Source organism: Tinamus guttatus, unplaced genomic scaffold, assembly GCF_059628265.1.
Source record: "Tinamus guttatus ecotype Peru unplaced genomic scaffold, ASM5962826v1 Tinamus_guttatus_pri_ptg000065l, whole genome shotgun sequence".
Classification (NCBI taxonomy): Eukaryota; Metazoa; Chordata; class Aves; order Tinamiformes; family Tinamidae; genus Tinamus; species Tinamus guttatus.
Window position 1 is genome coordinate 513462 of NW_028288599.1, and position 144179 is coordinate 657640.

At 42.2% G+C, this 144179-nt stretch overlaps 3 protein-coding genes and 1 pseudogene across 6 annotated transcripts in view; 2 read left to right on the plus strand and 2 right to left on the minus strand.

The window, feature by feature from the left end:
- The window catches only part of RHOB (ras homolog family member B), a 791-nt gene extending 265 nt beyond the window's left edge, over positions 1-526 (minus strand). The window contains exon 1 of the mRNA XM_088519628.1: positions 1-526. This exon is cut by the window's left edge and continues 265 nt beyond it. Within this exon, the coding sequence (XP_088375754.1) occupies positions 1-355 (355 nt within the window). The 5' untranslated portion in view covers positions 356-526.
- Positions 527-4060: 3534 nt separating this feature from the next.
- On the plus strand, positions 4061-7325 carry LOC104572882 (ras-like GTP-binding protein rhoA; annotated as a pseudogene).
- A 16832-nt stretch (positions 7326-24157) lies between these two features.
- LOC104572883 (b(0,+)-type amino acid transporter 1) lies at positions 24158-32326 on the minus strand. Its single transcript, XM_088519624.1, has 6 exons — positions 31576-32326; positions 30477-30610; positions 28427-28555; positions 26913-27062; positions 26456-26543; positions 24158-24694 (listed from the first exon to the last, which is right to left on the minus strand). Exons 1-6 carry the CDS (start codon positions 32308-32310, stop codon positions 24461-24463), a joined length of 1470 nt encoding a protein of 489 aa, XP_088375750.1. The 5' UTR covers positions 32311-32326; the 3' UTR covers positions 24158-24460.
- A 12577-nt stretch (positions 32327-44903) lies between these two features.
- On the plus strand, positions 44904-110292 carry PUM2 (pumilio RNA binding family member 2). 4 transcript variants are annotated; one of them, XM_088519632.1, is made up of 21 exons: positions 44904-44995; positions 67004-67072; positions 71118-71223; positions 71584-71771; positions 72415-72587; positions 75177-75447; positions 75740-75833; positions 77751-77876; positions 78591-78730; positions 80285-80423; positions 87220-87363; positions 88325-88606; positions 93352-93588; positions 99982-100249; positions 100785-100914; positions 102128-102262; positions 102515-102652; positions 104298-104423; positions 105352-105473; positions 106784-106976; positions 107492-110292. In XM_088519632.1, the coding sequence occupies exons 2-21, from the start codon at positions 67022-67024 to the stop codon at positions 107621-107623; spliced, it is 3195 nt and encodes a 1064-aa protein (XP_088375758.1). In that variant the 5' UTR covers positions 44904-44995; positions 67004-67021; the 3' UTR covers positions 107624-110292. The 4 variants fall into 4 exon arrangements, with proteins under 4 accessions (XP_088375758.1, XP_088375757.1, XP_088375755.1 ...); XM_088519631.1 differs by lacking the exon at positions 44904-44995 and adding an exon at positions 45158-45263; XM_088519629.1 differs by lacking the exon at positions 44904-44995 and adding an exon at positions 50400-50748.
- The last annotated feature ends 33887 nt before the right edge of the window (positions 110293-144179 follow it).

Genomic DNA, 144179 nt, shown 5'->3' on the forward strand with positions numbered 1-144179 from the left:
TCTTGTTGGCCACCAGGATGATGGGGACGTTGGGGCAGAAGTGCTTGACTTCAGGCACCCACTTCTCCGGGATGTTCTCCAGCGAGTCCGGGCTGTCCACAGAGAAGCACATGAGGATCACGTCGGTGTCAGGGTAGGAGAGGGGGCGCAGGCGGTCGTAGTCCTCCTGGCCAGCCGTGTCCCAGAGGGCCAGCTCCACCTGCTTGCCGTCCACCTCGATGTCGGCCACGTAGTTCTCGAAGACGGTGGGCACATACACCTCGGGGAACTCGTCCTTGCTGAAGACGATGAGGAGGCACGTCTTGCCGCACGCGCCATCCCCCACCACCACCAGCTTCTTGCGGATGGCGGCCATGGCCAGGCTCGCCAAGCTCGCCTTGTTGTGCAGCAGGCCGATGGCAGCGCCCTCCTCCCCGCGCCCGCCGCCTCCCTCCGCCTTGTCGCGGGGCACCGTGGCGAGCCGGCGCCCGTGCGGGCAGGCGCGCGGCCCCCGCTCTCCCGCGGCGTCTGCACGGCGGGTCGGGGGGCAACCAGCGGCGGCCCGGCCCGCTGCGGCCCCGGGGACGTCGCTGAGGGGCGTCGCTTCAGCCCGCGCTGCTGTCGCTCTTGTCGCCGGAGCCCCCGAGCCCGCGCTGCCGCCACTGCCGCAAGCTGCGCCCGGCGCCGCTATTTAAAGGCGCCGGCCACTTTCTTAATATAGCCAGCCAATGGGAGCGGAGCGGGTGAGGTCATCGCCGGCGGGGAGCGCCGCCATTGGCGGAGCGCGGAGGGCGGGGCCGGGGGGAGCGCAGAGGCCCGCGCGGCGCCCGGCTCGCGGCGCCGGGCGGGGGGAGGGCGGGCGCCCGTGTGAGGCGGCGGCGGCTGCTCGGGCCGGGGCCGCCGTGTGGGGCGGAGGAGCCGGGGGCTGAGGGCGGGTTCGGGTTACGGAGCCGGGTTGTGGGGCGGCCGGGGCCGGAGGGTGTTCGGAGGCCGGGGCAGATCCCTGCCGTATGGCCGGTGGCTCCCGGACCGGGACCGCAGGGTCCGGGCTGAGCGGGGAGGAAGCGGGAACGGGAGCAGCGCTGCCGCCCAGATCCAGGTTTTAAAGCCCAAGCAAGCAGGACGGGGATTGTTTCAGGCGATTGGATAAAACAAAAGCATTCCCCGGGTATTACTGAAATAAAAAAAGAAAAGAAAAATCACAGTGCTCAGCTGCTTCCGTTCCGAGGAAGGAATTCATCGTGTTTTGAGGCTGTCTCCTGCCAGCTTTATGGCCAAAAGGGACCTGAGGAATCATAAGCCGGGAGAAGCCGCCGGCGTGAACTGAGATGCCCTCGTAGTCTCAATTCACAGAGATAACAGAAGTTGCAGTAATAAAAAAGAAAAAAAGAAACGCGGAAAATAAACGAGTGCAGAAAGCAGGCGTTTCACATTGCTCCGAGGATAGGGTGTAGGGACCTTGCTGTGAACATAGGGCTCAGGCGGACGGTGCTGGGTCTTGCTCTGACTGTCCGGTCGCTGCTGCCCGGCTGTCGCCCGAAGAAGCTTTTCATCCGCAAAGGCCGTTCCCTGCGATGCCGCGGGGCGGCTCGGGACGGCACCCAGGGTGTCCCCTCCTGCTTGCCAGCGGAGGCATTAGGGAATGGAACAAAAATAATTTGGCCAGTGTGATTCCATCTGCATAAGGAAAGAAAAAAAAAAAAGGGCACTTAAAGATCAAATGAGCAGTCTGGCAGGTTGCTTTCAGTTTACTGCTGCAAAAGTGTATTGTCAGGAAGGCAAATAAGTGGTTATGGTTCACTTAATCCTCACAGTGAAATATAATTCATCTTCCACTAGGCTTTTTCTAATTCCCCTTTCGCCCTGTCAGGGAACATGTCTGTGGTTGGTGATGGATTTGATGACTGTGATGATCGGCTCCATCTCTAATGTACAAGGTAGTTTTATAGCCTGATTTTACCTTGATTTGTGTGCATTTGTGCAGTAGCTTTCACATGAAAGATTCCAACCATGCACATGTGCACTTTGCATTTTTAAGAAAAAAAAAAAAAAAAACAATTTTCAGGCTGTGGATTTGAATGTGGATTTTGTGGATTTGAAATGTGCAAGTGGATATCCCAAGTTCAGGCTGACATTTGACAAAACAAGCAACTGAAAATGCAGTCACATGCATGGATGTTATCCAGCACCTCTGACCTTTTCCTGGGTTAGATTTCTAACCCGTGTTGGCCCTTCATATTTATGGTCACCACTCACAATTTTAAATTCTTCACGAGCTAGAAGTGAGCTATGTGAAAAGGAGATTTTCCCCAGGCTTGTTCTTATGGTGGCAGAGTTACAGCTTGTAGCTGTTTTCTCTATAAGTATAAATAGGCATGTAAACCCTTTTGCAAAGGCAAATAGAGCTATTTTGCTGTATAATATCAATCTTCTAAATATATTTGCCACTTTTCTTGAAGCTCTTCAAAAATATTAAAATGATGGATTTTACGTTGGAGTTCAGCGCCACCTTGTGGCGTGAATGCCCATGTTCCTCATGAGTCAAAAACATGAAACCTGTCTAGGGGGTCAAGGGGAAAAGCTGTAAGTATCTTACAGGTGATGATGGATGTTGTTTAAATACTTTTTTTTTTAATGCTATTTAATCTGGATTTTGGAGAGATGCACAGCGCACTCGTTCCAGAGCGCCCAGCTGTTTTGCCCACCCGGCCACTGTTGGCATCACATGCAGGAACTGAGCAGCGAGCGCCCACTCACGCTCTCAAGCTCTCTTAGACTCCAAAATAGGGAGGCCTCATCTAAACCACACACTGGGGATCATCTCTGGTCCCAGCTTCCCAACTAGGCTCAGAAAATTAATAGCAAAGCTTCGGCGGGCCTGAGTCCAACCCGTGCCAGGAGTCTTGGCAGTGCAGATGTAGTGCCAGGACCCAGCTATGGCCTAAGGGATACTGGGATATGGCCTAAGGGATAAAATAACTAATTTGCTATTTTAGGCGGGTCTGCAGTTACTCTGAAGCCCATAGACCTGATATTTCATCTCTCCCTTTTCAAGAAAGACTTCAGCAAAGTCCATGCAGGGCCTTGACCTAGCAATTGGAAATGTCTCCACTGGCTTTGCATGGGGCGACCCAGTCCTGTGACTCACTCATACCGAATCCCACTCACTCCACTGTCCCAGGACACACTCCAGAAGTGGTTCCTACTGGCAGCATCAAAGGCACTACATTTACCATGCATTTAAACCTGAATGTGTAATGCACGTGGTGCTTGGTGTTGACCTGGGCTTCAGACATATTGGAAGTTTGCCACATGCTGCCTTTCTCCTGCAGTGGATTTAGCCCATAAATATTATCTGAAAGCCGCAACATGAATCCCCACAGCCTGATTTTTTTACTGAAGTTACAGGAAGCCATAATGTGGTATCTGCACTGAGCCAGCTAACTCCAAGTAAGGAGACCTCTAGTTCATATTATCTTTTTGGTTATCTATGCTTCTCCTTTCTGGAATATCCTTTCTTCCGATCATACTCAAAGGCATGAGGTGAGCCAATCTGAGGGACAGTGAAAATCAAGAGAGGAACTGTGCAGGGGAATCCTTTTCTCCTCCTGCTTAGACCAATGCTTCAAGGAAAACGAAAATCTGGTCAGAATCCCAGTCTGTGAGTGCAGCAGAAAGGGAAGCTGCTGCAAGGCGAGCACAGCGAATACTGCGGGGTGGAAGTGCTTAAACTTCTTTCTCATAGTAGTAACTAGGAGCAGACGTGGAAAATCTGGAAAGAAAAAAATGAAACTAGGCTCTGGGTTGAGGAATCCTTCTCTTCTCTCTAGGCGATTTTGTATGTGCCTGATGCTGTATGCAGTGTGGTCTGGAAGGGACATGGGAGAATAGCCAGCTCACATATTTTAGGGCCAAATTTGAGCCTATGTTGTGATTTTTACATACCCTGCTCAAATTTACATGATATGCTAAATTATTCTTCTTAAGCAAGCTGGAAATTCACTTCCAGTAATCCCCAAATGTAAACTCTCTGACCAGAGAATATATTAGTTATGCTGCACCACATGTATCTGCACGATCGATGAGGGAGGCAAGTATGAAGCAGGAGTAAGGAGGCATTGCTTCTTCGCTTTCACTGCTTGCGCTCGTGGTCTTGAGATAAAATCTCAGCCTTTTGTTTTTCACATGATTTAATCCAACTGACATTTTTTGCTCAAGAAGACAATTCCATTGCAATTACTGGAGATGGTTTCCAGATCATATGCCCCCTTGCTCTTTTTCCTAAGCAGATTTTGTAAAGGGCACGTCTGTAACTCAGATAATTTGTGCTCAAGCATAAATCTGTACCAAGAGCATGAAAGCCCAGCAGGGAGTGTAATCTCTGCCTATTCTGTCAGTAAGTAGAGGAGTGAGTACGCGGCCCGCTGCGGCACCGCGTGCTGAGGGCGCCGTGTGTGCCAGCCCTGGCAAACCGAGTCCCTCGTGCTGACTGGTGCTGCAGCGCTAGCAACAGGCATCCTGCAGCTCTCCCCGGGCCTCGTGCAGGCAAAGCCTCTTAGTGAAGTAAGGAAAGCAGGAGGCAGCTAAGCATGAGCAGTTCACAGGCTGGTGCTGGAAAAGCTCTGAGTGGCTGCGGGAGGACGGGCAGACGCGATAAGTGCCCTGCTCTCCAGGCTGAGAAGAACTTCTGGCACGTAGAAGAATCAGAGCACTTGCTGCACACAATGGCAAGCTCATTGCTTTCCAGCGCCCCTAAATAAAAAAGTAGAATTTAATTCTCAGATCCTCTTGTCATCAGTGCTCTGGCCTAATCTACCTAGAAACTGCAATGCCAAGGTTCAAAAAAGCGAGGGGAAAGGCCCGTGTAGTTTTGAAGCAGAGGTTCAGGCTAAGTACAGCACCAGTGAAAGCACATGCCGAACAAGACGTACCTTTATGATCTTAGGGGACTCACTGGCATTACTCTGCCCGAGAATAGGTGAAGCAAGGCAGAATCTAAAGACTTACTTTCTCAAGTTATTATAAAATTTGGGCTTCAGTGGTCAGAATATCAGAGGTATACTTGAGTAGTTTTCTGGAAATTTGGTGTGGCAAAGGAAAATTAGACCACCATAGAAAACTAAAGTGCCCTCAGGCCTCCAACTCACTCCAAATAAAGAAAAAGTAAGATATTACGTTCTCCATCTTTGGGCTAAAACCTTAATCTCCAATGAAGAACTCTTCAGTGCTGTATTAAAAAAATTGATAGACTGTGTGTAGACTTGTGTAGTCATAACTACAGGCCAGCAGTGAAGTATCTACGTCACCATTTATGCCTTTGTAATCACTTCTCTCTGCAGAGATACCAAATTAAGCTACCTCGGCTCCCTTTTTGCATAGTTTTTAGAGCATGTGAACACCCTGAAGTCTTTGTCTATCAGGGAAACTGAGACAGAGGAAAAGGAATGACTTGTCCAGTGCCAGCAGGATAACAGGGAATTCGATCTTCACCTCTTAAGTCCAAGATGGTTCGCACTACTCTTTAACTTGAACACTGGACGGTTCTTTCTCTATAGATTGTTGCCTTGATAGATTTCATTTCACTTCTACAAAGGTGATGAAACACTGAAGTAGGTTTCCCAGAGGCATTCCCAGATTCATTTCTCTAAGATGCCTCAGCAGATCTGGAAAGGAGTATCCTGCAGGTCTGCCTGGCAGGACTTCAATCTACATCTGCTTTACTCTCTAGTCCTCAGCCCTCTGCACAAAACCAGTTTGCCACACCGCGTGCTGAAGTACTCAGGATGAAACTTTAGGTCTTTTTTTTAATAGCAGTGGGGATTTTCTAAAGCAAATGTGCTGTGATTCATCGATGGGTTGTGTAACTTGCACTTTATTGTCAGCAAAGTGGGTTTCTTTTAAGAGGCATGATCTCATCCAGTTCTCTTTGCGGATTGGTTGGCTAAATTTAGAAACATCAGCCTATGCCTTTAAATGCAATGTTCCTCATAATGCTTTGTAAAGTGGTGGTGAGTCTCTAGATAGGCCAACTGTGACCTATGGAAACTGAAGTGGTAACAAGATTGGAAGAACCCAGTCAAATACTGAAAATCAAGAAAGGAAGGTTGGTGCTGGAAATTACTGACTTGTAATCAAACTTTTGTTTTATATAAAATAACAATGAATATATGAAGAGAGAGATCATTTTCTTAATCTGACATGAAAACAGATCTATGAGCTAAAGCAGCATGGATTTACAAAGGATAGCTGTTGCCATTGGTAGAATTTCACTGGTAGACCAGGGTGGGAAAAATGTAGGCAATAAAACCTATTTGGATAGTTGTTCCATACAGTGTTTTATATTCCATCTCCCTTACAAAATTAACTCATTCAATCTAGAAAATGAAATCTGCTGTGAACTGAACACTGACCATAGTGCATGAGATGATAAAATAGAAGCATAGGACACTGCAGGAATCTTGGTTACATCCAGACTTGTTTTTATCTTGAATTTTTGAAGCATAAAAATAATCAAGAGCAAGCTAGTCACAGTTTCAGAACATTCTGATCACATTCAGAACATTTCAGGAACTGAAGGGCAAAAAAAGGGGAAGACAGGTAATGCAGAAGTATGGAGAGAAAAGATGAAAGAACCGTAATAACTCCAATATGAAGTAACGAGAAGAAAATAATTATTCCATTCTCTTCTCCTCTTCACAAAAACCAAAACCAAACAACCGAACAAAAAAGGCAATATATTGATTCGTTTTGTACTTCAAGCTGGTTCTCAAGGCTTGGCTGCTCTGAGGAGAAAGCTGGCTGTTGCTGGAGGTGACTGCCGTGGTAAGATGTGCCTCTTCTTTGCTCCGCACCACAAACAGCTTCCAAAATGCTGTGAGCCAGCTGTGTTTGACACTCACACACTGACGCACAGGTAGAGCGGAAGGACATGAAGCTAAATCTCTTTGACGTTGCAGGCACAGATGAAGCCAGTTCCAAAATCTCTGCTCGTTTTCCTATGAGAATACAGACATTTTAATGTGCTCTTCTGTGGACAGGCTAGACTCACTGCAAGACATCCTTGATATTTGGGTTCAGAAATCCAACTCTTCTGCTCCACAGAACTTATTATTCTGGTGGCTACGAGGACAGAGCTAAGGGATGATGACTGTGTCAAGAAGCAACTGGCCACCTCAGGCGGAGAGCCAGGAAAAGCTTTGGCTGCCAGCATGGGGCATAGGCTTCCCTGGAGTGCTCTGCCAAGACAAAAGAAGGTGTTGATACAGCCTTGCAGGTTATTAGCCAATGTGTGTTACATGAGAAGAGGGAGTAGAAAGAGGCATCATAGGTTCTGCCAAATTTTGTAAGAAAGAGGAGTGAATATTATTTTGCTGTTGAATTTCATGCTGTGGAAAGTTGGTAGATTTCTTCTTCTGTTCTGTGGATACTTCGGGGGCTAGTCTTGAAGAGACAGAAGGGAAAAAATCCCATATCTGGCTGACAGAAAATCTGAAAATCCATCTTGACAGATGGAAATGGCCAAACTATGTTCTTCCAGTGAGGTCCTTCAATCAAGAGATATGCGTGTACATGGACTAGAGCAGAAACTAGAGCAGCACCGCTGGGACGCTCACAAGAACACGGAGCTGAGTGAGGCTAAGCTCAACTCTCTGCTAGCGAAGCTCACGGGGAAGCAGCTGTGGTGATGAGATTTCCTCATGCTCTGACTACTTCGATATACTTCCTTCAGGGATGTCCTGGGAAAAGGAGTCTCCGTGCAGGTATGCAGTAATCCACTGTGGGTTTGTGACTGGCAGAACAGGTCTGACTTTCTCCAAGACTCATTCCCAGAACCGGCCTGGACTTGGAGCCATAGGTTCATTAGGGATGTGCTTACAGAGTGCAATAAAGGCTGTGTTGTCTCCACCTCTTCTTCCAGCACAGGGGGATAAACTGAGTTAAAACAGCCTAGCTCTGAGTTAGGATAATCTACTTTTGATAGAAACTATTTTGATTTCCTACCTACAAGATGAGAGAAGTTTTGAGGACTGGTAAAAAAGACTTCAAATTGTAAGCCTCTTTGTCCCTGTGCTCTAAATGTATCTTAAATCTTTCTCTCTCTTCACAGCCCTTGCGGACAAAAGAGTTGGACTAAAGGGAATGCCAACAACTCCACTTAGCTTTGCAGATCGTCTACAATCTGGAAATAGCCTGAAACAGGCTGTGGACCTAAGCAGGGAATCTCAGAAAGGCACAGAGACCGACCGAAAGGGGAAGGCTTGGGGTGCCTCTCTGCACTGCTCCGTCTCGGAAGCTGCAGCCTGACACAGCGCGACAGCCCTGAACTAGGAGAACGCTGCAGACCAGCACTTCCTTTGCTGACTTTCTCAGCAGTGGTTTCATCATGCTGGCAGCTTGGTTACAGTTTCCCAGGAAGAAATAAAATGAGAGTAAATGCAAATTTCTAACCTGATTATGCTGCCCACAGCTGTACACTTAGCAAGCTAGCTTTCCCAGATGAGAGACCTAGTAAAATGCACAAAGATATTTTCTTGCTCATTCTTCCGACCGGTATGTGTCTGTTGATGGTATCATGGGTAGAAATGCTAGGGTTGGCCAAGTATTCATCATTGAATAGGTTGTTGTTTTCCTTCTGTATTAGTTTTCAATAGCAGCTTTGAAATCCATAGTTTTACTATGGCATAACAACTGACGTTTCAAGGGTGACACTTTACAGTTTTAAAAGTCTCTTTCTTCCAAGAATCTCAGAGCACTTTTCATCATGAATTAGCAACCCACCTCTTGGTAATAAGTAGATGTTTTTTTTCCATTTTCAAAAATGAGAAATTGAGACTGCATGAAGATTAACTGAACTGCTTAAAGTAATTGTAAACCATTTACTTCCCGGAGCTTCCTTTTCTTGACCATTTTTCGTTGCCCTTTCCTCTTTCCCTCCGGGACCATTCTCAACCTTAATTTCCTTTCCCCTCTGTTTATAATAATGCTCTCAATGCAACCCGATAATGTTCCCAAATTTAGAAAAGAAATCTTTTTCTCCACTTGCAACTCGGATGTGAGTTTATGCTGTGCATAAGTGCTCTCCTGATTCAGGTAATAACATACATTAGTGCATTTCAAAGAGCTGTATTTATGTAGATGGCTTTAAATTGTTATTTCCATTTTATATATTTGTGTGTAGGTGGGGAGGATTAGACTGCAGATAAGTTAAAGAACACAGGTGTCCCAGGTGCCTCTGATGTGGAATATTGAAAAGGAGAGATACAGTTTTACAGAGATGCCAAGCACTTACTGCTCCCACTGCTTTGAAAGCGGAGACCACTTTGAGCTTACACTGAGTGTTTCTCAGCAGAACAGTGGCCAGCACATTGTCTAGCGTCTGCTTTTAATCTAAATCAACAAGTATTTTCCTTCAGAAGGGTGCTTTGCTCAAGATAAAGGTAACTGCTTTCACTGTCAGTATATATCTCAAAATAAAACTGTTCCTATATTGACCTTACTACCTATTTCTTAAGATTAACCTTTTATTTATTTATTTATTTATTTATTTATTTATTTATTTATAATGTGAAATAAAATGCTGGCAATCTGTTTCTGCAATATACTCCTCGGTAACTGGAAAAGGGAAGTCTATGGAAGTTTTTTGGACATCATTTATGCTAAAACTGTCCAAATTCTGGTTTTGACATTTTTTTCAAAAATTCAAATGCTTTTTCATTTTACCTGTCGCAGAGCACTTTTGGTTATCAGCTGGCTCTTCAAGAAATCCTTTGGACAGCCATCCACATTTTAGGACATGGTTCCCATGAGAAATCCACACTGGATTGTTTCCCGTTTTCCTCTTGCATTTGCATTGGGATTCAGAAAGGAGGGGATATAGACAATAGACAGAGCATGAACCTAACACATATATATCTGGTTTTCCTGCTCTGCAAGTCTCCCTTATGAATGTAAAGAAGAGACTGTGCCTGTTCACTCTGCAAAGTCTCTGGAAGGAAACGGTCCATGTCCCTGTGGCAGCATGGAGCAGAGCTTACAGGGAGCATCTGAGGGAGATGGGATTGTTGGGTTTATATGGAGACTCAGGGGAGACCTTATTGCTCTCCACAACTATCCAAAGGGAGGTTGTAGTGAGTTGGGTTTGATCTCTTCTCCAGAATAGCTACTAATATAACAAAAAGAAATGGCCTCAAATTGCACCAGGGCAGGTTCAGGTTAGACATTAGGAAGAATTTCTACACGGAAAGAGTGGTGAAGCATTGGAAGAGGCTGCCCAGGGAAGTGGTGGAGTCACTGTCCCTGGCAGTATTCAAGAAATGTGTAAATGAGACACTTAAGGACATGGTTTAACAGGCATGGTGTTGAAGGGTTTACAGTTGGACTCATAGAATCATAGAATCATAGAATGCTTAGGGTTGGAAGGGACCTCTAGAGATCATCTAGTCCAACCCCCCTACACACGCAGGGACACCTAGTGCACGTGGCACAGGACTGCGTCCAAGCAGGTTTTGAAGATCTCCAGAGAAGGAGACTCCACAACCTCTCTGGGCAGCCTGTTCCAGGGCTCTGTCACCCTCACTGTTAAGAAATTTTTCCTTAAGTTCCTGTGGAACTTTTGGTGCTTCAGTTTCCGGCCATTTCCTCTAGTCCTATCAGTGGCCACCACTGAAAAGAGACCAGCACCATCCTCTTCCCTCCCTCCCTTGAGGCGCTTATAGACACTGATTAGATCCCCTCTCAGCCTTCTCTTCTCCAGGCTGAACAGGCCCAGCTCCCTCAGCCTCTCCTCATAGGGCAGATGTTCCAGGCCCCTGATCATCTTTGTAGCCCTGCGCTGGACTCTCTTCCAGCAGCTCCACATCCCTCTTGTACTGTGGAGCCCAGAACTGGACACAATACTCCAGATGTGGCCTCACCAGGACTGAGTAGAGGGGCAGGATCACCTCCCTCGACCTGCTGGAGACGCTCTTCTTAATACACCCCAGGATCCCATTGGCCTTCTTGGCCGCAAGAGCACACTGCTGCCTCATGGTCAACTTATCATCCACCATGACACCCAGGTCTTTCTCCGCAGAGCTGCTCTCCAGAAGGTCAGTCCCCAGCCTGTACTGGTGTCTGGGGTTATTCCTCCCCAGGCGCAGGACCTTGCACTTGGCCGATGATCTTGAAGGTCTTTTCCAACTATACGATTCTGTGATTCCCGTTTCAGATCACAGAATCACAGAATCACAGAATGGTAGAGGTTGGAAGGGACCTCCAAAGATCATTCAGCAAAACCCTCCTGCTCCAGCAGGGACACCTAGAGCACAGGGCACAGGGTGACATCCAGGTGGGTTTGGAAGATCTCCAGAGGAGACTCCACACAGCCCCTCTGGGCAGCCTATGCCAGGGCTCTGTCAGCCTCACAGGAAAGAAGTTCTTCCTCATGTGGAGATGGAACTTTGTTTGTTTTAATTTATACCCATTATCCCTTGTCCTGTCACTGGCCACCACCAAGAAGAGTTTGGCCCCATCCTCCCTACATTCTCCCCTCAGGTATTTGTACATATTGGTCAGATCTCCTCTCAGCCTCCTCTTCTCCAGACTAAACAGGCCCAGGTTGCTTAGTCTTTCCTCATACGATAGATGCTCCAGTCCCTTAATCATCTTCGTGGCTCTATGCCAGACCCTCTCTGAAGCTCAATGTCCTTGTCCTGGGGAGCCCAGAACTGCATCCAGTACTCCTGGTGCGGCCTCACCAGAGCTGAGTAGAGGGGCAGGATCCCCCCCCCTTGCCCTGCTGGCAATGCTCCTCCTGATGCAGCCAGGATCCCATTGGCCTTCTTGGCCACGAGGGCACATTGCTGCCTCATGGTTAACTTGTTGTCAACCAGGACTCCCAAGTCCCTCTGCATGGAGCTGCTTTCCAGCAGGTCAACCCCTAATCTGTACTGGTGCCTGGGGTTATTCCTCCCCATGTGCAGGACCCTGCACTTGTCCTTGTCTCAAAGACATCAGAGATGTCAGTTGATGTCTCTGAGCCTCTGCAGGCAGCAGTGCACACAGACCCTCCGCTGCTCCTGCTTCCTCCCCCCAGGGCTGCTGCGACAGGCTGGATTCAGACACGTAGAGGACTCAGGTATTAGCCACAGGAGAGCTAGAAAATCTGTATGAGACTGGCACTGGGCATGTGCCTGTCTGTACATGCCTATACCTTAAAATCAGGAACAAAAATCAACAGTGATGAATCCATGTGGAATGAAACTTCCAGTAACCAAAGTGAAGGCTGAACTTGAGCCAAAAGCCCTGTCTACTGAGGCAATTCTTCCTTCTAGGGCTGAGGAGGAGAGGAGAGGGGAGGAGAAGAGAAGGGGAAAACATAGACTGTTTTATCAAAATATATATATATATAAAATTCTGTGGACTTAAATGAATATAAAATATGACATTTTTTGTTCAGGAGAATTAAAAGTAAAGGAAAGAAAAAGCCTTTTGGAAGAGAAGACCAAAATTAACAGAACGTTCACATATCATTCAACTGATATGTGAAATAATACACTATTTTTTCCCCCTCACAACAGTTTAAGACAGATGTCCAATTGAAACAGTAGGAGACATTTGTACTAAATTAGGTGTATATGATCATATGCATAGCAATTAAATGAGAGCTTTTTTGCAGTTTCAATGAAGCAATTATGCAAATAAATGCTGTTATAGCTTTCAGTTAAATAAAGAGAAAAAGAAGAGAAGAAAGAAAGAAGGAAAGAAGTGAAATAAAAAAAGAAAGAAGGAATGCAAAGAAAGAAAGAAGAGGGAGAAAGAAAGAGAAAGGGAGAAAGGAAAGAAGCAAGAAAATATCCATACATAGCAATAACCAGACGTTATGTGAGAATAATTTTACGATTTTAGTGCAAGGATGATTTATGTATTTCATGCAGTAGTGTTGTAGTAGCTAGGAAGGGAGTGTAGGAGTTGTCATCAAGACAAGGTTTGTAAATAAGCTGACTTTGCTGGAAAAAAGCAGACTGGCTTTTGGACATTCATGTCTTCAAGCTGCCCTTTCAGATCTGATATCTCTACCTGTTTTTTCCTGTAAAACTCTATATTGCAAAACTCTATATTGTGGCCACAGAGCCACAACAAAACTGGAATGCGCTTTGTACAGAATTTAGGGGGGAACATATAAACTGCAGTAGCATTTATGAAATGACACATTATAGTGCTTTAGCAAAAACATATCACAACAGCACACCATGCAGGGCTTTGGGAAGAAGTATAAAATATTCATCGTCCTTTTTGGAGTGGAATGGAGGAAAGGCAATATGTCTTGCTTAGCAACACCATCCTTTGCTTTGTATTCGCCTCCTGTGTCAATATTAGCTCTTTGTCACTGTCGGTCTACCCGTCTACCTACTAATTCGCCTATTTACTCAAGACTATCATCAGCCAGGAAACATGCTAGTTTTTATGAAAATAAATTCTCTTAGTATTTTGTCTCAAGTTTCTTCATAATATCTTGCCACTTAATCACATTCATTTACCAAAATGTACTGCATCTGATTTAAATAATTTGTCAGCTTAGAGTGTATCTCAGCAATCACGCACAGAATGACAACTGATACAAGAGCCTATAATTTATTACAGTATTTTGATCGAAATAAGGGACTGGATCATGTTATTCCTCCATAGCACCTCATAATAGGGTGTGAAAGAGCAGATAGACTAGAATTTTATTTGCCAGTTTAAATTTTACATGTCCTAAAGCCTTGAAAGCTTCTGTATCCAGTTTCATTAATGCTAGTGGACATGTGCATCACTGAAACTACCTTGATACTGCTGATGTATTTATACCTCTAGCTCACACCTAGGATCTGATGGCCTTTTCAGCTGTTTTCCAGCCTTGTGAAGCCACAAGTCTTCACAGAAGATACTTCCAGGCTTTGCTGCCTTTGTACTCACACACTGTCCATCAGTGACTGTTGCTTGCTATCACTTATCCCTGGAAGGAAATGAAATGTGACTGTGTTTTAGGCCTGTGGCAGGGAAAGTCTAAATAAATATTAATCAGTAGCCAGATGCAGAAGAGAGAGTTAATTAAAAAAAAATCTTTTGGGAGGCTTTCTGTCTACCATTAAATAGCTGTGTGCAGGATAACTTCAAACTGATGTTCAGCTGAAAGTACTGCTCTGAGAACAGGTCCAGGTACATTTTCAGTGACCTGCTGTAAGCATGGTATGGGCTGCCTCAGTAATAAACTGCCAGCAGAGAGCCATGCTCTGAAACATAAGGTAGGCAGCTCACACTTCTCGTTCCCTTCATCCCTGTCTTGTGAGAAAGGGCCCCCTCGTGCTTTCTAAGCAATTGGAACTTCAGTGCCCTAAGACTTGGTTGTCATCTGCGGCTACGAGGGCAGCTCCATTCTCTCCGTCCCTGCGCCAGCGCTTCTGCCTCAAGCAGGCCCACGACACCAGGCAAAAGCCCAAGTGCGGGGAGGCTGAGGGCTGATGAGCGAGTGGCATCCAGCGTCTCAAAAACAAATTCCTAATTTTCTGCTCCTGCAACCCAGTCAGCTGGATCCCCACCACAAGACAGACGTGGCTTTGTAATTAGGCAGATATGAAAGAGTGTCGTGGTAACATATTCAGTCTTTGCTGGCACATTTCTGTGAAGATTTCCAGGGTGATCAAGAGATGAGATGGCAAATTCAGGGTCTTCCTTTGGTTATGTGTTTGCAGAGCACATAGCACGAGGGGAGAGCTCCCAGCAGAGGCAGGGTTTCAGTTCCTTCCTGCTGCATTCAGCCTGCTGTCCTAACTCAGTTACAAATTAATGTTAACAGTAAATGTTATTTATTTCTAATTAACTACTATGGCACCATGTAACAGTTCTCAAGAAAGATCATATTGGCGTGTGTCTGGATGCAACACCACCCTCCCTAATTCACACTGAAAGCTGATTTCTTTCGTGCTCATAGCAAATCGCTTCAGACTCACTGCTAGTACCTACGGAGAAAATTTGTTGGCCTTCTGGAAAATCAATAGGTTCTTGGCAAACTGGATTTGGTGCTGTTAATTAACTTGACTGCACCATCTGCCTGCGCAACAAGGCACACCAGGAGAACCACTCCACCTCTCCTAAGAGGGCTCTGCATAGAGAACATGCAGGTCAGTGGTTACAAAGCACCAACACAATCAGGCTGGCACTGCTTGCTGTAGCTGAAATGCCTCCTGGCCTAGCTGAGACTGCACGAGGATCTGGACATGTTTGGAGACTGCAAGTTAAGAGCTCACTGAGGTCTCTGTTGTGGGCCCTCCTGGGCTTCTTCTGCTCCATGGGCTGCAACAGAGCTTCTGCCTGGCACTGAAAGAGCAGTTGAGAGCAGAGTAGTCAAAAATGCTGGAAAATCCAGCTGCCTCAGACATCAGTGCTGGTGTTGTAGCTCCTCAGCACCTTGCCAACACCAGAGGATCCCAAGGCAGAGCTCCCCACTACAGATTATCTCTGTAGAGGCTCCAGCACCATCCCCAGCAGTCCCCACATAGCTAAGCTGCTCTGCTCTCCACTGCGGAAAGAAAATCCCAGGCTGAAGATGGCCTGGGACATCCTAAAATTGCCCTCCCTAGCCTACAGGTCCTGCCACTGCTGCAGCAAGGGCTGAAGAGCAGCTAAGAGACAGATCTTTCTCTCCTCCCTCCTAACTGTGCTAACTATGCAGCAGACCAAAGCAAACAGCTGAGAAAGGACCTTCCCTGCAGGACAGGGAGAGGCTGAACCATGTGGGAGCTGAGCCCTGGGGAGTGCTCAGAAGGGCATGTGGACGGGTAACAGGCTATAGCCCCATGCACGAGCACAGGAGCGCTGGCCAGGTCTGCCGGGGGCACGGCTGTGGTACAAGTGCTTGCTGCTGCCTGCTTGGGCACGTTGGAGCGCACACTGCAGGCCAGCGAGGCCTGCTGTGCTGGTGCGTGCTGAGGAGCAGCAGCTCCAGGGCTGGAGCTGGCTCCTGCCTCCGTGGGAGGGGTGAGGGCAGGACCCTCCACAAGCGCCTGGTAACTCACATGGCTTCCACATCTCTTCCATCAGGCTGCTGGCTCTCCCTGTTGCCACCTGGCAGCTTTCATGACCTTCAGAAAGCCACGTTGACTACAGTGAGTTGATTGGGAACAGCCAGGAACAAATAGCAGTGTCTGGTTTATTCCTGTTTGGTATTAATCAGCACTTTTCTGAATCACAGACATGGCTTTGTCTGTGGGATATCAACTATGAGATTCAGAGCAGCAAAATTAATTCGGCTTGGGAGCTTTGGATGACTCAGACTGTTATGAAAACACTCTAGGGCAGAAATGAGATGTAGGGCAAATTCACCCCTGGGGTAACTCTCAGTGGGTTGTAACAGAGGATAAATTGAATCTGTAGAACTGAAGGATATTTTATTTACTCTTTCTAAGTAGCATTTTAAATTGAATATTCAAATAGACAGTCAAGAGACTCTTAATGGATTGCATTTATTGAAAGTGATTTTGATTTAAATTCCTCAGCATTGCAGTCCCAGGCATATATTTTTATTCAAGTTAATTCTCTGCTGAATTTTCCTATTGCACTAATGTATGAAAATCTGAACTTACTGAATAACACACAAGATGACACACCGCTGATATTAGGTTACTTGCAACCCACCTAGTGATCTTGCTAAATGTCTGGAATTCTCAATGCCAAAGCAGAATACAGTAAGTGAATTTAGAGAATTTTGTAACGGCAAAAGTTTTTCTTGTGCATCACTGATCTCCCAAAGATATATCTAAGTTTTAGCAGCCCTTAGGATTTGTTTAACTCTACTGCCAAATGTCTTCCTGGAAGAAAAAAATACATCTTGGTAGTTGGAAAAATATTGAAGCAAAGGATCTGAAATGTTGAGCCATGTGGACTATTGCATTAGCTCTTTCAGTGCAGCTATATTTCATTCCACTCAATAAACATTTCATAATAATTTCTGGTATAGGGCAGGGAGGCTGTAACAAAGCCAAGTTCAGCCCTCAACTCCATTCTCTTCTTTCTGCATGTTTTGAAAAGCCCCTTTTAGCAGGACTTAAGTGTCCCAATGTCTGAATGACCCAAGTTAAGTGTTAGATGTATGGGAGAATGGACTAACAGGGGACTTGGGGTGGCTGTGCTGAGCTGGCCCAGCCAGCCAGGAGGGCACATTACAGAGGTCTGGGGGCTCAACCCAACAGCTAGGCACATCCATGGGGCCATTTCTGGGTCTTTACCCCATCTGATCAGTGGGTGTCTTTCCCTCACTTTGCCTTTTCAGGGCAGTGGGCTGGTGTGGGGCCAAGGTCCAAGAGATGAGGTCGTCTTCTCTCTCTGTTAGCACCATTCCTCAGCAGGGGATTTTGGAGGGCAGAGCGAAGTGCCCTGCGGAAGCCCAGGAGAACAAGGTGCAGAGCAGCAGTTGAGGCTCTCAGTGCTCCCGCGCCCTCGCTGAGCCCTTTCCCGGTGTTCCTGAGGAGGAAGCGAGGTGGGTGGCGGGGCCTCCTGGGCAGCTCTGGAGCTGAGGGGCTCGGCCCTCGCTCCCCAGGCGCAGGGGATGTCCCGGTGGCAGGTTGCTCTGAGGAGGGGAAGGCGGCTGCGACACGGAGCACTGCCACGTCGCGCGGGGAGCCGGCCGTACCTTCACCCCCAGGAAAGCCGTGCCGACAGCCACGACGTGCAGGGAAGCCAAGCAGCCGTACGTCATACGAGAAACCCCGTCAGCAAAACCTGGGGAGTGATCTGGGAAAATTCCTTCTGAAAGAAAAGCCTCGTGCTGAAGGACACATCTGGATCCCATTTGCTGTCCATAGACTCTGGCAATATATCAGACTTCTGGAAAGCTCCCCTAACCCACCCAGCCTGTGAGAGACAAGGAACTGGATTTGGCCTGGATTTTTATAGACTAAACTCTGGAAAAGGACCAGTGGCTGAAGTTCACTTGGGGGGAAGAGTTCAGAGAGACTCGCACGTCCTCCAAAGGAGCTGCACTGGCTATAAGGAGAGGCTGACTAGTGAGTGAAAGACAATTTGACCAGGTCTGCCCCGAAAACTGGTGTAAGTGAGGGGTGGTTTCATTTGTTACTAAAATTATGCTGATTTTTTAACGGGTTAGCCCTGCTTGCAGCAGTCATGGTTACACCTGTTCCTCCTCAATCAGCCTGGGATAACGCCAGCACATGGCTATACCGGGGAAACCAGACTGAGCAGCAAGGTGCTGCTATACACACTTTCAAGGTCAGGCTCTTGCAGGAACCAGCTGATTTAAGATGTTCCCACTGCTCAGTTGAGAAGGACTAATTGAGCTGTGAGTTGTCTGTCACAGCGCAAAACACAGGGACGACTCAGAAGGTGCCCACCATCTACTGGGGACAGTGACATCCCGCTGAGGAGTGGCAGAACAATTCAGGTCACCTAAGCACATCCCTGGCGCCCGCACGCACCCCAGCAGCCTCTGCAGTCTGCCAAAGAGCTTGGTAGCAAACAACAGGCCCACAGGGCCCAGAGGGACAGCAGGTCTACCTGACCTCCTTACAAAGGACCTCTTGAGTACTGCAGCAATGGTAGAAGAGTAAAATTTCTTCCCATGACTCAGACAATCACTTCAGCTCCCATTCAGAATAATCCGCTTCCCCTCTCACTGCTTTTGAGACTGCAGACACAACTGTATTTCTTCTGCACAGCTCAGGAGTTGTACAGTGAAATTATGTTTAGGTCACCGCTGGCAAATGACTTATTTTCTTGGGACGAGAGAGCTTCTGTATTTATGTAGCACCCAGCAAAATGCAGGCCCTAAATCATGGCTATGGCTTCTCTATGTAATGGAGCTACCGACCATAAATAAATGCTATCATTCTTCTGTTACAGCACTGGGCAACAGAAAAATATGCTGTTTTAATTGAACCTTAGGCATTGTCCCATGTATTTATCTCTTTTCATTCATAGTGGACAGTCAGATTCAGTCTGTGCTCAGTTGCACACCTTGAGTTTTACTCTGTGAGTTTCCTGCAAGCACTGAGCTCCACCAGGCACGACGCCGCACACACGTGCTCTGAGAGGTGTCTCTTGCTTCCCAAAGAGCTTTGGTCTCGAGACAGGACAAAGAGATGGGATTTTGAAGTGCGTTACAGAAGGGAGTACCTCTGGGGCATCCAGCTCAACACCATTTATCTGGATTTCCAGCATGGCAGGGGAAAGGCTACGTTTGGACACAACCACAAATAATTCAGTTTTCAGGAATATGTCTGACTTCACAAGGGCTTGTGCTGATTTAAGCCTGATAAGCTCTCTTCCTTTTTAATTGCTACTCCTTTTAAGCAGAAAAGCCATTGGGCTAACACCTCGGTAATGGCTATTCGAGAAATTCCTTTCCGTGGCTAGCAGCAATAGTTAGTGCAATAGTCACAGCCCAATGGGAGTCTCCCCTCTGCCTGTTCGCCAGGCCTTCCTGGGGGGTCTCCTGCACTCGACCAAGGTTGGTGCTGGTAGGGCCTCAGGAGGCAGCAGAGCTCAGCCCACACCAAGCCACTGCTAAGGAGGGGAGGACTCGTTCCCTCTTCATCTGCCTCGGCTTCTGGCTCTTCTTCCCCTCTCGCCATCCCACTTTCGGACATGTGACTTCACCCTCTCCCTCTCCTTTGCACCTGAGTTGACATTTGTCCGATCACAAGCAAAGCTGAGTGATCTCTTTAACCTGCTCCTAAAATGAGTTCTTCCATTTCAATGAGTTGAATGGCACCGCGGCATCACCTGAGCACTGGAATGGGCTCTGGGTAAGCAGGGGATGCATGCTGGCTGCGGGGGCCTGGTGGAGCTGGGGCAGCAAGCCTTGGAGATACAGCAAGTTGCCAAGTTGGCTAAAGCTGTACCAAAACACACCTTCTTTAGCAGGACCAGTAATTCCCCACATGGCCTCTTCTACACGGGTGAGCATAGCTTGGCTCTTTGTCCTCGGAAGCAGCTTCCCCAGCTCCTGCGCCCCTGCACTGGCCCATCCAAGCCCTTTTCTGGCCCTCCTCCAGAAAAGGAACCCCCAGTAGGGCAGCGGGAGGCAGCGGCACGGAGGAGGCCTTCGCCTAGTCGGATGGCTGCCACTGCCATCTACCGGAACAAATTTTCTCTGCACAATGTTCTCCACAGCCTTTAGCTGTGCACACCTGTGCTTTCGTGCTCTCCTGCGCTGCCTCAAAGCAGTGCCTTTTGCTGCCTGAGCTAGTTTTCAGTTTAGTTTTAGCCCACGGGAACTTCCCGCCTGCCTGCTTCCTGTGTGCCACACGTCTTCCATGGATATTCCCACAGCTCCGCGACTGCCCCGCCCCTGCCCTCAGCCCCACATTCACTTCTCCTGAAAAAAAGTATTTTGGTGTTGCCTCTGGCATCTTTTGCATTGCAAATCTGATGAAATATATATTAGCTCCAAGTGTATTAATCAAGTGGAAAAACAGGCTGGGATATGTTGGGCACGTTGGTGGCTTGGCCCTCAGGGTAGGAGGTGGAAGAGTTGGTGCTGGGGGTGACCTGGGATGGGAACAACCCATCGGAAACTTGAGGAGGCTGGGAGGGAAATTTCTAGGAGCCACTTCTGCCTAGGCAGTGTCTTGGACTCCAGGCAGCACCGAGGGGATGAAAAGCCACCCTTGCTACCCCAGCTGTGGTCATGCTTGCGCCCCGCACACCGACAGTCTCATGCCACACGCGAACCCCAGCAGGGTCATTGCAAGGGGCCTGCCAGGGCACCGGGCTGGAGAGACGTTTCCCAGCGTGGCCCAGCGTGTTGACACGCAGCCGCCCTCCTCTGCAACGCCCGACCGTGCTGGTTCAGCTCCCGGCTGCTCGGGTGGCGCGAGGGCCCGGCGTCCCCGCAGGAAGGCGGCAGCGGTGACTCGGCTGCGCAGGGCTTACAGGAGCCCCCTCCAGCCAGAGCCCACACGTGCGCTTCCTGCAGGCGCCCACACTTAATGCTGATCGGAGGCAAGAAGGACTGCCTGGTGCAGGGAAAAAAAAGCTCCATTACTGGAAGCCTTTTACTTCTTGTTTCTTCTGTAGTGAGATTATTTCCTTTCACTTCACAAACATGAATGGCTTAAGCTTCACAATAGCCCTGCAAGCTTCATATGTTTCATTATCTTCATCTTAAGCAGTCTGCCACTGGCAGAGAACTGGTAAGGTATCACAGAATCACAGAATGGTTCAGGTTGGAAGGGACCTCTAAAGATCATCTAGTCCAACCCCCCTGCACACGCAGGGTCACCTAGAACACGTGGCACAGGACTGCGTCCAAGCGGGTTTGGAAGATCTCCAGAGAAGGAGACTCCACAACCTCTCTGGGCAGCCTGTTCCAGGGCTCTGTCACCCTCACAGGAAAGAAGTTCTTCCTCACATGGAGATTAAACTTCCTGTGTTTCAACATACACCCATTACCCCTCATCCTGTCAATGGCCACCACGGAGAAGAGCCTGGCCCCATCCTCCCTACACTCCCACCCAAGGAGAAATCTCTCAATTATGACAATTGCTAAGAAATTGGGCTTATGAACAAAGTTAATTAAATCACCAGAGAAGGTTTTCTGTACCACGCACACACTTACCCAGCCTTGACTTTCCCTAGCTGTAGGTTATCTCCAGTACTTCTGAGGAAGCTAGGAAGACTTCAGAATACATTTAGCTTTGTGCATCAAGCAAAACTCCTATCCGATGGTTACATGTTGTCACCTGAGCCTCTCAGGCATGAGATTCAGTTATATGCAGGGTCCTGAGTTGGAATGCAAGTCTTCAAGTTGTGTTGAGGACAATGCTGACATGCTTGTTTTCCATAGGGCCCATGAAGGAAGGGAGACAGGACCCAGGGATCCCTACAGCACTCAGAGACAGATGAAACTGATGTGGCTACAACATGGAGCTCAGTGACAACTGTAGAGTTCTGCCTGCCACTACGTTTGTCACTGTGCTGTAGGAATGAGCAGTTAGGCTGAGCCTCTTCCTGACACTGCCACTGCTAAGATCTGATGAAGGAAAGAGAAGTTTTGATTTACAGATGCTGAGGCTGAAATAGATAAGCAATTACTTTGGAAAATGACTGTGTACATATATAAGCACCCACACATGCACTTAAATCTTTCATCCACAGAGAGATGAGCCTGGTGTTGACTGTTTATATAGCAAAATTTCTATGGTGCTATTTTTCTTGGATGGAAAATAGAAACAGCTATCCCAAAAGAAACCTCACTTCATTTTAAGGTCCATGTCTTCATTCATTGCTATTGTTTGTACTTCATAGATGCACAGAGAGGATGTGCTGCAGAATAAGATTTTTGACATGGACCTTGGCAAAAACACATTTTCCACACTTTGAGAAAGCCACTTAATCCATCCTTAAATTTGCTCAGTGTCTGTAGTATACTATATATCTACAATATCAAACAGTGGCAATAACTCGTCTCACAAGAATTCTATGTAGACAGTATCCAGCCGTGATTGTATTTAGGTGTGCAATGATAGATGGCTAAGGCCACAAATATTGTCCATGTCTACCCTTCAAGAGGCTACAGCAGAGCACGTAAGTTAAGGCCTTCCTCAGGCCTTTCAGGACAAGATAAATCTTCTACATTCCTTCCCTTGAGTTGAAGGGAGAGAAGACAAAGTGGCACCAGACAGCTATATCACATTGACAGACAGTTATATCACATTGTCCTAGGATCCATGAGGGAAAATTGTGTCTTCATTCATCTCTGATGTTGACTCATGCAAACACTAGTGGATGGAAATCCTCCTAGATGGCATTTAAACTAAATGAATCCCTTGATTTAGAAGATGAGTGACAACTTCCAGATCCTATTAACATACTTTAAATTCGGATGAAAAAAAAAAACCACTGTTCTCACATATCTCTAGCAGCTGGTATGACTGTTCAGGGGAATAGGAGAGGCAGTGCAGAGTGAGCCTGTAATCAGAAATGCAGATCTTTGAGATTCACAGGGGGAATCCTAGAGGATCAAGTGACCTTGTTCCAGGAATGCAGTGTTAGGTGCAGATCCATAGATTAAATGCTGTGAGACAGCAAGTTGACCTCAGCAGCAATTTGGCACTTCAAGATACTTCGAGACATTTCAGAGATTAACAGCAGATCTGTATGATAGGCCAAGCCTCCATCCTAGACTAATCTGTGCAAATGGTGGAAAAGAAGACAGCATATATTTCATTTTACCTATAACAAGAGAAAGAAGGTCGTGATTCGTAATAAAGGTAAATGATGGTGACTGCAGTCAGTGTGCCAGATTTGGGTGAGAGCATAGGCTAGGAATTTTTTGTGCTGTAATGTTAGTGTCATAGGAATTGGTTGGGAGGGTTGTGTTTTGAAAACCTATGAAGACCGAATTCTCACCATCTCTCTGAATATGGCTCTGGGGCCACACTTTCTTGCTGAATTTCAGCCTGAGCATCTTAAGCCATAACTTGTGGCTGTTACCCCTATTTGCCATTATCAAGAAGAGCCTGGCTTTGTCATCTTCACAACCCCCTCTTGAACAGCAGAGCCCAGTACTGCCTGCAGTTTCCCATGTGTCCTCATCAATGTTCAGTATCAAGATCTTGATCTGCCACACTTATCCTAATGCAGCCCAGTATGTGGTTTCTTTAACAACAAGAATATGTTGCTGGCCCATATACTGTAGAATTTTTCCTTTTCTCACTCAGTCACAAGACAAATTGTATGTTTTCAAAGCAGTTGTAGGAGAGGCATTGGGTGATTGCCAGTGTTTGCGTGATGTAGCCTGTGTCCTCACCATGAATGGGTGGATCCCAGATGACAAATGCATTCTTAAATGAGTAAACTAATAGATCTTTAAAGTATTTCCAATCTCAGAGACATTTTAACCGGAGATGTAGGAGGATTTGGGCTAAAGCGCAGTGGGAGCACATCTGAGTCAGAGACAGAACTGTGGTGACTGTGTATCTGAGACTGCAAGGAGCAACCCATGGTCCCAGACCACGGGCGGACCCCTGGGTGGAAAGACTGGCTTTGTTGTGAAAATGGCTTTTTGTGTATGTTTTATTTATCTGATCAGCTCTACGATCGGAGCGGGCAGAGCTAAGTGGAAGTAACTAAGAGGCATTGCCAGGAATGGCTTAAGACCACAGACTGCTATAGGAATAGCATTTCATTGATAACTCTTTTATTTCCTGTTGTCTTGAAAAATAAGTGCTAAGGTTTTTGAGGGCATTTTTTCCCAGGACAGAAAATGAAGAAGTATATATTCTGACTGAGCCAGCACGGAAAGTGCCAAGGCAGAGCTGAAAAGCATAGCACCAAAGAAAGACCCAAAAAACGTGTGAGGAATCAAGACTCCAGTCCCCGTTAGACATTTTGGGTTCACTATCACTCTACTAATTCTCTTCATCGAAAATTTTCACAGCTTGAAAATCAAGATGTTGGAAAAAATCAGCAGGGGCAGCCAGCTGTACCCCAAGAGGATGTTATCTCAGTTTTTATTCCTAGCAGTTGGAGCAACTTCCAGAAACAACTGGAGATGTAAAGTAATTCTCTGCAAAAAGCGGGGGTGGTACTTGAAGCGAACCAGGGGGAAGTAGAAAATGATACCACTCAAAGTGAACAGGAAGATGTAGAGGAACTCCATCTTGGGTTGATCAATGATGGGAGCTAACACCAAGTACACAGCTGCCACCAACACGATTAAAGGGATGATAATTGGGACCTGTGAAAGAAAACATCAGTGTAAGTAATCATGTAGATCCCGGGCCCCTGAGGACCTGGACAATCCTGGAATTTGGGCAGAAGCTTCACAGCATAGTATGTCCTTTCTTTGTGAGAACAGGTTCATTTCTAGATGAAGTCCTGCTGTGGCCTGAGATATTATCCAGGAATCCAGATAATCCAGGAATCTAGATTCCCGTTTCCAAGAGCTACCTGCCACCTGTCCCAACCACTGGTGTTCCCTGTCCTCCCAGCCCTGAGGATACAAGCTGCTGGTTTTGGTGTCAGGCCCTCTCTTGCTTGCCCTACTGCCTCCTGTCCAGAGCTGAGCTGTGGACAAAGCCCACAGCTTCATGCACACACCGCACACAGATGATTCTTATCAGCCTGGGGCAAGACGGGGCATTCAGGTGTTCACAGATGGGTGAACTGAGTTTAGTTCGGGAAGTCTGTCCATAAAGCGTTTAAAATTGAAGCCATTCCTGTTCAAACACTGGAGAAGGCACAAGAGGAAACATTGCACAACAAGGTAAAAAAAAATGTTCCAGCTGGGGTATTTCATTGTTTACTTATGAAAGTAAAGAATATTTTGGCCTTCTGCCCCAAAAAAAAGGGCAAAAACAAGGTCACTGAAATGCACCAAAATAACTGTTGTTCATGCCTAGCAGTGAAGCATGGAGAAGACCAGCCATTGTGCTTTGGTGGGATGCTCCATTTTGCTTCCTCCCCACACACAAAAATGGCAATAAAAATGATTGCTTTCAAACCAACGGAAATCTTTCCCTTTAGAAATAAGCCTGCAACACACAGACTGCAGGACAACTTGGCCATAGGTTGTCAAATGATCTGGGGCCTTCAGATAAGAGCTGTTGTCCTTGAGAAAGGAGTCGGTCCTTCAAAGTAAACACTGTATAAGGTTGATATTCTAGGGCCAATTTGCCCAAGAAGTTGGCTAAACATCTCCATCCAACATCCAGTGTCAGGGTAGAGCCACAGAAGCTACCGGCTCAAGTGCTAACAGGGCATTGCCCTTCTGCTTCACGGCCAGGCCCTGCAGGACATTCACCATTGCTTTACACAGCCTAACAGTGCCAACTCTTCATCTCCTGAAGGAGCTCCACGAAAACCAGGGGATCATTCAGCTTGTCTAGAGGAAAAGCCCCTGTCTTGCATTCATGGTCCCACAAGCTCCCCTTTTCTTTCAGAAGCATTTCCCTCACTAACTGAGGGAGCCCTGCAGCCCAGCTCTTCATGGCACTGGGGGAAAGGGCAGGTAACTCAGAATTTGCTTCCATCAGGCAGGTTTGTGGGGAGCTTACTTGTCTACTAGCTATGCCAAAGCACTTGGGGCATCCATCTAGTTTTTGGCTTCTGCAAGGTTCTTATGTCTAGGATAAGGTGAGGAACATGACTGAGCTCTGAGAGCATAAACAGGCAGTAACTTTATTTGCCAGAATCATCTCCAGCATCATTTTCCTCTAAAAATTCTAAGAAAAAAGAGGATATGGTGAATATATTTTCTGCAGTGAGGGGGCAGTGCATTATCAGCTTATCAAGCTTGAGATGCAACCTGAACTTTTGCCTGCACTTCCAATCTATCTTGCCCTTCTCTGACTTTGCTGGGACAAAACAGGAGCTTAGAAAAGGAAGGATAACCACAAAACATCTGCTAGCACCAACCACAGTGCTCTTTCTTCATAATGTGCTCTTAGTCACTTGGGCAGTAAAGGATTGTGGGGGGTTAATTTTATTATTACTTCACCTTGTAAGCTCTTGGCAGTTCTGGTTTCTTGATTTTTAAATACAGAAGACCCAAAATAGTCATGCCATAGAAAAACCATGCAATAAAACTGCAAAAAAAAATCATTAAGTTTAGGTTGAGATTATGCAGCAATATCAGTCCTGCCTTGCAGATCCTACATGTACCTATCCCTGATTAACTTTAGTAATACTTACATTATTTCCTTTTCAAGCACAAATGATCAGAACTTTAAAACGATTGAATATAAGGATGAATCATGTCCAGTCAAATCTATATTTACAGAAATAATCATGTATTGCTAGCATGCTAATACTTAAACTCAGTCCTTTCTTCCCCTCAAACACAATATTAGGTAGAAATTAATAGTCTAGGCTCAAAAAATATTAAAAGAAATAACTTCAAAAATGATTTTGAAAATCAGGATCACAGAAGATGTAAACAGAAATGTTACATATACCTGAAAAAGTTCACGATGGTTGTGAAGGTTCCTGACAGGATCATTATTAAAGACATAGAGGATGTAAATATCAGCGCAGGGGCGGGTGTGAGGCATCGCACATGAGCCATCGACAGAATGTCTGGCTGAAAGCCAAAGCAAAACAACATACTATCATATCACGTACACAGAGATACTAATTCATCCCCCACGGCTGCCAGTGGGAGGTCTGCCTGTAGCCAGATACATTCTTAATCATCAAGCACCATAATATAACATTAAAACAGTTAATCTCCAAGAAATGTAAACATGGAGCCCCTCTCAAGGATATTTTTATTGTGTCTCACTGATTTCATATTAAGCCTGCTTAGTTTAGGCAAACAAGATGAAATTTTCAAACTACCAGTGTGACAGATTAAGGCTGAGAATCAGATCAGAGCTTTTCTGGCCATCATCAGTAAGCAAATTTGGCCCTGTGCATGGTGCCACGCTCTGCCCTCTGCTACGTCTCTCTGGGGCTTGACTGCTCTTGAGCTTACTGCGAAATGAGAAATGCAGGACTCCTCCTTCAACATTTTTGCAACCAACCACAAAGCAAACCATGATTTGTTCCAGAACACTGAGAGAATTATTGCCTGTTCAGTGGGAAATTTTAATGAGAAAGGTTTGTGTTTTTTTTCATTTCCAACCAAAATATCACGCAGGCCTTTCTGCTACAGCACTGATGTCTGAGAAATGAAGTAGGAATTCAGCCCTTACTCAGGCTGGAACAGTTAAATTCAGATTCTCTGTCTAGTGCTGAGAACAGGGTTTTCTGGCATATCGCAGACACTGCCTGTCACCAGCAAGAGAAACCATGAAGCCAGTAACCATAACCCAACTCATTTGGGCCACATACACATAACAGATTTTCTCCTGTATAAAAAAGAATGCAGTGATGTGGAGTGGTATCTTTTGTACCTGAGAGGAGAAAAGCCTGAAGATGCAGGGAGGAAGGCCCAAACAAGTAAAAAGGTTCATGAGAAACTCAACATTCCTTCTCAAAGCAGAGGAAGTCAAATGCTGCTCAGCTCAAGCACTGAGAGGAAATGGAGCCAATGTGCAGACATCTTCACTTGCAGAGACGACATGGCAAACAAAGCCATGGTCAGGACTGCTAGGATTTCTCCTAGTATTCCCAGAGCACAGCCAGGTTTCCACTCACTGTTAGGTGTATCAGCTGGGTCCCTCCTGTGCCAGATGCTCTAATATAGCAGAATTTTGATTTTTTTGACTTCAAAGCTGCTCACAAAATTCAGGTTAGATGTAAATCAGGCATCTGGCCATAGAAGCTTTCTGGTATCATGTGGCTAAAGAAGGAAGTCAAGAGTGGCTGTACACATTACATTAGAAAAAGCAAGGAAGAAAGTCTTCGAGCAAGAAATAAACCACTGAAGACCTGCTGCTCTTCCAGATGAATATATACCATGTTTTACTTTCTGCTTTAGCATCACAAGAAAGTATACTCGCTCAAAGCAACCCCTTTTTGCCCTTACCATATGCCTTCCCTTGCAGCAGTGTAGCACACGCGACCTCCACTAAAGAACGTCCCATTTGAGGAACCGAATGTAGACAGCACCACGAACAAGGAGATCAGCCATGACCAGCTGCCCAGGACTTTATCCCTGAGACAGAAAGTAATTCATATCATCATGTATCATCCTAATTGTAAATGAATCAAATACTGATGTTAGAACCAGTTAGGATTCCTCCCTTCACTAGTCTCAATGAAAGGTATTTCCAAAGTCTTTCTCTCATAGTTTAAAGCTTTCTTTGTTCTGTCCAGAAGAGGCAGCTCTTCTTCCTGCCTGCTGTGCATGTACACTTGTCTGCATTCCAGTGGTGTACAAAACAGTCTCAACAGGCAAAAAGACGCATTTCTTTTGTACAGACATGCTGTAGTGTGAATCCCAGAGGTATTGCTATTACAGAATCACAGAATGGTTGAGGTTGGAAGGGACCTCTAGAGATCATCAAGTCCAACCCCCCTGCTCAAGCAGGGACACCTACAGCACGTGGCACAGGGTGGCATCCAGGCGGGTTTGGAAGATCTCCAGAGGAGGAGACTCCACAGCCTCTCTGGGCAGCCTGTTCCAGGGCTCTGTCACTCTCACAGTAAAAAAGTTCTTCCTCACATGGAGATGGAACTGCCTGTGTTTCAATTTACACCCGTTACCCCTCGTCCTGTCACTGGCCACCACCAAGAGGAGCCTGGTCCCATCCTACCTACAATCACCCCTCAGATACTTGAACATATTGATCAGATCTCCTCTCAGCCTTCTCTTCTCCAGACTCAACAGGCCCAGCTCGCTTAGTCTTTCCTCATATGACAAATGCTCCAGTCCCTTAATCATCTTTGTTGCTCTCCGCTGGTCCCTCTCTAGAAGCAAAATGTCCTTCTGAGGCATTGACAATGTCCTTGTCTGGGGAGCCCAGATCTGCACCCAGTACTCCAGGTGCGGCCTCACCAGAGCTGAGTAGAGGGGCAGGATCCCCTCCCTCGACCTGCTGGCAACGCTCCTCCTGATGCAGCCAGGAGCCCCTTGGCCTTCTTGGCCACGAGGGCACATTGTTGCTTCATGTGTAACCTCTTGACAATCAGGACTCCCAAATTGCTCTCCATGGAGCTGCTTTCCAGCAGGTCAACCCCTAATCTGTACTGGTGTCTGGGGTTATTCCTCCCCATGTGCAGGACCCTGCACTTGTCCTTATTACAGCAAACAACATTAGAAGGGAAATTGAAGAACAACGGTTGCAAATTTAATTTGAGGCAAATATTTAGAGAATATGATAATTTTCTGACCTAAAAGTGAAATTTGGAATGAAGCATCATGAAGTTAAGAATACTAACTGAGCAATAAAATTCAGGTGTTCTGGAGGAATTATTACAAATGCATACACACACACACATTGGCTCAAAACACCGAATTGAAGTATCACTCTTTTTTAAGAATAGTTTATATTCCCATCTAAATTTTGTGGCCATAAGCCATATGTACTCTTTTTCAGTACCATCTATCACAGCTGTTCAAAAATCAAGTTAGGCCTTCCAAAACCACGACAGTAGTAAATGTTCAACAATAGTTTCAAAAACGTAGTCTAATAATTTAGCATCTGGGTTCTGCGCCCTTAGGGTTCAACTGTGGGACATCTTCCCATCCCCAGCTCTTGATTTCCACCCTAGCTGCATTGTCAATGTTTATGGGGAGATGCTCCACTGTGCATTTTATTCCCTCTTTACAGCCTGTCTCCACCAGGAAAAACGTGGGCTAGAAGGGAGCCACACGTTCCCAGTGTGAATGACACGTCCATAGGCAGATGGGGCAGGTCTGCCTGGCCTTTGGTGAGGAAAAGCTGCACCCTGCCCCAGGCTCATGGAAACTGGACTGGCAGCTTCCCTGTAACATGTAAACACCCAACATGTTTTTTTGGCCTGACCAATGCAGGGCTGCCATTCCCATTGAGAACAGCACTGAAATCTTTGAATCCCAAGAGGGAACCAATTTTTCTCGGACCATTTTGGCTGTCATCACAAGCAGAGCTCACCCCCAAGTGACAGCCACTGCTCCTGAAGACAGCAGTTCAGATGGAGTCATGGCTGCAAAGTAGCTCACATTCACTAGCAAATACAGGCATGTCACCAAAGGAATGGCAATCATCACAGCTCTTGGAAGGGTCACCTAGAAAAGAGATGACAAGCAGGTTAGCTGCAGCATATTTACCCTTGCACATTTTTTTTGGTTTTGTCTTTGCTGATACCTGCATCTCTCATTCAAACTCATTCATCTACCAAGCTTTCCCTCAGAACACATTCACAATAGATGTAGACCCATATTCCCAAGGCAGTTTCTACACCAACTTTCAAAAACATAGCATGACCCTAGGTTATTTGTTGACATTTAGGTTAGTATTTAACTGTGTACTTTTGTTTAAGTCTGTAAAATCTTGTGTGCTGCACTGGTAGAAAGTGTAGTCTATACCCCCTACACTCATACAGAACTTTTTAACATGGGGTTGTTCAGTGATGTTTTGCCCAATCTGTGAGAAGTAGAAATGTAGCATGGAGAGGCCCAACGTGAGATGCAAGTGAGCTATTTTAGTACCTGCAACACACATATCGCAATGTCTAAAAAGTAGATTTTAAAGATAAGGGTATTTCAGAATTAAACTGCCCCTCCTCTTCCTTGCAATGAGGAGAGAGAGATGTTTTTGAAGCAAATATTACAGATTAAATTTCTCGAGAAATATGTGCTGTTACAAACCTTTACTGATTACAAGGGAAGTAAGGTGGCTGTGGTTTTTGGCATAACTCTAGGTACCTAGAGTAAGACCCTGTGAATATTAAGACCAGATTTAATCCCCAAAACATCCAAACACCTAATAACTTTTCCCAATCAATGAGCTGTTTTAGGGATTTCTTGTACACAAGCTGCTCTTTTGCTTAAAGACACATTTTTTGTGTGTGTTTCCACAGCCCTTTTGGACATATCCAAAGGTCCCAGAATACAAAGCGAAACAGGAAGAAAGCTCAGTATCCCTTATCTGGTGCTTTAATTCCTTCATTATGCTTCTTAACACAATAATAGATAGAAACAAACCTTTTAGCAGAGATGTTAATTAAGTATAATCCAGCTCACTCACTCACCTCAGGTTTCTTCAGTTCCTCAGTTACATAGTTCAGGTTGTTCCACCCATCATAGGACCATAGTCCCTGATAAAATGCCACTCCAATAGGCGCAATACCTGCAGTCGTGTTTTGAAACCCATTTTGAAAACTCTGAGTGTGTCCCTTGGCAAGCAGCACCAATCCTCCCACCGCAATCACAAGCAATGCCAAGAGTTTGGCAGCTGTAAAAATGTTCATAATAGATGTCACCAATTTCACGTTGAGACAGTTGATGATAGTTAGAAGCAGGATGCAGGCAGCAGCTGTACATTTGACGACAGTCTGAGGAGATGAACATCCAGGGTAGAACGGTGCTACAGCGTATTCAGCAAAGCTCAGGCACACAGCTGCCACGCTACCTGGTCTCACCAGGATAACAGAAGTGTAGGCAAAAAGGAAAGCAGGAAGGGGACCAAAAATCCTCAAGATGTAAATGTATTCTCCTCCAGATTCTTTAATTATTGTTCCAAGCTCAGCATAAGACAAGGCTCCAAACATGGCCAGGAGCCCGCACAAAGCCCAGATAAGGAGACTGCTGGCTGGGCTGCCCATATGATACAGCACCCACTCGGGGGACATAAAGATCCCTGAGCCTACCATGGTGCCTGCAATTAATGACACCCCACTGATGAGACCAACCTCCTGCTTCAGCCTTAAATTCTCCCTCCCTTCACTCAGATCAGTAGAGGAATCTGCTGTCTTCCTTTTCCTCATTATGGAGGAGGAAGCATCCATTAGGAGATGCTGCTTCAGAGAAAACAGGCCTGGAATAGCACTGTGCTGGAGATGCTGCTTCAGAGAAAATAGGACAGGAATAGAACTGTGTCTTTTGAGGAAGGGCTATCTCAGACTTTTTGCATTGAGTTAATCATTACTAAAGTCAATTAAGCTGAACACTGTCAAGAAATAAAACATAAACTTACTTGTCTTGTTTCGCATTCTTTTTTATTACCCATTTATCTTGCTCATTTATGATGGTTCAGATCCTGCCAAATCTGATTACCGTGGAATGCCACTGCAAATAATGGTAATCAATAGCATTCAGCAGCAACTCTGCACCTTTCAGAACTGTGACTCAGTACACCGCTCTTTAAATGAGTCTTCATGTGACATTGGAAAAAATAAATCAGATAAGCAAAATCCACATAAATCTGTACTTTATTCTTTGATTAAAAGTCGGTGCTCAGGCATGGGCTGTAGAGCTGACATATCTCCATTCCCCGATAAAAAGCTATCAGAGGAGCTTGTCACCCGATTTGCCATTACTTTGCCCAACAAGGCACATTTCCAGTGTCTTAATAAAGGACATTGTCCTGTCATTCAGAGGGACAGGTTGGAGAGTTGGGCAGAGAGGAACCTCATGAGGTTCAACAAGGACAAGTGCAGGGTCCTGCACCTGGAGAGGAATAACCCCAGGCACCAGTACAGACTAGGGCTTGACCTACTGGAAAGCAGCTTCATGCAGAGGGATTTGGGAGTCCTGGTTGACAGCAAGTTAACCATGAGGCAGCACTGTGCCCTCGTGGCCAAGAAGGCCAATGGGATCCTGGCTGCATCAGGAGGAGCGTTGCCAGCAGGTCGAGGGAGGGGATCCTGCCCCTCTACTCAGCTCTGGTGAGGCCGCACCTGGAGTACTGGGTGCAGATCTGGGCTCCCCAGACAAGGACATTGTCAATGCCTCAGAAGGACATTTTGCTTCTAGAGAGGGTCCAGCGGAGAGCCACAAAGATGATTAAGGGACTGGAGCATCTATCATATGATGAAAGACTAAGCAAGCTGGGCCTGTTTAGTCTGGAGAAGACTGAGGAGATCTGACCAATATGTAAAGAATATGTAAAGAAATATGTAAAGAAGATGGTGGTGGCCATCTTCTTGGTGGTGGCCAGGTACAGGACAAGGGATAATGGGTACAAATTGAAACACAGGAAGTTCCACCTCCCTGTGAGGAAGAACTTCTTTCCTATGAGGGTGACAGAGCCCTGGCACAGACTGCCCAGAGAGGTTGTGGAGTCTCCTTCTCTGGAGATCTTCCAAACCCGCCTGGATGCCACCCTGTGCCACGTGCTCTAGGTGTCCCTGCTGGAGCAGGGGGGTTGGACTAGATGATCTCTAGAGGTCCCTTCCAATCTCAACCGTTCTGTGATTCTGTGATTCAAAAATGCCCTATCCAAACAGTTCAGAGACCGAATGTAAAACAGTAGAGAGCAATTCTGGTTCCTTCAACATTTACAAAGCACAGGAGGAAAAGAGTGAAGTGAGGCTATAATAAGTTGTAGGCCCACTTGTGTTAACGTGCATGAGGTATGCACATGCTCACCAGACCATAAATTTGAGTAGACTTAGGCACTACACATAATACATTAATTTCAGTGCAGATCCAAGAAAAATGTAGGGCACAAGTTGTTGGAAATGCCACTGATTCCCATTTAACTAAAATATGTAAACTTTCACACTTGGGGGGGCGGGTCTGCTAGAAATCAGAAGCTTGTTACAGTGCATGGGGTGTATTTTGTGATCTGTGACATGCACTAAGTATTGAGAAGTGAATGTCCGTATGAGCTGCTTGGAACTTAAAGTAAACCTAATTCCATTCAAACAGTAAAGAAGGAAATGTGCTGTCCCTGCTGATCTCTTCCAGACTTCTGTTGCCTCTTCCAGACAACAGGGGTGAGACCTTCCTCAGACTTTCATAGAAAGAGCAGATTTTGAATCTTTAAAACTGTGTGTGGTCCTCAGTCATTTGAAATAAATTAAATAAATACAATACAATACAATACAATAAGCAAACAGATGTATTCTTAGTGTTTGTCTAAAAACTCCTTCCTTCTTAAATCATTTAGAAGATATATCTTATCTTTCCTTTTTTTTTTCTTTAGTTTTGGAGTAATAGTAACTGTCGGACTCTTCATAAAATTTATGTGTCCATAAGGAAATGAAGGTACACTAGTCAAAGAAGAACTTCACATTTTAAAGTAGAATTGACTTCTATAATATATTCTATATAGAATTCTATGAAAAGTAGAATAAATGTTAGGCTATGAAAAGGTGTTTAATTTCTGCAAAGACAAAAAAAGAACATAAATCGCATTAACAAGTGGATGTTCTTTAAAGTAAAAATCTTACCATTAGACAGATAGGAAATAATGAGAAAAGCCTCTCTTCTTTTCAAGGAATAGTACTCCTTTCTAAGGGATATAGAAGCTACTCTTAATACCAAGTTATTAGTATTCACTCGGGAGAAATGGATCCCAGTTGAGCTCGCATAATTTCAAGTCACTTAAATATTCACCGTGGATCAAGCTGTAACTTTTAACAAGAAGGAAAGGTTACTGCATCTGTATCAAGCAGTGTTTCAGTCTCCTGAGTAAAGTTGTGAGTTCTGACAATAAACATATGCACCTTTTACTGCAAGGATGAAAGTTAATGTGTTTTAAGTTAATGGTTTCTAAAGAGTTAGAAAAGTTAGAGGGAGGCATCTCAATAATGTGAAGTATTTTGTTACTAAGTAATGGTACTCTTCTCTTCGGGTGGTTTTAGCTCTTTTTTTGGTGGTGTTTGTTTGTTTGTTTGGCTATTTGTTGCATATTCTTTTAAAACCTGTTATAAAGTGATGGGCAGTAACGGAATCCTTCAGAGCTCTAAAGGTCTGATTTATTTCTGTGCTATAGACACTCTACTTCTGTGTGCATACATTTTGTATTTTATGTATAGCGATCCTAACTGTATGTTCACAAAATATGGGTAAATCCATGCTAGGGAAAAAGCTAATGTGACTCCAGATATTTGAGTGTTTTTCTAAGAGGTTTACATGTATATTTTGGTAACTTTTCTCCTGTTGTAACGATGGAACTTCTTTTTAAAGTGTAAATTCTTTTCCTTCTTTATATTGAAGAAATCAGAGACTGAAATAACAAGTTCTCGGATACTGTCTTTTTGAACCATTCTAGTTTTTTTCTAGAAAAAAACCCAAACTTTTAATCTTTTATTGTACTTCAAATTTGATCATTTCAAAAGATTTCTAAAAAAACCTCAGATAACAAGGATTAATTAACTAGTATGTCAATACCTCAGTCAGGTCCAAAAGGGAGCACTATTTTCAAATCCATGGTAATTGGTATTTCTCTCTAATTGTTTTATCTGAAGTAGTAATGAAGTGAATGATGATAACAACTTGAAGCTCTTCCTGTTGAAGATGGTCTTGTTTCTTTATATCTTTTTTTTTCTGTTGACTCAGTCCTTTTTTTTTCACTGCTCTCGGCAGGAAGGAATGGCCATAAGATATTTTTGTCTAATAAATGTTCACAATTAACAATGCATTTGTCAAAACTGGCTATATAAAACTGTATCTCATTGTTCCACTTCTTAAAAATGTGCAAAACCAGGAAGAGAAATAAACTATTACTTTCTCCATCCAGGGAGCAGCAAACCTTATTGTTCAAGCTGTCATGTAATAAATCCACTACCTTTACAATTCTCACTTTCCATTTACCTTTGACATTGTAATGGATGGTTGCCATCTACTGGTCTCTAAACAATAAGACAGTTTCGTCCAGCAAAGTTTGGCTCAGTCTACATTTGGTTTAGATGTCTGGCATGCCTGATTAAAAGGAAATCCTACAATGACTATTAGTTCTTAAACATTAAGTAACACAAACCCATAGAATACACTGGAATCGTGAATGAAAATTCTCCTGAAAACCTTTTAGGCTATTTACATCATGACAATAGCTACAAGCACTAGAGAACAGCTAATTTAAGGCAAAGGCCCATGCCAGTAGTAGGAACTGGGCAAAACATGTGAGCAAATACTTTGAAATATTTAAGTCCCAGGAGTGATATCTAGAACATTGTTATAGATGTGGCTTTCCTGTAACATGCCTGGAAGAGAGTTACAAATCTCAGAATGAGGTAAAAATAACCCCCTAATATGAAGACAGAATGGCCAAAGACATACTCTGTAATTTTCTTCTGAGATAGGCACCACCATTTATACTTGGAGGAAAAAAAAAAAGGCACAGATCAAGATTCTCTTTTTTAAAAAAAGAAAAAAAGAAAGAAAAAAAGAAAAAAGTACAGTTTGTATGAGATAAGCCAGAAGTATGAGAGCTCATCCAGGACATAAGATGTAGCTCTGATGGCCTCTTCTGCTTGAGAACATGGAATCCAAATACCCAAGGAGAATGTCCTCATCACCAAAATGCAGGTTTGGGGCTATAATTGCAGGTAGATCTTAGTATCTGCATCTAGGATACAAATAGAGCTGCTTGAAAACAGAGAGGAAATAAAGGCTAGAAAAGCAGAGCTCCTGAAAGAATTCAGAAACAGGTCTTGAACGCAGAAGACAAATGACACATCTGGAGCTTATGTGGGCTCCTCAGATCTGCTTGTGGTGCTGGTGGCCTCTCGGTGCCTGGGGCCTGGTAGCGCTCGGTTAGCCCTGCAACAGGTCAGGGCCCCTGGCCTCTCCTGAGGGCAAACAGCTTCTGAAAATGCAAGCATGGGCTGCTGCAAGCAAGAAGCCTGCTTGGGCTCTCTGAGTAGGATGGGAAAATCTTTTCTGAGGCAGAGGCATGACAGCCGTAGGCTTCTCAACTGGAGCAATCACTAAAACTGAGCTTGTTTAACTTAGCCTTAAACTACCTCTCCCTGTCACGTTACAGGAGTACATGTGAGCTCAAGGCGTTAGGAGGGAATTTAAACCCAAAAACTTAATCATAAGCTGAGTTAGTGCTTTCTGTCTGGGTCTGCAGGCAGCCTGCAGCAGGGGCCTTAAAAGGCTGAGCTTAAGCTTCCTTGTGCTGCTCAGCGTGCAGCATATCTTGGTTCTGCAACTATTTAACTTTGTGAGGGGCTATGAAAATCACATGGAAAACCACAGTCAAGAAGATAAATAGGTGTGAAGCTCTTCATAAAAGTTTTGTGGATCGCCGCTGCCCTCTAGGTTGCAGGACTAAGGGTGGGACTGAGTAAGTTTATAGGCCTGTATTACACTCAAGGCCTATGGGGCAGATGACTCTTCCGCAGCTCTTCCCCACAACAGGGTGGATGTGCTTCAGTGGGCAGTAAGGACCACCGTGAGGTCCAGCTTTGTCCCCTCGTGCCCAGACAGTTGGGCTGTGGGGTGGGCATGGCTGTAATACGGGCTCTGGGCCATGCTGAAGTCGGTCTCTTAGGATAAGTTTGCCAAGGACAAGGGCCTCGTCCTGTTTCGATGCCAATTACTTCCTGGCTTCCCAAATTGCCAGGAAAAGGATTTAATTACAATATCCTATTTAATGTTAACACCCTATTTAATTATAATCCCCTTTGTCAAATCTCGAGGGGAAAAAAGTTTGCATGGAAAAGTTGTATAGGTTATAATACTCTTATAACATATTTGAGTAATGTTCTAGAAAGACTTACAATAAATATGTATTTTGTGTTTAGTATTTCATCTTTTACAAAATTACTGAGAGAAAATGTAGTGATCCTGTGAAGATACTGACCTGTGGAAATTCTAATTACTCCCACTTGTATGTTTTGTTAAAGTTATAAATAGATATGAATAAAAGGAAAGATGAAATGGATCACACATATCTTCTTGAGCCTTCCACTGTAAGTATGTGTGGTGAGGATGAAAAAATCCTATCAGATTTTAATTTCATTTGGCAATTTTTGTATGAGACTCCCTGAAGAAAAGGACTGTGCTTCAAGTCTTGGGGGATTCTTTCTGGTCCTACATAAGAACTTCTGAATTGCCCTTTTCTGTGATGCCGTCAGCTCATAAATTCATGGCATAACGATGATGCCCAAGGATTGCTCTGAAGTAGCATGTACCCTTGAACACAAACTGCATGAGTACAGGATGTTGTCTTCTAATTCTTAGTCCTTGGCCTAAACGAATGGAAAGGTGCTCTTACTTATACATATAAAACTCCTGTTTTGCAGTCCACTGACAGGATATGTTGTGAGGAAAGAAGAAAAAGTTTTCCAGCTCAACTGGATTTCCGCCTGGATCCAGCTCAAGCAGTAGGCAAAGCAGCCACGGGCGGCGGGGTACGATCTGGTGCTACTGGTCTGTGCCAGGGGAATGGGAATTGATCATTCCAGTCTGAACAGCTAATCCCTGCTTCCCATTGGCAAAGCCTTCTGCCTCTGTTGTTACAGGAAAGGTAAAGGCAGAGCCGAGTAGGTGGTTTCCACCCCCAGCAGCTACCGCAGGGAAAGAAAGTTCTGCTCTTGCTTCTAGTCCTGCCTTTTCCCTTTCTGCTCCAGACACAGGTTTGTGCTGTGGGTCCCCACCCTGGGCTGGGAAGATGTGGATGCAGGAACAGCTGCTGGGCCCAGATAGGAGATTAGCTGAAGGCAGGGAGGGAGAGTCAATTGAAAACAAAACAACAACAACAACAAACACTTCTGTTTTACAATATTAAAAAAGACATTGTTTCATCATATTAATGTCTTTTTTTTGTTATGCTTTGTGTTTAACTAACTGCCTGGAAAGAAGGATGCATTGGAAACAGAAGATGCACTTTAGAAGTTTGTAAAACCTGCAAATGTAAATAAAGGTAAGCCCATGTATTATGCATGAACATGTTGTCACTATTTATGTAACGCTTTGCGCAATACATGCATAGCACAGACACCTACTTTTCAATATTAACATTTTGTTTACGCTCAGGAAACAAGCAAGGATTTTCCTGGAAGAATCCATCTCTGTCATATATTCGCTGTGCTACCTCACTGCTCTGAAGGCGTGTTTGGCACAGGAGATGGCCTGGGTCCTTTATGTGCAAACTGGACCAGTGAGTTTGTCTTCACAGCGTAATGGCAAGCCAGAAGGGATGCCTGAACGAGCTCTGAGACTATGTTAATACGGCTGTGCTGTGTTCTGGCCTACAAATGATGTGCAGGTAGACACAGCGCGTTGCCTGCGGTCATCCCCCTTGACACAGGGCTGAGTAGGAGTTCATGCCTTATCTACAAGAACAGGAAACTCCGGCGATGCTCAGGTATGGTAAAGATGAAAGAAAAAATTAGTCTGGTGATTTCACAAGGAAAATGAAGATGATCACAGATGTCCTGTGTTACCATAGGCAATTTCCAGTTGGTGCTGAGCTTCTTCCAGTGGATCCGCACCCGCTGCAGTGCACAGGATCAGTGCAGTATCTGGCAATACCTGCAAGGGGGTGTTGATGAACCTGAGATGAGGGAAATGATGAAAGTACAATGCTGCAGGCCCATTCCTGACTGACATTGGCCTTTAGTCTAATTGTTTCTAATTTGTGAAGATTTATATAAAACTTCTAGTTTCCGCAAGTTAAGTTAGTGGGACTGCAAGAAAATTAAGACTTATGCAGGTGCTTTTAGCATCCTTAGAATGGTTTCCCTTAGAAGATAAAGAAAATCTCTTTCCTACTGTCCCGTGTTCTGATACGGCTGAACTCTCATCTTGCCCCTCTAAATGTGCAAAACAAAATATTGTCTCTTATTCAGAGCTCTTGTTATCATGCCATTATTTCATTTTCCTGAGACATTTCTTTGAACTTTTTTTCCTTCTATTAAGAATTACAGTGTTTACTCATTATTGTTTTAGATATGAGAATCAATTTGATGTAAATCTTTGAGGTTTCGTCCTTTCTCTGTACTGAGTGTAGTATGTGATCCTCAGTTCTAAACGTGACAGCCTGTGCTCAACGTGAAGAGTTCCTGGAACATAATTCTCTAATGGAAAGAAAAACATAGTCCTTTGGACACATCTAGGCATTTTTTTTAAAGATAAGCAATGATAGCCACTCAGCTTTGAAGGAGATGAATATGAATCTAAAAAACCAGCTGGCGCTATCGCTGCCTCTCCACAGCTAGTCACATTCATGCACATCAAGTCATGTCATTAGCTCCTCTTGTTCTGTTACAATGCGTATCTCTGGCTGTTGTGACTCCCAGGATATGTTTATGGAGCGTGTTTATACCTCAGCCAATTATGGGGAGGTGAGTGGCTCAGGGACAAAAGCCAACGTGCTGCTGAAACGAGTGCTCAGCTCATACCTCTTGGTGATTCTAGCACAGCCCTACTCTGCGAAGCGCTTCCGCAAAAGACACTTCTTTCTTCCAGCGTGTTGATGGAGATACGTGCGGCAGGTCTGTGCACTTGATTCACTGGTTTCTCCTTTCGTGCATTTTCTTTAAATGTCTTGCAGAGCAGCATCTTTGGAAAAGCTGGCAACGCTCACAGAGGCAGTGACCGTGTAACTGAATGCCAAGTCAGCCTCCTTACATTTTAAAAAGGCAGTAATGAATAAATCCACAAACTGGATCAGCGACAAAAATTGTTATAATTCAGCTGTAAATTTTCTGTAGGTTCTCAACGGAACCATTCTTATTCGTACTAGCTTGGTATTTTATGCCAGTTGCTAGCTAGACAAAAAAAAAATCCAAAATGAAAGGATGATCTTCTCCAAATATACTTTTAGTTGCACAGACAGGTAGGTAAATAAATGGAAATGAGCCATAAACATAATTTCGAGAAGTACAGTAGGCTGGGCTTTCAGCACACTCGGAGCCTGGCTGTTTTCAAGTTATTTTGTAGGAACCATAATAAAGGAAGAACTTTTTTTTTGTGTGTGTGTGTGTGTGTTGTTAAATGAGGAATTTGAAGGAGGCTAAAGTTATGATAGTAATACAGAAGTAATGATATGTATGACAGTAATTCAGATATGATACAGTTTAGTAGTAATTCAGAAAAGTTCTTCCCACACACAGAAGAAAAAAATACTTAAATATGAGTAGTTTAAAACATTTAAATTGGGCAACAGATGAAGCTGCATACAGTGGGCAAAATATTCCTGTATCAGGAGAGAGAAGATTAAGATGGCTATGAGGCTACTTAGGAATTAAGGCAGCAGCATCTGCCCGAAGAGATACAGCAGAAGGAGCTAAGGACAGGTTCTGTGGTCAAAGGAACCGGCCAGAAGAGGCCAGATAATCCTCAGCGAACACAGTGAATGTGGCAGAGCGATTGTGGTTGGAGAAGCACTCTCCATGAAGGAGCTGCAATATGGGAGCACTTCTCTCGATCCCCAGGGAGAGGTTAGCAAAAGGGAACATTTGGCTCACTGGACCAAAGCACTTTCAGTGTCTTATCTCAGTAAACACTCCTACATATTACGTTTACTACAAGCCTAACTCTCAAACTGCCAACTGATGCTATGCATTTGTCACCAGGTCTTGTTAATGCCATTCTTAATTTTTTAATTATTTGTGCATCTGCTCGCAAAATGGAATACAGAATTGTGTATCATGTGCCTAATTCTGTAGGGCAATGTCAGGGAAAATCACTGATTTTGGAACAGGATCCACTCCCAGGAACGCACAAAGTGTACTGCCACCTAAACCAGCATGGCTACAGGGTTAGGGATATGCTCCGAGCATGTGTCACCATTCCAGCGGGTTACTCGGGAATGCAGGCAGATAGCTCCAGTTGCTCCAGATGTCTGTGAAGGTGGTAGGTAGTTAGCTGGAGTTGTTAGAGAGCTGAGCAAGGCTCACCCTTTTACACCTGCTTCTCTCATTCAGGAGGGCAGCAGCTGAGATGGCAAGTGGAGCATCTTGAAGTCATCTCTGCACAGCAGCCCAGCTGCAGCAGAAGGCAGCCCAGAACCATCTGCCTTCCCTGATGAAGCTGGACCTCTGAATAGTGATCTCACAAATCAAATCCGGGTGATCCCCCGTCCTAGAAGGAGATAAAGAGAGTTGCACACTTTGTTTTAAAAGCGTGCAACCTTTGGTAGTGACCTGAGTCGTTGCTGGAAATGCTTTGAGAAGGTCTCCTGTATCAAGCTGCTTCATTTACATGGAGGAATGTCTCAGTTTTTAATTAATTCATGGTTAGGTCTCAGTTTTTAATTAATTCATGGTTAGTTGCTACAATCTTACAGCGGAGGCCTGTCAAAACTGCAAGAGGGATGGGGACCTCCTGGCACAGCAGGAAACTATCTCGTGCGAGCAGGAAACATGCTCATGGGGGCAGTTTTAGGTGCTGAAGTTTGTGGCGTTAGAGTGTGTAGACACGTAGGATTAGGTACCGGCTGGTAGGGGTGGTTAGGGCTGCAGCTTTTTATTTCAGTAGGTGATTTTCAATTAAATAACTTGACCACAGTCACACGGGACAACTGAGAAAGAAGGCAACAGCATCCAGGCCTTCCATATACTTTGGCTACTATCCTAATCATACCTACAGTTAATAGGTGTTTTTTTTTTTTTGATAATGCTTTTTCACAGAACAAGTACATCAAAACTGGGTTAACAGAGCTTACACAAAACGTTTGGAGTGTGACTAAAGTATGGCACTGTTGATTGCTAATACAATATGGTTAAATAGTTAAAAAACACATTTTCTGATGGAATGATACCAAGTTAAACTATTGTAAGTACTTTTAAAGTTTCCACTCAGGAGCAAAGTAAGACAAAAGGGTTTTTTTCAAACTTTTAATATGAGCCAAAAACTTGAGTGCTACTGTTAAATTGGTATATATATATGTGGTGTTACTTTCTTTTAGAAAAATATTTCAGTCATACAGTAACCAAGTAATCTTGTTTTTTCAGACCAAATCCGGAATGGATTGCACTTATAAATTGTTCTGTTCCTTTCCCTTTTTCTTCATCCATGTGGATTTTTCAGTACAGAGAAGCAGACTGAGCGAGAGGCCCTTCAAGTGTATTCTGATCAAATACATACTGAATTCTTTCCGAACACTTCAGTGCTTCACGTAAGCACACTTTGACACTGATCAGAATTATCTGGGACAAATTTGGTCTTCAAAAAAGGGGTTTGAGCTGGAAAACTGGTGCAACACAGGCCAGCCTAGCTGCTGATTGCCAGAACTGCTCTCTAAATGTTGAGGACAGCAAGAGAACAGTTTTTTGGCACCTTCTTTGGCCCATCTGCATGAAAGGAAGGCAGTGACTTGGAGGCCTTTTATCATGCAGTTAGGAAGTAAACTTGCTTTTCAGCCTCCCTGGGGACAGCCCAAAGGTGGCAGAGGGACAGGGCACGCGGATCACAGGGATTAGCCACATGGGCAGCAGCAGACTGTAGATGTCTGGGGACTTAGCTAACTGCTAGCAGGCAAAATAAATCATTTTAATTTCTTGGGAAAAAAACTTTATCAGGAGCTGGAAACTTGTGTTTTTAATTATGTCTGTAAAATCAAAAATGATTTTTTTTTCACTAAGATATCTCAGTATTTATTATGGTATTCTTATACTCTCAGGTTATTTAATCTTGTTCTATTGTATCCAGAATTAGAGATTTAGGCTGAAAATGCAGGCCGCCTTTCTTGTAGGGAAAAATTGCACAGTACTGTCTCCAACTGTTGTCTAACTGCTCGTGAAGCTTTGTCTGAAGGTTTGGTTTGAACTATGGATCCCAGCTGCGTGTTGTCTATCCCGAAATGGAGCACTCTCCAACAGGCCTCATTTCAACAGTAGTAAGAAGGCAAAGCAGGCATTATGAAGATGGTATTTTGAAGTGTCACGGAGAGGCTGGGCTCTCCTTCCTTTCAGGGATGGCTAAATGAGCGCAATTTATGCTCGCACTCAGTGAGGCTATTAGAAAGCATCGCTAACAGTGTTTACTAGTGTTCAGTAATGAACTAACAACAATCGGCCGCCTGTGTTTGAGCCCCTACACTTAACTCTCTCAAGGGAAGGAAATAAACCGAGTCTCTCCCAAACCATCACGCGGCAAACCGCGGGCACATGAGTTAATCAGTAACCGCAGCGACCAAGGCGGCTGCCCCGGCGGACGGGCCCGGGCCGGGGCCAACGGCCGCCGCCAACGGCGCCCGCTGCTCCCTTTGTCTCCTCGCTCGGCCTCCGAGGCAGCGCCGCTTCCCGCCCACACCCGAAAGGTGGAAAAGAAAAAAAAAGGGAGGGAATAAAAAGCATCAAGACGAATACAGACAAAGCAAAATAAAGCAAAATAAATTAACCCCCGCCCCGCGCAGAGCCCTGATCCCGCCCTCAGGGCCCCTGCCCGCACACACAGCCCGGCGCGCGCGGCGGGCAGCGCGGCGCAGGCGCGGCCGCGCCGCCAGGGCCCGGGGCCGCCTCCTTCCCTCCGTCCGTCCCTCCGCGCCTCCCGCTCGCTGGGCGCGCACGCGCGGCGGGGCCGGGGCGAGCGGCGGCGGCGGCGGCAGCGGCGGCGGGGGGAGCTTTGCGGCGCTCTCGCTCGCCCTCTCCCTCCTCTCCCTCCTCGCGGGCGCGCGCCGGGCTCGCCCTCCCGCCATGTTGTTGTGAGCCGCTGGCGGCCGCGGGGGGGAGGGGAGGCGGCGCGGCGCGCGGCGGCGGCGGCGGGGGGCGGCCGGGCCGGCAGCGCTGTCCCGGGGCCCGCTCCGGCTCCATCGCCGCCAGACAGACCGTGAGTACCGGCGGGGGGCCGCGGCGGCGCGGGGCTAGGCCGCGGGCGGGCGGAGCGGGCGGGCCGCCTCCCCCTTTCTCCAGCCCCCTTTTGTCTGCGGGCTCGGCTGCGCGCCGAGGGAGGGGAGAGGGAAGGAGGGAGGCGGAGGCGGGCCGGGAGGGGGGCCATGTTGTGGCAGGTCACCGGGCGGCGCGGGGCCTGCTCCGCGGCGCCCGCCCGCGCCTCGCCGCCTTTGTGTCCTCCCGGCTCGCCGGGGAGCGGCGCCGAGGTGCGGCGGGGGGCGGCGCCGCGGAGGGGGCGTCTTTGTGCGCGGCCACGGGGGGACTCGGGGAGCGCTGGGCGCCCCGGGGCGCCGCGGGGGGCGGTGAGGAGCCCCCCTCCTCCCCCCGTTAATTTCCTCCCCTTTGATTCCCTGATTTCCATCGGGAAGGGGCCTCGGGAGAGCCGGGGGTGGAGGGGAGCCGCTTCCTGCAGCGGGGGGCGGTGGGGATCGGGGTGGGGGGGCTGCAGCCGTCGGCGCTGGAGGAGGCGGCGGGGGGCGCCGAGGCCGCGTTGGGCACGAGGGGCTCTGGTCGAGAGGTGACCGAAAGCGGGGGGACCTCGTGTGTGTTTATCTTATTTCATTTGTGTTCTATTTTATTTTAAGGCTCGAGGGTGGGACGGGGAGGCCCGGCGCCTTTCCGAGGGCTGGCAGCGCACAATGAAGTGCTGGGGTTGAATTTCCCCCCCAACGGCGCCTGCCCGGACAAAGATAACAGAAAAGCTAGCTCGGTGTTTATAAGTGTGTGATCCCTGCAGGGCAGGTGGTGCCGTTCTTAACTTTTTAATCTCCTTGATAGACATTTTGCAGTTTCTTCTTTGTTTTGGGCTTTGTTCTGTGTATTTCATAACCCCAGAGCCTTGATTTCTTGAAAGAAAGCGACGTGCTCGGGACACTTTCTGTGTTCTTGTGGCTCGGCGTTCGAAGCAAGATGGCTTAACCCCGAAGCACGTAGCGTGTTTTGTCCGTGATGCGATAAGGAAGGTTTTATCAGCTGACTTTGGGATGCTGCTTCCGACGAAGCCGCACATAGGCTATGTAGGTCAGAGCCACTGAGCTTCAGGAAAACTTCTTATACTGCCTAATTGTTTGTTATTTGTATGCCACATTAGGAAAATATTTTCAGATTTTTAGTTTCGCTTTTATTGTTGGTCTTTGTTGCCTCTCCGCTGGAAGGTCAGTTTTTTTTAGTTACTATGAGTTGAGGGTATAGATCTTGGGCTATATGCAATACGAATGCATTTGAAATATAATTACTCCTCCATGTTACCATTTTTACACAAAAGACCTACTATTTTGAAGCCTTTGTTATATTTAGCCATGTCTAGGTTTAAAAGCAAATGTTGCCAGTAGTTGCAGTTTTGTTGAGAGGCTGAGGGAATGATTTCATACCCTTCTTTGGTCTGCAGCTCCATTTGTGCTGGTGCGAGTATAAATATGTTGGGTAGGTGAGAAAAGCAAACTAGAATAAATAGGAGGATGATAATTCTGTGATGGTGTAGTCTGGGTTGTGTGCATGTGTAGCAGCAACACTAAATCACCTGACAGTTGTCTGAATTGTTTAGAAAGTTGAAAAGTTGGAATTTGCCCTTATGGAACTGTTGGCAAGTTAATGTGAGAAACCAAATGATTATGTAGATTTTTTGCAGTTATGTGGATATTGCATATAGAAAAGTATTTGAATATTATTTTTCTGCATTAATAGAGACTTTTTTCTACAATATTGTTGTATAGCATTTTATTTTTTTCCACATATGTTAGGGATATTGGTGCAATGATGAGAATTATAATTACTGAAAAGCAAGAAACAATATATTTTTCAGTTAATTATGGAAGAGGTGGTTGGCAGAAAATTTTGGGCTTCCCTATCTTTCAAACAATAAGTCAGATTATGTTGCATTGTGTATAGAAAACCTAATGGCATAGAAGTGTTGTGTGGGTCTTCATGATTTGCTGTTTGGAGAGTATCTTTGCACTGTTTTCATTGGGCTATACATTATGGATGCTTGGTGCAAATAAGTTAACAGATCATCAGCTTATTGAATACTATGTGCTAGATTTGATATTTTTATTTTTTTAACAACTTCTTGCAGATTATTTTTAGATCTTTTTATTCTTGATTTAATGATTTCTGTGTGTGTTTTGAATAATTTGCATGTTTATAGTTTTTAGAAAAACTTTCTTGATAATTTCATCCTTTTTGTTTGTATAGTGTTTCTAACCTCCCCCTCACCAAATTATTAGATCAAGTTCTTATATACGGAGGCAAGTAATCCAGTAAATGGTTCAACTTTGTGCCTTCATTTTTGTTTTTCTTTTTTTAAATGTGGAGTTATATTTAAAAGTCACTATCTGTTAGAATAAAAAATCTGCCTTGAGTGTTAAATGCTTCATTTGTTGGAGTCTCCTGTGAAGCAAGCTTTAATATATTGTATTCTCTTAAAACAGCTTCTGTTAGATATACTACAGAGGAAACTGCATAAAGCTGTAGAGTAGGCATGCTTTGTAATTACTGTTATGTGTAGAGGAATGTGAAAGCTATCAATCATCTTTCTGTTCAATACATTTATTTTAAAATGCTTACCTCATCTAATGTGAATTTTCCCTACCCATAACATAGCTGTTGTCTTGATTCTTCCACACAATGAGACCGTTCCAGTATTGTCACAAAGCCAGTGCCCAGGCTCTTGTCACAGAAATGGGACAAGAAGTCTTTCGCTTAAAAGCTTATTTTCTCCTCCTGTAACAACAAATGCCACTTGTGAAGTGCTTCTGAGAATGAAGTCTGAGGCATTTTACAGTCATGGAGTAGAAAATAGTTTTGAGTAACATTAGATCATTTAAATAGGCTCAATTTAACTACTTTTTCAAGAAAGCTGTATAAAATGTGTTTTGTAATGATGGTTTTGTGCTTCTGAAACTTTATAGCAAGATTTAGTTCAACTCCCCTCAGAATACCTTCTGTGGCCTTTAGAAGAGCGGGCAAAAACTTTTCAAGCTTGTATGTAAAATATTTAGTTTATAAATCAAAACCTGTGAAATATCTTTATTATATCGATGTCTAAATATCTATGTCATCTGTGAAATATCTTTAAAGAGTGTACTTTGGTTAACTCGTTCTCACACACACATCCCCTTCGCCCTGCCCCAACCATGGCTATTTGAGAACCATTATGTATGTAGAGAAGGAACATATTTGCAGAACTTATGAGCAATCATCTTAAGATCTGAAAGAAAAATGTAAAGCTAAAATGTAGCAGGAGTGTACTAATCTGTATTTGAAATTTTTGTTAGTACACACCAATTCCAATGGTTAAACCCCAGGTTAAAATTTGGAATGGCAATATGATCCTCTATCCTTTACAGGCTGTAGTAATATCATATGTGCAGCTTTTTTTACAGATTTTTTTTTTTAACAATGTATATATCTGCATACTGGCACAATTAATCTGATGTACCTTTTCTAAGTTTCAGTAATTATTTTTCACTAGTAGTCATAATTCTCAGATAGGTTGCCTTCTGCTTCATCAGTACTACTGAGGTGTTGGCAAAACTCTTGATTACAGGCAACAGCTCTGATTGTGTTTCTCTCCACTATACAGAAAGCTCTGTGCTCTCCATATGTAAATGTAATGGAGAAATAAAAGTTGCCCGAGATCTCTGTGCTTTGAGTTCATCCATCCACTGTACTTTAGGGAAGAATTTTAATACTGATGTATTGTACTAATTGTATATGTTTTTCTGCTTTATTATGCAGTTGTTCTAAGATTTTACATGACGTCTGTTTGCAAATCTTTTTAAATGAGAAATTAATTTGCACAACTGGATTGGTGTAGTTAGTTCCAGGAGTCTTTAAATGTGCGTACTTTATTGTTTAAATATAAAGGCAGGCTTAGTGGAGGTGACTTTCTGTAGCTCATGTTAAAAGAATCTTAGTGTTTTGATTGATAATTTTTAAGCAGGTTCCTGTTAATCTCCATTGCTACGTTTTGTTTAAAGATTGATTCTGCGACTGTCATGTAGTCTAAAGCAGTAGTAAATCTAGTATATTAGGACCATAAGGCATATATCCCATAACAATACAAATTAAACAAATAGCTTTAGATTTTACATATGACTCACAAAATTAAGATTGTTCTGGATTGTGAGAAAGAGTCCTCCTGCCTCATTCGATGCTCACGTACCTTCCCCCCTGTTGATTGAGCATGGGGTCATTCGGGCTAGATGTGAAGTGTGTGTGTGTTAAGGAACAGAGGACTGTAGCTTCCTTTTCTCTACCTTTTCAGATCTAAACATTTTGTTCTGGTTAAATATCTCTGCATATATTAGTTTTTATTGTTTAGATTTAGTTTTCTTGTTTAGCATGAAAAGTGAAGACATGTCTTGAAGTTGAAAATTAAAGTATCTCTGGTGTTCTTTTTTCCCCTGAAAATGATTCATAAATATTGTAGAGGATATTAAAGGGGTTATATTTGCAGTCCTCATATCTCAAATGTTCCCTGAGGCCATATGTTGGCAGTATGTTAGTTATGGTAGATGAGAATACTGTAGAGAACATTCAGCGTGTGTATAAGTATTCAGGAGTAGGTATTTTAGGTTTTTTTTTTTTTTTTTTTTTTTTTTTCCTACAAGGAAGTCGTCAGTATTGGAGAGAGTGGTGTGTGGTGCTTTTCTTTTTTTTTCTTCTTCTCCTCCTTCCTCTGGCCATTTATACTTGTTTCAAGCCAGGAGTTAAACGCTCAAAAATGAGTTGGCAAACTTCGTTTTAATCTAAGCATGAAATCTTTGTTTCTTGAAAACCCTCAAACTCACTGTCATGTGGGTTAGAGATGTTTAATGTCAACTGCTTTGTTGGAATCTTGTGTATCTTAATAGCTTGGAAAGGAAAACTGGAGTTATTCATGTAAGAATGAGTTCAAATACAGAAGCAAATTCTCCATGGTATTTTATTTTGTAGCTTACATATGTACAGAATCAGATATAGCAGTATGACAGTATTTGACAGATGTTTTTATGCATCATGCTGAGTAATAATGAAAAAGAAACCACTGCCATTATGATCTGAAATCATATTTTTACTGAGTTTAGCTAGAAAATATGCAGGGAAGCATTCATAATATATGGAACTACACCATATAAATATGTTGCTGTGTAAAGCTCTGGTGATTTATATGCTTCTCTAGAGGGTTAGTTTGATAACAGTATTTAAAATTTAAATAAACATTTTAGCAATGAATATAGTTCTTACATAGCTCGGATTTTTTTGTTTTGTTTTTATTTATTTTTGAAACCCTTATTATGAGAACTGCCTTCTTAAAGATATGTAGGAAAGCTTTTTATGTTATCAAGAATTTTTCCTTTTAGGTTTCTGCGTGGAATGAGCATTCCATGTGTCCTAGGCATGAACGAAGTGGCATGGCAGGAGACCAGAGGAATGATGCATGCGAACATTGGTCAGGAAGCCAGTGGGGTTGGAGTGGGGGTTGCCCCAGTTGGTGCAACATCAGGGCCCAATTCAGGTGGAAACAATCCTCACAGCATCCCTGCAGCTGCAGTGTCAGGTGCTTCCAGTGTCCAGGTATCCCTGAGTGGACGTTCCCAGGATGATGCCACAGTTGGATATTTCTTCCAGAGGCAGGCTGGTGAGCAGCTGAGTGGCTACTCCAGCAAACACCGCTGGCCCACAGGAGATAGCATTCATGTAGATCATTCGGTAGGTAGCTTGTTTGTTTTTCACTGAAACAATTCTTACATTTTCTTGAGTCTACGTCTTTCAGAAAGATATGTCTGAGTTACTCTTTCAGAGCCTCTGATCCACAATCTAAGCATTCAGCTAAGTTGGATAAAGCAGTTGTAAATTAAACTGCGTACCATAATTTATTATGTTTTAAACTTAATGGTTTTTATAAGCATTTCATATTTCTGGAAGGTACCTCGTTTTTGTTGGAATACCGTCAAATTATTATGTTTGAATTTATCCAGTCAACTGTTTTAATTTGGAAAAGGGCTAGCTTCTGGTAGACTTCTTGAGGAATTAAGTGAATTTTGCACACAATCTTACTAGTTACACTTCCAGGTAAAAGGTTTGTGTTAGACAGAAGTAGTATAGTCTAGCGTAGATCAAAACTTAACTTGCTGCTTTTGTAGATTCCTACCTAGAAAAATTCCGGTTCTGTGGTTTTACCCCCAAAACCTTTAATTGGGACAGTTTGCTATTTTTATTTTAAAAAAATGAATTTTTGAAAATAATGTTTTTCCCAGGAGTTTTGTGATGTGGCATACTTAGATTCATCATGAGCTCTTCTACCAAGCACAAGGAGTTACAGATGTTTCAAAAATGTAGTTAGTGGAGAAGCAAATGTGAATAAAGGTCATCTGGCTAATCTTAAAAGCAGGAAAACCTATTGACTGTTGTTTTGATTTATTTATTTTTATTTCTTTGGGCTTTTTTTTATGTTCTACCCTTTCTTCTTCCTGCTCTGTTGAACTACAGGAAAAAAAATCTTTTTCTTTATGTGCTGCTTACTACTACATCATGTTTATTCTGTAATATAGTTCTGTAAATGCTATTTTTTTTGCAATATTCTCCTTGTCCACTTGGGCACACACTTCATGGGTATTTGAAAATGCCTTTTTTTTTTTTTTCTGTGGACATTCAGTCTGTAAAACACAGGCAACTAGATGCTTATGTGCTGATTTTCCATTACAATTTCACAAGACTCATAAATTGTGTATATAAAATTATTCACAGACAAGTAACTGATGAGTAACAGTTGCATCTCTCTTCTGCCACCTGCTTTCCATCTCCAGTGGGAGTCAGTCACATCTTAATCAGTAGTCTTGTTTATATCCTTCAAAATATTTCTGCTTTTCTCCAGCAGGTAAATGTTATGAACCTAATATGTTTTTTATAGTAGCTTGAGTGGGGGATGGAGCAACCTTATTTTTTTTGGATATATTTATTATGTTTTTTAAGACTCAAGGAAGGAGGAACTTGCTTTATTTTGCTGGTCGCTCTCAAATGCAGTGTAATCAATATACTTTTATGTTCTTCATTTTTCACTGCTCTCCTGTTCTTCATTAGCTACTTCTACTAGCATTAGCTAATTCTGTTGAACTAATAGAATTTAAGTGTACATCAAGAGACTTCTTTTTCTGTTCTGTGATTTGAATGATCTCTGTGGGGTATTATTTCAGAGAATTTTGTTAAGGCGGAAATTATTTTATCCTTTTTTTAAAGCAAAGACATTTCTTGAATTAGTATCAGGTTGAGGGACATTCACACAGCTATTTTTTTCAGTCTGTAGAAGGAAATAAAGTAACTACCATTCTCTAGTCATTGAATAGCTGGTCTCTGTATAGATGTCATATGTATAAAAGGTAGAATATTTTGATGCATTTAGAGAGAGATTACAAAAAGTACCTAAGCATATCTGAAACCTGTGAGTTTGTGATACATTTTTAGTATGTCATAGCAAAATATGTGACAATGCCAAAACAACAAACAGTTTAGATTTAAAAAAAAAAAAAAAAAAAAGCAGGATTAAAGTATTTCTTAGAACAGTGGAACTTTAGTTCCACTCATTCCAGTAGGTCTTTTAAATTCTATAGAAAGTAAAATGCAAAATGGAAAATTACAAGATTCTTCAAACAAAAATAATCACATATACTTTTTTTTTTTCAATGTGTTAGAGCTGCTAGGAAAGTTGCGTAGTTGGCTCTAAATCAGACTAAAAAGCTGGCAAATAAACTTGATTCACTCAAGAAACGAAATCCTCAGAAGACAAGGGAAAAGCGTACTATTGGTCTTCTGAAATCTAATTGCAATATCTTTGAAAAAAAAACAACAGCAAAACATGTCTTAAGCATAAGATAAGACAACATCTTTAGTAAATGATATTTTATTTAGTAGGATATTTAATTTTTGCTGTGATTTAGGGACTGAAGAAATGTTTTCCTTCATCAGCGGTCCTTATAAGGGCTCGTTGGTAAATGAACTGTGGAATCATCAGTTAAGTGTCAATAGTTGGAAAGCAATTCATATTTATAAATTGTGGCATTAAAGGCCAGTCTAGCATCAGGATTATCCTAGTGAATTATTCTACAGTACCATGATAGTGCTGATGCCTAATGTATGCTGACCTAGAAACAGTGAAGATGCAGTGGATTCAGATACCACTGATATTTAAGGGAAGAGAAAGGAACTTCAAAGACACAACATTTGAATGGAATTCTAATCAATGGAGATGGAAAAGTCCTTCTGATAAATGCATGCTTGTGTGACTTGTTGGTGTCTAAATTTAACTAGCCACTCTAACACAAAACTAACATTGTTTATGGCTTACAGAATATACAAGGGTAACAGCCGCAGTCATAGAAATATATGTGGTGTTGTTAATGTTTATGTTCTGTGATCTAAGGTAGCTTCAGATACAGCAGCAGAAAATTACAGTGTTAGACAAGTTACTTGCATGGCAAAATTTTGTTTGAAAAGAATTGCCTTTGCTTCTACAGAATAACAGGTAGTAAGGGAGGTGCAGAGCATAGAGAAACATTAATTTGCATGGGAAACACTGTCCAAAAATATTTGGATGTTGAATTAACCGAAAGGTAACATGTATGAAACTGGTAAAAAGATTATGCCCACACATATTCATGATACAAAGATGTCAAAGCCCAAGTTAGACTCTGAGTCAAGAAACCTCCGTTGTCACCCAGGATATTAAAGCAGCAGGCAATCCTGTTTCTTAATCTAGAATTAACCATCTCAAGGCCTTGTCCATCTTCCTTTTAAATAGTTAATATTGGAAACAGCTATGAAGAATACTGGACTAAGTAGAAAAAGTCACTCTTGGGTTTGACTTTTCCCTCTGCCCCACCTCACTGTCTCACGACCGCAAATACTATAGTCTGTGGTGGCACAGCAGTCTGCGGAAGACAACCATCCACTGTGGCATCACCCTCACATTGACGTCCTCATGTAGCTGTAGATGAGTTGGGGATCTTTTCATCATTATTTTGGTCAATTCTGTGTGAAGAAGCACATAAAAATTCAGTAAACAGCAGCCAACCTGTATTTTTTGGAGAGGAGATGAGGTTTTGACAAGTTCAAGATAAATATATCTTATTTATATCTCTAATCTTATATCTATTATCTGAGGTTTTACAGTACGTAAAAATGCTCTTAGCATATGCTGTCGGAGCTACAGCGGTTTGATGTTGCACCTGGTATTTGCCTTGTTCTCTTTCCTGACTTCTGCCTTCTATCGGAGTAAAGGGGTTTTAGCAGTTCAACACTTCAATGTATTGGTTTTGAATTTGAGTGAAAATGTTCATTGCTTCTGCTCTGTGCCCTCCTCCAATAGAGGAAAAGGAGAAGAACTGCAATTGAAATTATTCAAGTCCTGCACATAAGTCTGCCAGAGCTTCTTTGTCAAGCAAGAAGCAAGAATTGACAAACTTGAGCAGAAGAATGCCAGAAAAATGCTGCATTTTTGGCAGCCTTTTGACAATTTCTTAAGGGTAGTGGTGGTATAAATGAAATAATATAATTGTACAGAGCTTCAGTTAAGCTTCAATTGCTGTAACTCATCTATTTAAGAATTTACAAACTTCTGGAGAAGTTTTACAAATAGCTCCAGAAACAAAAGTCTTTGCGGGAATGGAGAGGACAAAATAAAGAGTCTTCCTGTGTTTGAAGAACTCTTCTGCATTTCTGTGGTGTGGAGAAGAAACTCTGTATCAGTTTTTTGCAAGTACTCAGCATGACTCCCATGAGAATCTATTAAAATTGATTTAGCTACAAGAAAATTCATGGATTTTATTAAACTAATAAAATCTGCAAATGTTTGATGTTTTTGCCTCCAGGATAAAATGGACAATTTCTAGTTTGTCTTGCTTTTAAACAATAAAGTTGTTTTAGTTTGACATTGTTCAAATAAGATGTGCTAATATATTGGTGAATTGAATTTGGGAAGTAATTTTCCCATATGAGACCTCATCGTCATGTAGCCATTCCTTGGAACAATGAACACAAGCTCATCGTTCAAGATGGGAACAACATAATCTGTTTCCTGACCTTACAGTGGGAGTTGCGTTTCAATCATTAGTTTTTCCTTTAATAGATTCCACTTTAAATCATCACTAGAAATCTAAGCAAGCTTGTAGTCCTTGTCTTGTGGGTTGTTTTTATCATCTTTCAACCTGCATCTACTTGAAACAATTTTGAAAACTTAAATTGTGAAATGCATCTATTTTACAGATTTTTATTTTCAAAATAACTTTCTTAAATGAATATTTTCAGATTTTAAGCCATACTAGATCACAAAACGCATCAAAACTTTTTATTAGTAGTATATTAAACCTCAAATTCTGAGTAAATTCGGGTAAAAAGCTCATTTATGATTTCCTCTCCTTGTAAATTTAATATCAGGTTGAAACTCTCCTGGAGATCATTTATTTCTGAGTTAGTAGTCACCAGGTTCTAAAATAGCTGTTGCAAGTGTTGTTTTTTAAGTTTGTAGTTTTAATTCACCATTTTCTTCATTTCATTACATTAGCACTTAGCTCTACTTGAGTAGAAAACTGGATTATGAATTTATACCTCAAACAGTTTTTCAATTTTGCAAGTAAATAAAACGTTTCAAACTTCACTAACTAGGAAAAGAAGTACTAGTCTGTGTGGGTATTTCTTTTAGATTGGGGGGAGGTGAAAAGGGTGTTTGATTCATGGTTTGGGATATGTTGTATGCCCTTTCATAACTTGTGTTGTAAGCTTTTGGTGAGATGTTTCATTTTTCATTGTGGTGCTGCTGTATAAGTGTGCAACAAGGGACTTGTTTTAGTGGATTTTAAGGTGGTGGCTTTCTGTGTATAAATGGCATGTGCTGCAAGCTGCCTACTTAAGGTGCTGCCTTACCCAGCTGTTTGTGGCTGCCCAGCTCCTAGGAGAGGAGGCATTCGACTGGGAACGCTGATAGCTGGAAAGAAGCAATTGCTGTTTGTCTTTCCTCTCTTTGATTTGGAATCTATATGGCATACTGCAAGGCATACCTTTTTCATATATTTTGGAAGAAGGCAAACGTTGAGAATTCATCTGTGATAGCTTTCAAATCAAACCCCTAGCCAGAGGGAGGAAAATTAGTGTTGTATTTTGCAAGCATTTGGGTTTTTTTAGCAATTTCAATCACATAGTGCATGGGATAGACATTGTGTGCTAACTGCTGTCAGGACAAGGGAAGTAATTGGCAGCTGCATTTCTGGCTTGCACGAACAAGTCTTATACCCGTGTAATTTCTGTTCTTCAAACCCTGTTTCTCCTTAATCACCCTTCGCAATCGTGTTGATGTTTTCAATGTATCTACGTGCTTGGTGCCCTTTTTGCCACCGTTTCAAACCTCAGCTGATTGTTTTGGCTCCTGAGATACTTGGCCAGTTGCACACAGGTTGCAGACTGCCTCAGATGCTATCAGCTTGCTAACTGCTACCTCCTTTCTTCGGATTAAGGTATTAATTGTCTCTGTTAAGCTATTTAGCAGCTAGTGCTGCTTTTGCAGGTTGCCTTTGGTTTCTTAAGATTTCTTTTGGTTTCTTCTTATTCACTTAGTCTTAAAAGTTTGTTCTGCCCTGCTGCCCCCAAATACCTGGCTGTGGTGCACTGCTGAGTGTCTTAATGCTACTTTATTTTATTTTATTTTTTACCAGTTTGGTTACTCATTGTTGTGTGCACCTTTGTCATTTGTCTTGCACTTAGCCTGAGCGCTCTTTGAAGCAGAGTCCTTTATGCTTTAGTAGCTCAGTAATTCGCATAGTGGCCTCTGATTTGATATTGCAGCAAGCGAAATGGCACGCAGTCAGCTCCTATGTTTGATTTACCTAAGACAAATAATCCATTGTACCTGTGCAGCAACAGCTCAGTGCAGAATCAGTAAATGCCAGTGAAAAAATTATTGATACTAGCGTAAATCTAATAAAGCTGCTTCTAGAGATAACGTGAGCTGGAAGCAGCCTGCCCGTGCTCGTGCATGCCGGAGCCTGGCACAGCGGGGACCACAGAGGTGAGCTGGCTGCTCACTTGGCCACTCATGGTTTCTTTGCGTTTATTCCCCTATGCCACAGGTTTTAGGAGGGCTTGCGACTAAGGCCTCATTCCAAACCAGATTACTATGGGGTTTTTTCCAAAAGCCATGGAGCTTTTGGCGTTCTAGGAGAATTTTGCATGGATACCCAAGAAAAGGTGGTGAGTGACAGTTAGCTCTGGAAAAACTCTCAGCGTGTAGGTATTAACATTCAGGTATTTGAACTTACACTTTTTTTTATTATTTTCTTGCATTCTGTTGTTCAAAATATCAACTAAAAATGTTAAATTTGGGTCAGTATTATTTTGCATAATCTGTGTTTTTGCCTATGGATGTAGAATATAGTTTTTTGTTCTTTAGCATAACTAAAAATAGCATTTAGGAAATTTATGATACTGCTTCATTATATGGGTAAACTGCATTTAGATTTCTGAACTATACTGTTTGGTACAGTTTATGCTAAAGACAGCTTGACCTTATATCTTAAACATGAAGATAATGAGCTTTGAGGAAGTTTCTTTCATTTTAGTTAAGACAATGTAGAGCAAAGATAAGAGCAAAGAAAAGTAGATGAGTATGTGAAGGGAAGCAGGGAGTGCATAATAAGTTAAATGGATTGAGGGAATATTTTATTTCAGAGGAAAATGAGTAGCTTGGAGTTTGGGCTTCAAGTCAGAATTTACACACAATCACCTTCTTTCATTTATTATATGGCATTTCAAACATTGGTATCCTCGTCCACAGTTACTGCATTTACTTAACCAAAGTTCTGCAATTTATATATACTGATAGCTGCCTCTTAAATTTTTTGGCTTGCTCAGTGAAAAGTTAGAGAATTTGGCTTCAAACCCATTGTTGCTAGATATATTATTAACATCACTCATTGAACTCATTTTCGTTACATACCTTTAATTACTTTCATTTGAATTGTAAATAGCCTACTTTTATTTCAGTAGGTTAATTGTCACCAGTCTTATTTTTAGACCATAATATTTTCTAAATTCTTTCAAAGGACTCTACTGGTCAACGTTTAATGAGATATTAATGTCTAAGACTAAACTGCTGCTCCTAATGAATTAGGAATGAGACTTACTGAATTAGAAGTAGTCTTTGTGGTGTTTTTTGCTGGTCGATTTTTCAGCTTTTAGGCAATTGTAGAAATGCGTGGCTAGTTTAAACAAGCACATTGTCCAAAGAGTGCATCCTTAGACAGCTGAAATTGTTGATAACAGCAATTACTTTAAGTGTCCATTCCCCTGTTGCAGGCAGATAAAGTGGCAAACACTCTTCTGCACGGGAGTAGTTCTTGAACACATTAGGAAGCTGCTTGTTTTGGTGTTCTCTGGCTGTCCTCGAGGATATGCACAGAATGTAAAGACTTGGAAGAGGAATCAAGGTAGATTTGGGGAGGAAGGGAACTCAGCATATATTTCAAATTTCTGTTTTTTCCACTGTCATTTTGTGTTTATCATGGGGAACAGTTGGGTATTCTGTCAACAACTCTCTTTAAAACAACTGCTATTCATGCTTTCATAGTGGAGAGAGGGATCTTAATTTCTGAAACTCTTTTCTGCTAGGCATGAGTGAAATCACCGCTTAAGGACAGGGCAGTTCCATTTCTTCATCTCTGCTTGTAGCAACCACTTTGAGCAGATCAGGCTGTGTTAATGTGCACTGGTTTCTTCTTGCCTTTTGAGAAGACTTTTTATAGCTATTTCAAAAGGGTATAGTGCTGTGAAGGAGATGGTCATGATGCCAGAAGCTACCAAAGAGGAGAAGTGAGAGCTGAACTCAAGTGTTTATATCTAGAATTCTTAAACTGTGTCCTTGAAAAATGTACATTATGGTGAGCCTATCTGCCATAGTAAAGATGATGAGAATAAAAGCTCTGAAAGAATGACAGTGTTTTATGTTCAAAATTGGTGAGGGCAGTGGATAACCTTTCTGATAAATGATATTGGTATAACAGTAACACAAATAACATTTTACTGTATTCTGTAAGTTCTACCAGACTGATTTTGTCATTTCCTCAGCTCTACTTTTAATAGGCTAGATCAAAACAAAAACCCCAATTTTGTTCTTGGTTCTAAATTCTAGTGGTTTATAAACCAGTTATACTTTATGGGATTCTTTATAATCATCTTCTATTTATTTATTTTCTAAATAAAAGTAGTCAATTATTTCAAGCTTGTTTATTTTCCTTTTTTTTCCTAGTTCTTTGGTATTTAAATTATGTTCAGTTTCTGATGGCTAAAGAAAACACATTAGCAAAAAAAAATTTTTTAAGTTGATTATGATGTATAGAGGTAATTTCTGTAGAGTTTAACTTGGTTCTAAGCAGTATGTTTTGATTATTCTTTTACTTTATGAACTGTAGTATTGAATTTTATAAAAGCCTGTTAACTCTAATAGAATGAATTAGACATTCCATTAATTACTGCTGTCTCTGATGGAATAAACTGTTATTAGTTATGTATTCTCCCATGTTAGTATGCGAATATATGGTGTCTTATCACTGAGTTTTCATTCAGAAACGGCAGCTTCTGAGCATTTTATAGTATATTGCCTAGAGAACAGTCTAGTTAATTTTTCAGCTTAATTTTTGAATAATTTGAGCTAATTATGAAGAAACCGTGGCTGATGTCTCAAAATTGTAATGCAGTGGTTTAATGTTGTCTTTCCCTGTAGAAGTTGCTGTTAGTGTTTAAGCTCACTGGCGAATCCAGTGATGGTTAGGAGCAATGGTTGATCTCGTGAGTTCCCTGTAACTGCTCCTATGGCACTGGCAGTAGTTACTGCTTACTGTGCTCTAGAAAGATGATGCTGACTAAATGAGTGAGGAAGATGCAGATCTGTAAAATCAGAAAATTAGTTTTGTCGTGTGTGTGTTTAAATATATTAAGCAATCAGCATCAAAAAATAAACTTGTTTAGGCAGAACTGATTCCTTTTTCTTCAATTTTGTTTCCACACGTCTGAATGTTTTTAATATGTTTGTGCAGTTACAGTGGAGATAAGAGCCTCACCAAACTAGAAGAGGTTATACCTAAACTATTTCACATTGAACATTAAACCCACACATATTTTTGTGTGAAAGACTATTTGCAGTTTGATTTTTCAAGCAGTAAGAGTCCAGTCAGCCCTTTTTTAAGGGGGGGGAAAAACATGTTTTCTTGTAGCTCATTTTAAACGCTAAAACCACACTTTGGCTTTCTTAAATCACATTTGTTTTACAGCTGTAAAAGGTCATCTGAAATGCAAATATCTTCTTAGATGCTTGAAGTGAAAAAAAAATCAGAGAGCAAAATACTTGCTTTCTGATGTGGAAATAAAGTTCTCTGTTTCGTATACTTATTTGATTATTTGTCTTTCTGACATGTATTTGCATGTTGGTTCTTTATAGTCAGAAGTAAGTTCTCTTTAAAGGATTAAAAAGCAGATTAATATGAATTGCTGCTAATATATTTATGTGTAGTGTAATTTTATGTCCATGTATAAATATTATTTTCATTAATTAAAAGTTTTTAAAGTTAATTTCCAGTTTACAAAAGCTTTTTCGACAAGCTTTTGTGGGAGTTCTTTCATAAGTTTTTGAGCAAAATTAATCTTTCTGAACTCTTTCTAGCAGTAGTCTCTCCCCTTTCAGGTTTCCATTTTCCAGAGTTCAGTGACATCTGTCATTCCTGACTTGCTGTTCTGTGCTTTCTTTACACGCTCTTTTGAATGCATAATTGCTAACATGGTAAAAAGATTTGGTTGAGAAACCTGCTAAGTTATTTAGTATAAATTGTATGCCTACTTATGTTGGAATGTGTCTCTGCAGCTGCTCGAATGGAGCAAACAGTGTAGTTATTATAAATAGCTATAAAATCTGGTTTCAGTACAGACGGTTTATTATTAATTTATGTGTGAGGCTGTAGCTCTGCCCACGTTTCACTGTAGGGATTAAAATACCAAGCTTGGAGACACCTGACAGGAGCTTTGAAAAACTTGTCCTAAACAGTTTTGCCATTCTTGGAGCAGAGCTTGAGCTTGTTGGGTGGGAAAGCAGGCCTGAAAGCCTGTGTAAGGAAGAGATAAGTTTGTTGTATGATAAGAGTATACGTTTGTGGGAAATGATACAATTAAGCTTTTCTTAGCGTGTATTCCTTTCACAGGCAGGAATGGAAGCAAGATTGCTCAGCCTTACTAGGCCTCAAGAGTAATCGCCTGACTGCAATAGGTAACATGATGCGTTTCATTTCCTCCACTTCTCTTCATAGGGGCTGGTATCCTGCTATACTTGCTCTGTAAGGTCTAATAGGAGAGGCCTTTGCGAGTAGATATGTAATTTCCAACCCCGGCCAGTGAGGTGTTATTCAGCATAATAAAATACATACGTGTGTGTCTGTATATATATTTTTTTCTGCTTAAAGAATCTAAAAAATTCATTACTTCAGGATGCATGCTCTCAGATTACTGAAGTACTTATTCAAAACACTGGAATATACACAAATCTGAATAAATTGTTTTATGTTGAGTTACAGCGTCAGCTTTTATCACCCCTCACCTTTGTGACCTACTTCTTTCAGCAGGTTGGCCAGCGCTTTTGCTGAGTGTTTGTCTCTTGTCACATGCTACCAAAGTGCTACTTTGAAGTCCATTAGTTTCCTCTTCATATTGCTGCATGAAACTGCAGAGACAGTTCACGAGGAAATCAAGTGTGAGCGGGTTAAACACACTGAATTTGCTCTTGTTAGAGTATTTAGATGCATCACATGTAGTACAAAAGTGCAACCCCAGACCTGAGAGTTGTAGTTTAGCAACTTTAACCATAGGGATCAGTGAATTGCTTATTGGGGTGTCAAAAGTTTGAATTATTTTACAATATTAATTCTTAACTTGTAGAAAATTGCTAAATACCTAATGGGAAGACACACTTCTGAGATTTCAACTATAGAAATGTGTATTGAACTAAAGATTCTTTGCAGGAGTGTTCTGTCAGAAATGCCTGATGTCGTGTTTGTTCAGACTGTTCCTTAAAGTGGCTTTGTAGCTCATTTTGAGTAGCAAAGTTAGCAGTTAAGTTTCTTTTCTTTTGCTCAAAAAGTGCTGTCTATTCGCAGAAGGCAGCCTGCTCTCTGTGCTCAGAATTACTCAGAAGCAGCAACTTTTATTAGGCTGTTATAGGGTAGAAAGTTAGATTTTTGAAGACTTGACTTCTGAAAGAGATATGAAAAGATTCACTGAGCTAAAGGTGATTTTAGTCAGGCCAGTGTATTGTTTTGTTCAAAATGTTGCACAAAATACTTAGTGTTTTTTGTCTAATTTATATGCAAAAATAGTTATGGTTATAGTAGTTGCCGGTTCAGCTGCTGAACAGCTTTTTATTACTAGGAGTCACTATCAACTGCTCATTAAATCAGAAAAAAAGAAATTTTAGGAAATTTGGCAAAATACTCTGGAGTAGCAATCTCCCTATTCAACCCAGAACTGTAACATTTGCTAATAGAAGATTTTTGATTTGCATTTTACACTTGCTGTATAATTTTTTTCTCTATATGCTGTTTTGTTATAAATCTCTGATAGATCTATGCTTCTAACTTTCTTTTAATTTGTATTAAAATATTTTTCTTTATTCATTTCAAGCTGGCTACCCATCTGAAGTGCTAAATGAGTTTTTTGTATATGTAGTCAAATCTCTGACATGACTATATAATATTTAGTATTTAATGGAGGGCTGGCAGGATTACTGTGTTGCACTTAAATATAACCATTTTTGGACTCTTAAAATCCATTTAACTTGCTAATAATATTACATATCTGCCATAAGTGTATGCCATACATGAGAAAATAAATGCTTCAGAAGAACTATCCTATAGAAAACTAAGTAAAAAAGCTTATTTGAATAAAGTCATTCAGCGCAATTCAGAAGCAAGCCTCAAGCATTTGAAGGGAGCCCAGCAGCCTCCCCTGGTTTCAGCTGCAGTATCGTGGGCGCTGGGTGAGAACCGGGAGTTTTGCTTTGAGTTTTTGTCTTCCTTCAACGTCAAACTGCGTCATTTCTCCCTTCCCGGCACCCGAACAGTCTCTGCCAGAGCACTTTGGCTGTTCACCTGGGAGGGGAGAGGTGGCGTTTGGCATTTCCACATGTAGAAAATGTCTTTCTTACTGTCTGGTCACTTGGTTTGCCCACTCCTGATGTAGAAAAGTCATCATATCTTGTTCTTTCTGTTTTGTTCTCCCCACCCAGTTCTTTCAAAGCAGGGGCTAATTTTTGCTTGCAGGAAAATATTTAGGAGCTGGATTAGAGGAGGATTTGGGGTGCTGGTGAGAACACCTCTCCCTAGGTCTGTTTAGGTGCCTGGATTCCAGAAAAGCAGTATTTCTTGCTGGTAATCGTAGACGCCTCTCGAGCCCACAGTCTGCCTCTTGAATCCTATCCCCAGTCACGTAAGGACGCGGGTTCTCATTAGCAGTTTATCCTTCAGCTGTAGCTGGCGTGGGTGCTCTACCCCTGCTCTGGAGCGGTTCTCACTTACTGTGTTTCCTGTGCCAGGTCTGCGGCCGTGCGGTAGTGACGTGTTCATGATTTCGGTTCTTGATGGGCGTGAAAATCTCAACATGCATAAAAAGGAGGAAAAAAACTTAATGAACCAAAGGTTAAACCTTTTACCCCACATTTACCAAGTTGGTGACAAGGAGAGTGGTAAAACCTGTCAGGAAGAAGGATGTAAGAACCATCCTCTTCACCAGCAGCTAACTGAATTTTCTTACCTCTAGCATGAACTGACTTTATTGCTTGAGTATTGTGGCATTCAGGATTGAGGGGTACGTCTGGTGTCAGTACTGTGAGATTCAGAATAGGAATGAAAAAAAAAAAAACCTCTTAGCAGGTGTTTTGGCAGAGTAAAGGTTTTTGCAGAGACCTTTACGTTTATAAAACTAAGTCTTACACTTCTTGCCATGACCAAAAAAAAAAAAAAAAAAAAAAAAAAGCTAATATATGCTGAATATGCTGATAGGTTCATCAGTTTCTGTGAAAGGAGGAAAAGTTTACATATAGGTGCATAAGCTGTTCCTTTTTTCCCTTTGCAGTACTGGTAATTTTGATTTATAATTTTAATTTCTAGGGAATTGTTGTACTAGATTTTTTTTGGTTTGTACTACTAGTTTTGGTACTGCATAATTTTGTGTAATTGTGCATAATTTTGGAAGCCCTTGGAAGGATTTGATGTGTATTAGAAATTCTGTGAAATTGCCAGCTTCTCTTCATTGGGAATATTTATTAATGTAAACTTCTGAAAATGAGAATTAAAACTAACAACTGATCCCAAAAGCAGTTGGTTGATGAATGGAGAAGAGTGGCCTTCAGAGAGATTTGCAGGCAGAAAAAAATGAGAAGATAAAAATAATCACAACCAGGAAAAACTTATATGAAGCCTTGTAAATATGGAGGAATTAGTTTAATTTAAAAAGCAAAATAAATTCAAGGACTCTTTTTTTTTATTATTATTATCAACATTTCGAAGAAAATATTTCTTATTTCAGGTGCTCAGGAATGAATGAAAGTTCATCTTAACAGTTTCGAATGTTCTGAATTGGTCGAAGTAAACTTTTTTTTCCCTGAGAAACAAACGTGCCTATTAAAATACGTATGAATTAGATGAATATGGGCATTGAATTAGAGAAAAGAAAATCAGAACTTTCTGGTAGCGCTGATTTGAAGAGGAGAGAGGGGTTTGGTTTTGTACGTGGTAGAGTCACTCGGCTGGACTGGTCCTTCTGGGGGTGACCTGCCCTTGCGGAGGGCAGGGTGGTGCTGAGGAATGTGGATGTTTACACATGTCCTGGCTGCTTGGGAAGGCTGTGGTTTGGTTTTTTCGTTTGGTTTTGTTTGTTTGTTTGTTTTTTCAGTCTGTAAACTGCTCTGTGACAGATACAGTGGTGAAACGGCACTGCCTTGTGACTGCTGCTTTTGAGAGTAATGCAGATGAAGACCCCCTTGCTATTGCTAGAGAAATTGCGCTTTAGTGTTTTTCTTTTTTTCCCTGTTTTCCCCTCCTACTAGTAATAGAAAACTACATCTTAAATATCATAATTGTAAGAAAAGCAAAATGAAGGGAGCGAAATAAAAATTCAGTATACTAAAAGTTTATTTACAATTTCAGAAAACTTTTTTTGAGTGACTTCACAGAGCAGGGGGTAATTATGCTCCTACCTTGGTTTCACATTGCTTTTTTCTTTTTTTTTTTCCCTTCTCCCCCAGGGATTTTGAAAAGCGGCTATGCTTTTGCAATTAAATGTAATTTGAAAAATGAACAATTGATATAAGATCTTGTAGCCCTTCATCCCTCCCCCCCCCCCAAAAAAAAAAAGTATAGCACTTTGCCAACTTATACGCGTTTGATTTTTATCAAAAAGTTGTTTGAGTAGCATATAGTTTGGCAAACATTAGTTACAAATTGAGTTTAGGCGTTTTTGTTAGACTAAACCCATTTTTTTTTCCTGAGATAAAAGTGTATTTCACTAATCTTAATCATAACTGAAACTAAAGTGCACGATGAGGTTGGAGGGACTTATAGAATGATAATCAGATCTGTCATCCATCTGTACAGTAAGTTCTGTTACTAGAAATTGTAATTATCTGAGTTCAGAACGCCTTCAAAATTTAAATTTCCTGTTTTTCTTTCCAAAAATTCCTATCCTCCTACAGTTAATTTACCCATATGCATGCACAAAGATCTGATTATCTCTGAGCTAATAAGAAAAGCTTATTTTACATAGATTGCTGATCTTCTGCTCTTTGAAACATGCCTTCAGCATTTTTAAAAATGCATGACAATCTGTTTTTTTCCCTTAATAATAAAATCACTCTAATTGGCTTAAATATTGACATGTCTCGAAAAAAGGTAAATATAGTGGAAAAAAAATCTGTGCGAAACTAAATTTGCTTTATATGTAAGTGAATTGAATTGTTTTAAAATTCCATCTTAACTATTTACCTCTGAGAGAATATTACGCCTTTGAGCTGTGAAATTTTTTCAAAAGTACACTGACACTCAGCATCAAAATGTAAGGGATTTATAGTGATTTAGGGGCAATACTTTTTTGAGAAGAAAAAAGTGTGACTTTAGGAGGGTAATTTGAAGCTTCATGTTTCTTTAAATTTGAAGTGTTATGCTTTTTAGTTGTTGAGTTGTTGCAGCTAAATGTTGAGAGGATAGAGGAGGAACAACTCTAGATTTCTCACTTTTTTTTTTTTGTAAGTTTGTCCATGATCTTGAAAATTCCTTCTAGAAACTATTTCCCTGTGAGAAGACACAACCTCATGTGCTGTGTGTGTGCCCCAAAGGGATATTGTCCCAGTAGCAGGTCTTGCTGTAGTCATCCCTTTTGCCCTTTACAAAAAAGGCACCCGGAGCAGAAGAGCTGTTTTTGGAAGGGAAGATGTGATGCTGCATTCAGTTACTGGTAGCTTTTGTCAGCTCTCTCATGAGCTTTTTACATTTGCTGCTAAGTGTACTCAGTAACATTGTGTGCAAGAGGTCATTGCTTCTCTGATGTACATTGTACACACAAATCTTTAATTTTCCTTGTTTGCATTTGTTGCCAATATAATACTGGCTGTTGTTTCCATGGTGATTGCCCACTCTGATTCATATAGTTACAGTTTTAAAATTTTCTTTGGAATTGTCTTGTGTGTTGCTGTGTTAGCATGGTTCATTCACCCTGGCCACCGGCTGTACCCGTTCATGAAATCCAAGCTCACATTCAGCACAGGTTGGGTAAAAAATTTTGTGTGCTCGGAACTGTTACATAATAGTCTAGAAGATTTTACCAGATTTTTTACTTGCTGAACTTCAGAAAATGTATTTGCCTGTATAACAGATTGCTAATTTTTTTCTTGCAGGTTCGTTCTGTGGATGAGATGAATCATGAGTTTCAAGCTCTTGCCCTAGAATCTCGGGGAATGGGAGAGGTAATTATTTATAGAGTGCAGAGAATCCAGTTGGTTTGGAAAATTTGATACAATTTAAATCATAAGTGATATGACAATTATTTAATAAAGAGCTTTTATTGAGTCCCAATTTGTTTTGTTTTCAGACAACTGAAGGTTTCTGTTCAAGGTGCAGATTAAGTGACTAGCCTGCAGGAGTGCTAGGATGACTTGTGACCCGAGCTCCTGTGGTGGCGATGTCGGGCTTTTCGCAGGGCATTAGATAAAACTTTTTGTTGATTGAATCAGTAACAGTATTTTGACTTCATTTTCTTAAAATAAGTGTATGATTGTGATCTTTAGGGAGCGCATAATTTGTTGATGGAAAGAAAATTCATATTTTAGTTGTTGAACATATCTAAATTGACATGTGTTACTTAAGGTATTCTCATATTGTCTAAAATTTCACAAAGTATTTAACCAGTCGGTTGGCGTTACAGCAAATTTTGCTCTGCCAAGGGTTCCATATCAACTTCGAGCTATCTCTCCTTTGAAATAGCAATAACAGAGGTAGCCCCATGATATGTAGCCACACTGGATATGCTTTCCTCTCTCCAAAAATAAAAGGAGAATTCCTTTTGAAAGGCAAAGGTGCTATAAGATATTTGTAATAGTACCACCAGTGTGAGTAGGGAAGATTCAGTTGGGAGTTTTTTTCTCTTGCTGTCTGCAAAGTACTTTGAAAGATTGGTGGAGTGGAGGTCAAGAATTGCACAAATGCCCAATGATTAAATTGTGCAAATGGTTTTGAGTTACCTCAGACTGAAAGAGACATTTCTGAACTGATTCTAATTTTGTTTGTGTGTTTTCATGGTATTTTACAGATCTGTGAAGATGTTTAAAATAAAGCCAAGCTCTAGTTCATAGGATGGAATCAGAACTTGAATGTGACTTACTGTGGGCCTGCATTAACTAGGTTGCCTTTCATTTCAACAGTGTCTCCCTAGTATCTTGTTTTAATACAGATTCAGATCAGTGCATTGATTTACTCATTTTTCTTAATGTATTGCAAGATAATAATGAAGTTATGAAACAGAGTCCATGGCAGTTATGACCTTTCTAGTTATATTATAGCCCTTCACAATATTAAAGGAAATAGCCTCGTAAATACCAACATAAGAATGTACAACTACTAGTTCTTTTCTTGAGTGCTGTCTCCTGCCCAGTTTGCAAGGGAGGTGATTTCAAATGATACACTTTTAGCTGTTGGTTGTTTTCTTCCTCAAGCTCTGTCTAGAAAAGCTTTGAACTGAACTTGCTTTCTTGTTCATAATTCTAATCCGTCTTGGTGTCTGCCTTTGTTTTCATTGGGATTCCATACTTCCAGAGATTACAAGGTCATTAAGTCTTATTTTTTTCACTTTAATAATAAAGCTAAGACTGTATCTGACTACTTAAGTCAGTGCTACTGACTTAAGCCATGTGCTACTGTGAAGGAAAATAGTATGGAATCTATTTCCTGGTATCATAAAGGCACTGGAAATAATGGAAGTAGTAATAGAAGTCCTGTCCTTCTGAGCTGTGTTCAGATTGACCTTGGTATAAATCAGTATTGTGCGTATGAATTTTTAATATGAGCCACACTTACTCTTTTTCTTCATCTGTTTGTCTTGCAGTTTTTTCTTAGTAAATTCTGCAAAGAGATTGAAGTTTTCTTAGCAAGAGATCTGCTGCGTTGCAAGCATCTTTGTCAAGAGTCTAAAACTCTAGCCGTTACACGGGTTAAACACAGATGATGCTCCCAGCTCGAGCGTCCCAGGCCGTCGTGGCCGGGAAGGTCAGGATGGTGGCCAAGGCTGCCCTTCTCCAGGCCGCTGCTGTCACTCAGAGCCAGCGGCGGGGGCTTCGGCACCTCCCGGGTGACCTGCAGCACGCGTGAAAACAATTAACTGCCAAGCAGAATATGAAATTCAGTCTTTTAATAACGCCTACTCTTACAGAAACCTTTAGAGGAGGGTCGGAGCCTCTGCAAATTTCACTTTAGGGACAGCGTATCCATTTCTGGTGTTTTCAGAATTTCATAGGAATCTCTTATGAATAAAAAAAAAAAAAAAGGAAAGAAAAAAAACCCTAATACAAAACCCAGTAATTAAGGTTATACTCTTAATTATTGGAAAGCCAATTAAGAGAGAGCTTTAGCGTAATTGTTTATTATCTGTCCTTAGGAGAAGACTTTGTTCTAGCAGAGCTGAATGGGAATTGGTTCTCACGCTGAAGATGCACTTTTAGTGGATCTTCTGTTGGAAGAGTGCAGCAGGAGAGATGGCAGTTTGTTCCATTATTTTGAATCAAGATGGGATGCATTTTTGTAATATTTCCACTGCAAATTATTGGATTAAATGCAGGAAATGGTGAACACAGGTTGCATTTCTAAAGATGACACAATATGATTGGTTATTTTTTAACCAATCTCTTTATGTATTTGAGGGACTTGAGTATGTGAAACTTAACCCCAGACTCCTTTCTCTGTGAAGCTGTCTCATCTTAAATTGCATACAGTTTAAATTGGGCCTCTTGAGGTACAGATGATCTGTTATATTGTATTAAAGATACTTTCTGCATACCTTTGTGCATAGTGTATAATGTAGATAGCTAAATATATGTTTGCAATTTGAGGGTAGAGCACTTTGCAAAACAAAGGATTTTCATTATACTTTTGCTTGGGAGAAATAAGGCATCTTTCTAGCAGCGACAATCTGCTGATAAACATCCTGCAAATGAGCTTGAGAATAAAAAGCAATATTGAGGTGTGTTCTAATTAAGTTTGCTTGTTGTCCTTACAACTGTATTATCTGAACACTGGTCAGATAATGGAACTTAAAAGTTGTGGTCCGGTTTTAGGTAAACATAGTGGAAGGTACATGTTAATTTTATGACCAAAGATACTTCATCTCTCTTGCTCTGACCTTCCCATTCGCATTTCTCATAGCTTTAATCTTGACTGGAAACGTCTTTAAACTTGGATAGAGCATGTTTAAAATAAAATATGATTCTTCTTCCCTTTCTTAGAAGTGAAGTTTCACAGATGTCAGGAAATGCTTGCTTCCCCCCTCTGCCCCGCACTGTCCACTAGCCTGCAAAATTAAAATAAGTAGTAATCCAAACTCCTTACAGTGTAAGGCCAGAAAGATTTACTAGATTGTCTTGGCTGATCCGGTATTTATAACCTATTGCATTTTGGTTGAATTAATTGCAGCTTATGTGTCCATATTTTTAAATTCTTATGACTAGCTGCATGTCCTTTTAAAACTTCTAAAATACTTAGAGTGACCTGGTGTTCCCTGAATGTGTTTGACACCTGGAGGTGATTCTTACATGTGCACTAGGAGGGTGGATGTTTCTATCAGCACATGTCATTACCCTGTAATACTGTTGCAAGCATAGTACTCTTAAATAATTTTGAGCTAAAAGAGAAATAAAAGCAGCGAAGTAGAACAGTAACAATAAGAATGCTGACTATAGTGGTTTGTGTAGTACTTAGGCAAAGTCTTTTGTTCTCAAGTACAGTACAAGTAGGAATTCTGATACTGGTATTTTTAATACAAAACAAAGGAACAAAGACATTATATAGAATTAATTAATTGGTACGTGAAGCTCCAATGTAAAAGTCACTGGTGTGTAATGAACATGTCCGTGATGATCTCCTCCTGATTATAAACATGGTATTTTTTTTAAAGCCAAGGTTTTGAGCCAAAATATAAAAGGAAGGCAGTTTCACATTTCTAAATAAGTTTTCTGAGAGAATGGGCTTTCCATAGGGGTTAATTTAGTTATCTTTCTTAGCTACTTCTATGTTCTGCATCTCTTCTGATAACTTCAGCATTTCAGTCTTGTGGGAGTCATGTTGGGCAATGGCTTCACCCTGTAGAAGAACTTGACTTCTGAGTTTTTTGAGTTACTACTTAACTATAATATGCTTTCTTATGTACAGCTGTTCAATAGTGTTCCTAGAATAAATTGCTCTAATTGCAGTTACTTTTTTTGCCATTTATATGCACTTCTTAAAGTAATTTTTCCTTTTAAATAGCTTTTACCTGCCAAAAAGTTTTGGGAACCTGATGATTCAGCAAAAGATGGGCAAAAAGGCATATTCCTTGGTGATGAGTGGAGAGAGACTGCATGGGGAACTCCTCGTAAGTGATTGTCGAGCAACTCATTCCTGCTCACAAAATTTAATTTCAAAATAAAAATGTTATATTAGTGTTACGAATTTCTATTAAATTTTGGGTTACTTTCATTTAAATTCTGAAAATGTATACTTGAACTGTTTGATTGTTTTATGCAACTAACAGTTATTGTAGTTGGAATTTAGATTTTTTAATTTAATTTTGATATTAGGTAATATAATCTCTGTAATGAAAGGTGGAAGTGCTCCAAGTCTTTTTCAAAAAGCACGATAACGAGGTGTGTGTTTGTGTATGTACATATGTGTATACATACATAAATTGTATTCTGTATAGATATAATATGTATCTTTTTCTTTCTTTTGACAGACCATTCTATGTCCCAACCTATTATGGTACAGAGAAAACCTGGACAGGGTTTTCATGGAAACAGTGAAGTAAATGCAGTATTGTCTCCACGATCAGAAAGTGGTGGCCTTGGAGTGAGCATGGTAGAATATGTGTTAAGTTCTTCTCCAGCTGACAAATTGGATTCCCGGTTTAGGAAAGGAGCTTTTGTAAGTAATATAGTGTGTTAAGTTTGCATAGTTAACCTACTACAGCCTTTCTGTTTTCCATGCTTAGGTTTTCTACTTGTCTATTTTTTTGCTTACCTTTTCTCTCTAGCTAAGGTAGAATGTGTTTGCTGCCTGCCTGCCTCCCCTGGTTGGAGGGGCATAAAGTGAAGAGATCAGAGGGAAGTGGTTTGGGCAAATTTAGAGTAAATAGTTGTCTTAAAACAATACTTACCTGATAGCTCTAAATGAAGGTAGGAGGAGATTTCAAATCATTTAATTAAAAAGAATGTGATTGCCTTTATTCTGAGTCTTCCTTTTCTGTTCTAATAAGGGGATTTTGGATTATTTTAACTGTATAAATTTAAATTAATCTAATTTGAGGTGTTTCTACTTTAACAGCACCGCTATAGTTAAGGTTGAGTTAGCTCTTCCATTATAAATCCTGGCATTCCTTTTCACCTTTTGGCAGTTATTAATTGCATGTGGTTGAAACTTGATGACCAAGTTACCCACCAAATGCAATTTCTTTGAAAACAAAATGTTGTATTGTTTACGTGCACTATAGTGTAGAATTAGGTCACCTTGTGGTGCTCCTATTGTGTTCTGTTCAATATTCAGAATCAAACAGATTCTTTTTCCTCAGGGCACTAGAGATGCTGAAACAGATGGACCTGAGAAAGGAGATCAGAAAGGCAAGGCTTCTCCGTTTGAGGAGGACAAAAACAGAGATCTTAAACAAGGAGATGATGAGGATGTTACTAAAATAAATGGCAGAGGTTTGCCAAATGGAATGGATGCGGATTGCAAAGATTTTAAGTAAGCTTTTAACTGTTTCTCGAGAAGACAAGCATGTCTCTTAAGGCATTATTACAGTTCTGGTTTGTGTCAGCTCTAAACATTATCTAGCTGCAAACTGAGTCTTCCTATCTCACGTCTCCCTTTCCCACTGTGCCACGTGTTTCTTAAGGTGTTGTTAGCGTGTGTGTTACTTCTCATAAGACAAATTCATCTTAATATAGCAGTTCTTCAAAGTAAATGATTACCTGCAAAATGGAGTGAATTAAAAGAGGAATGGAGACTTTCACCCTTATAACTATAAGCTCAATTCTTTTCTGTCTGCTTTTTAATACTTCAGTTCTTGCATCTGACTGTTGTAGGGAATTAGTCCTATGGAATTTTAATCTGTCTTCTGGCTTTGCTAGTGAGTAGTGGACCAAACTTGAGATTTAGTGAGTGTGTGTATGACAGCACAGCTAGACAGTGTTGTTTTTTTTTTAAATACTAAACAGGATTTTAAATTGGAGGGTTTTTAAAGGACTGATCTTTCTGTTTTTTAAATAACTATGCAATGAATTTGTAACTGTCATGCAGAAATATTAACGAAATCAGAAAATAAGTGTGCTACTCAAGTTCAGATTAATGTGATGAACAAAACTGAATAGTTGTGATTTCATTAATCTATGATTGAGCCAATATATAAAAATGTATGTTTGAATCCCATCTGTAAGTATTTCCTACTCTTTTAAAAATGTAATTACCAAAGGCGAAGTAGGGATTTTTCAGGTCTATTTCTCAAGACATGAAATTGAAAAGAATATAATACTAAGCTTATTACAGAGCTTAAAATAATTAATTCCTTTCGGATGCATGTGACTATGCGAAATAAATACAGTTATCTTCAATATTGCTTGTTAAAAATGCAGAATACTTATTTGTCCTGCTTTTCTTTGCCAGAAACCTTAAATTTTAAAATAGTTGATTGCTAGATACTTTTTGTGTTATTTAAAGAGAATAATTATTCAAAAAGTTTACAGGTGCAAAAAAGCATCCAAAGCTAGTAAACCTCTTAAAAAGCAAGGCTGTTAAACTTAAATGGCCCATATGAAGGTGGAGTTACAAAGCCCTCCAAAGAGAGGTTTATAATTGAAGCATTGACACAACTTTAACTATAGCAACAGAACAGCACCAGTATAAGCAGCAATATATATTAGGTCAACATAGCTATTAAAGAAGGTTTGTCCTGTCCTTCTCCATGTATTTTATTGTACTTACTTACAGGTGTTTGGTTTTTTGTTTTTGTTTTTTTTTTTTTTCTCAAAAACGTGTGCTGAAATAACTGCCGCCTTCCTTTTGTTCTTGACTGAATATTCTGTGTCACGGGGGACAAATGAGGAACGTTTAATGGCTTCAGCTTCTGAATTCTGCTTTGAGCAAGGTTTCCTTTCTAGCCAGGATTTTTCGGTTGTAGCATAGATGGCTAACAAACTTGTTCTTTTGAAAATTCAAAAAACTGGTGTAACTGGTTTGCATAGATTTTCTTTTCAAAGTAATAGAGCAAGGTGTATTCTTTACTGAACTTATTAAAAGACCGCTTTATAACTGTACTGTTTTAAGATTTAATGTTAGAAAATACATATGTACTAGCTGCTACTCTGCATTATTCTTATGCATCATTCAGTCAGAGAAAATTAATCTCTGCAGTCCTGTAGGAGGAAGGAGAACAGGCAGCTCTTAGGCTCTTTCTATCCTAAAATTAACGCTACAGTACACTAATCTGTCACTGTACTCCTGGTACAGTGGAGTAAAGAATCCTGGTATAGATCCTTTAAACCTGAAAAATCAAAAATAATTTAGTTTGTTAACATAGTAAATGATTACCAGCTTTATTTGTTTCCCTGTCTAAAATCAACACACACCTCTTGCTCTGTCTAAAAGATATTTTCCCTGGTAAAGTGGACTTTATGTATCCTTAGAGAAGTTGAGGTAATGTGGTAGGATTACATTAGGAATATTTTTTTCCTGAGTGATAGTCTGGGTAGAAATGAGCTGGGTAGAAAATTAAATGCTCTAGACAGCTGCTCAATGAGACAGTTTATAGTCCATTTTAGTTAGAGCTGTGAGGAGTTTCCTGTTTGCTTTTGAAATTTGAAAGATACTCATTATTTTGTGCTTGTCTTTTCCAACTAGTGTGTATTGTCTCTTTTCCTCCCCTTTTGTATGCGGTCTGCTTAGCTATTTTCTTTTTTACTAGCTTTCTTAGTACCTTTTATAATTCATGTCAGTTCTAAAATGCAATAAAGAACCTTCCCAAAAGTTACTGCTAACCACAGTTCACTCCATTTCACTCGGAATAGCCTGAAAGATTATTCGTTTTCCTTCTTTACATTGTTATAGTTCAAAGCTTCTGGGGAATTGTTTTTGTTTTAAATGCTGTGAAACAAAATGTGTTCTTTATCTTGAGCAATCAGTGCATACTGGTTAAAATTACTGAAATCAGTCTGTCTTGTTTGCATTTGTAAACCCTCTGAGTTCAGAGGGTCTTTGTAAATAGGAATACTAGACTCTGTCCACAAATTGCTTTACTTAAAAAGCTTTAATAGCCTGTCTTATATTTGTTCTGTGCAGTCGTACCCCTGGAAGTCGACAGGCCTCCCCCACAGAAGTAGCTGAGCGCTTGGGTCCCAATCCTAGCACCACGGAAGGATTAGGTCCACTTCCCAATCCTACAGCCCACAAGCCTCTGGTAGAAGAATTTTCAAACCCAGAAAATCAGAATCTGGATGCCATGGAACAAGTTGGTCTTGATTCTCTACAATTTGATTATCCTGGCAATCAGGTACAAATGGACTCTTCAGGAGCTACTGTAGGACTTTTTGACTACAATTCTCAACAGCAGGTTAGTAGTCAACTTGAGTCAACTGGATTGGTTGTTGTTGCAAGTTGTATGTTTTCTTCTTAGATACTTAGTCCCTTAAGTAATTAATATATTATTTCATTTGGTTAAAAGTCTGTGACTGACTAAGGCAAATATATTTATATATAAATTTGGAATATTGATATGTAATTTTCAATGTGAGAAATTTTTCAGAGATAGAAACTTGATTTGAAATCATCTTCTGTAAGTAAATCCCAGTAAATTATAACCCCGACTTGAACTTGAATTCTTTTTTTTTTTTTTTTTTAAACAGCTTTTCCAGAGGACTAATGCTCTGACTGTTCAGCAGTTAACAGCAGCCCAGCAGCAGCAATATGCACTGGCTGCAGCTCAGCAGCCACATATAGGTGAGGTTTCCCTAAAATATGGCAGGTAGAAACAAAAGTCAGGGTTTTGCTTTGGTATACTGACTGCAGTTTTGACCTCTCTTCTGCTTCAAATAGGTGTTGATCAATTGGCTCATTCTTAATGTTGTTTGTTAAGGCTGTTAACAATGCCTGCACAAAAAGATTCTATCTTTAGAGAGCATTAAATGTTTTCAGGTTTATTTTCTTTTGTGCAACTTCTTGCCTACTTTGAACTCTTGCAGGTGAAGAAATGGAAATTGCTTTTGCTTATGTAGCACTACTGATGAGAGAAGTTCTCCATGGGAGAAAAACTAAAACGGTTATCTACAAATAATAAAAGAAATCTCTGATGCTGTCATGTTGCACAATTCAGTATTTCTGATAATTCACCTAAAATCATTGTATAGTAAGAATTTTAAGTCAAAGTGGTACTGTTTGGATTAAGGAATTGCATCGTACTTGATACTAGTATCTTTTAAACGGGTAACTCATTATTCCTGTGAACCCTACTCAGTGATGGACTTACTTTTTAGCAAGAGTATTTGCTGCCCCTTCTGAGTAGTCCAGTGAGTGAATTGGGTGCATGAAGTTCCTGGTTCAACGCAGACGCTCTATTTCAGTAACAGGGGAATCATTTTTCTCCAGAGCTGAGTCAGCAGCCATGAGATGGGAGGCTCTGTGTTTTTGGAAGGGGTGGAAGGTGCACAGCAGCAGTTACTCATTTAGGAAAGGGAGCTTCTCAAATTCTAGCCCCTTAGGGCAGATATAAAGATTTCTGCTCTTGTCACTCTCCATCAGGCCTGAGTTTCAGCGCTTGCCTGCTGAGGTGTATGCATCTGCATGGTCTGACTGTGAGGAGAGATCAGGATAACAAAGTAGTAGAATGCAGAATCTGAAGAGGGACCTGTCCTGTTATAAAGTGAAGATTAAGTTTTCCTGTCTGGCCTAATCAGACAGGGATCAGCAGCCTGTAGCTTGGGAGCTCAGTGTCTTCAGGGTTAGATAGCTGGCTAGTGCAGGGTTAGAGCTGGGAATGTGGCAGCCTGGTGCATCTGTGTGAGACCACAGTCCTGTCTCACGGCTTGCTTTGATTTCCAAGTTGCAAAGCAGCAACCTGTAGAGTTGGGTTGGTTTGTTTTTTGAAGTAGATTAAGCTAGTCAGCTGCGTCTTGACTCTTTGAAATGCAGTATCTTCTATGTACATGCTAACAGAAATTTGAGCAATAAACTTATTGTTGGAAAGAGGCAGCGTAGTTTATGCTGTGCTTGCTTGGTGTTGTGGAAAGTACATCAGCCTGCCTATAAAGGAGACTGGGCAGCAATGCTCTGTTTTATGACTGGGCTTTGCCAGTTGTTTATTCTCATTACAGACCTTCTGTCAAGTTCAGATGCTTGAAAGTGAGGTTCACATCTTGTAACTGGCTGTTCAAAGGCCAAGTATCTGCTTTAAACTGTTCGTTTTTTCTGTTGCCATTGGAAACTGATCTGTATCTCCAACAGGTGATTCATTCTGTTTCATGCACGTAAGCTTCTAGATGACCTGTTTGTTACAGATTTAGTTGTAAGATTAGTATAATTTATAGGTGGCTATAGTTGGATGAGGCAAACCCTGATCTGAGTAACCAGATCTGCATAAGGGGGATAGGGCATACATCATAAAAATGGATTTGGAGTCCACTGGACTTGGAGTAGGCCAGCAACTCAGAGCTGTTGGGTTTTGGGAATAACAAGAGGAGGATGGTGAGAAAAGAGGCCAACTTTTGTAATCCTGTTTCTGTTCTTGTTTCCAGTGCATAATCATTTCTTGCTTAACAGATATGCTTTGTGATCTACTTGATTATTTTTGATTTTTTTTTTGAGTGTCATACTGCTTGCTAAGTATGTTAGCAATAATTGAACTCTTTCTTATTAATATAGCAGGCGTATTCTCAGCAGGCTTGGCTCCAGCTGCCTTTGTGCCAAACCCCTACATTATCAGTGCTGCTCCTCCAGGTACTGACCCGTATACTGCAGCTGGATTAGCTGCAGCAGCCACCCTAGCAGGTAAATAAACACATTTCTAGTGTTTATTGCAATAATTTTACTAAGTGGAGTATTCCAGTGCCAGCTTAGTATTCAGAGCTGTGATTCGTGTTTTGAAAAGAAGGTTAGATTTGTAGTTGATTGTTGACTGGAAAGAAAGTAGAAATAATTAAAGGTATTTATACACAGTACATGATATGTACAATGCAATGTTACACAGAACTCAGTCTTCTAGGGGTTGTTTTATCAATAGGCTGAATGAAATAAATGTACAAGATGAAGCCCACTTTGTAGAGTGTGACCTGGAAGAAAGGGGAGGCAGAGGAGGTTTGCAAAATGGAGGAATGTTAGTGGACCAAAGTTTCACTGCTTAACTATCAGGAGGATGGATTTGCTTCATTTTGTGACTCTTTCAAAGTTATCTTCCGCCAAACATGGAAATGGATTTTGTATAAGCTTTGGTTACCCACAGGACTTGTATAAGCTTTCCTTTACCATCTAGGTCTCCCTAAGATACTTAGTTTTAGATAAAGAAAGTATGATTTGATAAAAATGATTTTGATTTCCCCATTCATGTCTGTGTATTTAGCATGTGAATTCCTTTTTTTTTCTTTCTTTAATACTACTTTCAATTTTGGTGTTCAGAAGATGAATTAATGAGGGATACTATAAACAATATAAGCAATTATTTTAACTGGCTGCAATAAATAGAATAATAATGTTTTCTGGGCTTAGGTCCTGCTGTGGTTCCTCCTCAGTATTATGGTGTTCCGTGGGGGGTGTATCCAGCCAATTTATTTCAGCAGCAAGCTGCAGCAGCAAATACCACAGCAAATCAGCAAGCGGCATCCCAGGCACAACAGGGACAGCAGCCGGTATGTCCTTCACACAAACAAGAGGTGTTTAGAGTCTCACCTTTACATTTGGTGTATCATTGTGTAAAAAAGATTAACATTCAGAAATGTTGCCTAATCTAAATGCTGTGTTTTGCCAAATATAATATATGAATGTTAGTTTACAGTTTGTGATTTTTATTTCTCAGTTTCCTTAAACTACTGATTATTGTAGTCTTTTAAAATTCATTTAATGCATAAGAAGTATGTGGCTTATTCTACAACTCCAACTTTAAAAAAAAAAAAAAAAGTACATTAAACTAATTCCTTGAATATACTTTCTGTATTTTGTTTAAAACTACCAAAGTGAATTCTGTCTGTACAATTATTTAAACATTAATGTAAAACTGGAAGTTAACGTAACATGTGGAGGAGAGATTGAGTAGTAACTTCAGGAGGAATTGGTGTTTTTAAGCCTGAGAGAATTGTTTTTCTGCTCTCATAATAATTAGTGGCATTAGGCAATAGGTCAGAACTTTATTATCTCTAAACGATTTCTTTAGATACTATTTTTCTGCTACTGTTCCATGCAGTTTTGGGGTCGTTATATAAGATTTCAGTATGAATGAATAGTCTTTTTCCTAAAGGAAAAACTTAGATCTTAAAATAATCTGATATTAGGCAGATGCTCAAAGAAATGCGGGGGTTTCTCGTTTGTTTTTTCGTTTATTTGTTTGTTTTCCCCATTAGAGGTATATTTAAATTCAATACTGTCTCACTGTTTGCTGCTCCAGTGGAGTTTTCCCTCCTACTGATCTTGTGTATCGGTGGACTGTATGGATAACTCAATGTGTATCATCTACTCTGTGGGATTATTTTGCTCTGTCTTGAAAATTTATATCCAGTTGATTTTTTTTTTCTTTTTTTAAAGAAAAGGCATATTAAGATGTTTTGTAGGCTTATTCTCTAAGTTGTATTTTGTTATTTCAAACCTGGGAAAATTATCTATACCAGGATGAATAGAGTAGTTGAGCGGATTTAGATTGCTCTTCAAGCCAATGGATTCCTAGAGATCAAGGAACAAGCCTGTGTCTCATGGGGATGGAGTGTTAAGGGACTTTTTAAAGCTTAATGGATGAATTTTTAACGCTGCATTGCCAGCAATGCTGTAATTGCTTAGGCAAGTTATTACAAGTTGCAAAGTGTTCAGGCTTACATTCAGTTGGCTGAAAGGAAGTATAAGGAAAACATTTGCCAGGAAAGAACAAGATGTTTGACTAATCTGGATGATGTGTTTCTAAATTTATTTTTGCAGATTTCTCTCATTTTATACACATTGACATTGAGGGAAACATGCATGAGATCTACTGTCCAGATTAGGGCAGATATTTTATTGTTACATTTGCTAGGAAACTAGTTTGCCTATTACTCTTTATATGTACATGTCCTTGAAACCAATAAGGCAAGAGTATTCACATAATTAATTTAGAGCTAAATGGCATCAAATACATAAAACAACTGTTCTAGACCTTTTGTAGCATATAATGGGTTTTATTTCTCTCCTTTTGAGAAAAGGGTGTCGCGGATCTCTTGCAGGTTCTACGTGCTGGAGCAGCTCAACGCCCCCTTACTCCCAATCAGAGTCAGCAAGGGCAACAGGCAGAGTCACTTGCAGCAGCTGCAGCAGCAAATCCAGCTTTGGCTTTTGGTCAGGGTCTTGCTACAGGCATGCCAGGTATGTTGTTATTGGACTAAGGGAATCACTTTTTAAAGTTATTGGCTTATTTGGAATCTAATAATAATATCAAAATCCTGCTATGCTTATGCTGAATTGTTTAGAATTGAGCTCTGTAGATCTTAAAGCTGTTCGGTTGGGTTAAAATACTGGCATGAGGCTGTTCAGGCCTAATAAATTATTCTATGCTTTTTGGTTTGTACTGTTTTCTTTATATTTGTTTTCATAAAACATCTGTGATATCCCACCACATACCACCTTGAAAGACTCTCAGTTGTCTAAATTGCTACCCTGATGCAACAGGAAGTATTAGTTTGTCTTTCTGAAGCATTTTATGCCTGTGGTATTTAATGATGTTATTAAATCTAGGATTCAAAATACAAAATTAGGACATTAAAAGGAAATTACTGCTTAATTACAGGAGATCATGATGAGCTTTTAAGTACTGCAGAGCTTAGGCACAAGATTCTTTTAGTGCATCGGGCTTCCCACTTCTCTAGGGAGTGGATAGTTCTTACAAGATTGAGATCTCAATGTCTCCTAAGTGCATGTGTTGAGTAGAAGTTCAGCATTATTTGTAAAGCTTGGGTACACATTTGAATGAGCAGCTTAAACTTCTTTGCCTCTCCTCAGTGTGATTGTTAAACTTTACCTCTCTAATCTTAGCACAGTTTAAATAGAGTTGATGGTAACTGCAAATAGGTTGTTTTGTGCAGATTCACTCCTCCCTGAGCACTGTTTGGAAAATGCCTCTCAATCTATGGAAATTTCCTAGTGGGTGTTCCAGGACTATTCTGCACTTCATCTCGTGCGATCAGATTTTATCCCTCTAACTGCAGAACAGAACTGGTTCTTGCACTTCCCCTGTCTGATCTGTTCTGTAATTGCATTTTCACACAGTAGTCACTTCAGCTTTTAAAAAGAACCTTTGTCTTTCACACAAAATGAGGAATCACCCAAGTGCTGAAGCACTGGTTTCTCTAACTGTACCACCTTTCCAGAGATTTTTCTGCATCAAAGTAGCAGGTAAGCCTGCAAGCACTGAGGAATTTCAGAGATGCTGTGAGCATCTTTGCAAAAGCCCCAACGGGTGAGCTCTGTTCCACTCTGCCCTTGGTTTTGTTTCTAGCTCCCTAGCAGTTCCCGATGTAGATACGGAGCTGAAGGAACATGGAGTTGACTGTGTCTCGTAGCAAACCTTTGCAATTTTTGGGGACATAAAGTAGTATAGTCTGTCTCCGAACTATCTGTCCAGAGACATTACATAGCGCTCTTCCTTTTATCTTAAGTTAAAGCAAGTGTGATCTCCATTCTCAAATGGAGCTTTATCCTAGGAATATCATCATACTGAGTCCTGCAGAATTGCTTGCTGATAACGTTGTATGTCTGTGGATACCTTCAAAACCACAAATCCAGAAGGTCAAGCTAGGATTGTACAGGCAACGAGAGCTAGTTTGTAGAGACCTAATTTGCAGACCATTACTCACTTGCGCTTCTTAACATGCAAGATGAACACTACTTGATTTGAAAAAACTGATCCTGTGAGTTAGGGAGCCGGTGCCGCTTTGGCTTCTGTGAGAACCTGTTCTAAATCTAGTAAGCACTAATTTCAAGCTAAAATGAATCTTCAAAGGAAGAAAGACTGGATGTCTTGCAAGGCATAGGTCCAAGTTGAGTTTCAAGCTTCTGAATATTCAGTTTTGGAGAAAATATTTGTGGGTTTGCCTTCAGCGTAAGTTAACAAATGAATAAATTATTCATTTCTATAATGTTTTCTTCTAAATGCATGTTTCAGATGAGTGTTTTTTCCTCGCAGCATCCATCTTTTTGAATGAAGTTAACGAACTATCCCAACTATGGGATTTTTTTATATATATAAATTTGATATTTCAAGTATTTTTGTATTAGGGAGATGGATTTTTTTGTATAACATAAATGAGGCCTACATCTCATCTTGAAACAAAAAGAAACTCTGTAGGTTACTTTTTTGGTAATTTTTGGACTAAGTCTATTTTCAGGAAGACTCTAGTTGCTCTTTAAAATCATCAAGAGCAAAATACAGTTTGCATTTGAGTTACATAGTTATGTTTTCACTCAGTCCTCCTAATTTAGCAAGTCATTCAATTTCAAGAATTCTTAAAGAATTGGATAGTTTGGGGTTAAATAGATGTGCCAAGCAAAGCCAGAGTATCCTCAGTTTCCTCGCACTTCCCAGTGTACAGTGCTCAGTACACATACACACTTCTACTAATAAATCCGTCCTCATCTCAGGCGAAGGCTCCACTCACTCGTGTCCTCCAAACTGATATACCTGTATGTAGGAGTCGTCATCTGAGCTGAGTTGACTAAGGAGCAGTTATGCCCCGGGGAGAGGTGGCAAGTGCAGTCACTGAACAGAGACTCGAGAGCTGCTGAACTTGCCCCTAAACAGTTGAATTGCTCTGGAGGCTTCATTGAGTAGCTCAGATGCAACTTCATCGTATTAAATCCACACAGTGTAGCAGTAGCATTAAGTATAGTGGTGCATTTGGCATGCAGGTGGGACATGTACATTGAATTGTATGAATTAAATGTATAAATCATGAGGATTGACGCTCTCCATTTATTATTATTGTGAGGTTTTATTACCCGGAGGAATTTAAAGTGTGAGATGGTTGTGAGACCATGTCATAAGGAATGAAATAGAAATCCAACCTAATTGTAGCAGTGAGTTATAGTATTGGCAAAATTACAGTGGTTATATAGAATAGAATTAGTTACTGCTAGGACAAAACGTCCTGAATTTCATTCATGAATGGAGGAGTGCAAAGATAAGGCCGTGTATTTTGTGGTCAGAACAAGAAATTTTTGGCATTTGGTTTCTGGTGTGTTTGGGAGACAGAAGTAAAGGTTGGAGGTTTCCCTCTTAAGAAAAGAGGGAAAATCAAAAATTGAAACAATTGGATCTTGGGAATGCTAAGAAGGAAGAAGCTGTGTATTTTCTGCCTAGGGAGAGAAGATACTACAGAGTCTCATGGGTTATGTGAGAGTTGTCAGGATGATGGTGCTACAAGGGGTGTAAGGATCGAGTAGGCAGTAAGAGGTGTCACAGTCATTCACTTAAATTTGATAGAGAGTGACAAACTTTGACATAAGTTTGGCTTAAAACTGTGTCGTCATCTAGGGAAGTTGCATGGAGGGGAGGGAGCAGGACATCTGGGCAGAGCTCTGTGTTACTCCGTGTAAAAAGGTGAGAAGAGTGAAAAGTATTGAGAGGAAGATATTGAAAAAAGTACTGTATGGGTAGGAGGAGTACTAAGAATGGTTTGTAAGAGCCAAGAGAACAGATTTCCTTTCCTTCTCTCCCTAAAGAGTATTGAGGGTTTGTGTGAATAGAATCCATAAAGTTTTCAAAGTGTGGATTTTTGGGGACATTTTTAAACCGCTTCAGCAAGCACAGTACTGATAAAGCAGATTGTTTATTTTCACATTCCCCACTGATCTTGAGACAATAAATGTAGACAGAGCAACTGAATTTTAGGGAAAAATATGATTAAGATATGATTATGAAGCAAAGAGGATGCTTTATTTCTTATTCTCAGTGGGAAGTCCACAGTTAGTTTGAGTGGGAAGACACTTAAATGAGGCTAATAGGGGTTAATTTGAGCAAGAAATTGAATAGGCACAGGAGGAGGGGGAGATTTAGGGGAAGATCATCTGGCAAGTCACTCAATATCTTTGATAATAGACATTATTTGCCAACTTCCTCCCTTCGATCCATTTCCCTTTCTGGGGCGGGAGGAAGCAGAGTTTTCTGTGATACTGGATGAAAAAGGGAGAGCGGAAGATTTAAATTCCGCTCTCAGGGCTGCCAGGCTTCAGTTAATCTGATCAGAGATGTTCTCTTTGAAATTGTATTTTTGGTGTCACAGCAAATGGTTTTTGCTTTAGTTTGAGATTCCAGACACACTTAGGAAGATCTCAGTAGTTTAGCAAGTAGCCAAACTTTGGTTTGTTCAGTAGCTTGAGTAGGAAGTTGTTACTCTGATATTCCTTGTCAGAATTTCTCCATTTTGAAGATCAGGTGTATGCAAGCACCCTTTGATTCTTATGCATCACATGGGCCTTCTGTACCTGGTGACACCTTCATGCTAATAACCTAGGTTATAATTACCAGAAATCTGCTCCTTTAACACTGTCACCCTAATACACCTCTCTCCACTCCAGAACATGGCCCTTGAGTCTCTGAAGCACCTGCTCTCCTTAGGTGGAAAACTTGCAGCTTCTTCCCTCACAGCATTCCCAAGATCTGCTTTTCTCTGCATACTGGTTTCAAAATTTTATTCAGTTTTCAGTCTTCCATCTCTTATTACTTAAAGTATTACTACCCACCAGTTTGAGGAAGTGTCACTGAGAGTAGCAAGTAAGTACTAACAGACTGTGGCATTTTGCACTCCAGAGGGCAAGTTCAAATTTCTTCCATTTTTGACCCCTGAATCACACTATTCAATTATTTTAATAGTCTAATACATTCATCTTAGGGTGTTTTTTTTTCCAACTAGTGCCAATCCCAGTAAATTTAATCATTACCTTGCTGTGTAATTTATCTGTTTGATTTTTTTTTTTTCCCCAGTATTTAGAATTGAAAAATAGGCCTGTTTATACGGGTTTGAAGTGCAAAATGCTGTGTATTAGTTTCAGATGAGCACAAGGGGTGCAAATGCATGATCATATATAGCTATAGCATTATCCTTGAGTTTGGACATCTGAAGAGGGTAGTTGGGCAGAGCAGGTATTGGTAAGTATTAGCAGCTTCTCGCTTCTGAAAAAAGGGGTTTTATGTAAGATAAGTCTCAAATGACCAACAAGGTGTTACCATTTGGATGAGCTATGAGTAATGTCAGATGATACAGGTACTAGTAATAAAATATTGCTAATGCACATGGTGTTATAAAGAGTTTTCCTACTGTGTCACTTAATCTTCTAATAATGTATTCTGTATTCTTTACAGAACTTCAGTAAAGCAGAGAGCAGTCAGCCTCACCTTTTCCTAGCTTGGGAAAGTAGCAGTCTTAGTGGTGAAGGTAGTGGAGCTGCACAGCACAGTGTGTAGGTGGAACTGGCAGTGACACCTATAGCTAAAGGTTTCTTAATTCCATCGTAAGACCCTTTCTTGGTTGTTCTAACTAGGCAAACTTTCAGATGCAATTTATGTAGAAAGACTTTTTCTCCTGTGGTGGTATTGGGAAGGAAAAGGTAGAAGCTGCTGGGATGCAAAATTAGTAATTAGCGAAAACAGATTTAGAATTATAGTAATGCTAAGTTCTCATGACCAGGTCAGTCCATCTCCAGAACCAAGACTGAACACAATGTTTTGGATTTCCCTCATTCCTCTCCTGTTTGAATAATAGCTGAGTTTCCTCCTTTATATCCTTTTTGTTAGGATGAGAAAATTTGAGCATGCATCTCCAGCTGCTTTGCAGAGTACCCTACCCAGCTGGCTGCAGGCAGCTAGTGGTAGCAGCAAAATACCTGGGCAGTTTCTACCAGCTTGCAGGAGAAATTGTACAGGAGAGAAAATGGCTTGGGAGGCTGGTGATCAGGGTACTCACCTAGAATTACAGCCCATGGCCTTTGTGTCCAGATTTATATCTGCATCAAAGAGAACTGGAGCAGTTTTGTCCTCTAGTGGACCTAGTAATGTATATGTATGGAGATGGACACAAAATCTTAATCCTTACATTTATTAAAATAGATGCCTGGGTTTTGTTTGTTTTTTGCATTTTTCATTTTTTGGCTTTTTAAAAATAGCCTTAGTGTATATTGAACATGGAAAGAACATTGAAATTATCTTTGTTTATTATTTTATTTTAGCAATAGTCAACGTAAACATTAGACAGTTTTGTCTCCCTCTTGTCAGCTTCCATTCTTAGCAAGGGAGCTCTTCCATTTAGAGATTCTTATTCCAGTTCTCCCATGTCATTATAAGCAGTGCCTTACTACTTTAACTCTTCTCCCATATGAATTTTATTTTTTCTCTCTTTTGCTCTTCTTCACTCATGGCTTGTTTTCCTTTCTACTGCTTGCTTTTCTTCTTTTTCATCCTTTTCCTCTTTTTCACCCCACTTCCAAGACCCAATTGATGGAAATTATTCTTGAATTGCAATCTGCTTTCTGTGCAACTGACTGGGACCAGATCTCCTTTTTTTGTTTGTTTGTTTGTTCCAAGCATTGCTATGTAGACACAGCACACTACACACTACACTGTGTAGACACAGAGAGCACCTCATTAACATCCCTTTGTAGATGGATTTTAAATGCAGTTTAGCCAGAGAATATGCGGCATTGCCAAACTTGCATTTAATTCAACCCTTTAAAAATTTATATAGATTTCAACCGTTATTTCATATACAAAGGCATATAAGCGAATAAATGTAAAATACTTTAAATTGGGAGATTAAACTAATTTGTTAATCTAGATACAACCAATTGTGTTTCCTTTTTCTTTTAAATTTTGGCATTGGAAATTAGATTTCAAAATTTAGTTGTTTTTCTAGGTCTAAAAAAAATAAACTGAGGCATTTCTAAACAAGACTTTGTAAGACTACACTAAGATTTTTGCTAGTTTTTCCTTTTGATTAAGCGTTAGTTTTCCTTTTTGATTAGTTGACATTCTAAGGCATTGTGGCAGAAATGTTTTTTTTTTTTTTTTTTTTTTCTGTCTAGTAACTGATTGCCATAATATTTCAGGAAGAGAAGGAATGCTGGCTCCTCCATAATGTTTGTGCCACCAACTACTGTGTTTTGTGTTGTGCAGGCTATCAAGTACTAGCTCCCACTGCCTATTACGATCAGACTGGTGCCTTAGTCGTAGGCCCTGGAGCAAGAACTGGCCTTGGAGCACCAGTCAGGTTGGTGGCCTCAACTCCTGTCATAATCAGCTCTGCAGCAGCACAAGCAGGTAAGTGTTCGACCTTTCATGGAGAATTGCCCACTTTTGTGTTGAATCTTAACGCTAGGCTTAGCTGAATAACATCTTATTCATAGGTGTTTTTGTTCATCCTGTGAAGATTTCCAGTTTTGAAGGATATACCATTCATCATTCTTATTCTCTTGCCTGCCTTTCTCTGATTTTCAAAGATGGAGCTTTCTTTTTTTTTTTTTTTTTTTAATTCAGGCTTACTGTCCCCCTGCTTCCCTACACACAGAGGCATGTTTCTACAAATGCTGTTGCTTGTCAGATATTGATGTTTTCCCCATTCTTCTCCCTGTGGATGTATGTGCACTTCCCATCAGTCCCCAAACGGTGTCCTTTAGGAAGCATCATTTCGTTGCTCCAGCTGGCAGAAGATGGTGGAGTGCTCTGAAGCCTTGCTGGGATTTTCTCATGTATTTCTCAAGTATTTTCGCATTGGAAGTATGGTTAGGGTGAAATACAGCATAGATGGCAGAACAGGAGAACAAGATATAACAAGTTTTTTTTCTTTTAGTTATAGGGTCTGGCACTAATCAGAAAATTAGATTTTTTAGTTAATCTATATGTTTTTTTTCTCTATCCAGAACTCACTTTTGCCATTAGTAGATGAAGATAACTTAACAAATATTATCTGCCTCTCTGCTATCACAACTCTGAAAACAGAGAACTTTTTGAACTGTGCTTTGATATTATGTTTCCACTGAAAATTCTCTCAATGGCATCAACTATTCTATAGCCTTGATCATTCCACGACATATTTTGTCTTCATTTTTTTTCTCTTGGGTAACTAAGACTGCGTAGTATTACAAAATCCCTTTTAGTGCTTTAATATATGCTTTTCTACTCGTTTGAGGGATTCATGAATATAAGATTTAGAGCCGAGCAGTCGTTTTGGGGCCGGGGTGTGTGCGAGCAGACGTGATGACGGCCACCGTGTGTCTTGCAGCTGCAGCTGCCTCAGCTGGAGGAACGGCCAACAACCTCGCGGGAGCCACGAACGGCCTCTTCCGGCCCCTGGGCGCCCAGCCCCAGCAGCAGCAGCAGCAAACAAACAGCAGCCTGCAGTCCAATTCATTCTATGGCAGTAACTCTTTGACCAATAACTCCCAGAGCAGTTCCCTCTTTTCCCATGGCCCTGGCCAACCAGGAAGCACCTCTCTTGGCTTTGGAAGTAGCAGCTCTCTAGGAGCAGCTATCGGCTCTGCGCTCGGCGGATTTGGCTCCTCAGGTAGGTTACTAACGTAGTGAGGAACTCCTGAGAAAAATGTGTCTGTATCCAGAAGCACTATAGATGTAAACTTTGCCAAAAAGAATGTGAAAACAAGTTTTCAACTATATAGGGGGAAGAACCAAAGGCTTTTTAAATTCATTTGGCCTTGGTATCAAAGACTCTTAAAAAAAAAAAAAAAAAAAAAAAAAAAAACTGTTGTTGTAAATATCTCCAAAGTATTTTTCCATACTGAGCACTGTACTTTGCTGCAGGACATTTATTTATTTATTAATAAGCTTTTCTTAATTATCTATTTATTTTCAGGCATTTTATGTTAAAATAACAGTTGATTACTTTTGATACATGCATGTTTCTGTTTTGTTTTCATATCAGGAAAACTTACAGAATATTTTTTTAAGAAGTTAAGTAATATGTAACCAAAAAAAAAACCATAGAGTATTGTAGTTTTTCTTTTATATTTTTTAAAAGACAAGCTGTGAACCTGCACAGACTTAATATCCAAAAATTGTGCTTGTTGATTTTAATAGGCTTAGTCTTGAAATACCTAAGCATAACTAGTTTGGGGGCCATTAAATTATTTCAGTAGATGCTCCCAAATTTTGTCAACCTGTATTTAAATATATATATGTGGCCATCGTGTCTTTGGTTTACAGCAGAATATTTTTTTAAAATGTTATTTCCTAGTCGCACAAGGTAGGTTTTGCTGTATTGCACGTCAAGGGTTAGTAAGGGAAGTGAAATATCTTTTATGAAGAATATTGACTATTAATTCCTAAGTGTCAGCACTGAATTGCTTATTAATTTGTTTTTGTTTTTTTTGAAATAGGATCAGTGGAGCGTATTTACAATCTTATGCATCTTGCAGAAGGATAGAAATGGGGGGAAATGTTATGTACTGTACCGGTATTCTCTTTAAAGTAAAATGCCCCACAGGAAATAAACATTGAGGGGAAAATACTTAAGTGGAGGTTATTACAAAACAGCTTAGAAAATGAGACAGAAGAGAAAAAAAAAAGCCCTTCAGTGTTAAATACCTTCCACTTGGTAGCTAAGTGGATGTACATAGTGGCATCAGATAAACTGCATAGCATCAAAGAGAGTTTTCAGTACTGTTTTTCACAAAATCTGCAAAATGGTTTGCTTTAGCAAAAAATAAGGCAAGGAAGTTTAAACCAAGTTTTATGCTGATCTTCTAATATCCATGTTTAGAGTGGATAAGGAGATTTTAAACACAATTAAAAATGTAGCAGCTGCTCAACTAGAGATTCCTAATAATTTCTGGTATTATGGCAGCAGATAAATCTTATATACAAAATAACTGTGCTTTCAGGGTGCTGCATTTTGTAATATAGATTTGTCCTGAACTGCTTCTAAGGCTCTTCATGAGCTGTCAGCAGCTGTTCTGCTCTAGATACAGTTTCATTTCATTGACAGATAGTCACCGTAATTATCCATGCACCTATTCAAGTCTCCAGAGAACTTCTAAAACATATAGCCCCTATTCAGAATTATCAAGAGAAATCCAGAAATTTAAATTTTAGTTGCGTATCTACTTACCAGGGAGCAGATTAGTCCCTTCTGGCACTCTTGAAAGTCAGGAAATGAAGTCTTTTTCATATACCTAAAGGTTAGATCCAGAGCTTTGCCCAAAGCCCTCAGCATAGACAGAAAGTGCTGAAATGGTGCAGTAGGATCCTAGGTGATATAATTAGCATGGTAGTTTCCACAGGGAAGCAGGAAGCCTGTGCTTTTGCAGTTTGAGAAGTGCTGATGAAAGGTGCTATCTAAACCTAAAGTATTTTTAGTAGTATTATTGGAGTACAAGTATATTGAAAGTGCCCTTCTGCCAAGTATAAATTGTACTTACCAAAATAGCCACTTAAAAAAATGCTTCCTGATTTTAAAAAAGGAGTAAGCTTGTGAACTGTACATATATATGAACTGCTCTACACAGATGAGTACTTACAAAATGATGTTAATGCACACTGAGGCAAATTAAAAATATTTTTGATTTGGCACAGTTCCAGCTTCTTTATGACTCTCCTCAGTATGGTATAAGGGTTGAATTTCAATTAAAATACATCTATGAAGACTGACAGATGGAAGTAGAGATCTTGCCCCTAAAAACTGCTAATGCTTTCAGTTGCTGCAGGGGAACAAAAAGTAGCTTTGCAAAAAAAGGCAAATGCTGGCGTGTTCTAACTTAAAGGATGAACAACGCAGTAGGAAACAGAAGCAGGTAAATGCGCAGTATAAATGACTGCAGTTTACAGTCCGCTGCTATCTTATTATGAAGTTACACACACTGCTTAAAGCTTTAGCTACATGATAGGTTACTGCAGCTTAACAGGTAACTGAGAATTAGATGAACTACAACAGCTTTGCAAACCATCTTTTGGCTTGTGATAAATGCAAAGCAATTGCATTAGCTTAGAAAATGGTGAAGAGGGATAAGGTAATTCAATTACCTTCTGTGGCTTTTCTTTTTTATAGTGAGCTTAGTGAAATGCAGATCAGCTGGTTCATGGTAACTTGTTAAGCTGCAGAAATTCAGTTGCATAAGAAACCTTAAAGAAAGCTAATTTTTTAGCTCAAATTAGCTGGAAAAATAACCATCCAGCAGTCGTATTAACTAATGTTCATGTGGTTCATCAGCCGAGCCAGAACCTTTAAAACTAGTCCAAATGGTGAGACTTTCTTTAACTATTGCCTTAATTTGCTGCTCTTACTTCTTAATCTCTTTGCCTAGTTAGTTCAGTATCTTCCCTGCTGGCTTCTCCTCTAGTACATCTTCCTTCCCGGGTCCAGGCAACATCCATCTCCTTCCCGCCGATCCTCACCTGCCCCCAGTTTGTTTCCATTTCTGGTTTATTCTGTGTGATACTACCATCATCAGCTTGCTGTCCTGGTGTCTTTGCCCCACTGCTGCATACACCCTCTCTAGCTTTTCATCAGCTCGCTCTATTTCATCCTCAGTCCCACTGGTTTTGAAATTTCTTGCTAGTTCTCTTGCAGTCTCCTCGTTGGCTCCTTTGTCTGACTTTACTCTCCACTTGGCTCTGGTTTCCTTTTTTGGTCTATTTCTTGTGTTTGGCTTTCGTGCCCTCTGCATTCACAGCAGAATAGCTTCCTTGCCACGCTGCCTGGTACATCACGATACCCAGATCACAAGATAGGATCTCAGGCAGCAGTTTTACAGTCCACTTTTGGAATAACACATGTAAGCCTAGAAGTGCAGTTGCAGGAAAAGCTTTTTCAGCCATCTCAGACATGCCGTGTTTGGTCAGAAGTGACAGAGTTTCCAGCTGTCAATCTATAGCAGATATCTGCTGAATTTTCATATATGGTTATTTTGCTATGATTTCTAGCTCAAACAAATAGACACCAAGAGAGGACCTGAAATAAAGGTGTCCCCTGTTGCTACTACAGTGTTCCGAGTACATGACAGCATTAATCTCTCAAATAATATGTTTCTTGCTTATTTTGGTAAGGGTAAGGCCCCTTTCCTTGCCGGGTCTGTGAAATGGCTGTACTGTTTTGGCTGAACTTGTTTTTCCAAAAACATGTCCTGAGCAGGTGTCTGCCATGAGAGATGTTAGTCAAGTTGCTGATGTTATGAGAAAACAAACTAGGTTCTTAAAATGGGAAGTAAGAGGCAACCTTTATATCAGGCTGTGCCGTCTGCTGTAAAGGCACCTGTGAAGGGTTATGGAAGTATGACTTTTACCTTTTCCTTTTTAAGTTGAAGCAGAAATCAAATTGCCAAATTCTTCTTAAAAAGAAGCTTTATATTATCAAAATACCCATAATCTCTCTTGTGTTTGAGTATAACAAAATGTTCCAGTGATAAAATGGGCAGTCTAGTTTAATATTTCACTAGTATGCAACAGATACTAGAATGTAACATTTCTAAAACTTTGTTGTTCTCCTGATTTATCCTAGACTGTTCATCGCCCTGCTGAATGATGCTGTGCAGGATAACCAGTCCTTCACTAATACTCTGTTAGTTTAAGCTTTTAGTCTTTAATTTGTTTTTTCAGAAATACTTCTATTAGTAAAGTTGCATTTCTAGTTTTTCACCTTAATTTTCCTTGTTCTACTCTGCTCTTCATCCTCCTCTTATGCTACTCTCACTTTATAACATATTTCCAAACACTTCTTTGAAAACCATAATTATCAGAGAATTTTAAGCAGTCGTTTTTTTCTACAGGTGAGGGATATACAAACAGGAAGAAGTTCAGAAACAGCTGAACATAGATAATTTTCTGAACTCTTAAACCATGTGTATATATATATATGTTGTCTCTAGCCTTTTATCTAAAATCACGTATCCCTGCCTGACTAATAATTTCTGTTGAAAAACTCTTTTCTTGAAGAGTTTAGTGGGAATATGTTTTGAACAATTTATTATATAAAGTTACAGTGTAATCTGTAATTTCATAAAATTCCTGCTTGTCCCAAAGCCTGAAGTCAGACTGTTACAACCGAGTACAACCGTATTTCAGTGAGAGTCTAGAGTGAATTGTTGAAAGACACGGACATTGATTAAATCACTTATTAGTGATATGTTTATACCCACCTAGATTTACTTAAAAGCATGTGTGGTTACCACAGTAATTGTCTTTGTCATAACGATTGCTGTAGTTATTGTGATCGCATCTGTTATTGCCCAGCAGTGGTTGGGAATAGGTTTTATTCAGTTGACACTGTGTGTAATTAGGGTCTTTTTATTTCTTCTTCAGTTGGCAGTCCTGCAAGTAGTAGTGCCACAAGGAGAGAGTCTCTATCTACTAGCTCTGACTTGTACAAAAGATCTAGTAGCAGCCTAGCACCCATAGGGCAGCCATTTTACAATAGTCTGGGATTTTCCTCCTCTCCAAGTCCAATAGGCATGCCTCTGCCAAGCCAAACTCCAGGACATTCACTTACGCCACCGCCATCACTTTCATCACATGGATCCTCATCCAGTTTGCATTTAGGTAAAAAAAAAAAAAAAAAAAAAAAAGAAAAGAAAAAAAAGAAAAAAAAATCACTTTTTGTTTGTATGTGTGTATGTATTTCTATGTGTAAAATATGTGTTGCATAAGAGATGTCACATTACCTTTGCTGTTGAACAGTTTTGTGAGCAAGTGGGCCAGTTCCGGTTCTCCTTGTTTGACAGTGGAGGGCACGCAGCACGTGGCAGTATCGGGCTGAGGGCGGCCCCATAGAGAGCCCAGTAAGACTTGCTGCTCCCTTGTGCTGTGTTACTTTGTTACATGACAAGCAAAGGTACATTATTTTTGTTTGTACTTCAGCGTATTACCACTTTTATTAAGGTAATGTAAGATGAAATATTATTTAACAGCAGAGTGACTTTTGCTACTGCCCTTCGCTGTGATAGACGTAGAAAAGTGAGCAAAGCTCTCAGTATTGTATATTGGAGAAGGATTTTTGAATCAGTAAACCCACGGTCTTATGGCCCAGATGCTTTGCCAGGATGATGAGAATTAACCACCAGGGTGGTGGGAGAAAACAAAATGCATTTATGAAAGTAGTAGCAATGGCTTTGTCAGTGGTGGCTCTCTTATCAGATGTGTTTTTAATGCATATTGGTAGCAATATTTTACACATTTTTGAACCTGTTGGATGATATGGTAGCTCAATCTTTTTAAAACAAAAAAAAGCTGAAGAAATCACATCACAGCCTACCATTTTTAGAGGAGAATGCCTCTAACCTGAGGTTACTTGATAAACTTTTCTTTTTCACTGAAAAAAAAAAAATATGGTTCTTAAATTTGGATGTGAAAGTTACGCAATGAAACCAGATGTAATTGAGATTGAGTTGCCTGTTGCTTCAGTAACTTTTTCAGAGCACAGTCTGTGCATGTAATAGGCAACCTAATCCCCCATATTTCTGTTTACTACGCATAAAACAGAAAAAAAAATCCCAACTAAATACGCTTTTTTAATGAAAAATGAGTGATGTATATAGCAATGTTAAGTAATATACATATATTATCTTTACAGTTCAGTATCCCTGTCATGGTTATGTGCTGAACACCCAAAGTAAAACTGGGCAAGGGGATGTTTCAGCACGCTTTATTTTTTTTTACTTACCTTTTTTCCTTTTTCAGGTCTACAAAGTGCACCTTTGGGCTGAGACCAAGCATGGAAAGTTTCAGCCCAAATGGAGGTTTTTGAGAAAGTTCTAAACATCTGACAATGGGGTTATCATGGAAATTTTTTTTTCTTTCTTTCTTTTTAAAATACTTTCATAATAGTTTTCGTATTATTGAAAACTATATCTAAACAATATTTTTGGAAGGCATTATCTCCTTATTTAAAAAAAGAAAAAAAAATATGGATTGCATTACATTTGGGTAAATGCTAAATAAAAGGCTTTCCAATCTTGAGAAAGTAAGCCGTGATCAGTATAAAGGACTACCCCATCAGCAGAAATTGTTAAATACTACTTTTAATCTATTCTAGGCCATTTGGCAGAACTAAGCAAAATAGTTTACAACCTTCTTCTGAAAGGGCAGAATGGACAGTTGTACTCTGAAAAATGACACAAGACTGTTGGCTTCAGTGCCGACTGCCTTCGATCTTCCACAGCAAGATCCAGTTACTGCTAAATTTATGGCTACTCCTCCAAATCGAAGCTCCTCTTATTTTGGCCTTCACAAAAGTCTGGCATTTTTTTGACATCTCCCACACTCTGGCCTTTTATATCTTTGTACAGTGATGTGTAATTGTGCACTCAGATTTTGAAGAACGTGTTTCTGTGATTAATCATATGTTCTAATAAATTTATTCTGATGCTTTCATAAACCACTGCTAGGAGTTTTTTGAGTTTTTTCGGATAAAAGAAATAGAAAAGGCCAGACTTTCTTACCATATAATATACAAGTGAACACAAACATGGAGTAAAATTTAAGGACGGTTTGATTCTTCGTATAGTCACTTTTCAGAGTAGAACAGCACTTCAAAGTTCATGTCTGCGTGCAGTCTCCATTGGTGTTCGGATAATGCCTGTCAAATGCAGCTTTCCCTCCGCCTTCAAAGCTGTTATTCTTATTTCTGCTTGTATCAACAGGTTCAGCTACGTTTAGCTCCCGTTTTAAAATGGGCATCAAACTTGGCTGCTCCTGTTCCAGCCCCCCAAGTGTAGCCCCAGCACTAGGGAAGGGTGCATGGTTTTATAACCCCTTTGTCAGACACTGCTGCAAATTGTATCTTAAAAGACTAATTTCCCTTCTACAAGAAAGTCATGATATTTTACTGTTTTTAATATATTTTCACAAAGTTTTCTGCAACATCCTGAAGTAGGAATGCACTAATTACGTCCTGGTGTCAGTTTTCCCCTTCCTGAAGGGATTTGTCAGTTTGAAACTGCTCCTTTACTGAAGCAGTTAGAGCAGCCAGGTCATGAATTTGAACTACCCTTTCATTCCCAGGGATAAAAATAATAATAATAATAATATTCTGTGCTATAAAAATTATTTTGAGATTGGTAGTGCCTTCATTTTGTTGAATGGGACATTGCAGCATTCTAAGTGTTTGTTCTACAATATTATTTTAAAATCTGGGCTTTTGGGAGGTAATTATTTTCTGTCTGTGCTTTCCAAGCAAAGCTCGTTAATTCAAGCTGAAGCTGTTTTATCTTGAGAATTGGTCATTCTGAGTGGGAGTGTCAAGGTCCCTTGGCAAGGCAGTGCGGGGAACCTTGTGTTGCCTCTGCTGTGTACCTACTCTGTAGGACTTCTGTAAACCAGGCATAACAAGCACTAGAGTTAATTCATTTTATACATACGTGTCTATATACGTGTGTGTGCATGCATATATGATGTATATACACACACACACGTATGCCTCTGTACAGCCCTTTTTTCCTTGTGAAGATGAAATGCTCATTCTAGCTGAGGATAAGATGGAGCTGTTTTTCTACCAATGTGCAAACATTTTTGTAGAAATTGATGGTTTAACACTGCCTTTATATATTTTGCTAGAAAATAGGGTTGCTAACTGGACTTAAACAAGAGTTGTTTTGTAGTAAATTTATTTTACGTCTGAAAGTCCTGAACAAATACTTCAGTAATAAGTACTAACAGACTAATGCTATAAAAATTAATTTGGCTTGATATGGTTTTTAATTTTTGCAATGTTCTCCTTTATGTTAAGAACATCCTTTATCCAAGTTGAGGAGTTGGTAATCCCATGTGCTCTAAGACTCCGTAGACGGCCTGTATCCCCTTTGCACCTCTGCGCTCGCTCTTCCCCACGGACGAGCCACAGGGCGTCAGGTTGAGTTAAACTGCAAAGCAGTTTAGTGCTATCCAGTGCATCGGAGATTCCCTTCTGTGAGATCAGAAGTGCTAACTTGGATCATTCTGCTCTTCAGTCCCTAGAGAAGCTGCTCTCTGCTCTGCAGTGGTTTGTAATCGTGTGATTTTACTGATGCCTGATAGCACTCTTTTAAACCTTGACCCTTTTCTAAAACTCAGTTTAGACTAGGCGCTTTACTGAATAAAGTACTTTCCTGAATAAAGCAAGAGGCTATGAATTGTTTGCCCTAAGCATTTATAAGGTCCAGTGTGTTACTTCTCTTGTTTGGAATCAGAATCTGTAAAAACTTTCTGAGATCTCGAGGAGCACAGCTCAGGTGGTCGGCTGTAAAATCCCAGGAGGATTTTAAAAGCTGCAGTTGTAGAAGCAGTAAAAGTTTTCAAAAGGGAGGAGGATGTCCTTCATGTCCATGATAATGCTGTAATGTGTTCGGACTGAGGATTTCAGGGGAATATAATATTTAAGAAGATAGTCTGTTGTGATACACCGGAGTATATCTGTATGTAATAAGTACCTATGACAATGTGTTTTTCTTGGGGGCTTTATTATATTTAATCTGCTAAATTATCACTGATTATCTTACTGCTGCTGTAAAAAAGTTTGCCTCAGTAAAAAAGCTAAGGACCCATCAAGTCACTGTTGTCTTTTATGATCCAGCCTTACAGAAGCTTAAGCTTTCATGCGTGGTTTTGAAGTGGTAAAAGCAGTTCTAGGCGCAATGGACAGCCCCATTCTTACAGTGTGATCAATTTAAATAGTTTCACAGGCTAAACAGGAGTCTCCCAGTTGCAGCATAACTTTCTTGCAAGCTTTAAAAAGGGATAGTTCCCAAATGCAATTGAAGAAAGGCTTGAGACTCTTGTGTGAAGTCTGTACATGCGGTTCTATTAAATACACTTCGCCTATCTGCGAAAGGCCAGCAAATTTCTTTATCCAGTGATTGTTACTTTTATCTCATTATGACACAGAAGCTGCTTTTAAAACACTATCCTTAAATAATTCCTGATTCACATGTGCAATTTCATGATTATTCATACTAATTAGACCTATGTGGTTAGTGACAGTTACCCTGTTAGTTTTGGGCACAGAATGGAGCATGTGATAGGAAAGTAATACACAAAGGTTTTAGTGTGAAGGCAGCCTGTTAATGCTTTACTTTAAATGGGCTTTGCTTCCCTCTTCTGGCGTTAAATGTTACTACAAGTCATCCTCAGGGAAGATAAGATTTCATTCATATGTTTAAATAATTTAGATCAGAATTACCATGTTTTCAGAGTCATAGTTTTTCTATTGTTCAGAAGATTGCTTCCAGAAGAAAAGTCACTGCAGAATCAAAGTATCTGCATTCTGCTTCACCTGCAGAATGTTGGATTTATTTATTCATTTTTAAGTTTTTCGTTATGTCACTGTCAGCCTTTTTCTGGAAATAGTGATGGAAATTAAACACAATAGCTGAAGAAACCTGATTTTTCTGGTTATGAAGAATTGAGAGCTATAATTAAAAAGAAAACAGTTTTTGTAAGGTATCATGGGACTTAAAGTATTTACTGATTCTTTGCTGATTCTTACCTCTGAATTTTGCACAACTAATTATAAAATACTAATTATTTCTATTTTAAGGCATAATCCTATACCATGCAATAAATATGATGCTTGTGATATGTCTTGCAGAATACTAACATCTCAAATTCTGATCTTTCAGATTGACCTTTTGAAAAGATACTTGATCATTAATATATTACCAGCCCTCTGTAAGACTTTTGCCTGGCCTTGTAAATACTTGGAGCAAAAGAAGGCTTGGCTGGGGCACTGTCACTTCTTTTTTTAATTCATTTTGTAACAGAGCACCATTCAAACAGCACGTACTGCAATTTGTCTTTAAAATTCAAATTTAGATATTTCTTTTATTCATTGAAAGGGCTTCCAGCTAGCATTTGACTTTCCGGATAATTTGATGGGAAACTGAAAATGTTTCCATTTCTAATTTATACCCTGCAAAATTTTTTGTTTAATATTTGTGGCAGAAGCAGACTTGAGTTTTTCAGTTGGGAATGTGCCTTCGAATATTTATGTTTGTGGTTATAATAGCAGTATTCCTTTTAAAAATCACTAGGTTAGAAAGGTGCGTTATTTGCTTGTTTATGGTCATTGCTGCCTGTTGTAAAGCAGGGAGGAGAGAGCCCCTGTGGGCAAGTTCAGAGTGACACAAACTGATTGAGGGGGTAGAACCTGAGGCGAAATTCCTGGAGCTTTGAGAGGATAGTTACTAGGTGGGGTCGCTAGTGAAAGGAGCAGGAGCTGAACAAAGCAAGGTAACTGCTCACAGAAAGTAAGGAGGGACAAAACACTGTGAGAGTTGGTGTATTTGCAGCAAGGAAAGGACGGTACCTTTCTAAAAGGAACTTCAGATGAAAATATCTTTGGTTGCTTCAGAAATAAGTAGTGAATTCTTTATCATTTTAAAATTTGACGTACGTAGTGCTTACAAGAGGTACCAGTGTGAAAGCCTGGGATGCTGAAGTCATCTAATTTCCTGCAGAACAGGTACAGCATGACCAGAGGCACAACATAGGCCTCCCCAAAAATGCCCTGTTGCGCTTTAAATCAACAGGAAGGTACCTCAGTAGGGACTGAAGGGTAGTTCAGACTTCATGGTCCGTTTTGAAACAATTGGCCAATTTCAAGACCCCTAAGAAGAATGCAAGTCAGTTGTGCTTGTGAAGTGGAAATCTGCCCACTAAATGAATACCAAATTCCAAAGTTTCTGTAGGTCTGAATGGGTCGTCACTTCGCCCATTCCGTTATATTCCTCCAATAAGTTTTCTTCTCCTGGTTCTCATAAAATAATAATGAGGAGGAGAGTGGTTTTATTTCTTTGAAGATAAAGCTATCTACCTCCTCCAACTAAGTGAGGTAAATATAGATAACAAGACAACACTGTTTTGTTTTCCTTGCCTCCAGAGTATCCATAATTCTAGCGCACTTTTATTTTATTGTTGTTTATTTTCTCAGTGGCTTTTACTGACAGAACTGCTTCCTTGTAGGAGGACTGACAAATGGTAGTGGTCGCTATATTTCTGCAGCACCTGGAGCAGAAGCAAAGTATCGCAGTGCAGCAAGTACCTCCAGTCTCTTTAGCTCCACCAGTCAGCTCTTCCCTCCTTCACGTCTCCGTTACAGTAGGTCTGATATTATGCCCTCTGGACGCAGCCGATTACTCGAAGATTTCAGAAATAATCGTTTCCCTAACCTTCAGCTAAGAGACCTTGTTGGACATATTGTTGAATTTTCCCAAGACCAGCATGGTTCTAGGTAATTGTCATGGTAAAGTTAATGATTAGCTTTGCTGCTTGTGTAGTGTTGTATTATCATAAAACACTAAAATGAGTTGGTTGCAATCTTAATATGACACATACTGTTAATTGGGCAGGTGTTCATACACTGATACTTTTGCTTTTTGTGAAAGAATCAGTTATAAAAGTAGTCTATGTCTGTTAGTTCCCAGTAGAAGTTTTTAGCATTGAAATAGTCTCATAATTAAACTTATAAACTGTAGTATTTAAGAAAGGCATTGATTAAGAAAACAAATTAGAATTTGGCATCTGGCATATAAAATTGCTTTTTCAGCTATAATTCATTGTGTTCTTTATATCTTTAGTGCTTTTCAAATGAAAGGTTGTGGGTATCTTCTAAAATGCTTCCTTTTATATGTAAAACTCACTGCTTTCTTTTTAATGAGTTTTTATAAATGTTGAATATTGATTTTAAAATATTGAGGTGTGTCACTGAAGCTGTTTTTGAGAGATTTTGTTTATATGATGTATAATGTAGACTCTCTTACACTTAGGTTTATACAGCAAAAGCTAGAGAGAGCTACTCCAGCTGAGCGCCAGATGGTATTTAATGAGATTCTGCAAGCAGCCTATCAGTTGATGACTGATGTGTTTGGAAACTATGTAATACAGAAGTTCTTTGAGGTAAACATAACACTTCAGGTGCATGAACAGAAATCCATATGACAAGCTCTAGAATCTGATTTAATTTAAAAGTATTTTCCTAACATCATATCAAAATTCTCCTGTGCTTTTACCATACAACACAAGTGTTGAACACTGCACACACGTTCCTCTTCTGTGTCCCCAGCTTTACTCAAAACAGGCCAGAAGAAAATGGCCATAGTTTTATCTCTATACTGATGATGTATACTTGGGTGAACAGCATAGGTTGTTCTTGCTATATTGATAATAAGGCAATACCTATGTGTTATAAAAAATGTATACCTCAAGGAGGTACCAAGCACAGTATACTTTTTATCAAAGATAAATTAATGTCTAGTAGGATACGAGGTGCACCTGGAAAACATCCATTAATAAATAAGCACTTGTTTTAAGTAGAAGTGGACTTTCTAACAAGCAGTGTACTAAACAATGTGCTTTATGCCTTTCCTTGCCCCCCACCTTGACATTCTTTTACAAAACCAGAATGTGTGCTCAAAAAGGGGTGGCTTATTTACAGCATGTAGGTTCTTGATCTTCAATTATTAGTTGAACTGTACCATGATCCAGCCAGTGCACAAAACCGTTTTGCTTTTGCTCTGTGGAGTTGGAGTGTTTCCCGATCTCCCAGAGCTCACGGTGAGGAGTGATCCTTCCGCTCCCCTGCAGCAGCTTTAGGGACTGAAAGCTTTCTTCCCATTACAACTTACTTCCTCTAGAGAGGCAATGACCTGTATAGAAATAATACAAATCTGATGTATCAGAATACAAGTCTGAATCAGTATGTTAAGGTAACGTGACGTAATTAATTTGCCTAGTATCATTTGCTAAATGAGTGGGTTATGGCTCTTAACGAGCAAATATGGAGGCATTGTGTTACATGCTTTTCTGTCCTGTCTTGTGTTCTTGGGGAATATTCTTCCAGTTGAATATAAAGTGCTTGATTTCTTTTTTTTTCTGCTGTCCTGTAAGGGTGATGCATTTGGTAGCAGGTATTTTACTGCAAACTGGAGTGTGTATGCATTATAAAATACTCTATTTTAGAGAATGAATGTTTCTGGTAAACCTTCCCTCATCAAAATTAAATAATGTACAAGGCCCAGTAAATTTGTAATATATTATGAAAGTTCTTAGTAGTATAAATTCCCACATTTTGCAGTGTCTTCATTGCTAACAGTGTATTTATTTTTTTTAGTTCGGAAGCCTGGATCAAAAGTTAGCCCTAGCAACACGCATCCGTGGTCATGTTCTGCCATTAGCCCTACAAATGTATGGCTGTCGTGTTATTCAGAAAGCACTTGAGTCTATCTCGCCTGACCAGCAGGTAATTGTAAGTTAGAACAATTTATTTTATTTTTTTTCATTACATCCACCTTTTTACTTGCTTAAATTATTGATCTTTCCCTTCATCCCAATAAACTCTGGGGGGCAAAATAGATCTTTAAATTTAAACATATGTAAGGCACAGAAGTAGACCACCAATGAATGCTGTGATTGGACAGTTTTGCTAAAAATGGATATTTTTTGTTGCGACAGTATCACTATAAAGACAAGGATGGTCGTCTTTTTATTTCTTTTCCAGAATGAAATGGTGAAAGAGTTGGATGGTCATGTCCTGAAATGTGTGAAAGATCAAAATGGAAACCATGTTGTACAGAAATGCATCGAGTGTGTTCAGCCACAGTCACTTCAGTTCATCATCGATGCATTCAAAGGACAGGTAATGTTAACAGTTTGTTCCATTTCTGTGGAGTCACTTTGACTTGCAGGCCCTTTTTCTATCATTTATATGAACAAGGTCACATTTAGCACTTTGCTGTCACTTCATATTAAGGAGGATTAAAAACAGGAAGAGTAGTAAAACTGCTTAATGGACAGTTTACATACTGTGCAAAGATGAGTGTGCTGAAGCTGAGGCTCTGGAAAACCTGGCTGGATGTGCTGTGAATATCCATAACAGCAGTAGCTGGCTTAAGCCAGGCTTTCAGTTTGAGCTCTGATGTGCCGTTTGAGATTTTCTTTACAGCTTTGCCATTACTATTTTTGATACGTTAGGTTGTGTAAGATTCTTGACGTGTATTTTTTTTTCTTAAGCTGTTTTTTCTTTCATTGCTGTTTTCCAAGTCTGTCTTTTAGTGTCCTCAATTATTTTCTATTATTAATGAAATACTTAGAAGAAGCATATTCATCTGTTCTCCACCTCTGTGCCAGTGTTAAGTGCATATGTGGTTTATTGCTTATTTAAGGTTTACTCCTCCCCCACACATGTATTATAAGGTTATTAGTGTGCTGTAGTCCAGGGAGCATACTGCAGTTAAATAAGGTTTCAGTGCTCTGGCAAATGTGCTTTATACACAAGAAGAATTGTAAAAATGTTACCAACTTGTCTGTGATACTAAATTCTACTCTAATGGCTAGCCACATGTTTCTTAACAAAATATACAATATGATTGTCTCATGTTTTACACAATAGCAATAGTAGAGTTATTGTTCTGCACAGCAGAAATGGTATATACCAAGATGTCTAGCTAGGATCAGGTCTCCTTTTCACCCTGCACGATGTGTAAGGGGCAACTGTTTTAAAGGCATATAGATGGAGCCCCCAGACTGAATATGACTGTTTATTAACTGGACATCTATCCATGACTTGTAGTGTAAAAATGTAAGATCCAAATGATGCGGGCAGATAAAGACAGCACATCTAATCAGCCAAGAGTCTTTGTTCTCAGTCCTGACTTGCACTGAGGCTTGAATCTTTTAAATTAAACCCTGAAACACAGAACCTGGCTTCTATGGAAGAAAGCAAGAGGAATAGCACCTCGACTGTGTGTTTTGAGTACTTATTTACAAGCTTTATCTCTGAAATAGGTTTGCAATACGTTGGAATGTGGAATTAGTGAAAATTATTGCATAACTGAACTCCTTTTTATAAAAGTCAATCTAGAGTTAAAACTTATTTTTTAAATGAACTAAAAAAATCTAGAGGAAAGATTGAAACATGAACAGCACTTAACCAAGCAACCCACCCTGGTCTGTGTTTTCAGGCCATGTGTGGCTGCTGTCACAGTTGATCAAACTTCCAAGTTTGAGGCTTTTTTTTTTTTTTTTCTCTCCCCTCTTAGTCTCAGCGAGGTAGGCTAGGAATAAAGGAAAGAACCTGGACTTTTAGATAGTTGTGTGTTTACTTGAGCAAAAAAATTACTGTTGTAATCTTTTCTTGAGTTTTAAGGGAGTTTGAACTTGAAAAACAATTTTATTTTTTAATAAATTTAGATAGCACATTGACTTCTATTTTGAATGTGGCATTTACTAGTACACCTGTAAATTTCAGTTGGTTTAACTTTGGTTTGCAATCCTATTTTAAGGTATTTGTACTTTCGACACACCCGTATGGCTGCAGAGTAATCCAGCGCATTCTGGAACACTGCACTGCTGAGCAGACCCTGCCCATCCTGGAGGAACTGCATCAGCACACGGAGCAGCTCGTGCAGGTTAGTGTGTGCATTCACATGCCTTGTAGAACTTTGGTTTCATGCTTTTATTCCTCTTATTTCTTAATTTGTAACACAATTTTTATGCATTTGTCTACTCTTCCCTCCCTCCCCCCAGTAATGTTAATTAAAATGAATGTGGAAGCTGGGAGTTCAAGAAGAAACAGAAAGCCTTTTTTTATGCTTTTGGCTGTGGCTTTGAATACATGTAATACTCACAGAATTAATATGCTCTTTATTGTAAAGACTGCCTTTTTGTAGCTGATCTTGATTCACTCTGTTCTCCTCAAATAACTTCTAACAATGTCAAAACACAAATACTTTGTCCAAAATATGTTGCATTTTCTCACAGAAGAAAAATCATCTTTTCAAAATGAAGGCCTAAGACCTTATGTAACATGATTTTATGTTTTGGTCTGGAGTGAGCAAAATGAATGCTGCAGAGAACTGCCTTTGAAATTAAATCAAGTTAAAGTACAGAAAGGGGTTCTTAATGTTCAGTAGGAATTCCCACACATAAAAAGGCAAGAATTTATACTGTGCCTTAACTTAAAGGTCTAACTTATTTCTGTGTAGCTTATTGTATATATAAGTCTAGCCAACAGTATCTGGCTTAGGGAACCAAAGTTCAGGAAGATCTGACAGCTCTTAGAGAATGATGGGTTTAATTTTGAGGATTTTTTTTTTTTGAATACATGAATACTTCAGAAAAATGCTGGTTTATGGATTTTTTCTTTTTTACATTTTTAGACTTTTTTCACATTTACATTACGTAATGGTTGAGCATTATTGTTTGAGACACATTGTTTCTGTAATGTTGACATTAATGTATTTTCCTTACGTCTATCCAAGTAGTACTTTGAAAGTTTATACAAATACACAGACGCTGCATTACTTGGTTTGAACTTGGATTACTTGGTATTTTCAGGATCAATACGGAAATTACGTTATTCAACACGTACTGGAGCATGGTCGTCCTGAAGACAAGAGTAAAATAGTTTCAGAAATAAGAGGAAAAGTTCTAGCTCTGAGTCAGCACAAATTTGCCAGGTATTGCACAGCCTTCGTATGTTAAAGGATCACTAAACTTTCAAAGTTGCAGTATTAATTTGTTTATTGTGCTGCAGAAAGGATATGGTAGTCTCTTCCTTTGTATAACCTTTCTGAAATTTCCTGTTTTTATAAAAATGAACAGTGGTGATATTTTTATCATTTGTAAAATACTGGCTCTGAGGAGGGGAAAGGGGAAATGTTGTTCTGTAGTGAAACAAGTGTTTGCTGTTGGCTTCTGGGGTGGTGTTTTGTTCACTGTGTGCAAGCGCAGGCCGTGCCGGCAGGGAGCTGGCTGCAGGCTGCCCAGGAGGGGCACGGGAGGGATGCCCAGAGCCAGCTGAAAAGCTCTGCTAGAGTTACTCACTTTTCTGCTGCTGGTGAGCTGGGACCTGCAGCTTCCTATCAGCTGAATCAAGCAATTCATCATCAGAGAGACTAGCTTAAAGTGGGGCTTCAGCCTGGCTAAGATTTTATTGAAGATGCTGAAGGGCTGTTGTAGAAATCCGTAGTTATCTTAAGGTTAGGAGCTGCAACTCGGCCTCCAAATGCTTGCTGAAATGTAGATAATGCAACTTTGTTTCTAATGAAAATAAACTTCAGGATTGATTCTGGATACCTTGGACCAGCCTTGTCATCAACATTATGTAGAAAAGCTGTGTGACACTAGGGGATAGCTTTTTTAAAAAATAAAAATATAGGGGAACTAAGTTTATCTGTTTTTTGTATTTCCATGCCTATATAAAATGGTTCATGTTCCTCTACTTGGAACTTGCTTAACTTCCAAAGGAAATTAAGGGCCAGAATCACTTTGTGGCTGGGTTATAATAATTGGCCTTTCCGATTATAGTCTGGAAGGTCAGAGACTTCGTCTACAAAAAGAAACGTGTGGCAGTTTTTTCTGCTCTAGGGAAGGGCCTTTATCCAAAACAGGAAGCCTCATGTCTGGCTTTCTCCCAGTTTTGTTTGATTGCAACTTGCCGTCTAAAACAGATGTGCTAAAATATATATATGTAAACCAAGGTCCAGCATATCTGCTATACATCCAGTGGAGAATCTCTCCTGTAAGATCAACATCAGCCAGTTTTTATCCAGATGGTTCTTAAACATGAGTAGTGGGGTATAAACCTTTGAACGTTCTCGTGTCTCAGCCATTACAGACAAAAGGTTTGGAAGTCAGAACCTCATGCATTGCCTGTACTAACATGGCACCTAAATACGGCACACTTGCACTGTTCAGATGAATTAAAAATTACTACTTTAGAAGAATGTGGCACCTTAAGTCACAATGCATTTGCCTTCTTTTTCAGCAACGTGGTAGAAAAATGTGTAACTCATGCATCTCGTGCTGAAAGAGCTTTGCTTATCGATGAGGTCTGTTGCCAGAATGATGGTCCTCACAGTGCCTTATACACCATGATGAAGGACCAGTATGCCAACTATGTTGTTCAGAAGATGATTGATATGGCCGAACCCGCTCAGCGCAAGATAATAATGCACAAGGTACGTTCATGTATAATTCTGTGGCTCAGAGAAATCTGTCTTTTTTTCCTCTATTTTAATTAATCTGTTGGAATCCCTTTTCCTTTAAACTTAAAGCTTACTAGTTCTGTAAAACCGAATTGATGTATAAGCACGTTCTTTGATTTCAGTGGGACTTTATCAAGCAGAGTATATTCGGGTCTCTGGGCATTGCCTTGTAAACTAAAAATGCAAATGTGCAGAAAAGTGTTGTATTCTTTGTTCCAGCTTTGCTGTGAAAATGCTTCTAATATAAATAGTTTGTGATCTTCATTAAAATGACAAAAACACACTTTTACTTACTAGCTGCTGGTATAAATCCCTTTTGCAGTTCTCAGAGAAAAGATTTTAAAAAGTATATTGGTCATCTGGGATTTCAAAATTGTATTTTAAATCTTTCTGGAAACTTCCAAGATTTTGAAATATAGACTTTCATCACTTTTTGATACAATTATTTGCAGGAGTGAACTTACAGTTTTTGGGTTTCTTCTTTGCAGATTCGACCCCACATCACAACTCTGCGTAAGTACACCTATGGCAAACACATTCTGGCTAAGCTGGAAAAGTACTACCTGAAGAACAGTGCTGACCTGGGGCCAATCGGTGGACCACCAAACGGGATGCTGTAGAAGATGAGCAGAAAGAGGAATGGAAGAGAAAAAATATTGTGAATGATCAAAACATACAACTTAACTATAAATGTTCTGATTTTTTTAAATCTATTTATTGACTTTGTTCATCCATTTGTAAAATTTTTATTCTTGTGTATATTTTTGGGGAGTGAATTATAAAAATATCTCCAGCCCTGATCCGGAGACCTATCAGATTGGATGGCTGGCAAAGCACAGAATGCCTGTATATGATGTAATTGTATCAAAATAGCTGTCACATATTTTGTAAATTTTTACCTTGTAAAGTCACTGAAATAGTTTTTAAAGGGAAAAAGTACAGTATTCTTTTAATACACTGGCTTGCAATCTGGTAGGTCTATCCAACATCATAGCACAACAGGTTTATAGAGTTGTATATAGAATCAATCCTTACTTTTTCCCCTTTCTGTGAAGTCTTTTATACCAGATTAAAATTGATCAGCTGCATACGCATTATTTAAGATGTCGAAAAGTTAAGTTGTGTTTTGGTGGTTCACAACATACTACCCAAATAATAAACAGGGCACAGCAAATTAAAATAGGGAATAACAAAACAACAGAAACTTTAAAAGACAAGCTTTCATCACTTGCTGTGGACACATTTTTTTTAAGTTTTTTCTCTAGCAATGTATTAAAAATAAAAGTGCTGTATATACTTATATATTTAATTGTTGTACAAGGTAGAGGAATAAAATCATGGTGGTACTTCCACTCAGTAAAGTACACTGTTGGAAAAGAAGTGAACCCTGTATTAACTTTACAGTCAGTTTTACAATGCAGGAAGAGTAGAGATTTGTATTTTTTTATTTTGCATATAGAATTGTAAGGATTTGAAAGTGTTGAGCATTTATTTTGCTTTCTCACTGTAGATGCGAAAAATAGGTATTGATGAAGAGAAAAGGGGCCACTGAAAAGTAAACTTGATAGCTCAACATTTAAGCATGATTGATTAAATATTCAGATAGCTTTTTTGCTTCCTATAAATATATGCATTGTATACGTGTAGTTAATAGGTGTAAGTTTACAGTTTGAAAACGGATCTCTTGTTTCGATGTTTATTACAAGCCTTGCTAATTTAGTAGTGATGCTTACCTTGGTTGTACAGATGTACATTTGTAAACCTTCATGCTGTAAATGTAATTTGTTTTACCCCTTTTTGGGACAAAAATTTGCATTTTAGTGTATATTCATATCCCCATTCCCTTTTCTCCCCCTGGCATATAGTGTTGTATAATGTAAATTTATTTCAGCAAATCAAGAGTGATTTTTTTAAATTCTATCTTTATATGGTTTCAAAAATATGAACCGGCTTTCTTTTTATCTATTGTGAGAAACATTATGTTTTGTTTATAACATAGCTGTTGATTCTGTTAATATGGACACTTTGGGAAATGAATCTGTTCAAATTTTAAGTCGGGATAGCAAGCAGAGTGAGAAAGAAACGGACTGAAATATTTGGTTATCACAAAAACCAATGCTTCTTCCATCTTAATAAATGTGGCATGATTTTTTTGTACAGAAGAGTACTGTATTTTTGAATAGCCTACTCCCAACGTAAAGCAAATATGTATGATACTGTCAATTTTTTTCTCTGCACATATGACATTGTAACAGTAACATAAAGATGATGTACATTTACAAGCGGCCTTATGTACATTTCCCAATGATCTTTTTAAGGCAGAATTGTGACCATATGTGTATAATTAAAATCCTTTTTAATTCTTTGCCTATGGAAATATTTTGGAAAAAGCTTACTTTGTATATTCAGTTTCTGAAAGATAAAGGAAGTGCTTTGTATGTTGTTGAAGTAAGTATTTTGTGTAGAACATTCATTTTGATGGCATAAACCTAAGGTTTTGATCAACAAGATACGTTGGATACAATGTCTTGAGCATTGATCAAATAAAAGGCTGTTCTGATAGGGCTCTGAGGACAAGGAGAACTCATAGCAGTATAAACTTGTGTAAGGGATTCTGTCATGTTACTGTTTATATCAGATTTGCATTAAGTCTTTTTAAAGCATACATCTTAAATGCTACTCTCTCTTTTATGGTAGCGTTAACTCATTAACAGAGAGGCAAATGGGCAGGTTTTTTGCTGGCCTACCTTAGTTGCTGGATCTGTCCTTTACTAGCTGCACAGTGAGGTAGTAGGCCTGATTATTTTCAATAAGCACAATTCTAAATGCCAAATGTTATTTGCATGGCAGTTCACAAAATTCCTCTGCATAGAGGTACGAGCCCTGTGATTGGAACAAGAGATTTCCCGTATTTTCCCACACATAAGATGACTTTTGAGGCACTTTCTTGGCAATGTTAATTCTTCTCAATATTTTTATCCTGTGTACAAGTGCTGTATGTTATTAATCCACAAAGCTGGCATTATTTTCAATGTGTAATATATTAAATTGGACTCTTAGATGTCCAAGAAAGTGGTAATGTCCCAATACTTTGTCCCGGTAATACACATGCCATGGTTGAATTAAACAGTCCTATAACTTAACATCCTTTGTGCTCTCAGTACTTTGAACATAATCGTCCACTCACTTTTCTACAATCATTCTGCACAAATGATGTACAGGAACATAAAATCACTGTTTTTTTCCTTCCAACTATTTTAGGGTTTGGGTAGAACCACTAGACTTTTTGCTCAAGTATCGCTTTTTGATATAGATTGTTTATGGACCAGTTTGATTAGGTTTGACTCCAAGTGACTAATACTGACTAATGTAATGTTCACATGTATATACTGTAAAAGAAAGAAAAAAAAAAAAAAGAAAATGTGTGAATAACACTGTGTGAAATGTATCTGGTCTTGTGTTTTTTCCTGTAGGAAACCATTCCTTATATTCTCAGTTAGGTCTCATGGCATTTTTGCTATCTTGGGGAGCTCAGCTTTGAAAGACCCTGGTTTCTGCTTCGCTGTTCAGGTGAGGGGCAGATGTTTAGTTAGGAGCCCTGGATTAGGTCACTTCAGCTTTTGAGGCCATTCCTGAGCAGCAAAACCTTCATATTCACCCTGCTACAAATGTGTCTGCAAGGTGATGGTGGTGAAAGCTTTATCTTCATCATCGTCTCTTGTATGGGGCTGGGACCATAGGGAGTCTGAGAGTACCTGCACTGTTAGCTGCCCCTGCCAGCGCTGCATCCACCGGGTTTTCTGCTACTGACCAGGATTTTTGAAAGGTCCATTTCCAGCTTTAAGGTGCGGGGAGAAGTGATTTCCAACAGCACAGGGAGGGTTGGCTTCCAGTGCTTAACCACCCCAACTGGCTGCTAATGGATGGAACAGCAGCAGTGTCAATACTTCTGCTGCTGCCTGCTAGATTCACCGATCCCCTTTTCATCAGACAAGGGAAAATAGAAGTTCTTGGTGGCAGAAATGAGATATTTTACAGTGCTAAGATTGAGGCTAGTCATTCTTTCCCTTGCCCTCTGCTCTAGGAAACACGTTTTGGAGAGCTGCTGCTGATGATGTGGTGTATAGGAAGTAACCTGGTAAGTGAGCTGACTATTGGTTTTGTTCTAATAAGACAGCTGATATTCAACACACTGTTAATTAGGGAAATGGGTGACAGAAATAAATATGAGAGGAAGTTTTGCAAAAGCATTTTAGGATGTGATAACATTAAAATTGGAGATCACATTTAAGTCATGCAGCTGGGCAGAAAACTCAGTCCTCCATAGGAAGGTAATTTGCTGCTGAGACATGGCAGCTGGTTTAAAGCCCCCTATTTACCTTTTCAAAGCAGGGTGTTCACCATGCAACCCGAGAGCAGCGGATAGTGCTTTGTAGCTCTGCTCAGTAGATTTGCAACTCTTGAAGACGCTACTTGAGGAAAGAAAGAAAATACCAAATTTACCAGCACTGAAAATATTCTTCATCTACGCTTGCTGTACCTTGCAGTGGTCTCCCTGTGCTGGTCCCAGCCTACAGCAGGGTAGGGACTTTTGCCGGTTTGTTGACACAAACTTCCATCTCCTGGGCAGCCTCGCGGCGGTGCCGGGGCGATTCCCAGCCTCCCCGGCGACGCAGAGCACGTGCTGCGGCGATACTGCAGTTCACTGTGCCCTGCGTCACGAGCAGGAACATCCAGCAGGGCACATCCACCACACAGGTTTATCCAAACTGCATGTATTGCTCAGCAGGAGGATGCAGGAGTCCTTCCACCAGCCCCTTCAGACCGAGCCCCTCCGTTCCGTGCCTGCCTTGGGCGCAGGGCGCTTGTCTGGCAAATGAGATGCCTGGATTTGCTTCCCTTCAAACCACGTCGCTTTGTAAGACCACATCCTAACCACAAGGAGCTGGGTGGGTTCCTTTTCTGCTGAATCTGGCCTGGGCTTTTAGCACAGCTGGCATCATTCCTCGCGCAAGATGGAGCATGACTCTGACAGCGTGCAGGTGGGTAGGTTCTGCTCCTCAGAGCGTCTCCCAGCGCCTTTCCCGAGACTTATTATAAGTAAAATGGATCTGGAGAGCAGGGCATCTCCATCATTAAATTGGGGAGACTATGTGAGGATTTTTATAGGGCAACAGAAAAACAGGAGACAGATCTATTCCTAAGGACCTTCTCCCATTTCATTACTAAGAAAACATAAATAAAACACCACCTCGTCACTAGTATGAGTACTCTGCATGCCAGAGTATGTGAACCCTCCTCGTACATGAACACTACTTACCCAACCCTAAAGTATCTTGATATCCAAAGAAGATTCAGGGTCATACTGTGGGAGACACAGCTGGCAGGCTGGACCACACGATGGGGAGAAACACGATGGCTGCACAAACATCTGCTGGCCGTGGTAGCCACAGCGCCTCGGCTGCCACAGCGCCGCGGAGGAACGTCACCGCGGCGGCCAGCGAGGAGCGGGCCGAGCCGCTGAGCTCCTTCCCTTCCCAGGCTGGATGTGTCATCCGCTCCCAAGGCTTCACATACAGTCTGCTCCCACTGAGGTGCTGTCCGCAGTATCAGAGAAACAGCCGTTTCAGATGTCACTTCAAGAAGGTCCTCAAAGAAATGAAACTGCTTCCTGAGTGAAAATGGCTGTTGCAGGGAGTGCTATGGCAAGGGCAACACATAGGGAAGTGGCACGTAGAAAGAGACCAGACCAGAGAGGCTGCAGCAAGGGCAATTATGACAAAAAATACATTCACAGCAATATTCTCTTCTTCCTTGAGTGCCAAGTATAAGGACCCTATGCCCGGTCCTACCTCAGGAGAAGCAGAAGTTAGAGGTTCTCCTGTCAGGAATGAACACATTTCTTTCCTCCTCTGTATAACCCTTACCCTGTCTTTGTACTCCGTGAGAGCCAAAATGTATCACCAGGAAGTATACTCACTGCTCCTGCACACAGGATGCTCTGGGAGACCATCATCTCGTAGATAGTCCAAATATAGTCTTCTCCAAATACAGTCCTCTTCTCTAGTCCAAAAACGGTCTTCTTGTAGATATAGCCCAAATTCCTCTCTGTTGTGCTTACCTCTGATGGGTTTTCCTGGGCTGCTTCCTGCTCCTCGGCCTTATATATAAACTAGCTTCCAGAAATCAATATGGCAATCAGAGCAAACACACAGAAACAAGGGCCACGGAGAGCTGAAGCTTGCCTGAAGAGCTGAGGATGGACAAACTCGATGCAAGCCACAGAATCAACCCTGTGCATGGAGGGGTGGCATGAATGGAGCAGAGCTTGACAGAGCTCCAGGCTAATGACCCCGTTCAGTTGGGACATTTGACTCTTTAAAAGCCTTTTTGTTTGAAAATTCCAAAATTCACATGATGTCTCTATTTCCTTGAAATGTCAGGCGCCTCATGAGAACACAGGGTTTGATGAGCTGACCCAGTTTGGGAGCCGCAGGAACTTGCTTGGACACGTGGGGAACCAGAAGCCCCAGAAATGTGACAAGGGCACTAAAGGTCACTCACAGCGCTCTTACGTGATGTGGCACACAGCTCCCTCTGCGCTCTTGAAGAACGGATACAACCCTGAGAGTACTCCCACGAGGGCTATTCCCCCTTTGTAAGGCTGCAGGGGAGACTCCATCAGGTACGGACACTTCTATTCGGACATGTGTGCCAGGGAAGGTCCCGCTGCCTGTGCAGGTGGCTGGTGCCATGTGAGACACGTTGGTGCACCTGAGACACCCAACAGGGCAGACAGGACCTCCCACCCCATCTCGCTTCTGCCTCGCTGCCAGCTTCTGCTCCACAAGGACATCCATGATGGCACTAGATACCTCTGTGTAGGCAGCGGGCCTCTTCCCCTAGAAAGCACCAGAAACCACTAAGCAGCTTTGTACAAATCAGTGGTGAAATGGGGAGAAGGAAAGCAAAAAGTAGCAATAGGCTGGCAGGGTTTATTGGGGATGGGAGCGAAAACAACTTGGTATTACAGAATAGCAAGGGATAAGAGATGGAAAAGCAAAACACACACATTTCCCCTGCAAAACTCAAAAACTCAGCCTTCGTACTAGGCCTCCCTGCAGAATACAGCTATCCCCAGAATCATGTAAAAAGAAATCAAACTTCAAACAATAAAGGAGAACAAAATGAAGTGATGAAGCTCCCTGTTTGCCCTGGCGGAGGTGGTGCTACCTCACGTACACCACACCGGGCAGCGTGCACGCACGCCTGCCCTGGGCCCTAGGCTGGACCCACCTCAGCCAGACCAGCACCGCATAAACCTGCCCCACAGCCTGGCCGGCGCTGCAGCCCCAGCCGCCTCCCTTCTCCTGGCTCCTCATTCCTGCTGGTATTCCCTTTCCCAGCTCTTGCCCTGCACGCTGTGGCCACCAGGGCTGCCGTTCCCATGGAGGGGGGATGAGTCAAGGAGAGCGGCAGCCGGGTCACCTCCTGGCTGCGGCCCTTCCCTGGAGAGGCTCTCGCTCCCTGGCGGTGCCACGAACACCCCCTGACACGGAGCTGTGATCCCGCCCGCTGGCCCTGCGGGAGGGGAGTGGGATCATGGCAGGATCCAGGCAAAGGCATTCTCCTAAGGAATGCGTGAGAAGGTCCAGGGCGAAGGAAGAGCCAGGATGGGTGGGGAATCAATGGATGAATCAAGTCCATGACGGCCAAGGCTGGGACACAGTCACTCTGCCTGGGGGGAGTGACTGAACGCGGAGCTGAGACAGCCAATACCTGCGTAAGTGGCCTCTAAATGCTAAATGAGGTAGGATAATTGCAGCAAGATGCATCCTTTGGGTTAATCAAGAAGAAAGCCTGTATATTATGTCATAGTGAACTCCTGGGATAGTTGTGATAAGTGGTGGGAGCAAATTATAAAATATTAAGCTAGACCAAGAGCAACATTCCTCAGAGACCAGCAGTGAGTCCAGTGTCCAGGTCACATCAAATCGCTGGGGGAAAAAAAAGAAAAAAAGCTAAAACTAACAGTATTTTCAATAACAATACAAATATTCTGTCTGTTCTAGTTGCTGAAATAAAACTTCTGATGCAACTTAACCTTGCCCTCATAACCGCTCTGCTCTAGCATCTGCTTCTTCCAAGACCACAGCGTTTTTGCATACGTAGGAGTATTAAACCTGCTTTGGCAGAATTCCTGTAACTATACGTGCATACTCAAATTCCTCGTGCAGGAGAGACACCCAGCCCAAGTCATTTGTGTAAAAGCAACAGTATGAAAGCACACAGCCACCACAATTCTGAGACTGTGAGCTGAGGGCTTCAATATTTTGGTTAAAGGTCTTGAACATTCTCCTTCGTTTGCAACTCTTTAACCCGCAGATTTATACAAATCCCAGTAGATAACTTGCACAGTATTTTGTATATTTGGTACAACCAGAGAAAGAGAGAGAGAGGCAGTGCATCTCAAAGGAAGAACATTACTAGAAGCTTTATGCAAGTTATTCCAGTATCCAAGAGCCCCTGTCACAAACCTGGGCCGTATGAGCAAATGAGCAAATGAGAATTTGGCCTGAAGCCCTCACCTCTCCTGGGCAAATAATGCATCTCGGTAGCACTGCACAAACCAGATGTATATATATTCATTTTCTAACACAGTCATCAGGGCACTAAAAAGGCACTGAAAATCACAGTCCCTATTTTATAGGGCAGCAGGCAACTATGAGGCATCAGGTTCTCATGCACAGCCAGAGGTACTGCATCTCAGGAACCCAACCTGGGCGTCTTAGTCTCATCACTCCCCCTGCAGCAATGCAGAAAAAAACCCCTCTGCCTCTTGCAGGCCACAGGATCAGCAGAAATAGCCACGTGGAAGAACCAGGCTGGCAGCTAGATAGAAGGTCAGTCAATACTGCTTAACCTGGGCAGCGGGTGGCACAGAAACAGTGCACTTCTAACATCCCTGCGCCCATCTAATGTCCCTGTCCCTCTTGCCCTTCTCTGAAGCTCCCAGCAGCAGCAGCCTCTGCTCTGTGTCTCCTCTGGTACCCTTCTCTCTAGGCTTATTTTCATGCTAGGGCAAACCTCATTCTGCGCTCAAGTGACTTAGGGTCACAAAGGTTTAGGGATCTCGCTCTGCAAAACAGTGTTAGTCACTGCTAGTCAGTTGTCCTGAGTTAACCACACAGGCAAGTGAATCCAGAAATGCAGATGAGACTGAAGAGACTCCCTTGGCAAGGAAGAAAAAAAGCGTAAGTTAATGCTTGAGAAATACCTGCCTAGCCCCCAAGCCCTGAGACTGGCGGCCCAGAATAGCTGAATAGTGAAAGCACCGGTCAGTAACACAGCAAACGGCCTCATTAAGAGAGGGACAGTCAGTCTTTTCTTGTGGGCAACATCTGTCTAACTTCAGCCAAATCCTGCACAGGCTAATGGGAACCCCCTGCACAGACCTTTATGCTCCAGTTCTTGGTCTCTTTGTAATGAGCGTGCAGGATCCTACAAGATTCCTACATGCAGCATCAAAGAAATGCAGCTGTTTTCATCACAGCTGTTTATGAGAGCCACCACAAAAGACGCATGCAAGTGCCATGGGAGCTTTTGCCAAGGGAAGCTCTACTAAATTAGACTGAGAAATATTTGGTTAGTGGCACAGACACATTTATATATAGTTTTCAGTGTCCACCCAGAATTTCTCATTCATGGGACTCAGGAAGTGAGAATGGGAGAGAAGAAAAGAAAGAAGTCACCAAATCCTTGGAGAGGTAGCTGACTCGATTCAGTCATAACTGTAATGCTGGCACTGCAGCTGAGCTGACACTTGGAACATTCAAGGGCCATTGAACATTGCATTGTTTAGGCTGAAGAAAACTAACTTTTTTTTTTTTTTTTTTTTTTTGCTATAAGGCTTTTTTGTACCCAAATAAGCAAATAAGCAAGGTCATTCCTTCTTTCAGTGTACTGCATGGGGGACAAGAAAGCAGCACAGAACAGACATCCCCTTAGGCTATGTTCACACTCAAAGCCCTGGGGCGAGCTGAGGAGCAGCCTCTGTTGGTCTCTCACTTCCTGGGAGTGAAAGCCAGGATGCAGGTGAGATTGCTCAGAGATACCTGACTCACTGCAAAAAAAGGCTGGGCAGAACAGGCAAAATCAGATATCACTGTGAAAGCAGAGTGAGTGGGTTCAGGTGATCCTGCTATAAATCACACCTCGCGTTTGAAATGGTCAAACCCAGTTATTTCCACATCAGTGCAAAGGAAATCTAAAACAAACTGCACAAGGCTTACCTGAGGCATCAGAGGACAGCGAAAAAGAGCTACATGTATTCCATACCACCACCCTAAACAAAAAGCAACAGTCTTGGCAACTGGGGACCACGGTGCCTGGGCTCCTGGAAGATGAGCCAGCAGGATGACTAGATGCCAAATATCGCACAGTGGCAAACGTTTAGTAACGCTAGGTCGAAGTGTCAGGCTGCTTCCTTTGCAGACTTGTTCTTACACTTGGCATTAAGGAATGGATGGACTGCTCTTTTGTTGTTACATGGAATTTGACAGAGAAGGATGTGGTTTGAGCCATGGGTAATGGGAGCACTAGCTAAAAGGACTTAAAGGGGAAGAAGGAGAGGAATTCCTAGCTAGCAGGGAATAGAGCTTTGCAAACCCTCTCAGTCTCTTCAATCTCTAAACAGACAGCAACCTTGTCCTCACCGTTTCCCAGCCTGAACAACTAACCTTTCATATTCCATCCCTAGGTTTTAGGCCACCAATCAGAGAGATCAGAGGCCACTTGTTGTCAGCTCAACATTCTGAGACAACGTCCATGGGGAAAAAAAAAAAAAAAAGATACTGCAGGGGGATACCGAGTCCATGACACTCCTTCAAGCCCTATCTCCCCAACACACCACCGCTTCCCTTGGATGCCTCTCCCACCTCACTCCAACCAGTTTCTGGAACAGGTTCCTCTCTGAAGTATTGTTCCTTTTAACTCTTACTTTCTGGTAATCTTCTCAGACCCTCTCATCTCTCTGTTCAGTTCAGCACGCCCAAGACTTGTGCTAAAAGCTTCAGCTACACCTTGTAGCTGAGAGAAGTGTAACACACCAGGAGCTGTGGGTTTCCCATCCATATGTCCCAGTTCAGGTAACTGAGCTACTGAATAGGGAAAATAAAATAAAATATAAAATAAAAAAATAAAAGGGAGGCCGGGGGTCTCTCTGGCATAAAAGCTGCAATTAAGAAACAAGCAGATCAGCAGCAGGGAAGTGAATTACCTCAAGGCAACCAGAGATGGCACCCATTAGCGGTGAGCTGTCTGACAACTCTACTAGCCCAAGAGGCTGACAGCAAACAGCGTGTATGTCTGAGGTTATGTCAGTTTTTGTGTATACTCTTAATTTCTCCCAGTGTATTAGGGAGTATACGCACCTCCCTCATCCCAAGGTTTCAGGCTACAATATCCTCAGGCAAGCTTGTGTACAGATCAAGTCACTGTGGTCTTCCATGAGAATGTGTCCTGCATGACTCCATGGGTCCCCCTCGGCGCTGGTTAAGCCCTCAGAATACACACAGCTAGCTTCAAACCCAGCCCTACCTGGTCACACTCCGTTAATAAACACCTGAGCACAGACAGCGCCAGACTTGGCAGAGCAGGCAGTCATCTGCTCTGCAGGCTCCACCGCTGCTGGTGGGCAAATGCAAGGAGACAACACATGGGAACAGTGGTTATAATCCTTCTGTGGGCAGCTCCGACACCTGAAAATCCAGGCAGACAGCTTCTGCTACTGCCTGATACCCACATACATTAGGGCAAGAGGGATGGCGACTTCTGCTGCAGAAGGCACTGAAGAATGGTGGCGGCTGCCCAAAAGCAACAGTCGCCATCCCTGTTCCCCCCTTTCCTCTCGTGGCTGCAGAAGCAGCAGGCTGGATTCCTTGCTCAGCTGCCTTTTCCCCCTTCCCATGGCAGGACACAGTTCAAACCAGCTCCTTATCCCCAGGGAGGCCGAGTTCAATTGGGCTACACGGCTGGAAGCCCTTGATCCAATTCCGGGAAATCCCCACAGCTCCACTGTACTGGGCAGAGACAACCAACTCGCATCATCCCCTGAGCTCCAGGCTGCCAAGAAACTCCTTTCCATACAAGTCTCATCTGGCTTTTCAGCATGGAGCTCTTTTGACAGAAACCACAATACTTAGCATGCTTCAATGATCAAGCAGAGGGCACGGGAATGTCACTGGAAACACTTGGCTTCCAAACACGCCATTGTTCTTCCATTTACCCCATTCACAAATCCCGACCAGAACCTCCCCATCAAACCTTAAATGTTTTCTAGCAAATCCAGCAAGAAGTACCACAGTGCTATTTGATCTACCACTTCCCTGAACACACACACACACACGCACACACGCAGACTTTCATGAAATCCATATGTTGCAAAATCCGACCAATGCCTCGCCACGGCTCCCAGGAATACCCCTCATGGAGATATTCCTGCCCTCTTCCGTTGCATTGGACTCAACCCAGCCAAAACAGCCACAACCATCCCAAAATGAGCCCCCGTCTCTGACTGCTGCCAGCTCCAGCCCATGTGGATCCTCACACAGAGGAAGGTCATCCCCAAGCCCCCACAGATGATCAGGCGGTACATAGAGGTCACTGTGGTAGCCAAATGGGGAACGACGCTTGCCAGGTGCCCAAGCACCCTAATAACTTTTATTTCGCCCCCATTCTGCAGGCCTGATGCCTTGCTCCACAGGGCCACGGTGCTAGCAGCCATCTTGGCTGAGAGCTGCGGACCACTCCGGGGGCCATCTTGTGCCCCGGGCCCTCCAGGCACCATCTTGTGCCCCTCAGCGCCATGGGGCAGAACGTGGCAGCAGCAGCGGATGCTCTGCTCTCTCTGTGAGGAAACAGCACAACAGGAGCCGCTCCTGCAGAGCCTGCACGAGCAATCCAAGAGAGAGGGAGAAAGGAAGTTAATGAAAGACATGTGATAAAATCATGAGAGTTTTAGCCACATTGAATATCCAATTAGGGCTATTAAGCCCTCGGGCTAGAGCTACAGAGATGGTGCTTTGCTCTCCCAGAGGTCAGCACTCCCCCGCCAAAAACCAGACACAGAGCCTCACGAGTGACCGGGAATCCCGGATTCCTCCTCTTTCGGGGCTTCCCTCCCATGCAAGCGGCACCCTGTTGGCGCTGGTGGCCTGTCCCTGGCTGCCCCGAGCCAGCCCACAGCGCTCCGTGAGTGCCCCAGCTGTGCCCCCCAATGTGCACTCCCCCAACTTTCCTAGCCAATATTGTTACTGATTCTGAAAAAAAAAAAAAATTGCATTACTTTTGAAGCCCGTGCAGAGCTTCAGCTGCATTGTTTAATTGTTTATAGGCAGTATTTCAACATGTGCTGGCATCAAAAAAAAAAAAACAAAAAATCAGCTAAACTGACTGGGACCAAACAGGAACTGCAGCCTTGGCTGTGGAAATAAGGTAATAAAATTCAGCCCGTGGTAAATTTTTGCAGGATTGTTGCCTGCTTTGTTTTCACTACCTACAGCGGGAGGGGCAAAGAACAAGGAGCGCACAACTACTGAAGCCGTGCGGAAGCGCATGGAAGTTTTTTCACTCAAAATAGTTAGCAAGGAGCTTCTTTTAACGCAGCTGTTTCGCCTAGCTGTCCTTTTCGCCACAAGCTTTAGGAAGCGCGTTATTTGAGTGTGTTTTTAGAGAACAATTTTGAGCAGCAGCTCCAAATCAAACGCGAGGACACAGGGAGAGCACGTGCTGGGCCAGCCCGGGACACCGCTGGACAGGACAGGGGCTCTGCTGCGAGCAGACCCCGTTTCCCCAGCACAGCAGCATAAGTTCCATTGTTCGTTTTATTTTTTAACTCCTTTCAGGAGAGGAGAGCCTGCCGGCCACGAGCACGGAGCCACTGCACACAACTGCCCCGCGCCCAGGAGAAGGGGGAAGAAGCAGCGTGGTCCCACGAGCCTGCCACCCCGAGAAGGGAAGGGAGGGCTTTTAAAACCGCTATTATTTTTAGCGCGGAGGAAGGAAGAAAGGAGGAAATCTGGGAATGCGATGAGCGCGGCGGGGGGGCGGCGGCGGCGCAGGTAGCGCGGCGGCAGGAAGCGGGGGCGGGCGGCGGGGCGCGGAGCGGCGCGGAGCAGAGGAGGGGAAGGGAAGGGAAAGGAAGGGAAGAGAGGCGGGGCCGGGGCCGGCCGTAGGTGAAGGTTGTTGCAGTGGGTTCATTAAAAGACAGAGTTCAACTCCTCACCGCTGCAGAGCGCTGCTGGGAGGCTGGTTTGGTGGCTCGCGAAAAGAGAAGAGGGGAAAAAAAAAAAGAAACAAAAATACAATTGGAGGAAGAAAAACTGCATACATTCTAAATAAATAAATAAAGCGAAGGGAGAGGAAAGAAGAGGCACGGGAAGGCGAGGGCAGTGGAAGAAGAAAGGCAGGCTCCGGAGCCCGGCGAGCAGCCAGGATGACCCGCGCCGTGGCCGTGGCGCTGCTGCTGGCGCTCTGCCTCCAGGCTGCTGTCCCGGTGAGGCTGCGGGCGGGCGGCCGCGCACGTGGGGCGAGCGCGGGCGCGGGGAGGCCGCCGGGCCGGGCCGGGGCCGCGAGCGGGACGTGCCGGGGCTGCCGCCCCCCTCGCGCAGGGCAGCGGGTGCGGGGAGCGGCGCGTCCCCTCGCAGGGCTCCGCTGGCCTTTGTGCTGGCGGCGGGCTCCAGCCCCGGGAGCCTTAATTCAAACCAGACCCGCCGCTGCTGCTGCTGCTGCTGCCGCCGACCTGCCGGCGGCTCCGCCCCGGTGCGAGGCGGCGGGCGCGGCGGCTCCGCGCTGCGACCCGGGCTCCTGGGGAAGGGGAGGCGCGCGGCTCCCGCCTGCTCCTCGTCGTGGGGAGCTGAAGTTCGGGGGAGCGCGCGGCTTGTGCGGCCGGGGACCCGGGCAGCTCCCGAGACGGCTTCATCCATGGGGCAGCTCTCATGGGAAGGGACCTGGGGAAGCGGGCTAGTCCGCAGCCTCCATTGTGCCCAGGGAGCCTCAGCCTGTGGAGGGCATGCCCGGATGTTTTAGATTTCTGCCCGCTGAATAAAAAGATCCGGGTGGCCAGCCTGGCTCCTGACTGCAGTTGCTTCCCCGATGTGTCTGCTTTCCACCCGCCCCGTGTAAAAATGACCCTGAGACACCCACACGCCTACAGCCGAAGCATCCAGCCCGGCAGCCCGGGCCTTGGCACGATTCGCTTTCCTCTCTTTCACTGCTTTGCTCTCCTCGATTTAAGCAGCACCTTCTGAACGTGGCTCATAACGCGGCATTACTGGGGCTTTCTCAAGAGCCTGTGAGGAGCAGCTTTCCTGGGGAGTTGGAGAGGCTCCGTGGGGCTGCGGGTGCTATTTCAGCCTCGGGAAGCTCTGCTTCCGTGCAGCAGCAGCCGCCAGATGTCATCCATGAATAGAGGATGCTGCTCCTGCCGCTCGCCCTGCCCGCCGAGGGCCTTTGCACGGAAATCTGGTGCTTCACACGTGCACAAGTGCTTGCCTGGTGCCCTGGGTGTGCACCAAGGGCCTGGCCTGGGTTTAGTTCCCTTTGTGTGGGGTTAGAATGTGTGGGAGAAGACTCCTGCTTTCGCCTTGTTAGGAGCATGAAGCCTGGCTTGCCGTGCCGTTTTGCATGTTGAAGGGCACTTCCCACTTCCCTTGCACGTGTCAGGCTTCTGTGTGCATTGCTTGGGGAGGCTTCTGCCCTTTGGATGAGTTAAAAAGTGGAACATGAGGCTTCATTTAAGTAGGCAGCATCATCATCAAATTCAAAACAGGCATCTATTCTTTCTGGAAGGGAATGATGGATCTGAAAATTGTGAGGGGGTAAACTATAGCAATTGCTGGGTAAGGAGTGACAGAACAAAGCATACAGGAGGACCTAAGCTCAAAATACCTGCAACTTTGCTGAGCCATTCAGTATGTGAACTCTATCTCTAGATCTGGCTATGAACCCTTAGGTACACGTACTCCCGTGACAGTGAGTAGTTAGCCCATGAGATGGCTAAAAATGACAAGCATGTGAGTGTAAGCAGTCCTACTTCATGGGAAAAGAGTTCTGCTCATCACTTCTGATTCTGAAGATTTGAGGCTTTCTGCTGAATAATAAATAATCAAATCTGCAGTTTGCCTGCACCCTGTGTAGTACATTTGTCTGAAATTCCCTTCCCTCCCTCCCCACCCCATGATAAATGTTTCTTGTTAGAGATGAAGTGAATGCTGCTCTGAAATTTTCTCCGCTGTAAGAGACATGGAGACCTGAATGACACGCAGATCCTGGGGAGTCCTGGGAGAATGCATGGAATAGCAAAAGTCCTTGAGGCTGTCAGTGGTGACTCAGTGCTGAGGCCGTTTCCCTTCCGTGGATCACGTGGCCTTTTTTCCCATGTTGAAATGTCAGTGACACGACTAAGCTTCTTTTCCTACCAGACAGGAGTAATTGTGCATTATATGAAGTGGCAGAAGACATTAGCATTGGGCATAGAAAGCAAAAGGGTATTTCAGTCCTCTGCATGTGCAAGACCAATGCTAGGCGCATTGGTGAGGTTGTGCTTGACTCTTGGTGGTCCAACTAATGGAAAGTGTGTAACAGCCTCTTACTCGTCACTTGACTCTTGGGCTGTGCTTGGTTCTTGATGGTCTAAATATTGGTAAGTGCGTCATTGCCTCTTGAACATCGCTTGACCCTTGGCTGTTTCTGCATATCTTAATTTGTCTATTTATATTGTCCTAGAAGTAACAAGCAGGAACAAGAAAGTGGCCAAGCAATGTCAATTTTCTTTCCATCTAGTCTTACCTGAAAGAATCATTAAAGGCATTCCTAATCTTTTTTCAAGACATCACTTTATTGCTCAAAACATCTTGTATGAAAGTAATTGCCCTTTTTGAAATGGTGGGGGCAGCAGTAGGGACTTGAAAAGTGTGTTGATGCTTGCTTTTCCAGCTGCAGTCTGGAGTCCTGATTCTGGGACCCTTAAGGTTTGGTGGCACCAATGGGACAAACGTGGCAACATCTCTGTGCTCAGCTTGGGAACCCAGGAGGAAGCTTGCAGTCACTGAACTCCCTAATATGGTGGTTGTCTCTCAGCATGGACTATACCCTCTCAGCTGTTCCCAAGTCCTTTGCAAAAACAGCAGGATTGCTCTCCTGTATGTAAAAGTAGCAATGGCTTTAGTGGGCACCCATGTTTTCTGCCTTGAAGTCAGCAGGTTGATGCGTCTTAATGGACTAACATGATTATACTCTTAAATGGAAACTTCTTCAAACTGGGGTGCAATACATTCCTGCTGTGAAGCTAGCTGAGCCAAAATACATAGGCCAGTTGCAGAAGGGCAGTGGACCATCCTGTATTTTGAAGAACGCAGGGTTTGGATTGCTTTATCTGGTGAAGAAAGAATATGCTGGTGGCTAACCCAAGCTTAGGAGGGCATGCAGAACCCTATTGCAAAGGCGACGTCATGCCTATCTGAATGTAAACTAATTAGAAAGAATTAGGTAGTTCAACTTGCTTATTAAACATGTAGGCAGTGGATAAGGAAAAACCACTTTCTTCTTTAGTACATGTCAGCATCACATTATTTTATTTAGCAAGCACTATAAACAGCACTTGCCCATGTGAACGCTCACTTGCTGGTAGCTACTTGTCAGTAAAATAGCGAGTCCATCATGTCTGGTTGACTGACTAGCGTAGAGACAAGTAAGCTACCATGTCTGTTATATAAAAGGACTTCGGTGAAAGCTTGCAGTCTTTTATTCCATGTTTTTTTCAGTTACGGAAGAGCTAGAAGCAGCACTATGAAACTTCTGGAAACCAAACAATCTTCTCTAACAACTTGAGACAAGTTGCAGCAAGTGCAAGAAACCTGTAAGCCTTCTAAAATTAAGCTAGTGCACTAACCTGAAATGTAGCCTGCTGTTTTAGCAGCAAAATTGGTCCATTTTAAGTATGTGTTTTACATTTCTGGTGCTTAGATGTTTCCAGGTGGCCTGTATAGCACTTCTGGCCTAACTTTGTTTGATGTGGCTCTTGTGTCCAACTGAACCATCCTAATGTCTGAGAGGGATGTTCCACTTTGTTTTGTTTTGTGTCATCTGGCATGTAGGGATTTGGAATTTTAGTAGTGCCTGCTATAGGAATGGATGGAAGATGGAGTTTCTTGGGAAAAAGAAGACAGGACCCATTTCCCAAGGAGCCGCTGTCAATGATAAAACGGCAGTCCTTCAGCACTGTTGCTTCTTAGTGTCTTCCTCTTAGATGTTGTCTTCTCTTCATGAACTCAGAGCTGTTAATGCAGGACTCCTAAGACACCTTGAGCCTGACGAGGTTGCTGAGACGTAGGGTGTTTCAGCTGGCACTACAACTCTGAAAACGATGTTAGGACACCTAATGTAGATGTCTACATGTGTGATAGTGCCTACGTTCTCGTTATAATCATGGAGATATAATTAGGAAAGCTAAAGATAGCAATTATCTGACCAGCTCCTGTGTGCCTACTTTAAGGTGAGTTGATATGTCCAGGCTCTGACTATATCCCATTTTGACTCTTAAGGGGAGTATCTCTACCCTAATTTTATGTCTTAGCCTGAGAGCAATTTAGCTTGAAATGATAGCCCTTTTTATTGTGTGGAGCTTTTTAGTAACTCTCTCCAGAAATGAACAAACTAGCTGAACAGTTCCTCATTCTGTGACAAGAGCCCTGGCTAAGCAGTGGGAAATGCCAACTTTAATCTAGAACAGTCTCCTATTCTAGTGTCTTTGGATCAGTGCTTCCAAACAATACCATAACCTTGCTCCGCTAAAGGTTGTACCGGAAAGAATAGTTGGGTATCAGAAATCTGAATTGAGAAATATGAGCAGAAACATAGATTTTTTTTTTCCCTTTTTTTAATCATGAGCTGTGCAGACAGGATCAGAGCATTTCAGTATTTAAAGACACTGCTTACTTGGATATTAGAAGTGAGGCATCTTTATTCCTCTCTAGATTTTGATAAAAGCAGTGGACTTAAGAAGTGGAAGTTGTTTTGACCAACATTGCAAGTTGTGACATTTCTTATAGGTTGCTTTTTCTCTTAAGTTAAGATAACCTAAACGCAAAGGTCAGCGAGGCACGTCTTTTTTCCAGTGCTAAGTGTCAGTTTGTTAACAGGTGCCTAAGTTAGCGTTGACTTGTATACTTCATTTGAACTGCTGCTCTTCTAAGCTATTGGTGTACCACAGTAACGAGCTTTATCTGGTCTGCCTGGAAACCTGCCTTAGCACACTTTCTACTGTGGAGATGCCAGTGGAAAAGTTGAGGTGAAGCTTCACACTGCAGAAAGGTGAGATAACATTTGGACCTCCTACAAGAGACTCTTGTGGAGCAACATCTGTTAATGCAGTGGTTTCCCAACCGCTCCATTTCTCAAGCAGTCCTTGGCTGCAGTCGACGTTCTGGGTCTTGTGGAACCGGCATGGGTCCAGCGGAATCTGTTAGCCTCGGCTCTCTGCCATGCTTGACTGTAATGTTTGTATCTCGCTGCTGAGACCTGTCTCACCAGTGAGGCCAGCTTTGCTGGATGGGAATCAGTGTGTTAATGGGATTTGGATGCAGCTGGTGACAGAACTTCCTGTTGAGTCACTGAAGTTGCAGTTACAACCGAGTCATGGAGATGTTGTAACGCATGGCTTTCCCTACTGGGCTCCTGGTTTGAAACTGTTTTTGGCGTATTCATCAGTTAAAAACTCTTGATAATTCATTTAGACCTCTGGTGGTACCGTTTTCTCTGTAGCTCTTATTAGTGTCCACTTGCTATGTGTCCACTTGCTATGACAGATGGACTCCTAACTAGACTGAATTGTACAAAAGGAGTAGGGTTAATCATGTGCTTTTTTAAAAAAAAAAAAAAAAAAAAAACTGCCTGCCACCCAACATTAGATACTTCAGCGAATGTTGTCCTTCATGGAGGCTTTGTCCTCTTGTCTTGCTCCACCCTGTAACTTTAGGACTGACTGAAGCAAACAGTTGTGTGTGCGTGAACTGCAGAGTTTGTGTTTGCGCCTTCTCAGTTTGTTATGATGTGACGGCAGTGTGCAATATGCCTGTTATGGAAACACACTGACAGGCTTAATTTTGGTTGTAGGCAGCCCAAGCACATGCGCTTCTGGCCTTCTGCAGAGCCTTCTGCAAAGAACCACCTGGCTCGTGCAGCAGCTTCTGGGCGCCCTGGCTCCATCACCCAAGTGGACACAGGTCACAGCTCGGGAATCGGTTGCTCTTTTGTCTGCTTGTGCCACGTGAGGGGGAGCTTATGGCCCCTTACATGGAAGGAAACTTGAACTCCATTCAAGTTTTAAGGAGGGAATGCCAAATGCTTTCTGGGCGGCACGACAGACCCTGACTGTCCCACACTGAACACAGGAAAACTGCTAATTAGTTTCTAATGTTCATGGCAGTACACATCCTCACAGAGCCAGTCAGCAGCTCCCGCCTGGCTCCTTGCATCCAGGGATTACTGGAAAAGCAGGCTGTGTACTGAGACCAGAGGTGGGCAGGGGCGAGCGGAGCCCCTCTGCCATCTGGAGAGCGAGCAGTGATTAGTGTAACAATTTCCAGATGAGAGCTCTTGTGAAGCTGTCTGGCAGTGCTGCTGCTGTGGCTGTTGGTGGGGAGCCTTTGCGTGCTCCCTGGGGACCGGAGCTGCAGCGTGGCAGGAGGAAGCTACCTGATTCTTTCCCAAAACAGAAACCTATCCGTACTGAAAACTTCGGCCACAAGTGACATAGAGATTAAACAGGACACTGGTCTTGTTGACCAGTTCATTGTAGCCTTTTTGTAGTCTCAGAATTGCTCAGTAGACAGCAACCTTTGCCCATTCGGTAAAACAGATGTCAGCAGTGGATCTGTAACACATTGGGGACCAGCAGGATATGGCTCTAAAATGTCTCAAAGGAAGTGCCAGTTGTGTACCTTTTAAAATCAAGACAGTAGACGCTAAAAGCAGATACTTCATGGCTTTTTGTATGCCTCGGTACCAGCCGAGTGGGTGGATGTGTGCGGACCTCCCTGTCTGGTGTGGGCTCGCAGCCGGCTTTGGAGACCGGGCGCCCCAAGCCCCGGTGGGTGATCGGGGCGCTTTGCGCGCCTGCGTGGGCCCAACCGCAGAACCCGGCGCGGCCTGTGTGTCTGTCCCGATGCCAGGCCGGGCTGGGAGCGTCCCAGCGGAGGGGGAGACCTGCTGCCCTGTTCAGCAGCTCTTCAAACAGGTAGCCCTTACATAGTGGCAGAGCCCAGGACTGCTCTCATCAAAAATTGAGAGGAGGTAAGGGAGTAAAAGCCCAAACTAGAGGAGCTGCAAAGCTTGCTTGAATTCATGTCTGACGCAAATAGTAATAACACAGGTGATTTTTTGCTCCCCACTCTGTGCTTATGAAACTGTGATAGACTCACATTGGCAGATTTGATGGCCAAATGAGATTTGTCCACCTCACCGGCTCGAACAGGGTGTAAGTGGCACCTACGTGCAGCAGAACAGCGGTGGCGAGGCTTGCACCGAAACTTGCCGAACAGCCTGCAGCTAGACAGCTTTGACTTCTAAATCTCCTTTCTGTCCTGCTGGAGGAATCATCTAGATCGTGACTACTTTCCCATCAGCGAACAAAGCACCGAACAAAAGCGGCTGGCTCTGGCGTGTCTGGGCAGTGGCAAAGGAGTGCTCTGCTATCGAGCTCTTGCATCAACTGAGTCACGGCCTGCAACAGGAAAGCTGCTCGCTTAATCCTCCAGCAGCATCACCTCTGCTCTGAAGGGTGTTCGAATAACCTGCTAAAAGAGCCTCATTTTGCGGCCCCTAGTCACACCAGAATGTGAGCTTCTTGCCGCGGAAGCTGGAAGATGTGATCCTGAATAATTGAAGTTGTTACTGTTGCAACTGAAAAGCTGCTAACTGCTCAGTCTGCTCTCTCCTCCCCAGTGGGTAGCCAAAGAGAATGAAAGGATCTAAGGACTCACTATTATACCTATTCCAGTAAGTACAACAGGCTGGGAACTGTTCTGTCCTGAGGCCAAACGAAGTGTCACAGGGTCACAACCATACAACAGATCTTATTGTCTTATCCCTTAATGCCCTCCATCCTCTAACACCCTCCATCCTCACCAGCTTCTGTATCCAGATTGTCTCCTGGAGAATCTTTCCATGCATTATTTGCAGGCATACTGGTTGGAAAGGCCTGGAACTGTGGTGGGGATCATTGTAACAGTTTGACTATTTAGATGATTGTTTTCCAGCACCCTGTGATGTTCCTGATACCGTCCCCATACTAGTGTGGATGTAGCCAGGGGGTCTCCGGCACCAGGCCCAGAATATTATGAAAATGTAAATACTGCAGCATCCAGTAAAAGAAAGTGAAAGCTTGCAGTAGGAGATTGACTCCCACTGAAAACAGAAGTTTCTGGGTCTATTTTAGGCTTTGGGAGGACAACCAAGTACAGTTGCATGGGAAATCCTGCATTAAAATCAGCTGAGGCCTCTGGGGTTACGCTGCAAGCCTGTAACTGCAAAGCATTCCATGCAGTACTTATGGTGCTGGTATACACCAGGGATGCTGCCTGTGCTTGGCACAGTTTTAGTAGTAGCCCATAAGCTGATGATTATTCAGTGCTTTATACTCTGTTTTCTTTAGAGATCTGTTTGCTAGCTACAGCTGGTAGCCACTGAATGGACTCTAAAGTTATTTCTATATGAAATATCTTTAACTCGATGTGATGTTTGAGCAAGGTTTTATGAGTTGCTTTTATCTATTATGAGGGAGCATGTAAGGCATCCACCAGTTACTCCTTTGGTCTAAAGGACATGTGCTAGGAGTAATGTAGCACTAAAGTACTTCACCTTGAATTGCAACTTTTAATGGTAATGAATTGCCTTAATACGTGGTGCCCCATCAGTGATGACTTTAGTGAGGTCTGTTTTTCACTTGTCATGATACAGATGTGTGAAATGTAATGATGGCCAAATCATGGCTTGTTATGCCTCATAGTTGCCAGAAAAGAGGCTGCAGGAAAGCATCTGGACTTTACAAATGTGGTGACATTTTCCCTTGAATTCCAGTCGCCTCAAGGGATTTAGTGACTGCTCTGAAGTTAGGCCACTGAGGAGAAAGAGGAACAAGGCATATAGCCCAAAATGAAGGCAGAACAGGGTTCTCGTCTACAGACAATGTGCTAAACGGTTCCACTGAGTGAATCTAGATCAAAGGCAATTAGTTTAAACCACTAGGCATTTAGTCAAGAAACATCTAATGGTCATATCTAAGAGGAAAACTATAGGTGACTAGAGCACAATTGCAGCAGCAGGGTTTTAAAGACTATTTCTGATGGGGAGGGTTTCATTAAATGCTTCAGCTCTGGGATGATACTTCAACACCCTCATGACTCAGTTTAGAAGTACACCAACCAGCTTTACTGCCCAATTTATAGTTAAATTTAGCAACACCTAGTAAGCAAACAAGCAAGCTCTCAATCTTATGTGCAGGATTACCAGCTCTGTAAACCTGAACATGGTGAACGCTGCTGTCCCGAGAAGAGGCACAGAGAACCTGATGTCAGTACAATTTTGTATGGGCAGATCACTTGCTGTATGTCCCGGGGGTTGTGTGCATGCCTGTTTCTCAATGTGAGTTCATGTGGTCTGTGCTGTGTGCTGCGTTGGACTAATTCAGTGAAATGTGCCCCACGATCAGGTGGCAGGCTGTCGATCCCAAAGAGACCAGTTGTGGCCGAAGCACCTGCATACTGCTTTTCTTTGGCATGGCTACCTGCACTCAGGAGGTGCCAAGACTATGTGGAAAAACAGTGTGATGCTGGAAGTGCATCTTTTGGAAGAGTCTTGGGATGGCACAGGCTATTCCCACCCTGAGATGTGGCTCGTGCAGCTAGTGGAGATGCTTCGATCCTATTGTGCATGGCTTAGTCATGTTGGTGTGACTGCATCTGCGGGGAAGGATGACTTTTGCATTAAACAATCTAGACTTAGTCAATGCTTCTGAGATCCTGTGACTAAACATAACAGTTGGCATGCCTTGGGGCACACAGTAAGGCTGAACTGTTTCTTATCAATGCTGGCTCCAAGCTGTAATGCGTATTAGGCTTTTTCAAGTGAACTGGAAATGGTGGGGCATAGATGTGTGCATTTAACTGCTGTGTAAGACCTGCTGAGGTGCAGAAACTGCTCCGGTTGGGCTGAAGACAGAATCCAAAGCTCCCTGCATAGTGGCCAGCACTCGGTGCTGGTTGGGACTTGCAGGTTTTTTCCCCAGCAGGGCTGTGGCTGACTGGTGTGAATCCTGCTGTGCGAGAGCAGAGTTTCTTAGCACTGGTTAGAGCCTAGCTGCAGCTAGGCTCAGAAGGGAGTTGCCGAATGACAACTGCTGGCTTGTTTCACTACTCAAGTCTAATTTGCCTCTATGGCTCCCTTGCAAATAGTCACAGTTTTTTTTTTGTAGCAGACTGGCAAACAGCAGCAGCATCAAGGGATCCACGTAGTGGAGTGTGAATGGCTCTGCCATCTGGCCCGCACATGTGAGATGGAAACTGGGATAATGCCTGTTTGAGCCAGGCAGGTCTTTCTGGATGCTTCCCCTTCCCTGATCAATCAGTGTTGCACCTTGTGAAGAAACGGACTCAGTCTGGGGTGCAGAGTGAGACAACTTTATTTCCAAACCGACTTCTTTTTATACTTTCTTAACACAAGTGTTGCAAAGCGCACAACCAATCAGCATCTGGCCACCTGCGCGGTTGTCTGGCTTTGTTTCTTTTCTTCTGGCAAGACACGTCGCACACGAGGCAGGGGGAGGTGTTCCTCAGTCCTCGTCTTTCTCGGCTCTGTCCCCCATCTGCTGCAAAGACTGACACCCTTGTGGTTAACTATCTGCTAACAAGGTACTATTGTCTTTGAACAAGCCTCCACATCTCACCCTTCTTTATTTGTTTTTGTTTGAACAGCCATGACTTAATTAAATGATCAATCTATCCTTAAACACATAACAAGAAACAAAGCAGGCATGCTAACAATAAACAAAATATGCCAAACATCAACAGTCTGTCCTACTAGACAGGTTACGAACGGATTTACTGGACTAGATAGTATAACATGTCCTGTCAAATTTGATTGGCCAGAATTACCCATATGTAGGTTTTAGCTTGGGACAGCATCCACTGCTGTGTGGATGATGTCACGGTGGTGTGGATGATGGTGATGACTGTGTTAAAAAAGGCTTAATCCATCGAGCAGGTACCCATCTTGGCCCTGAGCCTGTAGAAACACAAGCATATCCTCTACCCCAGGTTATTAAAGAAAAAGGCCCTTCCCACTGATTTGTCTGTGGGTTTTTGATGATAACCTGGGCTTTATCCTGAACTCCGTGCTGTCTCCGTGAATCAAAATGCTGGTATATAGGGGGGCCCTCTTCTGTCCAGCGATTTAAAAAATTCAACACATAGCAAGCTTTCGCTATGCGTTCCTGTGGGGATAAGCCTACACTCCCCCTTTTTTGTTTTTGTAACATATTTTTAAGGGTGCCATGTGTGCGCTCGATAATAGCTTGGCCTGTGGGTGAATGGGGGATACCTGTGATGTGTTGGATTCCCCATTGTTGAAAGAATATTTGTGTTTTTTGCGCTATATAGGCTGGACCATTGTCAGTTTTTATAGTTTTTGGCACTCCCAATATTGCAAAGGCCATAATAAAGTGTCGACATACGTCCTTGGCCTTCTCACCTGTATGTACAGAAGCATAGATACAGGATGAGAAGGTATCAACAGAAACATGTACATATTTAAATCTGCCAAATTCAGGGATATGCGTTACATCTGATTGCCAAATTTCAAGCACAGAAAGACCGCGAGGGTTTACACCGATGGATGGTACTGGTAAAATGCGCTGGCAGTCTGGGCATGACTGTATGATTTGTCTAGCTTGTTCCTGAGTCAACTGGAACGACCTCCGTAACGCTTTTGCATTTTGGTGATAAAAGTCATGCGACAAACGTGCTTGTGCAAAGCGATCTGGCAGAACTACAGCTCCTGCAAGGCTGTCTGCTTGAGCATTACCTTCGCTAATAGGTCCAGGCAGTGAGGTGTGCGAGCGTACATGTTGGATAAAGTACGGATAAATCCTTCTGTTTAATAGCCATCTAAGCTTCCAAAGAAGCGCAAAGAGGGTCTCGTTTGAAACCTCTTTTAAAAACGAATGTTCTAACCTAGAGACTAATCCTGCAACATAGGCAGAGTCTGTTATAATGTTAACTGCAGAGGGCCATCGCGTAAAGACGCGGACGACTGCAGATAATTCCACTATTTGCGGTGAACCTGTGACAACATGTATGTCGCTCTCCCAATGCCCTTCATCATTTCTCCAGACTACAACTGCACGACCTGTCCTACCCGAGCCGTCAGTAAATACTGTAAGAGCATCAGGTATTGGCGTAAGGCTCAAATGGCAAAGAGGTAATAGAGAAAGAGAGTTGAAAGACTGTATGATTTTATGTCCTGGAAAGTGAATACTTATCTGTCCTGGATAATCTGCCAAGGCACACTGAAAAACAAAAGACTGGTGAGTCAAAAAGGTTAATTGTTTTGTATCAAGTGGTAAATAAATAATATTAGGCTCTGTGCCATCTAGAAACATCAAACGCTCTCTTCCTTTTTGAATAACCATTGCAATCATATCAATAGCGGTGGTGACAGTTTTGCCAAAATTATGAGGCAGAAACACCCACTCTAAGATTATTAATGGACATGCGTCCTGTGGTATCCATTGTGCTAATAGGCCATAAGGTTGGAAGCTAGAATAAAAAACAAAAAGACTGACAGGATAATTCTGCTTTCGTCTGTGAACAGTCTGAGTGGTTAATTTGTCCACAACTTTACCAAGCGCAGCTCGCGCGGGAGGGGTGAGCTTTCTTGAGGATGTCAAACTCGTGTCTCCTTCTAAGAGCTTAAATAGAGGATGTAATTCTTCTGTGGAAATTCCTAAGGAGGGACGGATCCAATTAATAGTTCCCAAAAGTTTTTGAAGATCATTCAAAGTCCTTATGTCTGTCTTTAAGGTCAATGATTGTGGTCGAATTTGATGATCAGAAATTCTCCATCCTAAATATCGCCAAGGCGGACTTTCCTGTACTTTATCTTCCGCAATTCTTAATCCTGCAGCTGATGCTGCTCGCGTAATCTGATGCAGAGCCTCTTCTGCTGTTTCCTTTTGCTCTGCAGCAATCAATATATCGTCCATATCTTCCCATTGGCACAGTACAGGGTGGTATCGGAGTCCATACCATTATCTTAATTTCTCCTATGAAATCTGCATTGACAACTCCAGGTAACACACAAACAGCCCTTGTCTCGTTGTTGAAAATCGCCCAATCAATAGTGCTGCCATTCCTTGCCCCAGGGGGCCGTGGACACCAGTTGGAATTAGCACAACTGATGTATCAGTAATTAGCACTTCTATTGTGGTGGCCAGGTCCACCCCGGCGCTGCCGCTTGTGCTGGCGCACAAGCGGCGGCTGCTTCCCGGTGGGAGCCACTCCGAGGGGTGATTTGCCGTCATGGCGCGACCCCTTGCCGCGCTCCGCTTGAAGTTTCCCGAAGGGGCTTGCGGTCGACCTTCCTTATCAAATTTTGATCGACACTGATTAGCATAGTGTTGTCCTTTGTGGCAGCGCGGACATAGTCCAGGCGCTCCTTTGTTTGCTTGTGTTTTCGGACAGTATTTACGAATATGCCCAAATTGGCCACAAGCAAAACATGGCCTTTTCATAGACATTGTTGCAAATGTTTCGGCCATCAGTGAATATTCATACTGTTTGGTACCGACATTAATACATGCTTTTAGCATGTCATCAATAGTAGGATCCTTTAGTGGCCGCAAAACTCTCTGGCAATCAGGGTTAGCATTCTCAACTGCTAGTTGCTTAAAAATGTAGCTTCGTGCTTGTTCATTATCAATTTGTTTCTCCAGAGCCTCATTAAGCCGATCCAAAAACTTCATATATGGCTCATTCGCATCTTGTCTTATGTTAACAAAAGGTTGTCTTTGTTTACCACTCTCCGGAACGGCCTTAAGGGCGCGGAGAGCAAGTGCCTTAACTTGTTGCAAGCCCTCAGGGGGGATTTCTGCTTGTGCTGTTGTAGCACTGTGATCGCCCTCCCCCATTAGCACGTCCACAGTAACAGCCCGTAAAGGACCTTTTTTCGACAGCCGCTGGTTTTCCTCCCCCTGAGCTCGAGCAAGCTCTCTCATTTTCGATTCCCACATCGTGTATTGCATATCAGTCATAATGAGGCGAAACAAAGTTTTAAAATCATGGGGAGTAAAAACCGAAGAATCACAAAGAGATTGTATAAGGTGGGTGGTATATGGTGCGCCAAGGCCATGATCTGTCACCGTACGTCGCACGTCCTTAATAAGATTATACGACAAACCTTCCCAACGCGGATTCTGGTCTGGTGCACAGATAACGGGAAAGGCTTTCAGCATGCCCACATCCCCCGCCTGTTTTGCTCCTCGTTTTACTGAGGCCCATTTATCGTGAGGATCCGGGGGGTATAGGTCTGGCTCCTTTCCAGGGTCAATAGGACCCGGACCAAAAGGATCATCGTCCTGTTCATCAAGTGGCAGTACCGCAAAGGCTTTTGCAGCACGTTTTCTTTTCTGATTCTCATCAGGACACGATTGAGGTAAAGGAGGCGCGGAGGGGATGGCAGGGGCCCCGATCCCGTCATTTATGTTCGACTGCAACCCACTATGAGATTTCAATATTTCGAGTACAACTCGCCATTGTGGCAACAGGTTAGCAGCAGCCTTATCACCGCGCGTGGCACTATCCCACAGTCGGACCCCAATTTGGTCCCATCTTTCCAGATTAAAAACATTCTTACTATTCACCGAAGGATCGTCTTTAGAAGCCCATGCAAGAACCTTTTGCAGCTCTTCTTCACCTAATTTTTTTCTTTGCGGTTTCAAGTTTTTAGGAGAAGCTTCTAAATCGTCCTTTTGTTCCTTCATTAGGTATGAACCCATAGTTCCCAGCCGCTTACCTCTTTCCTTTCAAGAGGCTTTTAGTGTGCACACAAAGTAAGCTTCCTTTCAGCTTGATCCTTACGCTTCCTTTCAGCGTGATTCCCGGGAGTTCAGCTGGGCGGTGCAACCGGAGAGACAGCTAGTCTTCGTGCCCCACGTTGGGCGCCATTTGTTGCACCTTGTGAAGAAACGGACTCAGTCTGGGGTGCAGAGTGAGACAACTTTATTTCCAAACCGACTTCTTTTTATACTTTCTTAACACAAGTGTTGCAAAGCGCACAACCAATCAGCATCTGGCCACCTGCGCGGTTGTCTGGCTTTGTTTCTTTTCTTCTGGCAAGACACGTCGCACACGAGGCAGGGGGAGGTGTTCCTCAGTCCTCGTCTTTCTCGGCTCTGTCCCCCATCTGCTGCAAAGACTGACACCCTTGTGGTTAACTATCTGCTAACAAGGTACTATTGTCTTTGAACAAGCCTCCACAAATCAGCTCTTTGAAGGAGGTGTGCATGAGAAGAGGTGATGGTGGTGCTGTAACTGAGGAAATGGACATGAGGTTTATAATCAAATACAGCATTAAATGCCACAAATGTCTGTGACATATACATAGCAGTTACGGATTGTTAGAAAAATGTTGTTTCACAAGCGTTGGAGACTTCACTGTGTCCCCTCGGGAGACAAACGTGGAGTTTACAAAGATGGTAAAGAAGGTTGAACCTTGGGTTTTTGAGTCTGAAGTCAATTGCCATGATAGGAGGAGTTCTCTCTATATCCCGTGGGATGAACTACAAGCTGATCAGCTAGAAAGCTAAAGCAGAACTTCAGAGCAGCCAGCTTTGTAGCTGGCAGATGTATCGACTACTGAAGTGTCAGCAAATAGAAAAGTAACCTTTGCCTTGCATACGGTCTGTTGCTATAGTATATACCTTAAGTCTGGGAGGTTTCACTCTAACTTCATGTAAGTAATCAGCTGTTCTGTTGCTGTGAAACTATCTCCAGATATACACAGGTTGGGTAAGTTTACCAACTAACCTGCTTTGGTTACTGCAGGGCTGAGAGGTCCTCATTCTGCTGAAACACTGTATTAGGTGCTAGGAACAATAATTACTGCCAGTAAACCCTTAGTCTGGTGTATTGGGGAGGTTCATCTGAAATTTGGATGCTGCTGAACTAGCCTAAGACTGCAAACAGTTAAATCAGAAACATATAGGCATATCACTAGTAGAGAGAATTTTTTCTGTGGCACTCAAGAACATCTTACAGCATTGTTCCCTGCTCCATGGGGTGTCTTGCATGAGGTAATTGCTAAAGGTCAAGAGAGGAGGAGGGAAACTCACAAGATTAGGATGAGAATCCTGGGTCTTCTCCCAGCTATGTGTTTAGATACCAACAGCTGTTACACTTGCTCTTGCCTGATAACAACCCTTGGAGGCAAGAAGTATCCCTGGCTGCATTTTTTGTCTTCTCTTCCTCCCTATCTGAACACCATGTAGTGTGGCACCTGGGTCAGAAGTGATTTCTGGGGGCAAATCTGATGAGCTTGGAGCACTTGCCAAGCTGTAGCATTGCTCCAAGTAGTTTTGCAATCAGATGAAGGCTACCACGAAGCTCATTTTCAATGGGTAGTAGTTCCACCAGTTGTGTTCAGGGTGGCATATGCCTCCAGGAAACAGGCTCCCCTAGGTCCAGAAGCACACAGATGCTTTCCTGGTGCTGCTGAGAGGCAGCACTGGGAAGGATGTGTAAGCTGTTATAGCCTGGGAAAGAGTAGGGTGATTATGAGCGTGCCAGTAACCTCATCTTGAACATTTTGATTCCACAAAACATTCCACGCTTTCCTACAGACACATTTTGGATTTCTGAGCGGGGACTTCCTGAAAGGAGCTGCTGCAAAGAACAGGTTGTGCTCTTGTGAAATCAGAGTGCTCGAGTTGCCTCTCTCGTGTTCGGTGTTGGTGACTTGCACTCTTCTGCCGCGTCAGGGGCAGCAGGAGAAGCAGGGAGGTGCTGAGACTCTCGAGATGTTGGCACATAGCTGTGCATTATCCAGCCTGAGCTACAGGCCTGCTGGAATCAGACAGTTAAGTGGGACAAATGGAGATACTAGCTCTTTTACCAGTCCTAGGACTGGTAAATATAGCTAGAGACTGAGTTTGAAGGAAGGGCTGATATACTAAACGATCTGCCCCACAAGGAGCTGGGTTGTTTTAGCTTTGTGGGGACTAGCTACTGCAACCCATTCGTGCTACCACACGCATTTAGGTGTTCTAAGGATAACACACTGAAGTACATTTTGGCACTTGCCAGGAAGTCTCAGAGTCTGCAGCAAGCTTTGCTCTAGCGACAGTCCTCAGCACTGATTCTGTAAAGCAGGGTGAGTGGATGGATGGAGATGAGGCAAGAGAGGGATTTTGCAAGCAGATGCAAGTCAGACTGCTCACGGCAGCAGAGACCGGTGTGGGAATGGGAACAAGTGGCTAAGGACAGGGGCTACTGTTGAAGACCTAAGGTTACTGCATATATAACTGTTGGAGAGCAGTGCTACAAAGGTCAGTCCTCATTTAAGTGTCTGCAGCTGCTGACCGTTTGTCTCAGGTGAGTTGCTCAACCTCACCTGCTCGAACCCCACAGCAGGGGCTGTGGGTGCTCTGCAGCCACTCCACGTGGCTGTGAACTGGCCATCTCGGGATACCTAGTCGCCAGAGAGCATGTGGTTATACCCATGCAGAAGGAGGAAGTAGCTCAGGGACCTTAAACTAAGCTCTTGGCATGTCTAAGTACTTCCCCTTGCATCAGGAGGGTCAAGTTATCTGTGTTGTAATTACTTGTAAGCATTGGAATTGGTCTCTGGGCTACTGAACTCTTTTATGAAATGCAAACCCATGCAGCAAAGACTGTCTCGGCAGCATACACCCCTCTTCTAACTTTACCTTGTCAGAGATCCCAGAAATGGCAGCCTGCCATTACCCTTGGCTGCAGCTAAGCAATCTTCTGTTTGTGCTTTTTTTGTTTAAACAAGTAGATAAACTGGCTTTTGGCGTGAGATTTCAGAACTTCTCTGCTAGTTTTACTACACCAGAAAAGAAGAAATGCTGGTGACTTAGCTGGTTTTAAGAGAACTTAGGTTTGTCCAGTCTTGGCATACTTGGCTCACTGCTTGTCTCTAAAGCTAGCTGAAATCGATTAAAACTAATTCCTCAGAATGAGCCAGTTAGCTGTGTGGTCTCGCTGAGCTACGCCTACTTTGCACAACTCTTTAAGATTATCCATTGACTGTGGCTTTCTTGTGCTATCTGAACAAATGAATGACTGAACTAACAAGTATGCTAAAGAGCGGCAGTGAAAGCTCCTTAAACAAAGGCTGTTGCAGCACAAAACTGAACTGGCTGCTCCTCATGAGACTAGCTGGAGGGAAGAGAGCTCCTCATTAGGGTGCATCTTCAAAGCAGCGGCTGCCTCGAACCTGGGAGACAAAAGGCACCCCACTCCTGCCATACTGCAGCAAGCCAGGCCTGCCGTTGATGCAGAGTTAAACTGAGCACTTGTGTGGTGCCACATTTGTGGATGGGTTGGCCTGTCACTCAGAGGCAATCATGAGCTTGAGCTATATGGCTTGACTAGAAGTAGCAGGCTGGCACGATGGAAAGCAGTGCGCAGTAACTACCTGTTAACTGCCTGTCTGACAGAGCCTCCTGATGAGATAGCAGGAGCACAGATTCTCTCTCTGCTTCTTTAAATTACTGAAGGACTGATGAGACATTTGCTGGAGTTTGCTGGGATCGGGAAGTAGCTCAGCCGCTCCGCACCAGCGCTGAGGTGAAGGGCTCGTCCTCGGGTGATGCCTGTCACTGGTGCTGCGTGCCGAGCCGAGGCCACCAGCTTCCCTGGCTGTGGATAGCCCTGCTGGACTCCTGCTCCCAGCACTGCTTAGCCCTCTCTGCTGAAGGAAGAACAACGCTTGCAGCAGGTTCCTTGTCCAGTACAAAACTACAGTATCATCAGACCGCCGGGAAAGTTCAGGTAACCCAAGACACAAGAGAGACTACTGTCTTTCTGCAAAAAGCTTCCATCCAGCCTTTGCTACTGTGACTAAGCAGCTGTGACTTGGAACCCAGGGTGGACTTACAGTGCTGCTGTTTGACTTGGAAACAAACCTCATCCATCGCAAACCAGCAGTCTTTGCAGAAGAGAACTCTCCCTGAAACCCCTCTCTTGCTCCTTTTGTGTAAACCTGCCTCTGAGTCAGCCTCCGATTTGCAAGCTGCCCGCAGGCTGAGGGTGCTGGTGCCCATTTCCATAATGCACAGCCTTGGCGGGGGAGATATTTCTGCCCCGGTGCTGCTGGGGAGGTGGCTCTGTGTCAGCATGCTGAGAAGCTGGGCTGCAGTTCTGCATGAAGTGCTTAAGCAGCCCTGGCTGCTGTGCTCTGCCCTGTGCCAAGATAAACACTTGTGCCTTAATGCGCCAAATAGCACTGGAGAACTGGTCCTGCTGGAAAATTCTTTGCATGACGGGGTGGGTTTGGGGTTTTAGTCTTTTTTTTTTTTTTTTTTCTCTTCTTCTTCTTCTTGTTCTTCCTTTTTTGCAACCAGACCTGTTCCCTGATCTGGTTCACCATGAGACTGCACAAAGAGCTGTGCCGGGGATGGTCCATAAAGCTTGAAGGGACACGCTCTTGTGGGAGGAGGCAGGGTGAGCAACAGTTTAAAGAGCCCCATTGCAGAACGAGAAACCCAATGTGACGGTGACAAGCCAGTTCATTCTCGGTCTTGTCATGTTGATTGCTGTGTTCCAGCCCTGCTTAATTAAAAAGTTGCCCTGTCACAGTAAGGAGACAATGTAATGTTGATTGGGCAAGAGTGCGGTACGTCAGGAGAGACTCAGAAACTATTAGCACTGTAGCTCTTGTGTGCACAAAATAGCTATACAGATAGTGCCTTCAGTTCCACGTTGCAGCATCCATTGCCAGAAAGGCAAACCCACCTGATGTTCCTTTTCCTTTCCACTGCATTTTATTTAAAAGATCAGCATATGTTGATCCTAACAGGTAGTGGGCAGAGTTCACAGTTTGGTCTCTTCTGCCTGTAGTGGAATAGATCCTAAAAGCTCTAGCCCTGTTTTGAGTAGGGTCTGGGTAGGTATTTCACTGCCTGGAAAGCAAAGAGCCCAGAGATAGCTACTGTGTGATGAGCAGGTGGTTCATGCTTCAAACCAGAACAGCTGCTCTCTCTCCTTCATAGAGGGTCCCCTTCTGGGGCACTAGCCAAAACCAGGAAACCTGTAACTCAATTCGACCAAGGTTTTCTAGATTGCCTTATCTTAGGGTGACATGATGAAGCAGCAGCCAGGTTAACTGGCATCTCTCCCTTGTCCTGCTTCATTAGTGTTTGCCTTCCTGAGCAAAACAAAATCCTTTACTTTCCACTTCAACATCTGAAAAACAGAATTGTGATGCTTTGAACAGCCCTCAACGGAAGGGCAGCAGGGGATGAAAGTACTACTTGAGCCTAGCCCCTGTTTGTGGGATGTTCGTAGCACAGCTTTTGCAGCTACGTTTCTGCTCTTTAGCCTGTGCTGCTAATCTGCTTTGGCAGACAACTGCAGGCAGGTTAGATAGACATCTGCTTTCATTAATCTTTTTGGGTGTCCCTGTTTTTGCTGTTTCGTTTTTATTTTTCTTTCTCTCTCCCCTTCTTTAACTACCTAAGCTGCCTGGAGACCATGGACAGCTGGCACTGGAGTTAATCCATGCCTGGGGTATTAACTGGAGAATATCAAGGTTTAACTAAGCTAATGTTTCTCTCAGGAGGCAACTTTGTCTTCCCACACACTAATGCCAATATTTTGAGGTTGCAGACTCCTCATGCTGCTCTGCTTCAGATAGTAATTCTGTTAGTGACTGGCTCTGCTCCTCAATATACAGAAAAAGGTGAACAACAAATGCTTATTTGGGTTTTATAACTCTTCAAATCCCTGTGCAAGTCTTTCCAGACACTCCAAAATAGACAGTGAATGCTTGTGTCTTTCTTATCTGTCTTGTTAAACAACATAGTCACTGCTATCGTGACCCATAATCTTGGAATAATCTTTCAGGAAGCCCAGGGAGGTGTCAGGGGCAGGAGAGCTCGTTGCAGCTTGTTCTTATTCAGCTGAATAAGAAGGATTTACTTCTTGAAGAAATAAATGTGCAAATTTAACAGCATTATTCAGATAATGGGGGATTTCAAGTGTTTTTGACACTGCTGTAATAGGCTGATCGCTAACGAGGATTAGTAAGAGTAGGATACAAATCAACCTTAATCTAGTTTAGGACTTGTACCAGCTTGTGGCAAAGCCAGTGGTTTTGCTTACCTCAAAGAGCAGTTTGAAATAAGCTGCTTCCTTTTACATATACCATGACTATAAATTAAAGAAATGTGGTTCCCAGTTTGGGATCCCACTCCACCAGTTTGGGTGGGGTGGGATCAGCTAATAAATCTCCCCTTCATCACGAGACAGTATTTCTGCTCTGTGCTCTAGCAGGCTCGAGCTCCTTGGCAGCTTGCTCGAATAAGCATAGAAGAGCTCATATATCAAGACAGGACCAAGAGTAAAGAATGGTTAGAAATGCTGCCTTAAGAGAAGAAAAAAAAAAAAAACAGACTTCTGGAGCTAATAATATCACTAATGAGTTTTAAAAACTTGGCCCACTCTTGATGTAAATTAAAGATCCCACTAAACAGCTTTCTGGTTATCCTGGCAGGAGTGAATAACTATTGTTCTGTAACAATACAGTGCCCAGCAAGGGCAGAGCTTGCAGGCTCCAGAGGGTTCCCCTGAACAGGCTGCTTTGATACTTGAGGGAAGGAGGGGTCTCCACTGGTTAATGGGATCTGATCAAAGTGTGTGGAACATACTGTTAAAAATGTTACTGTGCAAAGTGACACCAAGTCATAGAGGCTTCCCTGAGCCAGGCAAATATTATGTTTATCAGCTGTTTGAGCTGATAAATAATAGCTAGAAAGATTTTTAGCTAAAAAGATGTGAGCTTGTTAAATTGCAAAGAATCAGCATGGCAAGGATCCAATATCAAAACTGAAAGCTTTTTGACTAGAACACATAAGATGCCATTAGTTTCTGACAAAGATAATCCTCCAGCACATCCACAGCCTGAATTTCAGTGTTCATCCTCTGGCATTATAGTGCAACTCATCCACAAGTAGTCTCAGTAGACTGGAAAATAAACTCAGTGGTGATGGAGGTGATTTCTAAAGGCACATCCACAGCAGCCGATTACATCTAACAGACTGAGAATAGTATTTTGAGCTAAAATATTGCAGAATTGTCTGTAGAGCAATCTTAGTTTAAGCTAGAATTTATTTTCAGCTCCTGTGTATGACAGCAGTACTGGTGATTCAGTCTGTGTTCTGTCGCCCCTAATCCTCTTGACTAATCAAAACCTTCTCATTGGTGAAACTTGGTTGCAATAAAAGGTCACAGAAAAGCCCTGATCATAAGGTAGGTGTTTGTTGTCTGAACAGTATGGTCTCTCTTGGTCCAAACACTTCTGATGCTCTCCTGAGTCAGCGCCTTGTGTTAACCTTGCTATCTGAAATCCTGCAGCAGCAGATCACTATAGAAATATGATCGTTCTTCACCACTTGAACTCCGTGGTATCATAAGGAAAGCCTTTCATCCCTACATCTGTATACAGAAGTTGTTGTCTATAGGGCAGGAAGTTTAGTCTTTATGTAGCTGCATGGAAGAACATGGAACTCCTGCTAAAACTCAGAGATGAAGGAAGTGCATAGAAGACGAAAGCAGAGTCAGGGCACTTTACAGCATTATAGGAACATTGTCAGAGTATGCAGGGGTGTGACTAGCAAGGCCAAGGCCCATTTGGAATAGAATCTGGCAAGGGTTGTGAAGGAGAGCAAGAAGGGCTTCCTCAAATACATCAGTAGCAAAAGGAAGACTAGGGAAAATGTGGGCCTGGTAGGGAATGGGGCAGGGTCCCTGGTGATGAATAATACAGAGGAGGCAGAGTTACCAAATGCTTTCTTTGCTTCAGTCTTTACTGCAAAGACCAGCC

Coding starts and splice junctions, on each gene's coding strand:
- LOC104572883 (XM_088519624.1), bottom strand. CDS start 32,310: ATGAGGAAAAGGAAGACAGCAGATTCCTCTACTGATCTGAGTGAAGGG. Junction 30,611..31,575: donor AGGAACTGAAGAAACCTGAG/GTGAGTGAGTGA, acceptor TCTCTTTTCTAG/GTGACCCTTCCAAGAGCTGT. Junction 24,695..26,455: donor AACTGCCAAGAGCTTACAAG/GTGAAGTAATAA, acceptor TTTCTTTCACAG/GTCCCAATTATCATCCCTTT.
- PUM2 (XM_088519629.1), top strand. CDS start 50,413: ATGAGCATTCCATGTGTCCTAGGCATGAACGAAGTGGCATGGCAGGAG. Junction 71,224..71,583: donor GACTGCATGGGGAACTCCTC/GTAAGTGATTGT, acceptor TTCTTTTGACAG/ACCATTCTATGTCCCAACCT. Junction 88,607..93,351: donor CGGCGGATTTGGCTCCTCAG/GTAGGTTACTAA, acceptor TTTCTTCTTCAG/TTGGCAGTCCTGCAAGTAGT.